The 119,048-nt window shown below is 47.7% G+C and overlaps 1 protein-coding gene, 2 long non-coding RNA genes and 1 pseudogene across 8 annotated transcripts; 2 read left to right on the top strand and 2 right to left on the bottom strand.

Moving 5' to 3' along the window:
- Window positions 1–4,074: 4,074 nt before the first annotated feature.
- Window positions 4,075–6,312, bottom strand: Jun (Jun proto-oncogene, AP-1 transcription factor subunit). Its single transcript, XM_004869607.4, has one exon. It carries the CDS (start codon window positions 5,766–5,768, stop codon window positions 4,800–4,802), a length of 969 nt encoding a protein of 322 aa, XP_004869664.2. The 5' UTR covers window positions 5,769–6,312; the 3' UTR covers window positions 4,075–4,799.
- A 125-nt stretch (window positions 6,313–6,437) lies between these two features.
- Window positions 6,438–27,713, top strand: LOC147827401 (putative inactive 1-aminocyclopropane-1-carboxylate synthase-like protein 2 pseudogene; annotated as a pseudogene).
- An 8-nt stretch (window positions 27,714–27,721) lies between these two features.
- On the top strand, window positions 27,722–63,683 carry LOC110346677 (uncharacterized). Its single transcript, XR_002390864.2, has 4 exons — window positions 27,722–28,947; window positions 29,295–29,411; window positions 30,505–30,545; window positions 62,816–63,683. It is a non-coding gene; the product is annotated as an uncharacterized LOC110346677 (long non-coding RNA).
- Window positions 63,684–69,313: 5,630 nt separating this feature from the next.
- LOC110346685 (uncharacterized) lies at window positions 69,314–95,121 on the bottom strand. Of its 6 annotated transcripts, none has more exons than XR_015452543.1 (6): window positions 95,038–95,121; window positions 91,066–91,178; window positions 89,542–89,847; window positions 88,165–88,383; window positions 84,885–85,045; window positions 82,020–83,810 (listed from the first exon to the last, which is right to left on the bottom strand). It is a non-coding gene; the product is annotated as an uncharacterized LOC110346685 (long non-coding RNA). The 6 variants fall into 6 exon arrangements; XR_015452547.1 differs by having other exon boundaries at window positions 88,165–88,363; XR_015452544.1 differs by lacking the exons at window positions 82,020–83,810; window positions 84,885–85,045 and adding exons at window positions 69,314–69,900; window positions 71,187–71,310 and having other exon boundaries at window positions 88,165–89,847.
- Between the last annotated feature and the right edge of the window lie 23,927 nt (window positions 95,122–119,048).

The raw sequence follows: 119,048 nt of genomic DNA, 5'->3' as shown, positions 1-119,048 counted from the left end.
CACCTGGTGAACTCTTTCTTGCTCACCTAAGTTCTCAGCTCAGTATTGCTCCAGGAGGCCTTCTTTGCTCCCAACCCAGCTTAGATTTCTTCTTTCAGTGCACAGTGCTTCTTCATTGCATTGTCTGGGTTCAACCATATGCTTGCTTGTGTGTTTTCCCATTTATTACCACACTTACTAGATTATAAACTCCAGAATCCTTTGGATTTCACTCTCCAGTGTGTTCCTCAGTACCTTGCATAACAGAGGCATTCAATAGTGAGTGTAAAGCATTATTACTTAACTCTCCAACATAAATATAAACAAACTCTTTATTAATATACAAAAGAGTTTGTGTCATTTGGGTCACTTAGTCCCACTGAGCCTGAACAGTTCTGGATAACTAGACAAAGTCAGGTATGGGTCCTACTGCAGTCAGGATCCACTCTGTCCTCTCACCTCAGGAGCCTGGATGAGGTGGTTGCAGGCCTATTTCTTTTACCTGCTGCTCCAAGCTTCTTGATTCTAAGCATTTGGTATGATGGCTTTCCTTTAGGATGTTACACTGACACAGGGGCGAGGACAACTGAAGTGTGCAACAAGTAGCATAGGTATAAACCAAGCTTCCTGACATCCCTCTTCAGGTCTAATTTGTCAGAAAGTTGTACAAGGAGAAATGTGGCATGATATCGCCTGGACAAAACCATCTTCTTCCCATTTCTCCCCAAAATGTAAGACTGCTTTAAATGCCAGGCACTCTAAATTAAACCTTTGTGGTATTACTTCCCTTACCTAGAATGGCTATGTTCCTGCTCTGCTTCAAATCCTCCTACATTTCTCCATCATTTATAAAATAACCTGGAATTGATGTTCCTGCACAGCCTAAGCCTTACCTTGCTCTTGTGCTTCCTCCCTCCTCTCTTTTGTTCTCACACCTTCATTCTCAGTCTTTCCAGTTTACAAGTCCTTCAACGCACAGTGTTTTCTCATGCTTTTGTGTCTTGGATACAAATTTCTCTTCCATTTGACCCATGTAGAAGTGGGGGGTAGAGCCAAGGGGTAAGGTGGTCTTGAAGGCCTTGTCTTAGTCTCAGATTCAACAAATGAACTTCTTTCTAACAATAAGAGGGCATGTACTGCAGCAAGCAAACACTGGGTAGGGTATCAATTCCTAGAGCCCTGAAATACATCTAACTTTATAAACAGAAAGTCTCCTTTGCATTATCACAGAAGTTGGTTGTTTTTATTAAAGTCACACCTGGAGCTATTTTTTGTGCCTACTTAATGATACACATTATCCTTCCTCATCTCCACCTCCAAGCCTAATATTTTGGGAAGATTCATTTTAAATAACAAGATGCCCATTTATATTAGTGGAGGTAGGAAGAAATGTTCTGGGTGGCTAGATGTATGAATGTGATAACAGCTTAATTCTTTTAAGAACATGCATTGAGAATTAATAGTATAGAACTTAGTGACTGGCTGGGTTTGACTTTTCTGGTGGGGCCTGTGACCTATCTGGAACTGTGCACCAGGATATGAATGCAGTATATATTTCCCTAGAAGACATTAAGACTTGAACCATGTTGGAGAAGGATTTAATTCCCTTGTTCATTCAGTCATCAAAATTTTACTTTATGAACATCTACTATGTGTCGGCCACTGTATCAGGAGTGTAGGGATCCCCCGATGAATAGGATAGGACCAGGAGACACAGATGTGCACAGTGATAATACATTTTGGTAAGTGCTAGCATAGAAGTTTTGAGAAAAAGTTATGATGTTTGGAGGGGAATTATTCATGCCACCTGAACATGGAGTCAACAAGGAAGGCTTCACAGAGAAGGTACCACTTATGCCAAGAAAGTGCTGAAGAACAGAGGATTCACCTGTTGTACCAGAAGGAAAGGTATTTATTCCTGGCAAAGGAATGAGCAGAGGGTTGTCAGCAGAAGTTTGGAAGGGTAAAAATGCATGGATCCAGTTTTTTATTTACCAAGATATGTTTCTGAGAGTGAGCATGTAGCCATTCAGTTCAGGGCTTATTTACCTTTTGTGAGACAAAGTGCTCTGGAAAAGCCTAATCAAAGCTAATGATCTCTCTCCACACACACACCAACCCCAGGAAAGTGTGTTGCCTCCTTGTCTCTCTCTCCTCTCTCCCCTCCTCCCCCCTTTCCTTTTTATTGTTTTCATGAACCTGTGTCCCAACTGACACAAAGTTAAGAACTCATGATTGAAATATATGTGTATAATAAATTAATCAAGGATAATGACCATATATGTCATTAGCTTCATCCTCTTTATGCTACCCAAAGAATAACTCATGAAGGTCCACAATAAAATTAATCACTGAATGTGTTTACAATTAGCCGATTGTTTCCAAAGCTTACACGATGTCATTGGTTAATTTCCTCTCATACAATTATTTTCCCACACCTTTGGTTTGGAATGGTCAGAATTTCAGGGAGATGCATTTAGAATGTTAGCTGAAAAAAGTAACTAAGCCTGAGTTTCATACTTTTTCTGTTTTTAAATGCTGAAGTCTAAAGCATTCTGAGTGGTGTGTGCTCTTCTTTACTGCACTGTTGCCTGGGCTTCATCTACCTTTGCAGGTAATTAATTCCCTAGCCTGCTTTGTTTTCTAGTTGGCTCTTGTTTAGCTTCCACAGAGCTCCACCCCAAAGTGCTTTATGGTCCCTCTGCTAACTATTCCTACATATGGTCAAAATCAACTCACCTTCCGGGTTGCTGACACCAGCAACTTCACTGTTGGGCAAACACAGCTCTGCTTGCAGTAACCCTTTGTTCAAGAAGTGTTATTATGAGTTTATCTGATACCCACCAGGCCTGTCTTCCACTCGGGGATTTGCTTCTAAGGAGAAACTCTGTATCAGGACTCACAGCCACAGGCAGGTTACTAGCACTGTCAGACCTGTGGGGTACTAGAGCACTGCTAAGGAGCAAACAGCCCTGCCTCAAGTAGTGGTTTGTGGTATTCCTGGATAGCGAATTGTTTTTGCTGCTTGCAAATCATACTTGCTCTTGGGATGAAAAGCAACCAAGCAAAAATTGTTCCCTTATTGAGCACTGCCTTGTTGATCTCCTGAGTTTTATCTGTAAAAAGAATTTAAATTTGCTATTTCCCCAGAGCTGAGGTTTGCTTTACACATGTACTCACTGTGTTGGTGTTTGTCTTCTCTTGTGAATCTTTCCATACTATTTAGATTAGCATCTTTTGAGACTGGGCTATAATAATTATTTAAACTAGGCTATTTTAGAAACACTTTCAGAAATGAATATGGATCCAAAATGATAAACTGCTATATTGGTAATTTCCTTAGAAATAGGTGTTTATTTTAGGGATGGGAGCTGGGAAAAGTGGGAGTGAGGGGAGGGAGACGGGAAGGGAAGAAGCAGGGAGGGAGCAAGAGAGGGGGAAACAGACGCGGTTGGGTTCATCCAGATCACAACTTCTATTTTGACTTTTAAAGTCTGCTTCATAATTACTGAGTAACTTCAGATTGCAGACCTGGTTACCCCAGCAACTAAAAACAAAAGCTTCAGTATACAGCGTGGGAAAAAAAGTAGTAAAGGAAAGAGTTCAAGATTTGTTAATAGTATTTGAGTACCTTTATTGTGACAAGAATGCCGTTATAAATATTCATAAAGCAAAGACCATGTTTTTAAAAAAAATCTAGGAATTAAGATTCCAAATTGGATACATCTTTTATAAAATCTGCCACAAGTTCCTGCTTCTCTACAAACATTATCAATGGTCATGACACATGCCACTTGATACAATCCCAAACCTTGAAGTATTGGCATTACCCGAGCTGCCCCCCTCCATACCAGCCTCCCTTCTTCCAGCTTCCTGAAACAACACATGGTCTTTTGGAAAGCAGTTCCTTACAGACAGCAGAGAAGGGATGAGCATAAACTGTTGATAGCATCAGGTGTATTTGTTCCTAAAGTCTAGTAGAGAATACAGTTTATACTGCTTGATATAGAGAAGCACTACAAGTGATTTTAACTGACAACTCTTTCAACTCCATCTAGATAGCTTTATAGATAAGGCAGAAAAGAGGTTGGGGGATACTTTTCAATATTTTATTGTATTTTCTTAAATATCCCTTCTGGAATTTTCAGAAACAAAACATAAAAAAATTATATACTTTTTTACAAGTGGTAAACTCAGAGTACTCCAAATCTCTTATTTACAAACAACACTGGGCAGGACACACAAACATGAAATAACTTACAAAGGCCGGAAGCTGTTTTATTGACAGTAATCAGCTTTTATCAAATTAAAAAATATATATATATGTACACAAACAGTTGAGGAAGGCAGGCCAGAAAGAGATCACCTGCAGGCTCAGCCTGGCCCTCACACCCTCCCCCGCTCCGCCCTCCCCTTTGTGTTCTTAAGGAGCACTACAGAAGCAATCTACAGTCTCTATTGCAGCTTATAACCCCCCTCCCCCGCCCCCGTTTAATACTGAATGAGATCGAATGTTAGGTCCATGCAGTTCTTGGTCAATGTTAAAAAAAAAAGTCCATAGCCCAGTTCGCGCGGGGACAGCCCGTCCGCAGTGGGGGCAGCCCGCAGGCGGCCACTCGCTCTGGGGCTCCAAGCCAAGGCGAGCGCGCCAAGTCCTTCCCACTCGTGTCCGCTGGGGGCGCCGTCAGGACGCAACCCAGTGCAACTTGCATACCCTTGGCTTCAGTCCTCGGACACTTCTTTCTCTGTCACAAACTGTCAAGTTCTCAAGTCAGTCCGTGTTACTTTGTTTCAACGCTGCTCTCACCCTCCATAGTCTCTCAAAACGTCTGCAACTGCTGTGTTAGCATGAGCTGGCACCCACTGTTTACGTGGTTCATGACTTTCTGTTTAAGCTGCGCCACCTGCTCCCTGAGCATGTTGGCCGTGGACGCCAGCTCCGAGTTCTGCGCTTTCAAGGTCTTCACTTTTTCCTCCAGCCGGGCAATCCTCTCCAGCTTCCTCTTCCTGCACTTGGAGGCAGCGATGCGGTTCCTCATGCGCTTCCTCTCGGCCTTGATGCGCTCCTGGGACTCCATGTCGATGGGGGACAACGGCGGCGTCTCGCCGGGCATCTCGGGCACCGTCTGCGGCTCCTCCTTCAGGGCCTGCAGCCGCGGGTGCTGCACGGGGAGCTGCTGGGGCAGAGGGTGCGGCGGCGGCTGGGGCTGGGGCTGCGCGGGGAAGGCCAGGCCGGCCCCGCCGTAGGAGGGCGCCCCGCCGCTGGCGCCGCTGGCGCCCAGCGCGCCAGGGTTGAAGCTGCTGAGGTTGGCGTAGACAGGCGGCTCACTGTGCAGCCCGAAGCTGCCGCCGCTGCTGCCGCCGCCGCCCGCCGCGCTCACGGGCTGCGCGGCCGCCGCGGCGCTGGGCAGCGTGTTCTGGCTGTGCAGCTCGGCCAACGCGCGCACGAAGCCCTCGGCGAAGCCCTCCTGCTCGTCCGTAACGTTCTTGGGGCACAGGAACTGCGTGGGCGTCGGCGTGGTGGTGATGTGCCCGTTGCTGGACTGGATGATCAGGCGCTCGAGCTCGGGCGACGCTAGCTTGAGCAGCCCCACGTCGGGCGAGGTGAGCAGGTCAGCGCTCTTGGCGCGCAGATGTGGCTTCAGGCTGCCCGCCGGGTCGGCCAGGTTCAGGGTCAGGCTCTGCTTCAGCGCCTTGGGGTTGCCATAGCCGTAGGCGCCGCCATCGGACGGCAGGAACGAGGCGCTCAGGGCGTCGTCGTAGAAGGTCGTCTCCATCTTCGCGCTCATAGAAAGCCCGGCCCTCCGCGCGAGTCGGCCCGGCAGCACTCGGGCGGGAGGGACGGAAGTTGGGGCCCGGCCGCGCCGCCTCCCAGCCCGCGGGCGCGGGGTGCAGGCGCGCCGGCTCCTCTGCGGGAAAGTCGCCTCTCGCGGGCGCCTCCGGCGACGGTCCCTCCTGCGCGACCCTCCTCAGCCCGCGCGCACAAGTCCGCAAAAGTTCGCTCTGGGCCGCGGGGCCGCTCTTCTCCGAGCTCCCGGCAGGGAAACTTGCCGCCGCCGCCGCTGCTCTCTGCGCTGTCAGCCGCACCCGGGCCGCGGGGATCTCCTCCGGGGCGGCCGGAGCAGGGGCTCTCCAGGCGCTCCCCGAAACCCCGGGCCGGCAGCCACAGGCGCTCGCTCCGGGCAGGTGCCGAGGAAGTGGGAGGGAAAGCGGACTTGCAGACCGTACCCTCTACCGCCGGCTGACTAAGTCAGTCTGTCTGTCTGTCCCTCTGAGCGCGCGCACTCCACTCCCGCCGCGCCGCCTCAGCCACACTCAGTGCAACTCTGAGCCCTAATCCAGCCCGAGCTCAACACTTATCTGCTACCAGTCAACCCCTAAAAATAGCCCATGATGTCACCCCAAGGCCTTCCCATTGGCTCGCGTCGCTCTCAAGGGGGCGGGCCCGCCCGTCGCCATGGAGACCCCACCCTAGAAGATTCTTCTTCGGGCGCGCGGAGGCTCACGGGATGAGGTAATGCTCCGCTGCACTCCTACAGTTGGGCCGTCCCGGACCCCCTCACCCTCTCGGCCCGCTCCCGGCCCCTCCCCTCCCCACGCGTCCAGCCGGCCGGCCCGGTGCATTGTGGGCTGACGTCTTGGGGTTTGACGTCCAGTGACGGGCGCCCGGCTCGCACAGAGGCAGGCCCAGAGTCTGGCCCCAGCCGGGACGCGGGACGCGGGCGGCCGGGCGGGACGGACGCGCTGGGAGTGCAGGCCCCCGCGCGGGGGCGAGAGGCGAGCCCCTGCGCCCCGCATTTACGAACGTGCGCTGCCCTGTGGAGGCCCGGGAAGGACTGGGCTGGGGTTCAGGCAGTCGTGGCCCGGCCCGCGCCGAAGTTTGTCTGGAGAGCGTTCGGCTGTGCGCGGACGGGCTGCGGCCCGCACCCCAGTTCATCCGGTGCCGCGGGGCCCACGGCTGAACTCGGGGTGCCCTCAGTGGGGGTGAGCGGCGAGGTGGTTTCCAGATGGGCGCGGGCGCCGTCTGGGTCCGCGGCGGGGACACGGGCCGTGATGCCCGCGCTCTGCGCTCTCGACCTCCCGCCCGGTCCCTTCCCGGAACCCTGGTCCGAGCCGCACCCGGGACCCCGCGGGTCTCCCTTCCCGCTGGTTGGAGGGCCGCCCTGGGCAGCCTCTAGGAAGCGCTGCACACTTACTTGTAAGTGGTTTCGCTCCCTCCGGCGGTGAGATTCCTCCTCCCACCCCTTAGGGACGAAAGTGTGTGGCAGAGAGAATACCGAAGCTGGGAATCGTGCCTCTCTCCTGGCTGGGCCGCCATGTGTCAAGTGTGCAGAGCGCGAGCCTTCTCCGAACCTCGTGCTGGGTCTGCAAGTGGCGCTGGTGACGTCTACCTTGGGCTTCCAGGAGTTAATGTAGGGATGTCACTGAGAAGTCCCCTGCCCTGCCCTGCCCTTCCTCTGTCCCGGAGCCTTCGATGGAAGGCCGGGATAGTGTGATTTGGCAGGAGTGGGTGTACTTTGCAGTGAGGAGCGGAGAGGAGTTAGGGCAATAACCAACGGGTTAGAAGTCAGCTCTGTCCGACGCCTTCTATCGGGGACTAGGGTTGAGGGTGGACCTGGGGCAGTTTAAACCCTTGGGTTCTAATCTAGACTTCTCTAAACTTGGGATTTGGGCCATGGGTTCATGGCTTGGGGGCTTTAAGGTGTTTGTGGCCTTGAGAGTTCAGAAACCAACAGCGGCTGGTATCAGTGGGAAATGGGCCAGCTTCTCTTGACTCCAGGCACTCACCTGGCTGCTTTCACTCATGGCAGAGGATAGCTGGCTGCTGCCAGCCAGGCCCTGAACCGGGCTGGGGGCGGGGAAGCTCCACAGTGATGACAAGATCAGTTACTTCTCCCAAGGAGGCAGCATTCTCCTCTGTCTGTTGCCTGAATCATTTTCTGTTGTAATTAGGGAGCTGGTGTTCTAAATAATGCTTTCTGATAACAGTAATAAAAATGAGTTTCATGTATTAAACACCTACTATCTGCCAAGTATTCATCTAAGCAATTTATGAATACTGTTTTCTCCCCACAACCATCTTGAGAGGCTTATATTACTACCCTGGCTTGACATATGAGGAAATAGGGCCAGAAAGTTTCAGTGTCTTTCTCTGGTAACAGAGACAGCTGGAAATTGAATCTCAGGTCTCTGTTATGTTTCCTTGTATTTTCTCTATTCTGGCCAACTTCCTTGTGAAGTATTAGTTATCTGCAGAGGTGGTGCCTGAACCATAAAAGAAATGTTTTTGCCTGAACCTCTTTGTAACTTGTTTTTTGGGGGAAATCCTGCATTTAGAAGCTTAAAGACTTAGGATTTGTTATAAATATGTATCTTTTGCCTGAGAGTTCTGTGTGTTCCTCTTTGCCTTATGTGGTTTAGTAGGCTGATTTTGTCCTTAGGTTGAGAAATAGCATATTTCATCCAAAACGTAACAAATCTGTTTGTGTTAGCGCCCCAGCTTGCAAGCCTTCACTGGCTTCCTCTTACGGGCAGTAGAGAGTTCTAAATCCTTTGCTGGATGGAAGGGGCCTTTCCTGATCTAGCTGCTACTCTCGAGACTTCATCTGTCACTCCTGGCTCTCCGGAAAGGCTGGGTTACCCTACCATAGTGTAACTAGCAAACCTAACATTTCAGGGGCTTAACCCAATGAAAGTTTATTTCTTGCTTCTGCTGCATACTCAATTTGGTCTATAGGGGCACTCTGGTCACTGTAGGCCAGTGATGGCGAACCTTTTAGGGGTTTGAATGATAACAAACACCCTGCTGTGGCACCCATGCCATAGGTTTACCACCACTACTTGGCACTCAAGAGATCCGGTTGAGGAGCCTCCATCTTGTCTTATGCTTCTCACAACTCTCAGGAGAAGGAACTCAGCTAGTCACGGACTGGCTCTCAGCATGTCCACCTAGAAGTGGCAGACGTCATTTCTCATGGACCGTTTGCCATACCCCTTGAGTCTTGTCGTGCTGCTGAGTGTCTCGGAGGGCTTTCCAGGAGCTTTTGGGGGACACCGATGACTCTGACAGTCTCCCTTTCTGTTCACCCAGTGTTAGGTCACTCTCCTCCCATGGATACAGTTTCTTTTTCCTCAAGGGAGTCAACCCTAAAGAACCTTCCAACCATAGCATGAAGCTCACTTTCTGGTTGCTGCGGGGTAGAATCTGTCAGGTCCGAATGCATCTGCTTTTTCTCTGCAGGAAAGATACCCTGCACACCCCCTGCATGTGCCATGGGGCACAGATAGGATCCCCATTGGAAAGGGGAGGCATGGTGGCTGCAATAGATGCTGGCCCTTGACATCTTGAGGACCTACCCCATCCAGTTCCTCAAGCAGACCCTGGTTCTGCTCTGAGGTTAAGTGCACCGTCTGTTGTTTTCCGTGGCCTCTGGATTTGCCTCTCAGAGAGTCTTCCTTTTCTACATTATAGTGGGCCTCAGGAAATAAGCATTAGAATAAGCTAGAAATGCGGAGGATGCAGGATGACAATAAGTCCTGGAGACAGTCTCCTTCAGTCCAAACTGATGTTTGGGCAGTGTAATTCTTACAAAGATGCAGGCCCCTTCTATTTGGTACCAGCTGTTCCACATGCCACTAAATACAGTTCTTCCTTAGGCAAGCTTCAATGTTTTGCCATAGTTCTTTCCTTTCCTGTTCTCATATCTCTGTCTCCTCTTGCTTTCAGCTTGCTTTTGAGTGGTTTAGGGTTACTGGGTGTCAGTAGGACGTTCACACTTTTCCTCTTTTCCAGAGCATTTGTGTGCAGATGAAAGCATATGCTAGGTAACATCTTAATTTGTCCTGAAGTTTTACTAATAGGTTCATACACCTTGAATTGATCCTATGTCAAAGCTGATTTTTTTCAAGGCCCTTTCTTACAGAAAATGTCTTGATTTTTGTATTTTATTAGGTAGGATTGAAAAGCAGTTGCTTTTTCTAACCCCCCTCCCCAACCCCTGAATTTATAGGTTGTATCTATGCCCTTTCATTCCTACTTAGAAAAGTGTGTGAAACTTTTCTGAACTCATCTCTTTTTGGTAGTAACTTCCCAAATGCATCCAGCAGCACATGCTGCTAACATTGTCTTAACTTTAACACTGTCTTGCTTTAGTTCTGTGGGTTCTTGTGCTGCCTTCTAAATTATCACAGGTGATATTTTCACCACATACATCCAAGTCCTATTAGTTTCTGATAACTGTATTCTTAGTTATTGTCCTCTGTTTGAATGTTCAGTTACTATTGTATTTATTGTTGCATTGCCCCATGTCCAGGTTCCACTTTGTATCAATAAGTAGAGGCTAGGTTGTGGCACTATAATAAACAATCCTAAAATCTACCAGTGCCTTAACAATGAGCGAATCCTCCCTCTCTCCTTGGGATTGAACCCACAGCCTTACACATGCTAGGTAAGCACTCACCAAACTACATCCTCAGCTCTGAAACTATTTCATGCTCATACTGTGTATTCAGGGTCAGAGGGGCTGTGCGTCACTCAGAAACCTATTCAGGAGAGGGTTTTATGTTGACCTGTTTCCAGTCATTCCAGTCACTTTGGTGGGGAAAAAAGCGTGATGAGTCTCTGTTGCTTTGAAAGCTTCCTCCCAGAAACATGGTTCTCACAGATTATTGGCCCAAACTACTCACGTGAGCTTGCCTGACTTAGAAGGTGGAAGGGAAGTGCAGTCGTACTACTGTGTGCGTAGAAAACAAGGGGCTGGGACAGCTGCACACTTCATCCAGGCTAGGTTATGCAGTGCTACAGTTCGCACCTCTTCCTGCAGTGCAGCCATGGAGTGAAACCTTGCTTGTACCGTCTGTCCCTCACAAGTTGGCTGTGCCTCTGCTTCACACGCCTCTGTGCCCCAGGACCCTGGCCGACAGAGGACCCTCTTTCTAAAACATTGCTGATTGTTATGGCAGACAGAAAAGAGTGTGGCTCCTAAAGCTGCTGCTAAGAGCAGTTCACATGGCCAAGCCTGATGTCAGTGGGGAGGGACAGCAAGTGCTTGTGAATAGTAATGCAGTTCACCACACCCTGCATGCCACATTCCCTCCATTCCTCTGAGTCTCAGCCACTCCAAACATGTTCCATTCCTCTTCACAGTTTTCCTTCTTTCAGTTTACTTCTATTTATCTCAAGTATGAATTGGCAAGCTCCTATTCACCCTTCAAGACCCAGCTCAAGAAATTCTCTCTGAAGCGTTTCCTCATCCGGTGTCCCGCCTCATCCCCAAATAGTTATGATTCTCTTTGGCTCTCACCATACTGGGTATATACCTGAAGGACAGAATGTCTACCACATCATCTATAAATGTCTTCTTAAGTCCCAGACTCCAAACCCAGAAAGTGTCATCCTTATTTTGTTTCTCCAGTGTTTAATAAGGTGGCTGGCACATGGAAGGACAGCAAGCACTTGGTAAATGTTGTTGATGGCTTTTTTTCCAGAGCAGAATTAAGGGAGTATTTTAATAGTCAAGTAGCAATAGTAGCTTGTTTTAGTATTTGGAATATATCACACTCCTCTGATGAAATGTTAGCCTGAATCACTAGTACTTCCACTCTCAGCAGAAGTATCCTCACTGGCTCTGGCTGTATCAGAATCACCTAAGTTATGTTATCATAAAAAATAATCCCCAGACTCAAGTGGCTTAGGACAGAGTTTTATGTCTTGTCCAGCTAGGCATCTATCCAGATTGGCAGTTCTCTATTCGTGTCTCCTTCCTCAGGGGCTCAGGCTGATGGAGTGCCCACTTGGAGGAGCCTAACTGATCTCATGATGGGGGGAGAGGGGTCTCCAAAGGGTCTCATCTGGGTAATTAAGTGCTTAAAAATGTCACTGGTCATTTCTCCTGATTCATTGGCTAAAGCTACTCTCAGGGCCTTACCCAGCCACAAGGGAACCAGGAAGTGCAATCTTGTTTGCCAGAAGGGCAGAGAGCTGGAAGGATCTGGTAGCCAGTCCTGATGACTCCCACATAGGCCTTTATTGGTTCCCCAAACACGATAAAGTCTTCGTTGCCTACAAACTTTTATGCGAGCTCTCTCTACTTCCTCTTCCTTGGCAGGTTTCTGTGTCCTTTGGATGTTAGCTTAAGTCGTGCTTTCAGAGGTTTTTAGTCCCTTCCATACTGTACCCTCCTTGCTCCTAAATGAGATTCCCTTCTTACACTCTCTTAAAAGTCCCTATAATTTCTGTTTGTGGTTGTTGGGATCCGAAGAGGGTGGTGCATAGCATCCCCTTCTTTGTTTCTTGAGTCCAGACTCAGCTGAAAGTTAGATATGAGAGAATCAGATGAATGGGGTTCACCATGTCACCTTCCTGGCTGACACAGATTGGACTGGAGGGCAAGGCAGGCATGAAGTCTTCCTGTATCTCCTGAGCCTCACTCTTGAATTAAATTTGCCAACTGGTCCTGTCGTCAAAGATGGCAGTTGCAGGCTACTTCCAAAGGGAAGTATGCATCCTTTGGGTGAGTTGACCCTAAGAAGAGGGAGCAGGTGGCTGAGGTGAGCATGCTTGGGTTTCTCTTCTGAACTCAACCATCAGGTAACTCACTCTCCTTTCCATTGGGAGTAAATAAGACTCGGGAGAGGAGACAAAATGGTTACTCTTAACACACGTTCCCTCATGGAAAATTGAAGCCAGTGATTTCCTCTTAGCAACAGACTGTGATTTTTATTCCATATTTTTTTGTATACATTTTTTATCTTTTAAAAGTCTATTTCACCTACCAGAGGCCAAGCATGAGGAAGGCAGAAAGTGTCTCTTGGTCTCTGTGGTAGCCACAGTATCTAGAATGATACCAATAGGGAGGATACCCAGTACATCTTGGTTCTTCATCAGAGGCTGCAGGAATCCTCTGGGACCAACTAGGTCTTTATTAAGGACAAAGATGATAGCTTTTCTGTACTCAGAACTTCAGGCAACTTCGGGATTATAAGTAGCCAGAGTCCTTCAAGGTTGCCTCTCAAGTCCTGCCCTTCTCCCAGTCTGGCACTTTGTTGGGCAGTATCTTCACTACTGAAGTACTTGTAGTCACAGAGTAAGGATGCGAGGCCCAGAGCTGGGAGTATGCTGTACTTCTAGGAAGCGCTGCTGGCTGGACGCCATCAGGAATATCGTGAGTGTCAAACTCAGAAAGCATTGTTGGCCAATCAGAGACCTGAGGGTAGGGTGGCCATGGGGGAAGGCCTGACCCTGGGGGAAAGAGTCCATTCCTTTCTGCAGATAGTGGAGCCGCTGTAACGTGGGCAAGATGGCTTATTCTGTAGGCTTTGAGGTCAGAGCTAGGGTATTGGTTAGAATTTAGTGAAGAAAACGTAAAGGAAGAGGTTTCTGAAGTTGAGTTATTCATCAATAGGATCGTTGCCTTGAAGTTCCTGTTCTGAACACATTTATTATCTACTGCATCTCAGAAATTAAGTTAGTTTGTGATAATTCCTAGGGATCCCTAGTACTTAAGGTCATCATTTTATCTTTATATTTCATAAACACCATATAGAAAATATCATTTAGAATTTGTCTGGGAGTAGTCACCATTAGTGGTCTCTCAGTTTTAGAGCTGACACTATTTTACTCAAAATTTGTAAACCTGGGATGGAACTTTCTCATGTCCAGGGTTAGGTGGACAGTCTTCTATCAAAACAAGTGTTTTCCGTATCCATAAATCAAAAGTACCTGTACTTTGGTTTTTTTTTTTTGGTACCAGGGATCGAACTCGGGTCCTTGCACTTGCAAGGCAAGCGACGGAACCACTGAGCTAAATCCCCAGCCCAAAAAGCACCTGTACTTTGGAAGAAGACCAGGTGCTCCTTTAGCATCTCTGGCAGAAGAACTGTACAGTGTCCACCAAACTCTTTTCCTTTTCTGGCTGTGATACAGCTAGACTACATTTCCTGGCTCCTTTTTAAATAAGGGTGCCCGAGTTTTAGGGAGTGCAAAGGGAGTGAGTATGATGTACAACGCGTACAGGGCTGGTTCATAAACCCACCTCTCCCCACCTCCTGGTGAAATCTAAGGGATTCAAGGGCAAACATGGGGCAGAGCCACAGGTAAAACGAGCCTTAGCCAGGCACTTGGGAGGCTGAAGCAGAAGGATTGCCACGAGTCTCAGGCCAGCCTGGGCTACCTAGTGAGTTTAAGGCCAGCCCGGAACTACTTAGTGACACCCTGCCTCAAAAACAAAAACAAAAAACGACCCTGGATCTCTGGGGAAGATTGCCTTGAGGCATGAGGAACCAGCCCTGTTGCTCCACACAGATTCTGGAGTATCTTTTAGAACTGCTACTTTTTACTACAGGAACCCCTCAGTGAGAGAATAAATACGGACCTGAAGTTTGGCGTTTTGTCTGGGGTTTTTTTTTTCCGGTTTGAAGAGAATTAGTGGAGGAGGCAGAAGTTAAGAAGTTGGCTCTTAATTTTATATTGAGGCTTCCTTTTGTGAAAGGTTTTCTTCCCACCTAGTTTATAAACTTCATGAGGAATGTGAGCGTGTGTTAAGCCCTTGTCTGTATTTAGTCCTTTGGTAAGTATTTATTGAGAAGTGCCAGGAAGCTTGGAGATTTCAGAAATACAGGATGCACATTGTTGTTAAATATTTTATTAATATATTTAATAATTTTTCAGTATTTGCCATAGGCCAGTCGCTGGTAATTATTGGTGAACAAAAGCTATCGGGCTTGCTTCCAAGTTGGGGTATAGAAGGGAGATAGGTAACAAGGCAGCAAGACCAATCCAGTGTGACGGTGCTATGGGAAGAAGGGGCCAGTTCTTGGGCTGAACATAAAAGGGCATCTGACAAGGGTACAGATCAGAGAGTTGCCCTGTAAGCAGTTGGTGTATTAACTGAGACTGCCGGGATTAGTAGAAGCAGGGAGGGGAAGAGAAGGTATTAGAGAAACAGTGTTCTAGGAAGAGGGAGTGCATGCATGAAGGCATGGACATTACTGACAGGCATATTTGGAGGGACAAAAAGGCTAACACTGAAAGGAAGAGTGGAGAGGCTGGGCTTGAGAGAAGGCCTTTGTAACATATGTATGCATACACTTAAGTGCATTCAGCAGGCCTCAAACTATGACAGTTGCCACGTACGCACTGGCGTAGGAGGAAATACAGCGGAGTAGCCCTAAGATGTCAATAGTGTAATATTTGAGTAATTTCCTCTATGCTCTTGTTTGTTTTCAAGTTTTTTGCAATAAGCATGTATTGTACTAGCAATTAAAAAAAAATAAAAACAAACTTTTGAATCTTTCTCATTGTGAATGTTCTCCCTGTCCCACCTGGGTCCTCACACCAGTGCCCAGAGTGTGCTGAGGTCCAGAGTTGCCTCATGGTAAGGTGGAATCAGTCTTCCCACAGCCTGCTCTGTCCTTTGTGCCTGCCTTCTCCGCTGTTTTCTAAGGAGTGATGATGGCTTTACTTGGAACCACAGGCTTTAGTGCAGGGTTGCCTGTTGGAGTGTATGTAATTTGGAAACTGGAGAAAGTGGGTCGGGGTCCTTACGATGCTGATCTGCCTCAAAGGCCTCTCACACAACCGATGGTCCTGACCCTACTGTACTCTGTAGACTTCACTTTTCTGTGGCACTGTCCCATCCTTTAGTGATTTGGCACTTGGGGACAGGGCTGCTGATGCTTCTAACATGAAGTGAGGGAGGTGGTTGTTCTAGATTATTCTGTCAGCCCACATCTTTAGCATGCCAAGGCTTGGCCAAACCAGTGATGATGAGTATCTGCAGTGCACATTCAAACACCGGAAGTCCTGGAAACGCTACCAACAGTCTCTAAATCATGGTGTGGCAACAAACCCCCATAGCTCAGTGCTTGAAGGAACATTAATTTATCTCAGGTGCATTCACATATCCAGCCTGATACAGGCCAAGCACTTTATTCTCGAGACCCAGGTTGAAGAAGTCCTGTCTGACATATTGCTGGTGTGTGTCACAGGGAAGAGAGAGAGGTGACACCACGGTGGTCCCTAAAACTTTGGCCAAGAGCACTTCCATGAACCTTTTATTAGCCAAAGTGTGCCACAAAGCCAAACCTAAGAGAGGAAGAAGGGATGACTTGATGGGGCAGAAAATACTCTGACAAACACCTTCAGCGCTCTGATCTCTGTTTCTTTGTCTATAAAATGGAAATTGGTAAGATACATTATAGAATATTCAGACCATGGAATATCATGTGGTCATTCAAAAAATGAGCTACTGGCCTGTAAAAAGATAGAGAGATGAGCACCTGTGAAACAGCATGAAGTGAAGGAAGGAAGTTGCACGGTAGTATACACAGCATGGTCTCACTTTTGGATGAATTTAACCTATATCAGATTATTTGCTGTGTGAGACTATTAACAAAAACAGCTAATGTTTAATGAAAGTTTATGTCATAGGCCCTGCATTGTGCTAAGTGTATTTTACATGCGTTTGCTCATTTAACCTGGAAAAAACCAAAGAAAAAAGTAGAAAATTTGTTCCAAATGGTTGTTATTAGCTACCTTAGTTGGAAGTGGGATTGGAGAGAAGATTTTATTTGCTGTAAGATTAGATGATTCCTGTAAGTTGGTGGTGGTTTCTGTAGGTGAAAGAATCAGCTCTTGTGAAACAAACCACCACAGAATCTGAATGCTAGCCAGTATTCCACACTTGACTCCGCTCTTTAGCCCAAAGTGCAGTGGGTCTGCCTTTTGAAGGCCTCTCCCAGTCTCCCGGTTCTCCAGTGCACCTGCCACCCTTACAGTACTCTAAGTAGGGATGGCTTTCCTAGAGCTGCCGACTTATGTGCTGCACAAGTGTGTAGCTCACTACCTGGAGAAGTAGGTGAAGGTCACACTCAGGACTGCCCCAGTGGCTCATTCTGGGACCCATGCTGAAAAGGCACAAGCAGAAGGCATGAAGCCTTCTGAGGCTTGGGCTTGGAATTGCTACATTGTCATTTCTGCCCACCTTCTATTGGCTGAAGCAAGTCACATGGCCAAGTTTAGTATTAGTGGAAATGGAATTCATGGAAGCTGTGGAAGGGAGGTGTGGATATTGCTGAAGAGTAAGCTGCCATAAAAAGCCTGAATTTCTTTCTTAGTTAAAAAGCAAATATAATGAGAACATTTATAGGATAGTTTAAATTGTGTTCTCTATATTTCAAACTTGCATTATGCATTTCTTAGAAATATAAACTCCTTATCTACAATTACAGTGAGCACAATGATATTAATGTGGACACTTAATTAACCAGAGAGCTCATTGCCTACGGGGGCAGGTAAGAGTTTACACAGCGTGGCTTTGCTCCCTGTGGTGTAACACTGATAATAAGCATAATCCAGAGACTGTTTAATGGCTCTTTGTGTATATTATTGTTCTTTGTGTGGTCATCTACAATCTAAGGAACTGAAGTGATGAAATCGAAGGCGCTCACACCTGGAAGGGCTCTGGTGCCCGTGGTAGGCAGGAGCCTCCTAACTTACAGAGATAGCTGCTTTTGGCAGTGATAGTCATTCTATATTGGGTGTGCCTCATGTTGCTGAAAAATGGCTTGGGAATCAGAGCTCCTTCATTTAACCTATGGGGGCACAAGGGTCCCCAGCTGTAACTTCCTGGAATGACACAGGAAGTTAGTGGCCAAAGATGGGATGGAAAGCCAGGTGTCTTGGGTGGGCACCAGGCCTTTTTGTTTTTTTTGTGGACCCCAAACATCAAGCATATGGGTCACTTGGGACTATTCACTGGGCGCTGAAAGGCTCCTTACTCTCTTATTGCCTGCTTCCTCTGTCCTAAGGGAGCCCACGCACTACCTCAGAACCCTGTGAAAAAATAACAAATGACACAGAACATTGAAATGAAGAGTAGGATGTTAAACTCTTTAAAACACTGGCCAAGAATCAGGCCTATTCTGATTTCCTTTTTCTTCTAAGTAATTTAGAAAATATCCATCAATATAATTTTTGAGAACCAATCACACACACACAAACACACACACACACGCACACACACACACACACCCCTGCACAAATGTTTTAAATAATGTAATCATATGGCATCAAATTTTAGTCATTTACTATGACTTCTCCTATTTTGCTATGTTCACTTACATGTCAAAAATCTAATATTTTTCTTCAAACGACTCACTTTTTTTTAAATTCAAAGATTTTACAGATGATAAATCGCTATTATTGGATTGGATACTACTGCAAATGGGTAACAGGTATTAACTGCTACAAACATTTAGCAACTGTAAATATAAATACAAAAAATCATTAAAAATAAATAGATTTGTTCATGTACCACTGAAAGTTGTCCCTTGTTCTACAAGTGGTAGGGGTTCTCCACTGATGTAGTAGAAGAGATTGAGCTCTGAGATAAAGTAGACTTGGATTCAAATCTCAATTCATTCCCTTTCCAGTAGTGTAACTTTCAAAAATTTCCTTAAATATCTGAGCACCACTTTCACATCTGTAAGACGGACTAACAAAAACAATCTCACACCTTGTGTGTGTGTGTTCAAGAAAACATTTAATGTCTTTCCTAGCTCACAGTAGGAGCTCAAAAATTTTAATTACCTTCTTTCCTTCAATGTTTTTTTCTTTACAAAGTGACATTCATGAACTGTATTATTAGATAGAGAACTGATCTAGAGACAGTGTTAATTTCTCCCAGAATAATTTACTCATCAGCTACTTACCGTGTGCTAGGAACTGTGCTAAGTGCTGTGGGTAACATGGGGACTGGAAAAATGGACTTGGTTCAAGTGCTGGTTCATCTCCATTAAATAAGGCATTTAACAACACTGAGCCTCAGCTGCTTCATCTGAATAACGAATATGGTGATTGATATTTACTTCAAAGAACTTAAGTAGGGAATGTCACAGCTACATATGGGAAAGCCTTTGGTGAACTGATAGACATTTCTGTTTTAGCATCACGTATATATCATATGGCATATATGTTTTTGTATATTCCTGAAATAGTTTTGTGTTCTGCAGAATGGTGCAGTAAAAATAGCAGGGCTTTTATTGAAAGAGTTTGGGGTAGACCATGAAAATTTGTATGAAACTGTGACCACGATGTTAAGATAAAACCTTACATATCCTGATAAAAATAATAGACCTAAAAAGACCTGTTAAATTTTGAATAAACAAATAAATACATACATGCTGCTATTGATATAGGCCTTAGAACTAGTAAAGGTTGCCTGATGAAAGTGAGGAAGGGGTGGGGCTGTTGAGTTCAGAGACGAGAGCGAAGGGACAAGACGCAAGCTTAGTGAACGGAGGAAGAGCAGGTCTCCAAGCCCCAAAGACCAAGGACCGTTTCAGCATGTGTAAGGATTCTAGGCTGAAGAGCTGAGTATGGATACCAACCAGGGTTCCAGCAAGCCTTCCCAGGCCAGTAGAGATACCCGGAATACGAGCCAGGCCCCATCAGTTATGCAGCATAACCAGCCAGGTGCCCAGCAGAGTGATTCTGAAGCTACATTTTTAGCCATATCCTGTCCAACCAGGGGGTTAAGATCTCGACAATGTACTACTCCAGCTTCCAGGACTACGAGGCCTACCAAGGAGACAAATACCACACCATCCTGAACTCCTTGGGCTTCCTTAACCTTGGCATCAGGGAGAACAGGCTGTGTTTTGATCTGATGACTGAAAGGTTGTATCAGGATGACATGAACTACATCAAGGAGCCCCTGCTGCAGTACTCCAATCGGAGAGGACATCCGTTCCTATGGGCAGAAGTGGCCAAGTTCCTGACCTACTACTGTAGATCACCTAGCCACCTGAATCTGAGAAATGTGGTTCTTCTAAATAGCTGCTGTTCTGTCTTCTCTGCACTGGCCATGGTTCTGTGTGACCCAGGAGATGCCATTCTGGTCCCCACTCCCTTCCATAGAGGCTTCCTCTTTAGCACCAAGATGTATGCACAAGTTGAGCTGATTCCCATCCACGTGGTCAGTGAGATCACTAATACAAACACCCAGCCTTTCCAGCTCATGATGGGCAAACTAGAGCAAGCCCTGCTTGAAGCTAAGACTAAGAATAAAAAGGTCAAAGGCCCTTTGCTAGCCAATCCTCAGAATCCTCTGGGTGATATCAACGTGAAGGAGTCATTGAAAGAATACCTGAAATTTGCCAAAAGAAATGAACTACATGTGATCGTAGATGAAACATACATGCTGTCCGTGTTTGATGAAACCATCGTATTCCACAGTGTTCTGAACTTAGAAAGTTTGCCTGACCCCAACAGGTCCCATGTGATCTGGGGCAGTAAGGATTTTGGCATCACTGGCTTCTGCTTTGGTGTTTTGTATATCCACAATGATGACGTGTTCTCTGTTATGAGCCCCTTTGGCTACCTCCACAATGTCTCTGGCATCACCCAGTACAAGCTGTGTCGCCTGCTCGGGACAGAGACTGGATCAACAGAGTGTACCTGCCCACCGATCACTCCTTATGTATATGTCACTAAGAGGCTGCGTGAGTTGGAGGAGCAGTATGAGTTCAAGATCACCTTTTGCAGTTGTGGCTGTGGCCTTTATATCTGGATAAACTTGAAGAAGTTACTGGAACCATGCACATTTGAGGAAGAACTGGTCCTCCACCACCACTTCCTGGACCACAAGCTGATATTATCCCATGGCAAATCTTACATGTTCAAGGAACCTGACTGGTTTCGCCTCATGTTTGCAGAAAATTCCCAGGGACTAGGAGAAGCCATGGATCAGTTTGGTCAGGCGATAGAGGAGCGGAAGCAATACTGGATAGAGAAGATGTTGGAAGATGCAATGAGGTTATTGGCTGTTTGCCTTGTCACGTGCTCAGGGTCCCTGCTATCAGCCTGTGGTCCACAAGGCTGGGGCCTGAACTGGCAGTGCGACTACACAAGAGGATTCCTCGAGGGATGACAGCGCCTGACTCAGTCATCAGCCTCTTTAAGCTGAGCATCTGTCATCTTTGGAAGCTTTGGGTCTTTTTAATCTTTGCTAGCCATTGTGTATAAAAAATAATACTTTTATTGGGGTTGGAGTGGAGGGCATAGAGGTGCCCAGAGGGATCAAGGGAGCTCTCTGGGTTTCTTTTTAAATGATTTTATTTTTCTATTCAGTGTCTAATAAATTCTATATTTTCTTAAAAAAAAAAAAAAAAGAGCGAAGGCTCAGAGACCAGAGGCACCCTGTGCTAAGCTCTCCAAGGAAGAGTGTGTGGGCAGCAGCCCAGCAGGGTGGTGGGCTAGAAGGGTGTTATGTCCAGCACCTGCAGGGCTCATTCCTCTGTGGCAACTGTGTTCACCTGTTAGCATACTTTCTGCTCAGCTACTTCTCCTTGGTGGACCAAAGCTTTAACATCCGGGGAAACATCAAGCAACTTGCATCTCATGCCGCTACTGTTTCCCTGTCATCAGTTTTACCCTGTCTTGCAGTAACATGGGTTCTGGTGTTAAGTATCAGAGCAGAGTAGTCCACACATGGAGATGAGAGGTTGCAGCTCTCCACAAAATTCCGGGCTTCTTGAGAAGGATAATGACTCTCAGAGGTAGAATTCAGCAAGAGCCCTCAGTCTGTCCCTCTGTCTCTCCCTTCCTAGACTGCCCTAGCTTCCGTGCCATCCTCTCCTTAGTTTTCAGGATTCCTCTTCCTCATTAGTTGCCAGCTCCTTGCATGAGGGCTGTCGTACCCACCCAAGTGCTCCAAAGACCCCAGAGCAGGACAGTGCCATTGGTTGAGCTTCTTGTTGCAGACAGGAAAAGCTCTGGGCCCACTTATATGGCTCTAGGGCTCATCTGAGGTCATCACGAAGGGAGGATGGAGGGATTCTTCCTCCACAGGGCCAGTGCGTCATTCCGCTCTTTCTCCTGCTTGTCTGTTGTTCCCAAGTGAAGCAGAGACTGCTCTGTGCTTCCCAGCCCTATTTCACCCAGAGAGGGCCATGACAGGGCTCACAGCAGTGTTCTGCTCAGCCTCCTCTCTTTCTCTCTCCCTCCATTTCTTCCTTCCAACAAATGTTTGTTGAGTCCTATTCCATGCCAGGCATGTTGCAGTGCTTGGGGATGAAGTGGTATCAAAAACGGGCACTGTGCTTTGGTGTTTACCTCTAATGGAGTGCTTACCCTCTGGAGCCAGCTCCCCAGGGCCTGATGGGAAGCTCTCTTCTTTACTCACTATATGAACTGAGGCAAAAAATGGGGCTTATAATGGAACCTATTTCAGAGGATTGTTGTGAGTCAGTAGGACAGATACTTACAATAGTACCTGGTACAGTATATGCCCAATAAATATTAACTGTAATTTAGTATGATAGCTACTATCTAGAGACAATAAATGACAAATTAATATAAACTAGTATTCAGTAGGTGTTATGGGTGGAAAGAACTGGGTGGGAAGTGTGTTTTTCTGTGTAGCTAGCCGAACTGGCTAAATGTGTAAATGGAGTCAGAACATGTAAGTGGAGTCAAAAACAATTGAACGTATGGATCTGGAATCTCTAAATAGTCATCTGGTTTTGAGGAAGAACTGTGGAGAGTTTCTTAAGCAGGATGATCAGAAAAGACCTCCCTGAAGAGGGGCCCTGTACCACAGTTATAAACAGTGAAACTGGCTGTAGGGTGGTGTGAGAGGGATATGGCGGGCAGAGGAAAGACAAAACAACCCCAGGCAGGAAAGAGCCACCAATAGTGATGAAGAGTCTTACATGATCAATTTTGTTGTAAGAACTGTTGTTCCTAGACCACCAATTCCAGGGTCACCATGTGGGGAGCCCAGGCACTGGTACTTTCCTTGTCCTGAGGATTCTAAACCTCATGCCAGGCCATGACCATGACCCCCTCTGCCCTGTCTGTGGACTCTACACCACCATGTCTGCTGGGCCACTGTTCTATCTCTTAGTTACATTTGAGTGAATTAAAGAAAGGAAACATATGGAACAAGCATTTCTATGTGCTGTGGTCTCAATTCCTTCCCAATCCCTAAGTTTAGATCAGTATGTGGTAGCAGCCACCTACGGTTTGGGTAGTCTTGATTACATCATTGCTTTACCCTGTTCACTCATGGATATTCATTCAGAGAATACCAACTGAGCAGGAAGTCTGTGTTATAGTGACAGGCAGAGAGATCACGTGGGGCCTCAGCTTCTCAGTCAGTGGACAGTTGGGCCAGATCACGGGTTTTCGACTGCAATGCAGACTCTTAACCCTTATTTTGGTAAACAAATCAGTGGAATCAAGATTATTCCTTTAATAGCCTCAGCTTCACTCTTTCTCAGGAGGGAGAGAATACAGTACAGTGACAGCGAACAACTGTGAAGTTTCATGATTACCTAGGACTTAATTTTGTCTCCCTCTAGATCATTAGTCTACAAAAGCTTTGTTGGTCCCGAGATCTCCAGGACTGAGAGTTGCTAAACCGAGTGTTCTCTGGGGTCCATTCCAGTTCAGACATTCTCAGGATTCTGAGACCACTTTTCTTTTCTCTTTATTCTGTTTTGTTTAACGTTGTTTCACATACATATTTCCAAACATCCGTGAGGTTCGCTCCCTGGTCAGGCTCAGGGACAGGACTTCCGTGTGGCTTAGCAATCCCCCCACCCTGCCGTTTGTCTCCCTTCCTCTTGAGTCCCTCTCCTTTTATAGACCTTTTTCAGAACTCTCATTTCAAGGAATCTTAATTGTGTATCTCCTTGCACTCAGTGTTTTTATCACTCACTGGCATTCAGCCACTGCTAACTGGATGAATCTGTTAAGTCTCAACATTTGTCAGTAATCACACACACACACACACACACACACACACACACACCTCTTTGCATTATGATTTCTTTTTGTGAGGATATTACCAATTTGAAATTGCTAGATCCAAAGTTCTAAACAGTTTTTATGTTTTCTTTTACCGAACCCGGATTGGTGCGATGCTCACATCTTGTAGTGATCAAGAAATTCATCCAATCAAGGAGTACTTCCTCACCTTTATTTTCTTGACCTCCCATAAGTTCCCTAGAGCCCCTCAAGCCAGGGCTTTGTGCTCTGAATTCAGCCAGAGAGAAAGAAGCGGGCTGTTCCAGCTCTTGCCCTTTGTAGTTCAATACCAGCCTGGTTAGGGCTGGGATAATGATGATGACAGTGATCATGAAGTTAACTATAACGACCCCCTGGGAATATTATCAGCTCCAGTTTACAGGTAAGGAGACGTGGGAAGTTGAGGTAGGTTCAGAGAGGTGCGGGACTTGCCCTCAGTCACACAGCTAGGGACGAGCACAGAAGAACTCACATCTAGGTCCATGTGACTCAAGGCTCCTCTGTTACTGCTCAGCTCAGCTACCCTGCACCACCACTCCCAGGTGGATGCGCAGGGCTGGAGATTCCTGGGCACAACAGGTCTGTCTGGTTCTTCCAGGCTGAGCTGTTTATCATTTCGGAGGAGGACACTCATCACTGTGCTAATTACATTAATTGCTGCCCACTCCGCAGCCAGGTGGGTGGTTGAATAACACCTAGCAACCTGGTAATGATGCCTGGGCCTGTCTTTATATGTGAAAACATCTGACATTTTTTGAAACTTCTTCCTGTGGTGGCCAAAGATAGTAATTAGAGGTTCTATTGGTTGGAAGTTAGTGACTCTACCATGTAGGGGAAAGGTCAATGCTCTGAACTTTGGCCTCCATCAACCTCTTTACTGCAAGAGAAATTTATGAAGCATCAGCTTTGTGTTTGACATTTTATTTAAGGGATCTTGTATAATTTCATGATTGTCTGTATATTATCTTTACTTTGTTTATAAGAAGAGCCAGTCACTTGCTTGGGGTCACAGATCTAGGGACAGGTAGGAACAGGCTTAGAGCTAATAACTATCAGAGAACAGATTCAGTCTCTACAAATTTCTCTCACTGCAGCCCCTCCCAACAGGAGACTGAATTATAGACAATTGGTGCTGCGTGTATTTCTAGGGCACAGACAAGGCATTAGGAGTTGGTATTTTGTGGAGGTCTTAATCTTAAGGGTGAATATACAAGATTTCAACAATCCAACGTCCACTACTTCCCCGAGCTTCTGAAGGAAATTCAATATAAATATGTTAACTGTAATTTTACTATACGTTTTCCAGGTAACTTTTTAAGAGATAATTTCTACACTACATCTGTATTCTTTTTGTGAAAAGACAAGATATCTCTGGTGATTCATCATAATTGGGTAAATGACTTAGAGACCCAGATAACAGAGGCTAATTTAGGAAGTAATTGACTTTGGAATGTTGTGTATTCCTATACTTGTGGGTGTGCCCATACCTACCATGTAGTTATATATGACAATAAATGTGTGTGTGTGAACACACACACATTCTTCAGGAAGTCTTGGAGTAGTGGTGGACTTAGATGACTTGGCGTCTGTTATACTGCTATAGCTTGGATCCTGAATGACCCCAAAGACCCATGTTTGAAAGGCTTGGTTCCTAGCCTGACACTATGGGAAGGTGCTAGAAATATTTCAAAGGTGGGACACAATGGAAGGGGCTGGGTCATTGGAGCATGCCCTTGAAGGGGGCTGTAAGATTCTAGTCTCTTTCTGTCTTTCCCTCTTTTATGTCCTGCCCATGAGGCAAATGAGCTTTTTCTGGCACATGCTTCCACAATGATGTCATGGATTAAAATCTTCAAAAACAGAACAAATCTTTCTTCTTTTTAAGTTGACTTATCTCAGGTATCTGTTACCATATTGGAGAGGTAATACACCTACTATATCTATAAATGAGGTTTAGAATGTATTATACTAAAACTCAGAACAACTGCACTATATAACAATGCAGGGTGGTAGAGACATTTGGAGCTAGACAGAGATTTGAATCTTGGCTGTCCACTTACTAGCTGCTATGACTTGGGCAAGTCAGTCAACCTCTCTGGGCATCAATTTTCTCATTTCTAAAATTAGGGACAATAGCAATTCTGACTTTACGGGGTTCTTATAGATCAGAGAGGTTTCTGGGGGCCTAAACCATGGTTGTAGCCTTCTCTATACCCAGCCAGAATGAGATATGGCAATAAGAGGCTTTGGGCTTAGACAATGCCTCAATTTCATACCAGCGCTTCCATGTTGGCTTCATAACCTTGGAGAAATTTTCAACCGTTCTGGCCTTCAGATTCCTCATCTATACAATGGAGACTGTTATTCCTGCATCAGATGACTGGAACACACTGAGGTGGATGTGTGGAGATGTGCACAGCGATTAGCACCAGGAGGCACCCAGCAGAGGCAGTTACCCCTCCCTTTTTCCGTTCCAGAGCCTTTCCTTCAGCAATGGGTGACGCCTTCTGCCTGACAGGCAAAACACCGTCTTTCCTCTCTTCCTCCATTTCTCCTCCTCCCTATTGTTTTTTTCTTTCCTTCCCCTTCTGGCACAACCACTTCTCCTCTTCAGCTGTGTGGTGCTTTGATTGGATCCCTCTGTCCAGGCCACAGAGGCCTCCGCTGGCTTCTGGGCAGCCTGCTACCTGGCCTCTCTGCCTCTCATTTGCCACAGGTGGTCCTTCCACAGCCCTGGCTGACCCTACTGCCCTTTGTGCCCCAGTGGCTCTCTTGCCTTGGCTTATGTGGCTGGGAGTGAACTCCCCACAAACCCGCTAGCCACGCCTCATGCACTCCTCACCCATTCTGCTCACCTCAAGGGCTGCTGACTCTACTGGAACTTTCTAGGCAGGTGCTTGCTTCAGTCTTCTACACTTGCAGCTCTCTATTGGCTTCAGACTTCACCCTCTCTCCTCTTTGCCCTCTGCCCTCATATGTAAAATCACACCTGGATTTTGCCTAGTCCTCTTTATTTTTTGTTTCTTCTTCTCATGTATCAGTGATACAGCACACATTTATTCATTTACTCTGTTGCTGTATCTCTCCCTGGATCAGAGCGTGAACTTTCAAGAGCTGACTCTGATCTGTGTTCTGCAGACCCTGTGGAGAGCAGGTATGCAGTGACCGTTTCCTGGTGTGTGTGAAGGTACAGGATTCCTCACTGACTAGCATCCAAACTGAGGTGACAGAAGTGGGTGGACTCTTAGGGTCCAGCGCTATGTCATCTGGATGGTGACATGGCTGCTTCACGCTGTATTTGGTGCTGAGGTAGCAATGCTATCTAGAACTCCCCTGGCGGCTTTGCCATGTGGTTCCCTTTGTCACAGTGGCCTGTCCCCATCACAGATAAAGATCACTTGAGGTTTAAATTTAGCACCACTATAGCAAATTGAAAGTTAGAGGTGTGTTCCCTAATTGTCCCCAGCCTGGAAACAGAGACAAAGGCGTGCTGCTCTGAATCACTCTTCTCTACCTTCCAGCTCCCTGTCCTCATTCTGTGCGGGTCGTGAACTGTGATGGCTCAGTGAAGGGACAGATGAGCTTGGGAGTGCAGGGCTCTGGAGCCAACACCAGCACTTAGTGTCTGTGAGATCTCCAGTAGGCTATCTCAATCCCTGGGGCCTCAGTTTCCCTGTCTGTACAGTGGGCCTGCTTGGAAACATGTGCTGGGTAGTCACCAGGGCCACTGTGGCCACCCTCAGTGCACATTCAGGAGGTGCCAGCCACTGTCTGAGGTGCCTACAGGCATGGTGAAGTGTTTTTGTAATCTTTGGTCTAGGTCAGTTGATGGTACCAGCTCAAAGCTAAGCAGGCTCAGGACAAGGCTGTCAGCACCTGTGCTTCCTACAGGCTTCCATGAGATCCTGCTGCTGCACCAGAGGTTGAAGGCTCAGGGGCAGGGGTGGGGGCATCACAGAGGGAGGAGGGTCATTTCTGCTGGTATGAGTGTCCTGTGACTGCTGTAACAAATGGGCACAATCTTGGTGACTAAAACAGTAGAAACTTAGTCTTTCACAGTTCTAGAGGCTAAAAAAAGGAAAAACCCTGAAGTTGAGGTGTTGGCTAATTAAATAAGGTTCCATTCATTAGAATTGGAGGTTAGGACTCAGTCATATTGTTTTGGGACAGAATTTAACCCACTCTAGTGCACTCCAGGAAGCCCAGATTAGGAAGGTTTGGCCAGCCAGAGCCACGAGAATCCAAGTAAAGGGTGTGACAATCCTCATGGAAAGTGGCAGGGCCGGGAAAGGCCTGACTCAGTAATTTTGATCCAGGTATGTCCACGGAGTGTCAGAGTGAGGTCCCCGCCCTCAGGGGGTCCACAGATGAATGAGAGGATAAGAGAAATGGGCAGTGGCAGGGCGGCACACAGGGGCTGTGGTGCAGGGAGGCCCAGCACTGTGGGCATGACCAGGTCAGGCTGCAGCCTGGGGGCAGGGGGTGGTCCAAGAGAGCTTCCTAGAGAAAGCGCTGTCTCACCCGATGACTGAGGGCCAAGGGGGCAGGAGCCAGCCAGGCTGAAGCAGGGGCGAGGTCTAGGAGGAAGGAACAGACAGGAAAGGAAAGCCTAGCCAAGCAGGGGCTGGAGAGGTGGATGAGGGAACAGACAGAAGCGGAGCCTGTATGCCATCCAGAGAGCATGGGAGCCAGGGGAAGACTTTTTTTGGAGGGGGGGCATGACCAGATCTTCATATAAAAAATAATGAGGGGAAGCCCTGTGAGCAAAGTGATTTTATAGTAGGGTTTAAAACTATCGTGCATTTTTAGAAAGAAGTTGAATGTAACAGAAAAGGGCACAACTCCTAGCAGTGCCTTTGGGTGAAGGACTGGCAGTTCTGGCATAGGGATGAGCAAACAAGAGCAGTTGCAGAGGACAGCTGAAGCAGGGCAAGGGCCCCAGATCTCCTCTTTTTCCCCTGGGAAGCAGCCCCATCACAGAAAAGCCTGGGACCTGCAGTGGGAGGCCTGTTCGGAGCCTGCTGGCTGGGGTCCCCTCCAGGGTGGTCTCAGGTAAGCAACCATCTTTCACTTGTCACTGGTTTTGCCATCCACAGAAGGGGCCAGCAGGATCCACCTCACCAAGATGGCGCAAAGACAGCTCAGTCATGAAGCTGGTGAGAGCTGTGCGTATGATGCAGAGAGCTGTTAACTTGCTTCTCCATTCCCATCTGTCTCTACTCTGGGCCGCTCCCCCTACCTTTCCTCCTTCTCCACCTGATGCTTTGACAGGTACAGAGGAGCAGGGCACTTTCTCCTTCAGCAGCACTTTTCTTGTTTGCTTCTCAAACAAGACTCCATCTGGAGTGTTCTACCTTTCTTTGCCCCCATCCTTCTTGCGCAGTGCCTGCCATCTCCCCAAGCAGGCCCTGGATCACGGGCAGAGGACAGGAGTCTGGGCATTGGGGTGGAGGTGGGGGACAGAGAAGGGGGACATGGCACTCACACTCAATCTGCTGTCCAGTTTGCAGAGACGAAGCAAAAACAAGTCAATCAGAGCAGAGGGAGCTAAGGCCAAGGTCTTGGTGTCAGAGGCGAATAGCCCCAAAGAAGCTGGACACCGGAGGGACCACGTAATTAGGTAAAACATTATGAAGAAAGTGACCTCAGGGCTGCACTTGCCCTCTCTCCTCCCATTTCAGATCCTTGGCTTTGTGCAGTAAATACTCTTCAGCACCTATCGTGTATCAGATAATTACTTTATACTTATTGTCTTGCTTCAGTTGTACAGAAAGACTGGAAACAAAACAAGGTAATGACAGGCACAGATTTATAGAGGCCTACTCAAGACCACAGCACTCTTCAAAGAAGGAAGCAGCCTTGGGCCCACATGCACCCAGCCCCAGGGCTTCTGCTCTCTCCACCCACTACTGTGAGGGAGCCCTGCATTTTATTGGGCTGCACTGGGTGGTGTGCATTTTTGTGTATATGTGCACAGGCCGACAGGGCCTGGGAATCCTGCTGGCTGACGTGGGATGCTTGTGCTTTGAATGACTACGTGCATTTTTGTTTGCAAAGTGTGGTTGCAGGAGAACAGGCAAGGGAGCCTGCAGACCTACAGTGTGGGAAACCAGTCACCCGGGGGGAGGGCTGGTCCTTGAACCAAATATTGGAGAATAGGTCTTCTTAGCCCAAGTGAAACTGCACTTCACAGGGGGCCCTGTGTTTGTCCGGGATTACTTGATTTCCGAAGCATAGCTCATTCTTCTTTAAAATAAAAAAAGGAACTAATATCCATTTAGCCCTCACTATGTGCCAGGTGTGATGGTCAGTGCTTTACAACTCGACATCATTTAATTGTCAGACTCCAGATGCAGAAGGGACCCCTTTCTCATCTCTGTTCAGCCTGGAGTTAGGTCAAGACAGGCCATGCAACTGGGCCTGAGGAGCTGAGCCGGGTACCGACCCAACTGGCATTTAAAGTTATCTGTGGAACAATCTATTTTTCAATAAAATTATAAATTGTCTCTAGTTCATAAAATGGGATGCTGGCATACTGATCCTGCCCTTGCTTTTGTTTGAAAAAGAAGTGTTTGTCTCTTCATTCCTAACTGAGCTGCTGTGCCCCAGAGACAGGAACTGCTCCTCCAGGTCACAGTAGTGTGATTTCTGGGCTGGGGCTGACAGCTCAGGTATGCTTGCTCAGTTGGCCTTTTATTTCTTTAATTCCTTAGAATTACCTGGCCTCTTTCAAGACACCACCCGCATTACCATGGTAAGTGGCTGCTGAGAAACTGTCAGCGCAATGAGGAGGGCAGGGACCATGGCCTGGCTGACCCGTGTTCAGGGTGTGCATTGAGTTCAGAGGGAGGGAGGTCTGCAAACCTAGCGGCTGCCTTTTCACACCTCTTCTAAGGCTCCTAAAGGCAGAAGGGGTGAAGGGGAACTGGGGCAAATGAGCTCTTAGGCTGGCCTGTGAAGTACAGAGGATCTAGCCACGTGACCTTAGCACACCTCTCCGTTGCACTCCCTCTGCCTCCATCTTCTCATCTGCCTGGTGGCAGTGGTACAGCCCCCATGTTTATGGCTCTGGATCAGGGCTCCATCTCGGGACAGTACAGTGTGTAGGCCACAGCCAGGAGGCTGGAAGTCTGCCCGACTCTGCCCTGAATGCTCTCTCTCCTCATGTGGCTTCTTTTCTATAAAAGGAGGGAATCAGCGTAGTTTGGAGGTCTCCTTTTCTATAAAAGCAGGGAATTAGAGTAATTTTTGATATTGCTATTGTTTTTATCTCTAAATACCAAGATTTTTTGTGTAAGTAGAGGACTAGAAGTAACCTTTTAAGAGGTGAATGGATACTTACTCTTTAGCTATCCAGTCATTCAGCAAATATTTAATGAGGCCCACATGTGTGAGGTACAGAATCATGGAACTTCTAGGGAGCATGATACCTTTCAGGGGAGTATCCCTGTCTCACTTAGTTGGAGTTCCAGGCCTCCAAGGGGGAAGACATTTGCTGAATGACGTTCATTAGATGAAGGAATCAGTGCAAGCACTGTGGTGCAGCTCTTGGCAGTGCCCTGGGGACATGAGAGATCCTTTCCCCAGAGATGATGCCTGTGTAGATGCTAGAACCCAGGGAGAGAGGAAAATGCCACTGTTACTGTGACACTGGGCCAAACCCAGAGGACCCTGAGAAGCTGTGGAGTCTTAATCTTGCCTGTATCCCGTTAGGGGGGACCTGGGGCCAGCTGGGGTGTGGAGCCACAAGCACTGGCCTTTGGACCATAGTCAGGAGCTACATGTTTCCTGCCTGCATGGGCCTGGCTTGGGTTTGAAAGCTGTGGAATCTCAGGCAAATCACTTAACCTCTCTGAACCGGCTCTCTCATCTGCTGAAATACATCACCTTGGGAGTCTCTCTAAGAGGTCATGAGGTGTGATGTGTCTCAGGCACCCAAAGCCAGTACCTCCACTAATTATAAGCTGGCAGTTCAGTTGGTATCTATTACTGCTACATTATTGGAACCCAGGTCTTGAGCAGGGCTTAGAAGAACTTTGATAAGACAGCCTTGCAGGAAGTTGAATCATCTTTGTGCAGTAGTGAAGCAGGACCCAGTGAGTTTGGAAGATTTAGCTGTGGTTGATTTCACCCACTCACCAGCTGTCTGACCTTAGATAATTTTTGCCCTTTCTGAGGCTTAATTTTCTCATCTGGAAAATGGAGATAATTTTTATGCCCAATTTTCTGTATCCACCTGTTAAACAGTTACTGAATGGCTTCTAGGAGCGGGTGTTGAGGGTGCAGGATTAGGACACAGCCCTGTCCATAGTGAGCTCACACCCAGGGGAAATACCATTAAGTATCTTTTTACATTAGCGTATAGTGAAGCACAGAACGCAGCAGGACCCTAGCCCCATCTCTGTAAATGAGGAGGACCTCCTGGGAAGGGGATGGAGGGTGGATGGAATATAACCAAGTAACAGCAGAAAGGAAGCAAGGATTGCCAGGGCAGTGGAAGAAGAAGCAAGTGCAAAGGCCAGGAGCGAGCAGGGAGAGTGGACTGCAGGCATGGCTAGCTGGGCAGACCTTTCTGCAGTGGGACTTTGTGAGGACAGCAGAGGCCAGGAGAGATTTTAAGTGAGAGAGTTGGAGTGACACCAGGCATTTGCATTTTAGGCCCCACTCTGTTTCTGTGCCTCAGTGTGGTTGTATTAGGAGAACAGCCAGAGGAGTTGATTCTTCTCTCCTCTTCCCCCTCCTCTCCCGCTCGTGTGATATCTCCCATTACAGGGGGGACCCCCACGAGGGCCTCTTGTGTCGTGTTCAGCACACAGTGGGTGTGCCATTATCATGTGAGCTTCTCCTGCTTGAATGTAGCTCCTGAAAGGAAATCCCCTGGGCTGAAGTGCAGTTGGGGCAGAGGTAGGGGACCAGGAGGTAAGGCGGGTGTATCTGGGGGTGTGGGGCTACAGCAGCAGGATGTAGGTCAGAGGAAGTTCCTCAGATGGTTTGGCCCCAGCTAGTACTCTGGGGCTTCAGATAGGTCATGGTACCCCCCCCACCCCCATTTCGGAAGACTGTCCTCTCAGGGCCTGGTCTGGAATGCTCTGTGTGAGTTGGCTTCCTTACCTGTGAAATGGGCGTCAGACCCTGGGTGCCACCAGCCTGGTGGAGTTGTAATAAGGACGAGAAGGAGAAGCATAAACCATGACCAAATAACTCAAGAGAGGAGCTTTAGTGCTGCCTTCCAGGCCAGGCCTCAATCTGCAGAGCAGGGAGCACGCTGGTTCCTTTTTCACAGGTGCCCAGGGTCACCTGCAGGCACAGAGTACGTGGATAGAGCCAGAGCTCTGGTATTTTAGGGGCCACACCATGCATGCCCCCAGCATTTGAGAGCCACCAGGGGCTCCTGGGTGCTCAGCAAGATGCAGGTTCTTACTGCAGACCGCAGGAGGATGGAAGGAGCCTCCTGACTGTTTGCCTCCCAGACCCACTGTGGGAAAGGGCACGACACCTCCTGTGGAGATGACCTGTCACTTGGCTGGCTGCTCACTCAGGCGAGGCCAGGACTCCGAAGGGCAGGGACTGTCTGGGTCACACTGCTATCCCTGGGGCCCAATGTAGGGACAGGCACGCAATACACATTTATGAACACATTCTTTCTGCCCCTCGCCTGGATGTCCTGCCTGAGGTACTCCTTGGCCAAGCCTCTGAAGAGGGAGCAGGGGCTGGCGGGTAAGTCTGCCAGGTCGTTGTGCCCAGGTGTGATGGAGGTGCTGCACAGGCAGTGCAGCTGCTGGACCAGCCGGACACAGCCTCCGCACCCTTCATGCTTGTCCATCCAGCCCGCATCTGGCCCCTGGGGCTGTGAGGCAGAGCACAGGATGCAGGTGTTAGGGTCCCCAAGGTCTTGCCTGGTGCTTCTTGTGGCCTGGGGTTTGCCTGGCCAGAGGGGACCAGAAGGCTAATGGGGTACTTTGAGCAGCCAGCTTTCCTCCTCGCCCCTGGCAGGAATGGAGTTAGGGAATGGGGACGTGGCTTGGGCCATGGGGTGGCAGGGGCTGGGCACAGGGAGAGGCAATGACACTGCTGGGGACTGCGGATCAGAGGTGCCAGGAGGGGAGGGAGACTTCTGTTGCCAAAGCGGGCAGTGGTGTGCAGCAGCAGCCCAGTGAGCAGGGATTCAGGCCCTGGGGACAAGGGAGGGTCACGGAGAGGGACATAGGAAGGGGCGTGGGGAGGGACAGGGGAAGAGCTCCCCACTGGGCTGTCCCATGTTCTCCCAGGCCAGGAACAGCGCTGAACACAGGCTTGGGCTGGCTTGGGTGGAGCCAGCTGGGCCACCCACAGGCCCTCCTGCTCCTGGGTGAGTGACTTCCCCAGTTGGGCCCACAGTGGCCCCCACCTCCCGGACACGGTGTGAAGACACCAACGTGGGGAAAGTGGTCAGCACGTGGGAGGTGCACCTGGGCGTCAGCACCAGCTCCCAGCCCAAGGGCCTGTGTGGGTCAGATGAGCTTGGCGAGTTACAGTGGCTCATCAAGGCAGAAAAGGAGAAGGAGGGCCAGGGATGTAGCTCAGCTGCGCCGCTTCTGCAGAGATTGCCCGCCTGTGTGCAGAACTCAGCCTTCCTCCCTCGCCCCTGTCGTCAAGGAAACCGTAAACAGTCCTCACCAACAGAGGAGAGTCCACGGCAGCCCAGACGGGTCAGGGAGGGCTGGCACGCAGCTTCAAGCACACGATAAATCACAGGCCAATTTCCTGGGTGACGACTGAAACCCTTTTTACATGAAAAAGTATCAAATAAATAATGATGGAGAAGACTGAGACGCTCAGAATCACCCTAGCTGAAAATAGGAGTCTTCAAAGAAACTCTGGGCCATTTCCACACCCTTTCCTGGAATGTGCTTGGCACCCTGTGCTCAGGCGGGTAAGCTGAGGATGCCCACCTCGGAGTGGGGCCGTTCCTGATGCTGCGGCCACCGCCCTGGGTCTCTGCCTGGTCCCTGGCCGGCCGCGCTCTGCCCCACCAGCACCCGCCTCCAGCCCCACGTGGCCCGGGCTGCATGAGCAGGATCTTTGTGCAATTTTCAGTCAGGGCTGCGGCCCTCACCTCGCCCTCGGGACCAGCCAGCATCTCTGGCCTGGACTCCAATCCCCACCTGAGAAAATTACTTAATTGGTCTCAGTTTCTGCATCTGTAAAATGGGGGTTAGCAACACTGAGCTCATGTACTTGTTTTGAGAAGAGTGGATACCATTCATAAAGGGCCTGGACATTTAGAGAATGAATTAAATGCTGTGTTTTGCTGTTCTTGTTGGGCAGGCCCGAATGGGGATCTCACATCGGCCAATTAGGAACTCCTTGCCCGGGGCAGGTGCGGTTTTTTCAGTTTCCTGGCAGGAGGAAAGAGACCCGTCTCAGGGCAAGGAGAGGCCAGGCGCCAGCTTCCGGCAAGGCCACTGTGATGATACCTGCAGCTTTTGAACCATTCACCAGCACTGTTTCAAGCACTTTGCACCTTGTAACTCGGTGAATTCTGCAATTGCAGTATGCGAGAGGTCTTATAATGTTCCCTGTCATAAGGAGACTGAGGACCCAGGAGACTGAGCTACATCCGCAGAGTCCCAGGGTTACAAAGTGGGATGTTCCGCACCGCACGAGTGTATGGGGCTCTATGCCAGGCCATGGGGATGCAGCCAGCACCCCTGTACCTGGCCCTCCTCAACCCAGGCAGGCCTCCTCCGGGTTGGGGGCATTCTCTGCATGCGCTTTGTTGTATTTCATATAATCAGAGTCCTCACACACAGTAGGTGCCCAACATTGTTAGTGTCTCTCTTCCTGTGCTTTCTGGTCATGTTTAAGTTGGAGGAGCCGTGTTTGGAGGAGAGAGCATCAGCGGATAGTAGGTGTTCTGCGCTCCTGAGCTCCTCCTCCCTGTACTTAGTGATCCTCTGCCTAAGTAGACTGAAACTGCACACGTCTAAGGTTTAGACCTTTGAATAAAAATAATTGCTTCTGCCTTTAAGAGTTATTGTCCTCACTGTGGGGTTCCCAGAACTGAGGGCGAATTTACTGTACTTATCACTTAATCATTTCCAAAATAGCTTACGACTATAGCATGAAAGGCCCAGAATCCTTCCTCTCCTCCCTTCCCTCTTTGGGGTCCTGAGCTAATTCTTGCTATAAGTGGCCAGCACTGTAGATTTTCCTGCCATGCAAGAGTAAGCTGTCTTTACTTTCACTGCTCTAATGTTATGATCATTTCAAATTTGCCTCCTGCATTTGAACCCTTGAGTTAAAAGTGGGGAAAAAAAGAAGAGGAAAAATATAATGGTTGGAATCAAAAATGTGCAGTGAGTATATTTCCAAAGTAATTTGAAAGAGTTTCAAATTTTAAGTTTAAATCTGGTGGGGTTCTAGGCAGCAAACCCCCAAATTCCCATTGTTCATCATGGCTGTGTCCTGATGGTCAAAACAGCCTTGAGGGAATTCAGTGAAGGAACATGGCAATACTCAGCTGACACCTGCCGCACACCAGCTGCTAATCCCTGACTGTGAGCCAACTGAGAGAAATAGCATGTTAGACAAGAGGAGAGAAGTTCACAGACTTGCCCCAGCAGTGAGTGGCAAGGACTGAGCTGGAAGCCGGGTACAACTCCAGTTCCTGGGTCTGACTTACTGCATCTCTCCATTTTCCCTGCACACCCAGAGGAGCTGGAGACCAGACTCAGGATTCTATATCACCTTAGCTAAGGTTTCTGCCTCTTTTATGATCCTAGATAAACAAAAACTTCACACCCTCTTTTAATGAGTTTCAAATTCAACGTAAATATCATTATTCAAAGCAAATCAAAACAAGGGTGCATTTTCAATATTTTCTCTTTACACAAAGCCTCCTGGAGCTCTGGGTCCTGCCCCTCGCCTCCATCAGCACCTGGACATGTGCCAGGCTCCATTCCCAAGAACCCAGAGAGGACATAGCCAGCACCTGAGCTCAGGTCTGTCTGATTCGAAGTGGGCTGCCTTATCTGGACACGTGCTCACCTCTCAGCCCGGTTTCCCATCACAGGCCAGCTTGGGGCCTACATTTTTGATGGACTGTGCCAGCCTGCCAGGCCTTTGCACAGCCCGTTTCTCTACCTGGAGTGCCTTGGCTCCCATCCTCTCATGGCCTGGTGAGCCCCTGTTCATGTTTCAGTCAGCTAAAATATGACTTCTTCCATGAAGATCTTCTGAACTTCTACCTGCATCAAATGAAGGGAACTGACTCCTGTCGCATGCCTGCCTGTGTAGACTCAGCTGCTGGCATTTGCTAGCACTTTAATGTTGTTCACCAATCTGTCTCAATCAGCTGTGATCTCCTTGAGCATCTCTACACACACACACACACAGACACACACACACACACACACACACACACACACAGGCAGTGCCACAGTCAGATATTTTAATGGCGTTGAGTCTGTGTCTAAGCTGCAACCTCTCAAAGACTTCTGTCTTCTATTGGAGCAATAGGGATCCACTGCAAAGTTTGGGGTAGAATTTCTTGAACTTCAGGTAACACAGATGATTGCTCAAGGGACTGTAGCTACAGATCTCGCAGTCTCCAAGCTTTTGCTCTCATTATCTCTCCCTGAAAGTATTTTATTCCATAAACAAGAGGAAGGTAAGTTTGACTCCTTCATTCTTTGTTTACATATATGGTCTTTCCAGTGGTTGCTATCCACTAGGCACTATTTTGGGTGTCATGAATATAGCAGTGAACTAGCCAGACCAAGTATCTTCTCTCATGGAGGTGACTTCCTCCTGGAGGAGGACAGATAAGTAAAGAATAAACATGGCACTTCAGGTAGTAAGAAATGTTAGGAAGGAAGCTGAAGGCCATCGGAAAAACAAGTTTGGTGAAGGATGGCAAATCTCGTAGACTGTGAAGTGAGGAAAGGTGCTTGGAATGAGTGGTATTTGGCAGAGCCCCGGATGCAGTGTGGAGGAAGCCAGGTGAAGAGCAGGGGGAAGTGTGTTCTGAGCAGGTGGAGTGTCGAGGGCCAGACCCTGTTGGGGAAGGCCCTGTGCACACGAGAGAACAGCAGGAGGGTAGCTTCACCTTGATCCTGGTGGGGCCCCAGCAGTGCCTTGGCACTTAACAGCATCCCAAGCCCCAGAATAGCTGCTAGCACTGGCCATGGAAGGCCCGCCAGAGCATCTCCCCTTCCCCAAACAGCAGGAAGGAATCCCACAGAAATTGGTGCAGCCGGACTTTATCTGACACAATCAGGCAGAATCAAAGGGAATGACCCGGAAGTTCTCCTGTCTCAGGCCGCCTCACGCAGGTAGTACTCACTGTGCTGTCCTGACTAAGGGGACACAGACAGGTGGGAGACAGTTAGGGACCTGGGCCTCCAGAACATACTTCCAACCTCTTGGCTTTGGGGGTGGATAAATACATGGTTTACTTTAAAAGCCTAGGTCATTCTGCCTTCTTTCTCACCTCCTTGCAAAGCTGGGTGACCTTCAGCATGCTCCTTAACCTCTCTGAGCCTCACTTCTCTCCTAGAACACTTAACAGTTCGCCAGCCTAGATGTCTCCCCCACTCTGCCCTGTCTTTTTGAGCCCTTACCTACACCTACAAGGTCCTGAAGCAGTGAGGGTGGTAACTTCTGTTTTGCAGCACCCAGACCAACTCTGGACAAAGCAGGACAGGGTTGGCGTTCTTGCTAAGTCATCGAGCCTTTACTTGGCTCATTTAATCCCCGTAATTATAGGATCTTAGTGTGGAAACCTTGAATTCATTTGCAGCAGAGCAATGTTATTTGTTTAGGAATGGCAGAGAACCTTAGGACAGCCAGGGAGGGGGAAATGCATGAGCCAGGGTTTATGTAAGATGTGAGACTGTTGGAGGCGGGATTGACTATTGGATCTTTTTTGCTTTATTGGCAAAACAGGCTTAAGTGTCTGAGAGAGTTGCAAGTTTCAGCATCAAGATGTGGTGGTGGCCTTAGCAGGTGACCCGGGGGCTATCATGGGGAATCTTTTAGGGACAGGGCCTCTCCCAAGTGATGGGCAGCCTCACCCAAGTTTGGTGCTGAGGAAATAAGCGAACAGTGTGCTCCATGCATGTCACAAGGTAGAGAGGGAATGTGTATGCTCTTCTGGGGCCTGTGATTGAGTCCCCATTCTGCCCCTGGGACACATCCTCTACCCTCTGGGTTGCATTTCCTTGTCTGCAAAGTGGGAGGGTTGGACCTGTGCAGCTCCTTGGGTGAGACCTCTGCTGCGATGCATGAGCCCCTGCTGGGTACTTCCGGTGACACCTGGGGAGGGCGGCCAAGTCCGGCAGACTCTGCAGCAGCTACTGTGACCTCAGGGAAGTAGCATAACCTCTCTGAGGCCTCTATGCTCTCATCCACACATGGAGACAATGCTTGCCCCTCCAAGTTCATAGAGTCAACGAGACCATGGATGAGAAAGCATCTTGTATGTTATAAAGCGCCACAAGAGCAATAGGAATTATTGTTTCCTTCTCGCTTGTCCTCTTGCTCATTATGTATTGCTAGTCCCTGAGAAAACCTCGGGAGTAGGCATGTTCGCCCTCTCCTCATTCGGGGGCTGCTAGGGCGGAGCACCCCTGTTGAGTCAGAGAGGCCTCTGCTCAGATCCCCCATCTCCTCTCTGTTAGCTGCTGTGTTGTCCTGGGTGAGATGCCTGCACTCTCTGAACACTGTCTGAGAACTCGGAACAGTGAGGCCCACCTCGAGGGTGCCGTGGTGAGATTCCACCAGGAAAGCATGTGTATGGCGTCCAACACGGCGTCTGCTTGGTAAATTCAACAGTGCCCCTCGCTTTTCTTGCCAGTCCTCCTCCCGCTTGGGTCTTAAGTGGGGTGGTGTGTAGCTCTGCTCCACTCCTAAAGCTCCCTGTCTCAGGCTGAGCGGAAGCATGTGGAGAAGCAGGACCTTCTCTCTTCGTGAGGCTGTGTGCTCCTGAAGGACAGCATGTGTGGCTGGGTCCTGAAAGGACATACTCTCCCAGGCACAGGGCTAAGGGGAATGGGCAGATTCCAGGCTGCACAGGTTGCTTTTGCTGTCTCCCTACTACTTCCTGGTACTAGGACGCTGGGTGGGTCATGTGCCGACTGTGAGACTCAATTCCCCCCTCTGACGAATGATCCAATAGACATGCACAGATGCGCGTGCTTTGGGGTTGCTGGGAAGATGGAGATCACGCTTGTGAAGTGGGACCACAGACCAGCATACTGTGGGCCATAGTTGGTGGCCACCGACCAGCCACCCCCTTCATTCCCTTCCATCCCCGAGAACAGGTCTCTCACTGGTCTCAGGGTTGGAAAGCGTTCCCAAAAGTGGGATATCTAGGGGAGGCCGTGGGGATATTTCATCCCTGTCCCTCCAGTCAGGGGGTACAATATCCACCAGCACTGGATGTGCCACTCCCATGCACACTCGCCAAGGACACACTGTTCAGAATTGCCATGCACAGTGGCAATAAAGAAAGACAAACTCATTCACTTTTGTTTCCTTTTTAAAGTTTGCAATAGATAACACACCTATTGCTGCAGCCAGGTGGGCACTCCTGTCCTTCTACCCTGGGTTCACCACTGGTGCCCAGATAGGGGTAAAGGTATGTGGGGCAGGGGCACACGGCTGGGAGGCCGATGCAGTCACAGGCCATGAGAGGCCTATGGCGGCGGGGCTCCGTGGCCTGCAGAGCACTGCAAGAGCCACCACCCGCCCTGGGAGCTGAGGTCACCACTTCCGGGGGACAGTCAGGAGGACAAGTGTCCAGGCTGGCCTTGCAGGGCACACAGGAACTTCCCAAACCCTCTTGAGCCCTGTCCTGCCGCATGCATGCTGCTTTCCTGCAGCCCCAGGCAGGAGTTTTGTTGGGACCGAGACAGCAGGGCACATTACAGGGAATGACTTCAAATCCAGCCTCCTTGCGCCTCCTGGAGAAGGCTCCAGCCTGCTGCTCGGGTCTGAGTCCAGTGTTTGGTGGAACTGGGCCTTGGCTCGAGGCCCTTAGGATATTTCTCAGGGAAAGCCCTTGGCCCAATAAGTCTATTTGTTTTTTTTCTTTTCTTTGGAAACTATTGTGGTGTCTGTGAAAACAAAGGGTCTGGATTCTGTTCAGGAAAAATATAACCGACAAACAAATAGCCTTGGAAACTCTGTGCCTTGCCCTTGGGTGGAGCAGGGGAGCTCCACCCCCCACAGCTCCAGCGGGAGCCGCCCTGTCCCTCTGGAGCCCTCTCCAGCTGCCCAAGGGCAGTGGCTGCCTCTCTCCCTCCCTGCTGCTTGGCTCCCAGGTCTGCTCGAGGATCCTGTGCTGCCCAGTGTCCTTCCCTCCTGTCTGTGCGTCCTGCAGCATTCCCTGAGAACCAGTCCCAGCAGCTCCCCTGGGTTCCCATTTCCCCAGATGATTAGCTGCTCCCATGTGAGGACACTCCGGGTAATTTCAATTTTAAATATTCCTCCCTCTCTACAGATAGCAATCCTTGATCTTATCTTAAAATATATAAAATGGCAGGCAATTCCAAAGCCCTTGCTGGGAGCCAGGCAGTCCACATGCAGAGTGTTAAGGATAGGAATTAGCACAAGGTAAGTGGTCAACAAATGCCACTATTATTATCCTTACTAAATATCAGTTCTCTCATGGCACTTGCAGCAGATCTGACTTGCAGTGTGCATTGTCGCTGTTAGGGTACAAGTCTGTGAGCCCCTCCAGGACAGGGACCGTGTCTGGTATCTCCGAGTGCATGCCTCCCACAGGCCATTCCCGAGTGGACACTGGTCATTACAGTGCAGAGGTTCATTTCTAGACCTCTCACTTCCCTCGGGAGCACTGGACCGGGATTCTGTCCCACCTACCTATTACTTTGTGGCCTTGGGCAGATCAGTCGTCTTCTCTGAACCCCAAATGCTTATTTTCCAAAATGAGCATGTAGCCCCTAACTTGCCTTCCTCTCAGATTTGCCTTGAGCACCAGGTGAACTCAAATAGGATGGGATCGTGGGAGTTAAAAAGCACCTCAGGTGTGCAGGATGTAGCTCCAGTTGGCAAACCACAATTTGCCATTTTTGCTTCTTGACAGAGTTAAAAAAAATGTAGTTCCTCAATGTTTGGGATATTTCTTCACCTCAAAGGATGCATCTGAGTTGGATATAGTGGTGCATCCCTGTAACTCTGGGAGGCTGAGGCAGGTGGATCTCAAGTTTGATCCCAGTCTAGATAACTTAGTAACTTAAACGACCCTGTCTGAAAATACAAAAAATAAAGAGCTGGTGCAAAAGTCCTGGGTTCAATCTCCAGTACAAAAAAAGAAAAAAAAATGCATTCAAGGCAGCAACCCCAACCTTTCAAAAGAATTTTTAAAAGGTTTTGGATTTTATCACTTGCCTGCTTTAAATCTCTGACCTTCAATTTCACAGTCACACTTCCTTTAAGGAAATGTCCTGAGAGAACTGCAGTCATACTGGGCGTGGAGGTGCATACCTGTATTTCCAGTACTCTGAGAGGCTGATGCAGGAGGATTGCAAGTTGGAGCCCAGCCTGGGCAATTTAGCAAGATCCTGTCTCAAAATAAAAAATAGAAAAAGGGCTGGGGATGTAGCTCAGTGCAAATCTTGGGTGCAGTCCCCAATATTGTACCAGAAAAAAAAAGAGCTGCAATCTGTCATAGTACTTGTTGCTTGGTATTATTTAATTCAAGAGGTGAGAAGCGAGGGGCGGGGATAAGGAAGGACAGAAAGAGGTGTAAGACCTGATCTTACTGTTAGAGAGCCTGCAGTATAGTTAGGGAGGCAGGGCTAAGTCCTGTACTTGTGGGCAAGTTTTATGATCTGAAAAGGAGAGTGTATTAGCTTTTCTGTTGCCGGATACAGCACTCTACACAACTTAAAGGAGGACAGATTCAATTTAGCTCAGGGTTTACAGAGCTTGGGGGGATTTAGTCCATGGTCAGCTGGCTTCAAGTGGAAACATGGTGGAGCAAAGATGCTTGGCTCATGGTGGCCAGGGAGCAGAAGAGGGGAACGGGCAGAGAGGAATGAGGAGAGTAAGAGGCCATGTACAGTACTCCAATCCACGCCTCTGTGACCCCTCAGACACACCAGGAGCAAGCTTTACTCACTTGCTAGGTGTTTCTTATCCAGATGAAGTTGACATCTCAGGATTGACAGTCAGTTTCCTCTGTGTTGAAGTCGTTTGTGAACATTTCAGAGAGATTGCACCTAAGTCTTAAGGAAAGACTGATGTTTACACCGTGATCGTGGAACATAATTCATGAAGGTCAGGACCACTGAGGAGTGCTGGTAACACTTCCCCTTTCAGCAGGCCTACTGGTTTCTTTAGTTCTTGGTGAAACAGGAGGAAGCTATGAGCACATTTTAGTGACTTACCCATTGACACATGTCGGAACCCAAAGAGCTGCTAGAATTTTGTGGCTGATGCTTTCATGATGAGAAAATTTAAAAAATCCTTACTCCTTTCAGCCATGATACACTTGGTCTTGAAAGATGTCAGAAAGATGTTTAGAGAAATTTTAATTTTTCAGCTTCAGCATCATGATAACAATCACAAAAACAAGGACTCCCACCCAGGTCAGTGAGACCAAAGCATGATGCTGAGAGTACAGGATAATACTAACATGAATTCAAAAAAAAGTTTCAAAACACAAGTGTAAACTATTTAGGAAAAAACCCGAAAGCACCACATATGAAAATACCACTAATGCAGCTAAAACCACAGCCAGAGATAGGTTTATACTTTTATGCTTCTACTTAAGAATAAGAATACATGTGAAGAAAGCCACCAAATGTCTAAACGAAGAGTTTAAGAAAATGAGCAGCAAAACAAAAGCAAGAAAAAGAGACAACAAAAAATACAAAGATTAAAAAGTGTATTCAAAAATCAACAAAACGATGTAATTTGCAAATAAACTCATGAGCTGGTCCTTGAGTGGGGGTATAATAGACAGACCTCTGGAAATGCACTCAAGGAGGAAAAAGGGGGAAAGCAAATAGCTAATACATGAAAAGTTTTTATAGTTTGTAAAACTTCCCCATTCCTTGACACTCTTGGTTCCTGAATGAATTCTACGTGTAACATATTTGTATCTTTATTTTGCTAATGATTAAACTAAGATAAAGAATTGAGGTTACTTATTACAGACAAACAACTAGTCCGTAGTAAAATTATTATTTGAACCCAAATCTAATTTTATTGAATATTTTTCCAATAATCTCATATCATCCTTTCAGGGTGAGTATAAAAATGGAAGAATGAAAGTTTAATATCTCTGTATTGGCTTCCTGGGGCTGCTATGACAAATCACCACAAATCATGCAGCTTAGAAACATGGACACTTACTTCCTGACAATTTTGCCATTTATGGGACTGAAATCAAGGTGTCACAAGGCCATGCTGCCTCTGAAGGCTCTAGGGGAGAATCTTCCCTTGTCTTTTTCTAGACTTTGGTGATTGCTGGTGTTATGGCTTGTGGCTAGATATCCCTGCCAAGCCTCATGTGGTCATAGCAGGGCTTTTTCAGAGGTGGCTGGATGTAGTGTGTGGATCTAATGTGTGTGTGATTTAAAGTGTGTGGGATTAAGTGTGATGCTGAGATTAAGTATATGATGCTGAGATTAAGGGTGTGATTCTGGGATCAAGGGTGTGTGATTATTAAATTAGTCCAGTGATTGGTTTGGCATAGTTCTTGGTGTGGACAATGGAAGGCGCCCCTGGATGTGAGCACTACCTGCCCTAAGGGTCTGGATAAAATATAAGGGACAGAAAGAGACTGCTGTCTTCGCTTGCTGCTTTGTTCTGTTGCTGCTGCTTTGCTGCCTTCTGCCTGCCATGAACTATTTCTCTCCTGTGATGCTCCTCTGCCATGCTGCCCTGCCTTGGAGCCAGCCAATTATGGACTGAAACCTCTACAAACTGTGAGCTAAATAAACCTTTCCTCTTTTAACTTTGGATGTCGAGTATTTTGTCTCAGCAATGAGAAAAGTAACCAAGACAGCTGGCAGTTCTTGGCATTCTGCAGCTCATGGCCAGTCCATGCCTCTGTCCTCACCTGGTATTTCCTGTGTGGTACCAATTTGTCTTGTCTTTGCACACATCTCCTCTATCTTCTCCACTTGCAAGGACAGTGGTCATTGGATTACAGCACCCTAACACAGTGGAACCCCATCTTATTTAATTATGCTGGCAATGACTATTTCCAATGACAATACATTCTAAGGTTCTAGGCAGACATAGCTTTTGGAGAGACATTGTTAACCCTATGCAATGTCTTTGTTTCCTGTGATTGTGGTTTTAACAGTCTATCCCACACCACCCACCTAGTGAACTGTATATGCCTCCTGCTGGGGAGGCAATAATTTACCCATGTGCACAGTGGACCAGATGCTTGATTTGATGGCCTTCAACACAGAAAGGAAAAGGCTTTTGAGATTTTAGGCTGCAATGTTGGAGTTTACTAAAATGGGGACAAGGTGGGAGTAGGTGTCCTGTGCTCTAGAACAAGCTGAGAAGTGTTCAGACTCAGGCACTTGGTGAGGGAGGTAAAGTAGGACAAGTTCAGAAGATACTAGCCCAGATCCTGAAATCTTCTGAGTGCAATTAAGGGCACTATTGGAATGGCCGTTACAGTCCCAGCTATGTGCCTGGGGCGAGGCAAGTGGAAGGGCATGAAAATGCTCTTCTGAAACTTGAAGGTCTACCAACCAAAGGAGCGGGGTTCGCTGACTGTGTCTCTAGGTAGAAGGAAAACAACCAGTGTGTAAAAAGCGACAGAAATTTCTATTTCTGATTTGCTAACAGAAGGCCTTTAGGGCCTAGGAATGTCTGAAGACTTCACTAGGATTGCAGGACCTTGGCATCTGCATGTGTGCAAGTTTTGTCCTGGAAGCAGCTGCAGCTGCTAAGCAATGCCTTGTACTGGAAGGGCTGGAGAGAGAGGGGAGCGAAGGGTGGCTGTTAGTGGATTTTATTCCTTGCTGACCTCTCCAAACTAGTCACAGATAGAGGTCTCTATTCAAAGATTGGGGAAACACATACTTAAAAATCAATCACCTTCTGCTTACTTACACAGTGTTTCTCAATTTCAACACGGGGGTTTGCATAAAATTAAATTACTTTTATGGGCAGATACTGTGCTGTGGCCTAACAATGCAAGGTTGAAAAAGACATGGGTCCCTATTCCAAAGGGCTCACAGAGAGTGGGAGAGATGTAATGGCAAATAGAGGAAACCTCTATGACCATGTAAGAATTAGGTGTCCAGGATAAGATAAATATATGAAGGGGTCCAAGAAATGCAGGGAGCAGAAAGAAGGAGAGGAGAAGGGGATAAAAAGGAATTAAGAAATGTCATGTTCCTGTGCTTGCTCTGATGAATGAAATCATTATGTACTAATTAAAAAAAAAGAATTGGGTGTGCAATAAATAATTGAGTCACTGAGTGAGTTTCTTCACAGAATATTTTTGCTGCAGTCCTAATGGGGACATCCTCGTGGGCTGAGCTACTGTCCTGATTTCCCCAGGAGCAGCAGTTTCTCAGGACGTGATTCTTTCTGTGCTAAAACCAAGAAAGTCCCGACAAACTGAGACATCTTGGTCACACTGATTTACAGGCTTAAAAAAAGGAAGAAAGACATAAAAGCATCGCTGGTAACAGCAGCAACAACAGTTACGGGAGCTAAACAAGGGGACACATATGGGCCCTGAGGGGAAGCCCCGGGGAAGGCCTTCGGGTTCAGTAATGCTTACCACTGCATTCCCTACACCCAGCACCAAACACCCAGCAGTGTTTGACACAGAGTTGGAACTCAATACATATTAGCCAAATACATGAATTAATTAATGTACGTCCGAAAGCATTTGAGCTGAGGCTCAAAGGCTATGTAGTATTTTGATCATAGAAGAAAGAGGTGTATGTGGGAAAATGGCAAAAATAGAGAACTCCAGTGTAGTGATTGGTAAATATGATATTGAGTGGAATCTGGCCTTTTCCTGTGGCTGTTAATATCTTTCTTGGCTGAGGCCCTTGAAACAATAAGTCTATTATATTTCCTCTCTTCTTTTCTCCGTCCTGGAGACCCTCCCCCACCCTCCTTTTTGCTTCCGCCCCTTTTGTCTATTGGAACAGATAATATTATCTACAGAAGAGTTGCTACTGGACTCTTTCAGGGAAACCTAGGTGGCAGACACTCTGTCCAGGAGAGCATTCTGCTTAGGAATGTGCTGAGAGGCAGGTGCAGTCAGGAGGGTGAGAACCGGCCAAAAAAGGACAAAGAACTGGGTGGTGTGGACCAGCAGGAGAAAGGCAAGGGGGAGGCCACTAGGGGCCAGCTGGAGATGGGGTCCCCTGCTGAGTCACAGTGCATTGTGCACCAACCTGCCTTGGGCTGCACAGGTGTTTCCTGCTGGATTCCCATCACAGAGGACAGAGAGCAAGGGAGAGGGAAGTAAGGGGGAAGAAGGGTTTATGCAGCAACTGCCCTGTGCCAAGCAAGCACCGTTGAGTGCTTTTTTATATGCACTCTCCACACGCATATTTTGAAAGAAGGTGTTATTATCTTCATCTTACACATGAAGAAACAGAGAATAAAAGACTCGGTAACTTTCCCAAGATGTTAATTCATAGCTGTTCCAAACCACATTTGAACCTGGTTCTGCCTGGCTTTACCGAGGTGGTTTCCAACTTCCCATCTTCCTTTTACATCTCAGCTGATGAAAGCAGAACTCTCACATCCTCTTCCCTCTTCGTGGCAGTGGAGCCTTCCAACACTCCTTCAGGGGACCTGGAGCACCCTGCCTGGTATCTCCTTAACATTAAACATGTTATTTGGACCTGGACAAAGCCCTCAAACTCCATGATGATCTCTAACTTTCACCTCGAGATGCTATGGTTTGGGTCTCGAATGTCCTCTTAGGTCCCCATTTGGCCCATGGGATGTCCCTGTCCAAGCTTGGTCCCCAGTCTGTGAGTGTATTGGAAGGTGGTGGAACTCTTTGGAGATGGGGCCTAGTGGAAGGAGTTAGGACACTGGGGGGATGACTTTGAAGGGAAAACTGGGATCCTGGTCCATTCCCTTTCTTTTTGCTTCCCAGATGCCATGAGTGTGTAGGTCTACCCTACCCTAGGCTCCTGGCACGATGTTCTGTCTGTCCCAGGCTCAACACAGTGCAGTCGAGAGACCATGGACTGAAACCTCAGAACCATGAGTCTCCTTGTAAGTCAATATATCTTGGGAATTTGTTAAGGCATTGGAAAGATGAACATACTATACTAGGAAGATGTGCTTCTTAGAAAGGTGTAGTTACCCACAGGAGGAAGTCCAAGGAATCTTATGACCCCAGCTAGCCAAACTGTCTTTCTCTTAGTGTTTGTGGCCCTGGCTTATTAGCAGAACAGAGAGGAAATGTAGGCATGGAAATTCCAGTCCAGGCTATGGTGTTCCCTAGCTGTGTGTTCCAAGTCCCTGTACTTCTCAGGTCTCAGTTACATTATCTCCAAGACTGATGCATTGTACTTCATCTGCTTAACTCAGAAAAATATCCTGAGAGATTATCTTGAGTGTAGTAATAAATCTTAACCCCAAGAGTATAAGGCTTACAAGGTGTGTTAATTTTAAACCTTTGGAGGGGCATAGTGGGTGTAAGTAAAATATAAAATGTTGTAACTTGTTGTTGGTTAGTAGGTTAAAGTAAAAGAAATCTAAACACAGCACAGCTCAAGCCAGAAAGGGGATTTTATGGCTGAGATAAGCAAGGACGGGTCAGCTGTGTACAGAGCCAGTCTCAGCCTCTGGTACTGCCAGCTTCTGTGTCCATCTGTGGCCACTGCCTTACAGCCTGCGGATCTTACTCTCTGTTCATCTTCATGAGCTTCCTACATGCTGAGCTGCATGATCACCAAAGCTCCAGGATGATCTCCCACCTTGTAGGGTCCTTTAAGGTTCATGAACTGTATCTTATACATAGATAGTATGCAGTGATATATGTATAGTTCAGACTTATATTTCTATAGTTTATGATCAGAGAGAACAAAAGTTTCTTCCTGCAGTTTGAGATAAAAAAGTCCCATGGAAGCTTTGTCTGTCCTGGCTGGGTCCTATGTGTGCCCTGGATGACCACCAGGGCACGGGGTGGGTATTGTCATTGGCCCATGTGGTCTCAGCAGAGCAGAAAGCACAGGCATCCTTGTGTTCACAACAGTGGAATCTAAACGGGAACACATACATGATACTTCCGTGAGCTTCTGGTTCCTCAGTGCTCCAGCACTGGGGATGCAGGCCCATCTGGGGTGTAACGAAGCCCATCGCCTTGATTGGGAAGTCTCAGCTGTCCTTGCTCAGTTTAGCTTGGCGAGGTGGAATGTGAAGAACAGGGACCCACTTACTTTGCTGAGGTTTGTGTAGAGAATGGCGTGAAATGAGCTGGCTGGTAGGTGAGCTCCGAGCCTGTGTAGAGACCTTCAGTGTAGCAGGGGATGGAAACAGAGCAAGGTTCTGTGCTGCACAAGGGGGATACAGAGCCCCCAGCAGAGTGTAACAGAGCCTGAAGGACGCACGGATGCACCTCGAGGATGTGCCACAGCAGGAGGAAGGCCTTCCAGGGAGAGGTCCGGTGTGGAGAAAGAGCACACTGGAGGAAGTGAGAGAAGGCCCTCATGTCCTGTGTATAGAACAAGGGGCAGTGGCCCCTGGAGAGGAGGCAGGCGGGGGCCACCTCCGGTCACCTTGAGAAACACTCCAATGCGAGGCCCACAGTGGACACACACAGCACTCCCTCCCCCATCTCTGGCCAGGCTGGTCTGTGATTTTACCCAACGCCTGCCATTTGTTGTCCCCTTTAAGACCAAACCTGGGCAGGGAGCCTTAGGAACTGGGAAATTGTTGCAGTGTGATTTCCCCGCTTTCAAAAGAGCTCAGCCCTGCTGCTAATAAGAATTATTATTAGTAGTAATCATCACTTTTGACATCTCCATTGCCACAGAGCGTGTCAACCTTCAAAGCTCCATGCAGCAATAATTACCCACCCTGGCTCTCCTATGAAACAGGTAAATAGGGGTCGGAGGGCAGGACAGGAGCCATAAAGTCCTGAAAATCGCACTCCCACTCTTTGGCCCCGAGCAGAAAAAGGAATGTGCAAGGAAGGAGAAGCCCCTCTGCCTGGGGGCTGTGGGGGGTGATGACTGAGGCCTCCCAGGTGTGCAGAGAAGCTTAATTAGAGGCTCCAGGTGCAGGTTTCTGAGCACCTCTCCTCCAGGTTCGGACTGCCCTGGAGGCAGACAGCACAGCCGGAACACAGTGGCCCAGCTGGAGGAAAGACAGGAAGGGGAGAGAACACATCCCAGGAGATGGCACTTGTCTGCCTTATAGAGGGCTGGGCTGGGCCAGACTGTTCCTCTCTTGTGGGGTGGGCACTAATTCGACTCCGAGGGTCAGCTCTGATGTCACTCTGTCTTACTGCTCCCTAAAGTACCTTACAGGTCCCGGAGCCTTCGGTCTTCTGTGGCCCAGGTTTTTGTTTTCTTTTAGATCAGACCTGTAGTTTGTTTTCAAGCCTCACCCCTGTGCTTTCCTCCCCTGCACTCAGGAAGCATTCACTGTGGAGTGCTGGCAGTGGGGCGACAGGGAGGGGTGACAGGGCTTCCAACTCTATGGCTTGCGGGGAAGTTGAGTGACCCTTGGGGCAGTGTGCTTTGAGAGAGGGAAGCAGAGTGACAATGGGACCCCCAGGGAACCCCGCCCCAGGTTGGAGGAGACCACAGATTCCTCCTAGAGGGCTGAGCCAGCCTTGTTCAAGCTCTTCCCTGGAAAAGAAGCCTCTCCCAGCACCTGTCTGGGTGTACCACTGCCTTCTCCTGTTGAATCTGCAGCTCTGAATGCCTGCCCAATCCTACCAGTGACAGCGAACCTTTGGGAGCTCTCAGTGGTAACAAACAGCTCACTTCGGCATGTGTGCTGCAGGTTCATCACACTGTTAGGCACTTCCCCTCAGCTCTGGTGCTTGGGACATCTCTTCAGGTGTGAAGTTTTGTGTTCCGAATGACAGGACCAATAGCAATAATTATAATCCCTTACCTTGTAGAACACTTTGCAGTTTGCCAAGCATATTCACAGCCACCACCCCAGGGAGTTTGGCGTTTACAGGCTGGACCAGGTAAAGCCAGCTCAAGCTGTCCCCTCCCTGCCTCTGGGTCCTGAGCCTTCTCCTCCCATGTTCCTGCTCCAGTGGGGAAGGGAGAGAAGAGTAACCGCAACCAGCTGTCTGCCTGCCGAGTACTTCCCATACATCATGCAGTGGAATCATATATAAGCCCACTGAGAGGGCCTCATTCGGTCCCCTTACCCTTCGAAAATAGAAGCCTTGAGGCGAGAAGTCATTCGGGCAACACTCCAAGGCCCAGAGGGAACGGAGCAGGCTTTCTCCCGACACAGGCTCTCCTCCTAGCCGGCCATGCCTGGCACTTGCGCTCCTTGGTATTTATCTTGGCACTTATTTGTCCATGTCAGGAACACAGGAGGGGCTTAGCAAAAGTCTTCTGTCTTATATGGGGCATGCAGAGAGTAGGGAAAGGATTTCATCCCTGGCACCCTGGCCCTGGGCATGGAAGGAGTCCTAGGCCCTGCCTGGGCATCTGTTCTTTTTTCCCCTGGACTGTCTCCAGTGAGGGGCAGGATGGGAAAATGCTGAGCAGGGATTGTTCCTTCCTTTCCCCAACGCTCCAGCCCTGAATGTTGCTGGAGGTGGCTGCCCAGCACCCCGGGAATAGCTGTGCCCTCCGGGAGCTGCTATGTCCCCCAGAGCCAGCGGTGTGTAGCGCAGATTGACCTCTGCTCCCTGCTTTCCCAGCCTCCTCGAAGATCAGATCAGCGCTTCTGGGTCCATTTCACAGCCTTTGGGTCTCAAGGGTCACAGCTTGCTTTCTTATTTACCCATGGGTCCTCTGGCTGAATTCAGCTGCAGCCACCCTCTGGGCCAGGTGGCTGTGGGTCTCAGGGTGTTGAATAGCCGCTGCCCACAATAGAGACGGTGGGTGGAAGGAAGTCAGGTTTGCCTGAGCTCCGAGGAGGAGCACTCCCACAAGCCAGGTTGGGCGCATGGGCTCGGTCTTGGGAATGCCCAGGTCCCAGGCAGAGACCATGGCAGGCAATTCCATGAGAGACGGTACCCTCCACCTGCTGTCCGGTGCATAGGTGTGGAATGGCTCCTGTGAGGTGGCCACAGCAAGGGGATAGTGCATGTGCAGCTTGTTTGGCTCGGGTCCTCATCTGTGAGCAGCTGTGTCCCCGGACTAGTGTCCCAGAGCCTGGCTACAGTCTCCTTTTTGTTTTCTTTGAACTTGTTCCATTTTGATGCTGTCCTTCAGCTAGCAGAGCTGGCCTGGTGCTGAGGGGCCTGCTGCTCAGTATTACACTGGACCTGGTCTGGAGCTAGTCCTTGGCACTTTTTAGCTAGGAGCTGAGGCAAGTTTCCCTGAGCTTGGTTTCCTTACCTGTAAAAGGGAGGGCTGACGTTCCCCATCAGCTCCTTGAGGGTGTAGTTGCAGCAGAGCCTGGCCCGATAGGTATCAGCATTCAGCAGACATTAGTATGGCCGCATCCACAGTGTAGGGCTGAGAACTGCACACAGGCTGACCCCGGGAGCCTGGCTGGAGCTGGGTGGCTGCCCCAGGTCCGGACTCTGGCCTTGTCAGTGGTCGAGGACCCCTAGCCTTTTGGCAGGCGCTCCCTGTGCTGAGTCACCAGCTGTCTTTGGCTTCTCTGTCAAGGTGGCTACTGAGTCACACACATCTCCTGGCCATTCCCTGGAGCCTTTGGTGTGGCAGGGCCTTGTCCAGGGCCTGACATTTAGGCTTGTGAAATTCCACTGTGGGTACAGTTAGCCCATCCTTCAAACCTGTCTGGACTCTGTGTTCTGCCTCCTAACATTTGCTTGCCTGTTTCCTAACAGGATTTCCTCCCAACCCAAACCATTTAAGAGAGCAGAGGAGCTTTTTGAAAATGTTGTTTTCCTCATACTCCTCTCCTATTCAGAATGCTTCCATGACTACTGATGCATGAAGCTCAAACTCCTTCTCTGATACAAGATGCCTATGATCTAACACCAACCTACTTTTCAGACTGTTTTATTTTCTTTTCCATGCTCCAGTGGGGATAGAAATCATTTCTGTATCAGAATTTTTGAGGGGATTATTGAATTCATCCTGGACAAGCATTTAGAACATGGCTTTCAGGAATTTGAGGAGTCTGAGATCTTATACCAAACTGGTTGGTCCTGGCTGCTGGGTTGGAGAACAAGGGTCCTTCACCCAGTGCAATGGCACAGACAGAGTATCAGCCAGTGCTTCCTTAGCCCTGAGCCTCAGTTCCCAGTGGGCTAAGAGGATCAGACAACACCTGCTATCTGTGGGGTGCATATGGAGAGAGTTTGGTTTAATTTCTAACGTTAACTTTTTAGCATTTGGATCTGGAAGGTCCCCAGAGGCCAGTATGTTTAATGTTTGGTGCTCAGGGTGGTGCCACTGGGACATGACAGAACCTTGGAGAGGAGGGAGGTCTTTTTGCCATGGCCAAAGATCTCAAAGATGAACTTTGGGTGGCTCCCTGGGTCCCCCTCGCTCTTCCTTTGCTTCCTGACTGTGAAGTGAGAGACTTTGCTCCACCACACACTCTTTACCATTGCCATCTTCATCTGCTCCAGGGCCCTAAAAGCGGTAGGCCCACCCAGTGGTGGACCATGGGCCAAAATAAACCCATTCTCTTCATAAGTTGATCTCAGCTCTGAGGTTGTAGTCACAGAAAACTAACCACCACAGATGCCCGGAGAACTGGTAATTGCTTCTGGGTGTGTCTCTGAGGCCTTTTCCAGAGATGACAGCCACGTGGGTCCCAGTAACCTGGGAAAACTGTATGGAACAAAAAGAGGTCCCATTCTTCTGAAGCGAGGTGTGTGTGTGGGGGGGTGTTTTCTGTTGCTGCCACCCACAGACCTTGGCCCTTGAATGTGAACAGCAGTAGCAGCTCCATGAGCCCCATCCTGGGCCGGGTTTTACACCATTGGCTTCTTTTGTTCTAAGGTTTTCCATCTCTGTGATTGAGCAAATACTGATTTCTCAGGCTCTTTAGCCTGCCGATGGCCACTGAGGGACTTCTCTGCCTCTGAGCATGTGTACAGTGTAATAAATCTGTTCTTCTGTTTGTCTGGAGGACCCTAACTCGTGCTGAGAGGAATGCTGAGCACAAGGGGGCCGTAAGTAAACTCGTGCTCTGTGCTAGAGGGAGACAGTATCTCCTTCTGTTCCTGTTTCTGGTTTTTGGTTTTTGAGACAGTCTTGCTAGGTAGTCCAGGCTGGCCTTGAACTCATGGCAGTCCTCCTGCTTCAGTGTCCTGAATGCTGGGATTACTGGTGTGTACCACCACGGCCAACTTCCCCCTCATATAAACATCCTTGAAAAGGTAGGAGCAGAGGCATTCAGTCCTCTGATGATGAAATGTACAGCAACACTCGGTGTCTGTGGGGAGCTGCCTCCCTAGAGGGCCAGGGGTGCCGGAAGCACCATGTGAGCTTTGGCCCCCGTAAGGATGGTGGTGCTGTGTGTGCTTAGTTTCTCTTCTCGTGGACTCTTCCTTTAACATGATCCATGAGCATGACTTCTGCCTCTACTTAGAAAGTCTCCCTATCTCCTCAACTTCTAGCTCTGTCTGAAATCTCCACTTCTGCCCCATTTCTTCCACAAATCTCTCCTGACCCCTCAGTTCAAGTGAACCCCCCCTCTAGGCTTCATGGTGCTATTTGCAGGAAGCAATATGGAATCCCTCCTTCAGACCCCTGTAAGGCCTGTAGCTCAAGTGCTGTTCATTTCCCTTCAGAGGAATCCCCCTTCCCCTTGTTTATCAGCTCCGATGCCTTCTGCAGAAAGTGGTCCTGGTCTCTTCCATGAGCCCAGATTAGGAGGGACATTCATTTTTGTGGTATGGGGTGACCTCCAGGTGACATTTCTTGCCTCCCCTTCTCTCTTGACTCGGAGGTTCTGGAGAGCCCTTGTGGGTCTCAGCACCTGTCACGGTGCAGGGTGCAGAGAGGCATTTAATTAGCATTTACAAGCAAATAAATAATTACATGAACATAAGAATACTCTTGTCATGAATTCATGCAAATTGACATGTCTGACCTTAGCAGAAGCCCCAGAGCAGGCCTGGTGCATGCAGACCTTCATTAGGTACTTAGCATCTGGGGACCCGGGAGCAGATACACAACTGGCCCTTACACTCTGTCACATATGTCAAACTCCACACTGCCGGAGGATGTCTGTGAGCCCAAGTGGACCACTGTTTAAGAATGTTTACATTGTTACAAGCACTACTCATTTGGACTTTACAGAAGGGAAAATTCTAGTAAGCCCTTTTGCAGCAATTTAAAAGCCATGAACTCCATGTTCCTTGAACTCAGTAAATAGCACACTCATTTCATCCTTAATAGTTTACAAAATCAACACCAGCTTAAATTAATGGTCACTTGTCACTTACACAGCAAGTTTCAAATTGCAAATGCCTTTTACAGTGGCCTTTGAAGGTGGGTATTGGAAAGAGCTACAGAACAGCACTCCCAGTTTTCCATAATATGATAAAATTAGACCAAAGATTGAAAAATTTGGAAACTCAAGCTAAATGAGCCCTCTTGACAGTTGGGGAGGCAGAGAGCACAGTGATTCAGAGGAGCCTGCATTGGAGTTCTGCTTCTCTTAATTACTTTCTGGACCTCAGTTTCTTCGTTTGTGTCAGGGGAATTCAGTGAAGTATTTAAAACACACAGCGTGTGAGCTCTTAACTAATAGCCAGTAGGTATTCAAGAGATGGAAGCAACTGTTTCTAGACCTCTTCCTGCTGGTCTGGTACTTAGCTCTGGATGAATGGCTGTCTCGATTTTGATTTTTGAGGACTCCTTGGGCAGGATTGATAGAGCGAGGGCCAAGCAGGGCTCCATCAACTGAAAACCGCAACCTGGAAATGAACTTTCCTAATCAGCACAGCAGAATTCCAACAGCTGGTTCTACTTTGGAATCAATTGGAACCTCCTGGGCCCCTTGCTCTTTTTCTGCGACCAGCAAATGCCATCCCGAGGCTGAGATTTAGAAATTTGCCACACTGTATCCGAAACAGATCTCTGTGCTCCAGGTCAAGATCCCCAGTGAGGCCCCGGCCCTGGGATGGCCACAGCCTGCTGGGTGGCCTCCTGCTTGAGGTCAGGGATCCTGCAGCACCACCAAGCGCGGTCCTGTCCCTGGCTGCCGGCCTGTCACCGCCCAGATTTCCATTTCCAAGAGTGAGTCACGTTCGGATGTGGACAGCACGTTAAATAACAATTTTTAGGATATGAGTGTTAGATCGCGGCAGCAAGAATGCCTTTGATTTGGAAAGGAACTGCTTCCTAAATGCCTGCCTTGTCATTGGCATCTGCCCACATTGCTGGTGGGCCCCCGAGTGTCCCCAGGCCCTCCCAAGTGGCCAGTGTTACCCTGGGTGGTGTAGGTACCGAAGGCTGTTGGTCAAATGGCTGTTCTCACCAGCACCGGGGCTCAGTGAGCCATTAGATGGAAGAACTGCCGGTTGGGAGTGAAGACCGAACTTTGAGTTTCTTACCTGTGTGGCCCCAGGCAGATCTCTCACCCTGTCGGAACTTCTGTTTCTCATCTGAAGAATGAAGAGCAAGCTATCTCTCAGGATCAATGTTAGAAAATGCAAGAAAAGAGTAGAAAGGCAGATAAAGAGGCATTTTGAACACGTAGTATGTAATAGTCACTATCCTATATACTTTCAGACACATTCCCTTCTTCTGCCCTTTCTTTCAAGCTCAAAGTCTTATCAGGGTAGTTTGTAGAAGAGAAAACTGTTGTGTAAAGAATTAAGTGATTTGCTGGATACGTGGGATAGCTAAGGATTTCAACCCGTTTTTGCTATTAGAAAGGGCAGGGGTGATTGAAAAATACAGTGAATGTTTAAGTTCTAAAAATTCTTGTTAGAGTAAAAGACACATTGCCAAGGACAGTGTGAAAAGTGTTTTTGAAGTGAAGGGAAATATTTTGAGGTGGATTAATGGCAACTTATTTTACTGCAATACATTTTCTTGTTTCTACATTCACCATATGTTTTGATCACCCTGCATGTATAATTGTTTCCTTTCTTCTTGATGTTGCTGATAGTACGGAACTCAGGCCAGGTGAGGTCTTGAACTAAGAATGGGGAAGGTCTTCAGGTGCCCAGGGTACCCAGGGGCTGAGGACAGGGTGAGGTGGCCCACTGATCCCTGCTTCGGTACCAAGGACCCTCACTGGTGAGTAGGGATGGTACCTCCCCAAGGCAGAGGTCCCAGGCCCATATTATAAATGGGCATTGGACACCTGAGATGCTCACTCCCACAGCCTTAACCTCCAAACCCCACTGCAAAACTGCCAGAAACACAGCAAGGGTACAAAAAGCCATGATGCTGTCCCTAGACCTGCATTCTGGAGAAAAAGCCCGGACCAGGACCTTTGCTCCACATAGAAGCCTGATTGGCTGCAGGTGTCTGGAAGCCGGGGTCACACTTCCAGGCCTTCGAAAAGACCTGCTGAGGGCCACTTTGGAGCTGGCCTTCCCAGGAATCAGATGTGCAACAGTGAAGGGACAGAAGTCACCACTGCCCGCCTGGCGCTTATGGTCTAATGGGGGTGCGTGCGGGGGCCTTAGTTTTCTATGTTGGCCTTCATAGATGCCACACACTGGGTGGCTTTAAAGGACACACATTTGTTGTCTCGCTGCTCGACACCAGAAGACGGTTGTCAGGGTGTGGGCAGGGCTGGTCCAGTCTGGAGGCACTGAGGGAGAATCTCTGCTCTCTGACTTCCTCCTGGCTTCGGGTGGAGTCCCTGTCTTGCAGAAACCCACTTTGGTCTCTCTCCCTCCGTCCCCTCTTCCCCTCTCCTCTGTGTGTCTATCCCCTGCTCTCTTCTAATAAGGACGTGAGTCCCTGGATTTAGGACCCACTTGGGTCAGGGCTATCTCAGTTTGAGATCCTTCACAGAATCTTCCAGGAGCCTTTTCTAAGTAGTAGGATTCTGGCTGGACTCAGCTTTTGGGGTACTGCACTCAATGCTCTGCAAGGGGCAAGCATAAAATTGAACAAACAATTCTGTAGTTGCACATTGAATTTGGAAAGTCTCTGAACCTCAGATTCTTTATCTAGAAAAGTGAGAAGAATAAGGCCTAACTCATTAAGCTGAGGTAAGTATCTGATTGCTTGAGTGATATATGTAATTACTGACCAAATAAATGATGAAAACATCACTAGCATTTGTTGTATATAGAATTTCCTGCTCTACTGGTATCCAGTTTTCTTTTTCATTTATTCATCAAAGATGTGCTCAGGTTTTTCTGGAGGCACTGGGGACACTGCAGGGATGGATGAACGTTCGGCTCCCAGTTTACTCCCAGTTTACTCACTGTGGTGGTTCACTGTATGTGTCAGCTGGACCAAGCCACAGGGCACCCAGACATTTGGTCCAACACTGTTTCAAGAGTTTTGTGAGGGTTTTTGCATGGGATTAGCATTTACATTGGTAGGAGGAGTAAAGCAGCCTTTCCTGGTGTGGTAGGTCTCATCCAATCCTTTGAAGGCCCGACTAGAACAAGAAGCCTGAGTACTAGGGAATCCTTGGCCAGCAGATTTTGGGTTGGGATCACAGCTTCTCCTGTCTTTGGGCTGAAACTTGAAGTTTGGCTCTTCCTGGGTCTCCCAACTGCCAGCCTTTGGGTTGCAGCTGCAGCATCTGCTCTCTGGCTTCTCAGGCCCTTGACCTTGGCTGGATGTAACCATGAACTCTCCCAGGCATTTAGCTCACTGACTCCTCTACAGAGCTTGGGCCTTGCCTGCCTCTGTGAGCATGTGAGCTGATAAGGGATCATCCTCATAATAAATTCATTTCTCTCTGTCTGTACATCCCATTCTGTGCTCTGGAGAACCCTGACAAGAATAATCCTCACCATCATCTTTTTCTTGTTGGTGTTGATCCCGTACTTCTTCATCCATTCTTTTCATCCAAAAAAGTGTTGTTAATTAAACGGAATAGATCCTGTGGAACTCCCCACTGGACAGAGGAGGAAACTGGGCCGAGGGAGGAGTCCCTGTAACCATGATGGGTGGGGCTGATCCCTTTGTAAGGGACAGACCTTTTCTCCTCGTGGAGAGCCGAGTGGGGAGGCCTTGCTCACTAGGCTTTCTAAGCCTCCCTGACACAGGAGCCGACTTTCGATTACTATTACTATAGCTTGGTCTTTGTGCAGGGCAGAAAAATAATCACTCTCCTCTTTGAATTTTAAAATAGCATTGGTCATCAATTAGAAACCTCTTAGGATTCCCTTGGGGAGAAATCTGAGCCTGGTAAAATGTGGGCTAGGCCAGTCTTGTAAAATAATATATAAGCAAGATCTTCCAGAAAAGCCTGGACTAGACTTAAAAAAAAAGTCCAGATGAGTCACGGAGACTGAGGTTTGAAATGAGTTTGGAATTTATTAATTTTGGTCCCTTTCTTACACCGTCAGAACTCAAAGCACAGAGAGGGCTTATCAAGGCACACAGTTTAAGAGGAATGGACTTATTCCACATTATTGCCAGGTGCCATGATATCCAGTCCTTCTGTCACTACTTCATGCTAGTCTAGCAAGTGCAGACCACTCTCTTCTCCCGCTCCTGGGATAATTTCCCTCCAGTCCTGTGGAGTGGAAGTGGAGGAGTGCTGGAGAAAAGCTTCCTTTTCTCTCCATCTTTCAGGGCTGACAGATGATCCTCCGAAATGCAAGTTATCACCCAGGGCCCTGCATTTGGAAGAAGAATGTTTTGGAGTCAGACAGTCCTAGGTTTCAGTCCTAGCTCCTTGTTTGCTGAATCTGGGAAAGTGGGCACATTGCAGGAACACCTCCAATCTCCATTTTCTCATCTGTTAACCAGGCCGGGAACCTGGTCTTCTACTCAAATTTCTTCACTCAGATGTGCAGGCGGGGCACTCAGCACAATGCTGACAGGAAGTGCCAGGTGCTACTAGGGTGAAATCCCAGGTCACAGATGCATGGGGGAAGGGAGGCCAAGCCTGCTCATAGGTCTTTAAACTAAGTCCTCGTGCCTCCCCTCAGCAGTCACTGGTTGCAACCCCTGCTGCCTTACATTGTCTCCGCATTGCTATGGGAAGTCTCTTTTCTGGCCTGGTTTTCCTGTCTATGAAATGGGTCATGGGCAAGCAGGGAGTCCCTACCTCATGAGAGTTTGGGGACTCAGATGCGTGTGGAAGCACTTGGCACACTGAGTGGCAGAAACAAACATTCATCTTTTCACCTGCTGCGTGTTTATCAGGAAAAGCTGCGGTGTGTTGACGTTGTCCTTGGTGCTGAGAAAACATTAGTAAATACGATTCTGAGTCTTCTAGAACTTCGGAGTTAAGCACAGAAGAAATTTCAATATATTTACAAGCTAAGGTTACCATTATTTTAATGACCATTGTCCTCCGATCTCCTGGGATGGGGGAAGCCCTTGGATGGCAAAGACTGTGAATGTGAAGATAAACCAGGAAATGGCACGTAAAATATTCGGAGAGTCTATTTGTGCCACTCCCCTGGTTAGGGGCTGTTGGTGGCTCCAAGAATAAGATCCCAGTTTCTCAGCAGAGCATTTTCAGGTCCATCTTTGTCCAAAGACTCAGTCTCTGCCTCAGTGCTCAGCCCTCTGTGAATCTCTGTGCTCCAGCCCTGCACAACTCTGTTCACCTCCCTCATGCCTTGTGCCCTTCCACATGCTGTTCCTGTCACAGGGGATGCAGTTGTTCCTCCCTTTCTTCTCTACATTCAAAGCCCTTGGTGTCCCATGGGACACCATCTCTGCTCAAGGATCAGATGGCTGTGAGCCCAGTGGCCGCCTTCATGGAAGCTGCAGCCCCTACCTTCTACCTTGCCTGTGCTCTTGTTAGATGGAGCCCTCCTTATGCCGGTGACTCCATATCCCCAACACTCAGCACAGGCCCTGGGAGAGAGGAGGACTCACGGTATGTTTGTAGAGTGAATGAGTGAACATGTGAGTGAAGGTTGGTCATTCTTAGCTACTCTCTCAAGTCTCAGGTTGAATTCATTCATCAGTCATTGAAGGGGGTTGGGAAACAGAAATTGTTTCCTTGCCACTTCCAAGGTGGGGAGTTTGGTCTTCACCCAAGGCTTTTCAGAGCGGTTTGAATCTGTGGCTACCACAGGAGACAGGAGAAGCTGGAGGAGGGGGAATTTTGTGACACTTCTCTCTCCCAAGAGGGCTCAGAGGTGATCCTCAGCCCTGCCAACCTCAGGAGAAGAGAAGAAAGCCCACTTCTCCAGCTGTCTGTAACCCTAGAGTAGGGACTGCTGCTCTCTCTCCACGGACAGTGCTTATCGTTCGATTTCTCCAAGGATTGCCACAGTGTGACCCGAAGCATTTGTGCATGGGGAGAGGGAGGGGTGGGCTGCACACTTGGTTCTTCCACTTGCCAGCTTTGCAACTCGGTGACCTCTCTGAGCCCCCCTTTCTCCTCGGGGGGACACTCATCTCCCATCTGGGTGGAGGAGTGGGATGACATTGGTGCCACTTGGCCAGTGACATCTGGTCCTGTGAGGGGTCTCCCTTCCCCGGTGTGGGAGATTGGTCTGAATCTGCTTCTGCTTGTTACACAGACTGGCCAGCAGTGTGCGAGTCTGGGACCGAGTTGGTGACCTCCAGCAGCAGTGAGGGTGACAGCCGGGCTCCCGGGAGGCAGTGGCTGGTGTGGGCCAGGCACTGTCCTCACTTCTGTGCTGTGGCCCCGAGGGCACTGTGAGTCCCACGTTTAGGTGGGGAGCCTGAGGCCCAAGGAGGTGGCTGATTAATGAGAGCAGAGCTGTGGGCTCCAGAGCCCCAGGGCACGAGGACGGCCCCCCCCGCCCCCAGCTCCTCTTCAGGCGAAGGTTTGGTGAAGGGCAGGTTCACACCGAGCCACGCTGTCAGCGGAAAGCAGAGGAACTTCGTCTTCTGGGCGTCTGTGGGGGCCGCATGGTTCACCGCACAGGTACCCGGCCTCGGGGGGTCCTTCCCGTTTGCCATCTTCACCTCCTTCCCAGAGCCTCTGGGGCCGTGGGTCGAAGGCTGGAAACTCTCCTGTAACTCACCATGAGCACTGAGCCAGGGGCAGCAAGACACCTCCCCTGACTCAGGACGAGGGTCTTGGATATGAGGAAAATGGCAGTTTTATTAAATATTGATTTCCATGTGTAGAGCCTGTGTAAGTATAATAAATCGCACATTTTATCAAATGCAGCACCTTACAATTTACCAGTAACTTTCCATATGACACATTTGATGAAAATAATAATAATAATAATAATAATAATAAAATACCACAAGCCATTGAGAACCTGCTGAGTGTGAAATACTTTATTAGGCCATTAAAAAATGTCATTTGCTCTTCACAACAACGGGAGATGTATATTAATTTCTCTGGCTTACCGATAAGGGAGCAGGTTTTTTGTTTATCTTAATCAGTCTTTGTTACCACCCTTTCAGGTTGGTTCTCTCCAATGCTCGTAACAGAGGGGGCTTCAGTCCAGAGAGGTTAAGAAATGTGCCCAAGGTCACACAGTGAATCAAAGGCATGATTGGAACTTAAACCACATCTTCTGGACACAGAATTTTGGGTCAGGATTTTGCTGTGCGGTTCTTGAGGAACTCTTGGTGCAGTCAGAGATCCTTTGCATCTTGTAGAGGGGAAATGGCTCATCGCTGAGCTCCCAGCCTCAGTCTGCCCAGAGGGCATTTTGCTTAATAGCTGCACACGAGGACTTTGGAGCCAGCTCCCACTTAGCACAGGGTAGGATGCAAGAGTTTGCAGGGCACAGGGCTATTGTCATTTTCATTGCGGGTGTTCAGCAGTGGGGTTTTGAGTCCAGACCTAGTACCTGATGCTTGAGTGTGTTGTGCTTTTCTGCAGTCTGCTGCCTGGACCACAGGACTCTCCTGCCATCTTACACCATGCCACTTCACCAAAAGGCCTCTGAGGATCTGCAAGAAGATTGCCCTTGGCAGGAAGCCCCTCCAAGTGGATGTCGCCCGCAGAGACCCTTGGAGTGGAGAGCAGCCCTGACTCACACTGAGCTGTCCTGTCCTGTCTGGGGAGCCACCCCGCCCCCCCTTGCTTCTGGCACAGACCCCAGCTGCAGCCCTCAGAGTCCAGGCTGCAGAATTACTCACTCTCTGATGCTTCCCCTGGCATCTGCCGGAGGCCAGGAAGTGGGCTCTGTAGCTGCTCTTTCTCACTCAGCTTTTTCCCTGTCTCCTTTCTTGGCTGGGGCCAGTGCTGATTTCGCTCCCACTTCCTCCAAGAGAGCGTTGGCATCCAGCCAGAGGGGACTCTGTGCCCGAGCGAGCGCAGGGAGAAGTCCACGCCAGCCCGGCTGCCTGGCGCGGTGACTCCTTTCCCCACTGTCTCGTTCTTGGTCCCCAGAAGCTGCCTCACGTCCCTGTCCACCCCAGCTCAAAAGCTGCAGGAGGCCGGGACCAGTTTGAAGGAGCTCCCTGCTGTGTGCGTGTTGTTTCATTTTGACCTTCAGCAACCTTCTTGTCCCTGTCCCTGTCTTACGAAACCACAGCTCAGTGATGGCGATGCTCATTCAAGGTCCCGAAGAGCCACCATGTGGACCCCATTGAGTGCATTGGTCTAGTGACTGAGCCAGGGTCAGCGAGCTGCGCCTGCCTCTTTCTAGTTCCCTTTTTGCTCTCTGTTCCTTTGTCACTTTTCCCCAGGCCACCTTCCAAGGTCTCAGGTTTTCCAAAGGGGTAAATGACATAACAGATAGCCATGCATGTAGCACCTGCTCAATAAACACATACTAAATCTGCATGTGGTTATGCGCTGCAGGAGTGTTTGCTTTTTAAAAAAGATTTTTGGAAAAGGTAATACTCTCCAGTACCATTTCGAGGTCTCTGGTGGAACATTCCTTTCCTTCCCTCCTTCCCTCCTCCCCTTGCTTCCTGACCTCCTTCCTCCCTCTATTCTCTCTTTTAAAACAAACACCAGCCCTAGCCTAAATGTTCACTGATTTAACCCTCACTGTCACTGCAGGATGTATGATTATTAAGAACATCCCATTCTGTAGATAAATATGCGGGCACAGAGCGGCCTGGCCATCCGCCCAGGCACACAGTTTGGAGGTGGGCAGCTGGGGTCTTCAGTCACTGCCACTTCCGCTCTCCAGGCAGGGATGGCTTCCTTCAGCCACTGTAGCCCTTGCAGCCACCACCCAATACTGCAGTTTTCAAAGTGCATTTGCGTCTCCCTGCATCTGACTCCGCCCCTCTGCACCGCACCAACGATCATTCCTGGTTACAGCGAGGATCTGGTGACTCGCTTGAGGTCCTGTGCACGGATGAGGCTGGTGCCAGGAATTGGATCTGGGCAAACAAAAGCTCACTGTTTCTTTTCCCCCTACCGATTGGGCAGGGACAGCGGCTGTTTGTGTGTGTGTGTGTGTGTGTGTGTGTGTGTGTGTGTGTGATAGTTGTAAAAGTATTCTTCAGACCTTGAGGTTTTAATAAAATGTGAAAAACATTTTCGCCAGCACCTCCCCTTCCCTCCTGGTTTGTAGGTGCTGCGTAATTTAAGGAAATGTAATCCATATGTTTGATTATTCATACTTCCATCATCAAAAATATTGTTGATTCTTTGAGGAGCGTTTGATGTTCTGTTCTGGAAGCCAATTTTTTTTTTGTTTTTGAGGGCAGAGAGGAAGAGAAAAAAAATTTTAAAGTAGCTTTCCTTTTCCTACTATTTTATTTCCCTGAAAAAGCACTCTATGCCATTTGATGGCAGATGAACCAGTGGTCACTAGCATATCCTACTTTCCTTGTAGTGATAAGCCCTGAAAGGCAGTTCCGGCCCCAGGGCTCTCTGGGGTGGCTGGCAGGGAGTGGGTGTCCACGACTTCCGGCCTGGTGCTGGCTCCCCTCCATCTCGCCTGGTGTCCACAGCACCCTGGGGCAGAGGTGTGAAACAGAGCATTGCAGCCTCGAACCTGTTTGCTCATCCCCATCCCACGGTGGCCAGGCCATTGTCCCATTTTGAAGATGGCACTGTGGCTGATCTGAGAGGTGGATGGCCCTGCTTTCACCCCGGTGCCCACACCAGTTCCTCAACAGGAGAGGAGGGAGCAGTGCCGCCCACCCATCTCAGTGACCCTGGGGGGCGGGCGTGGCTCGGTCTGCTCTCGGTGCTGAGGCTGCTTCTGGGGAGAGAGTAGCTGCTGTGCAGGCGGAGGCAGAGGCTGGGAGGGGCGGAGGGCTGGGGCCTGGGTGGAGAGAGCCCAGGGCTCTGGGAGAGGCTGCAGATTGTTTCTGGGTGGAATTTTCCCGACAGGCCCTCCGTCAGAGCCCAAGCGTGCCTTTTGCGTTTCCCTATAATTGTTATTGACCTTTAGTGAGATGAGCAGAATTACTCTCCCCTAGCCCTCCACTCCCACCCCTTTTTACAAAATTGTTTTCCCTGACTTTTCGAAAATGAAGTTTGGCAAGTCCAGCCCTGACAGCCGCCCCGGCAGACTTCTGGGAAAACAATGCATCTCCTTATGGCCCCGAACTGAGCGCTGGCAATTAATCCATTGATCTCAGTAGAAAACCCTATTGTATCAGGGCCGCCGGGGAAGGCTGGGTCCTGCCCCGCCCAGCCTCCAGAGAATGCACACTGAAGTCAGCTCCCAAATTGATGGCAGGATATGGCCCTAAAAGCCTCCACATTAAAGGGGCCCAGAAAACACAGTCAATGGGCTATGGGGAGGTGGGAGAGTGGGGGAGGCCGGGGGCCTCCTCTGGGGGCTGGCGAGCAGCGGAGTGGCAGGTTGCTCTTGTCCACAGGGTTTCTGTCGCCCTTGACCCCAGGTTTTCCTCAGCCTTCCACAGCATTAGACCCTAGGCCGTTCAGTTCATGGCTTGCTTCACCTTTTATTGATGCTGCTGTTGATTAAACTGGCAATAATGCTTCCCACTGGGAATGCCTCCACCTCACTCCCGTTACCTCTCACCCAGCCTGGTGGAGGGGGGAGAGGCACAAGAGGACCCTCTGATGCTGGCTGGGTCCCGGTCAGCTGCTTCCATTTTCCCATAACCCTCCAGACTCTGGAAGAAAGAGCAGCAGGACAGGGCTTCTGGCCTGGGGAGCAGAGGCCTGCTTCGTCAGGTTCCATGGAATTAAGGAGAGCCAGTTTGGAGAGCTTCCCTGAGGCAGGCGCTTGGGTGTGGCTGGAGGAAGAGTCAGATCCACTCACTGCCTGGGCCCAAAGTCCCTTCCTCAGAGGGTGGGTCGAGGACTGTGGGACGCCTGTGGGCCAAGTAGAGCCTGTGGTGGTGGTGTCCTCCTGGGGCACCCTGCATGCTGTGGGGTCCCCCATGCTGCCCAGCCCCTGGGAGCCTTGTTGCTGGTACCTGTGAGCCCCTTCTGCTCTGCCTCGACCTGGGCACTTTCTTCCGAATAAATGTTCAACTAATACTCAACGAAAAACAAGCTCTCCAGGAGCACCTCACTGTGCCCTGGTGGTGGGATTATTCCCATTTTACAGGTGGGGAAACTGAGGCTCCGAAAGATGGAACGACATGCCCGAGGATGCACAACTATTGAAGGGTTTTCCCAGACCAATGGAAATGCAAACTCTGGGAGATGTGGGATCCTGGCAGCTCCCTTCACAGCTGCGGCTCTGTGTCTCCAACCTTGTACAGCAGCCGCGGTGCCGACAGTGCCCGGACAATCTGTGTTTCCGAAGTGAATCAACTGCTTTTTGTTCTCTCCTAGGACCTGTGGGCCCCTGAGTCCTCTCCTTCTGCCTGGCTGCTGTGGTCCTTGGGCTGTGCTTCTAGAAGGAGCTTCTGCGATCAGCTCACCCAGCTCCTAGGTGGACTGGTTCCCCACTCCGGACAACACTGGCTCCCCGCCTCTCCATTCCTCTCTGCCCCTCTGTTGCTTCCGGAAATCCTCTCTTCCAAGGCCACACCACACATGGGAAGTGGAGAAGCGTGGCGGCCCCGTGGGACTGGTGGAGCTCTTGCAGCCCATGTTGTTGAACTTCGGGATCGGAGGAAGCTGGGCCCCCAGGCCTCGATGCGAGATGCAGCTCCAGATGCTCATGCTGAAGTTTCTTCCTCTCAGGCAGCGTGGCTGGGAAGGTTGCCGCACCTGTCAGCCCACTCCGGCCTCACCCAGACAGGACACCTCTGGACACAGAAGCTCGGGACAGAGAGTTATCTGAATCCTCACAACAGCTCTGAGGGGCGGATGTGCCTGTCCCCGGGGACCTGGAGGACAGATTGAGATGGCCGAGTCCCTCATTAATGAGTGATGGAAAGAACCTGCTTTTCCTCTGCTGCCCTGTCTCAGCATGGCCGGCCAAGGCGCCCAGGCCAGTGCAGTTCAGACAGGCACTCGGCCGACTTTCCCCTCCGCCGAGCTCTGTGGAGTTGCCCTGGAAATGAGGCACAACTGGAGCCGATCTCTGGCTTTTGTTCCATTGCAACTCCTTTCCCCTAGATGTCCAGGGCCACACCCCTTCCTCTTGAGGCTCAAATTCTCACCGGGCCCTGGGCTGCAGAGCAGAGTGCTGCTTGCAAGGGATAGAACAAGACTGGCAGTGTTTCTCCGAACTGCTGTAGACCTGGGTAGAAAAGCATGTTTAGAAACCGGAAGGAAGAGTAACTATGCTCTCACAAAATGCGGGCTCCTGGTTGAGGGCGACCTCTGCCCTCTGTTCTGCTCCCAGCAGTGGACTGCGAAAACCCACACTGCTGGCAGGAGATGAAAGGGGATCTTTCAACATTTCCACCCATTGTCTGCACTTTCTCCCTGCTTGGTCACCCTCAGATTTGTTATGGAATTGCGTTACTGTGGGGCTTTCCCTGCCCCCAGAAACAACTCTGAGAGAAGAGCCAGCAGCTGAGTAAATTTGCGTTCCAGAGAGGAGAACACAGAAGCACATGACGAAGTGAAGCCGGCCTGGGGTGAGCGTGGGGGCTTGGACTCTACCGAGGGGCACTGGGGGGTCCACTATGGCGCAGGAACCAGAAGACCCGTGCTGAAATCCTGATTACTCTGTGACTTTGCATGACTTTGACCAAGGTACTTACTATCTGTAACCTTCAGCAAGTTTATTGATGCAAATAGGAAATTCTGCCTTTTTTGTGTGTGGTCTTGTGAAAATTAAAAAAAAAAACAACTAAGAGATATGAACACGTGTCTTTTCCATTCTTTCTCTCTCCTGGCACATCCCTTTCACCTGCCTGTCTCTGACTGGAAGGAAGCTTTAAGATGGCTGCATGAAAGACGCAGGAAAACTAAATTGGAAACTTGGAGCACTTAGCAGCTCCACCTAACCAATGAGGAATTGTAGGTATGTTTGTTTGTAGGTATATCTTGGAACAGTAATTTGTAGGAGAAAAGACTACTTCATGGGGGGAGGCAATCTGCCCATGTGAATTTTCAGTATCACTCTGAGAGTTAAACAGAGTGATAAGTAAAATGAGCCTGTTGCTTGTAAACCACCTGTTTTATCCCAGGTACTGTGTGAATATGATCTTGTTTAACCCTACAGTTATCTTATGAACTTAATCAATGTCATCCAAATTTCCACATAAGGAATGAAGGCCCAGTGAGCTGTTCAGGAGTGGAGTTAAGATTTTAATTCTGCTTTTCTGACTCCAAAGCCACTCTTCCTGCCACTGACTTTCACACGCCCCTGTGCTCACTGATGCTTGTGTTAGAATTTAGCACACGCCACCTGTTCTCACTCGTGTTCATGATTCTAAATGGGGGGGGGTCCCAAATTGTAGAAGATGCTCTTGATCCGTTGTTTAAACTTTTTGAATTTCAGGTATGGTTTCTAAACCTGTAAATGGAAATACTAATATTTACCTGAAGCTTTGGGACAATTACATGAAAAATGTAGAGAAAGCACCTCAGAGTGTGCTTGGCGTAGGGCACTTAGGATGCCTGGACCGGGTAGTTTGGGGGGAACAGTTAGAGTTGTGGGCAGGCTTAGAGAAAGAAGTGAAGGATAGTGCAGGTCCTGCCCCAGGGGCCTTTGGTAGAAGGAGGCAGTGAGACCAGAACCGCCCTGCAGAGGAGCCTCAGGGTGCCTGTTTCCCAGCTTCTGATCTGCTGGCGATTATACCAGCCAAATTCAGCTGGGAGCTGGGACAGGGAGTTCAGTGGTGTCCTCTACATTGCCAGTATCCTGGGGCACAGTGTTGTTGCAGATGGGCAAACAGAATATCCAGTACAATGTTCTGTAAATACAGAATCCAGATTCCACTCTAAAATTGCTTATAGCCCAGCAGGAAGATCCAACTTTCACTCCAGGCTCACCCTACAGAGCGGGGTGTGGTGACCCCAGGATAGTAGGTCTGAGCGAGACCAGATACCATTTTATATTGGTCACAGCCCATAGGGCTCCCCAGTGGTCTCACAGCCTGGATTCTCCAAAGCAGCCACTGAAGACCTTTACACAGGAGCTGGGTCATCTGCCCTCCTTGCACTGCTGGGGTGGCCAAATTAGATTGCTCATGGCTGACAGTCCCTTTATGCACTGCCATGCCTCTCCCTTTCCTCTAGCTCAGCAGGTCCTATCTTTCCGCCTTCCTTCCTCTCATTCCAGCTCTCAGTGCCTATCCCACATACTCCATGAGTCCCTCTCTGCTCACCCAATGCAACACGTTAGCACAATTTTCCCCGTGCTTCTGCAGCATGGTGCTTACTCGTCTGGGTAGGGCATAAGCCATCCCACAATATTTCATTCAACAAACACTTACTGAAGCATCTATTGAGTTCTTGGCACTGTAGAAAGAAGGAACCATAAAAGAAAGAGCACTGGTTCTTGCTGGTTCTTTAAAAAATCTCATGTTACTCCTGAGATTAGAATTCTCTTCTCATTTGCCCATCTGTCCCCTAGATGATGAGTGTCCTGAGGCCAGGAAATCTTCTCACTTCTCTTTGCTCTCAGTTCTTAGCACCGATGTGGCAGAGTTAGTTCAGAAAATGTGGAGCTATAGAAGAAACAGAGAGAGGGAGGAAGGAAAGAAGAAATGAATGAACGGACTCCACAGTTGCTTGCTAAGTGCCTGAAATGAGCCCAGCTCTGTTGCGTAATGAATAACACAGGCTACACACATTCAGGTGCGCACGCATGTGTTTGTGTGTGTGTGTGTGTGTGTGTGTGTGTGTGTATGCTGAGGAATTGCCGGTGAGTGTCCATGGAGGACAAATCAGAGAGTGTCCATCTTGACCAGCTTCTTAAGAATCTTCTTAAGATTCTAGAGGAAAGACAAGAAAGGACCTGCTTCAATGCCCAACTGAGCTGGGTGGTGGTAGTTAGAGGGACTCTTCAATTTTTGAAAACAGGTGATTTTTGCAATTGAGGCTTGTAGGCATATGGTATTTGGATGATACAATTTCTTTAATTGAAAGTGTTATCTTAACCACAGAGTTTTGCAAAACCCCCAAACAAAGACATCTGTTGCTGTTTTTGTTCTTTTCCCCAGCAAACAATCTGGTGGTGAAAAATAGGAACGACTAGATGGAACACCAGTGAAAAACTGTGGGTTTGAAAAACAAACCCCTACCTCTTTAAGGGGGGGGCAGCCAATCAAGGTACAAAGCAGGCAGTTTCTGAACAGAGGCTTCTGTGAGCTCTTGGGTCATGATAACTCTACTTCTTTTAATATCCATAAATTATTAACACAGCCAGGGAGATGAGCTTGTGGGAAGTTCAGTGGATGTCTCTGTTGTTCATGGTCTTTATCTGTTATTAGCTCCATGCTGCTGGTGCCTTGGCTAAACTCGAGGCCGGATCCATCATCCGTCTGCTTCCTGGACAGCTCCTGATGTCCCACAGGCCCCTCTAACTCAGGTGATTGAAATTGTCCCTGTGAGCATCTCCTCCTGGATTCTTCATTTTGGGGACCTCTCTGTCACCCACACTCCCTCTGCAAACATCTCTCGGATTACTGCAAAGGCCATTCCTCTCTCCAGGCCTCCATTCACCCTTGACCCTGACAGATGCAGGAAGCACAATGCACCTTACATGGTTCAAAGAAGGAGGCCTTAATAGAGGGATTCCGCAGTGAGGCAAGGCAGCGTTCATGGAATGAACAAGGGGTGTGAGGTACCCAGAGAGTAGCGGTTGTCAGCTCTAGGGTGGAAGGGACAAAGGAGAGACATAGAGGTACTGAAGCCTAGTGGGAGCTGGGAGCATGGAGGAAGGGATGCTTCAGAGAGGGGTGTGGAAGCAGGGAGGGAGCAGGCATGAAGTCACGAGATGCTGTCTGCCTACCTTCTCCCTGCTGGTGTTTCCCATGGGCGAGCCCAGAAGCCTGGCTCAAGGGAGCCCAGAAGATGCATCTGCAAGTTCAGCCTCCTGGGGCCCAGAGCAGGTCCGCAAAGGGCTGGGCATGGACCTGGGGTCATGGAAGGAAAATGCAGCAAATAATCAGCCTCTCCTCCCCTCTTATTCAACCCACACTCTGCTGAGCACGCACCAGTTCTAATACGCTGACGCAGTCTCTTCTCTCCTCAGTCTGAACAGCCCTAAAAACTCCCCGTTAGACTCAGGATAAATCGGAGCTCCTTATGTTGGTGTTGAGTGCTCCTGTTGAGCCCTGCTGACCTCTAGCCTCATTTTCCACATAACACCCCGACTCTCCTGCTCTGTTTCCAGACCCCTGAACACACCATGCTCTTCCAACTCGCCATAGCCCAGGGACCTTCCCTGTCTTTCCCCGGAGTCCCTCCCTCTCCCGACCCAGCTCTCCCCAACACCATCTGACCAACGCCATCTGCAAGTCTTCCTTTCAGACCCACTTCCCATGGTACTTTCTCTGGGAATCTGTCTCAGGCCTCCTTGCCCTCTGACCTGAATTGATCACCCCACTTCTGAACAATTTCCATTTTATGCATTTCTATTTTCCCACTATTGACACACTTTGTGATTTGCTGGGGGTTTTTTTTGGGAGGGAATGAATTTTATTGTGTATATCTGAGATTTATAACGTGATACTATGAGACACATTTAGGTAGTGTTTACTATAGTGAAGTAGATTACCATTTAATAGGTATGTCTTGTGACAAGAGCAATGAAAATTTACTCATTTAACAAAAATACCTCACCCAATGCAATTCTATTAATTTCAGTCCTCATGTGCACGTGACAGCACTTGACACTTTCACCCAACATATCTGCTGTTTTCCATCCTGTGACCAACTTCGCCCCATTTCCTCTGCCCCTCCCCCACTGGTGGTAACCAATTTTTCATTCTTTATTTCTGTTTATTTGAGCTCTTTTTTATAGTCTACATAAAAGTGAAATCATGATGCGATATTTTTTCTTTTGTTGTCTGCTTTATTTCACTTAGCATAATGTCCTCCAGGTGGCCCATGGCAGGGTCTCCTTTTTGAGGCTAAATGATATTCCAGTGTGTATATGTACACAGCATTTTATAAAACATTTACCTGTTGATAGACATTTCCGTTGTTTCCATGTCTTGGCTATGGTGAATAGTGCTACACTCCACATGGGTGTGCAGATGCCTTTATTTTATCTCCTATAGGTATATATCCAGAAGAAGGCTTACTGGGTCATATGGTTATCTTATTTAAAAATTTTTAGGAACCCTTTATACAGTTTTCATCATGGTTGTTCCAATCTACATTCTCACCAACAGTGTACAGGATTCTTTTTTGTTGACTTCCTCACCAACACTTAGGCCTTGTCCTTTTGATAATAGCCTACAGTGTGAGGTGATATCTCAGAGTGGCCTTAATTTGAATTTCCCTAGTGTTGAACACCTTTTCATAAACTTCTTGGTCATGTTTGGAGCAATGTTTGTTCAGGTCCTTTGCCCATTTCCAGTCCTGTCACTTTGCTTTTCTGTTACTGAACTGAACTGCACTTGAACACGTCTGTATCCTCCAGCCAGATTGGCAGCTCCCTGACGTATAGACTGTATGTTATTCCTCCTGATATTCCAGTTAATTATTATAAAGCAGGAGTATTAAATCTGTTTGGTAAACATTTAAGGAAGAAAGAAAAGGCCAGAAAGAATAAAGAAAAGGAAGGAAGAAAAGGAAGAAGGAAGGAAGGGAGAGAGGGAGAAGGAAAGGCAGAAAGGAAGGAAAGAAGGGAGTGAGGAAAGGAGGAAGAGAGAAATGATGGGAGGGAAGAAGGAAATTATTCCAACTGTTTAAAGCATTTTTAAACACTTTGACACCTCTGACGTTCCCAGCATCCTAAGTGTTGGGGTGCAGATGATCACCTAGGAAAAGGACACTGAGTCTCAGAAGGGACAGCAGTTTGTAAATATGCTTCATATTCTATACAAGGTTAGACTGAAGAAAAGGACAGCAGGTCGACTTCTCTGCACTCACTCTGCCATTTTTAATAATTCTGATTCATTGATTGGCATCTTAAAGCTGAACTAACTTATATGTCCAAGCAGAGGAAGCCCCTCCCACACAGAGAAAAGTGCTTCATTGATTTTTAGAAGTGTAAAGGCGAGTTTAGGAAGCATCTGGACTCTCCGGCCTGATGTTTGATCTCCTGCTAGGGTCATTCACTACAGGATTCCTAAGAAAGGGAAACAGGTTCATACTACAGGGCAGTTCACTCAGTCAAGCTAACCTCTTCCATCTTTGGAAGACTCTGGCTGCCAGAAACTTCTTCCTTCAAGCAGAATCTTTGTGATTCTTTCATACGGGGCATGGGACCACCCAGAAGAGGCCAGTGCCCATTTCACGTAATGAAGGCACTTCATTGTCCTGAGCTGTTTCTCCTTCAGATAGTGCTCCTGTGCCCTAGCCATTCTTCAATATGGAGACTCTGAGAACTCTGAGGTCGCAGAGAGCCTTCCTCTCTGCTGGCCTCTCTCATTCGGGCCTGTGAAAAGCCATTTGAGTGTCCCATATGACACCAAGGAGGTCGTCATCATGCATATAATACAATGACCTTGAGCTCTAGAGGTCGCAGTAGTCCAAAGAAACCAAGGCTCTGGGTGGAGGGAAGTTCACTTGTCCTAATTCACATGGATTACTGGAGTTATACCCAGAAGTGCCGCTTCTAGAAACCCTGTGCTTTATAATGATGATGATAATTTTTCTTTCAATCTGGTGAAAATGTCTGAATGCATGACTTGCAGCTGTGAACTGTAAGCAAAACAAGAGTGAGGGCTGCATGAGTCAGTTTCTCCACCTCAACAGCCACCTCTTCAATGAAAAGTCACAATTAGACCCATTCCTAGTCAATAATGGTGCCTTGCACATAGAAAGCCCTTGAAAGATAAATGTTCTCATCATGATTGTTACTGAGTGCTTTATAACACTTACCAACCGGTTACTTTCCCCATTCTCTCTAAGATTTTCAGATAATGAGGTATTTGGAATTATGGTGCCACTCGAGTGGAAAATGAGTGAATTGTGAGAAATTCCATAGCAACTGGGCATCATCATGGCATTCAAGCATGTGGTTTTGTAATTTACGAAAGTACCAGTTGGCTACGATTGAAAAGTCGAACCTGGTCCTTCACCACACACACTTTGAGAATCACTGATGTAGACCATTCACTCAATGATTGACTGGTTCTATTTCATGAGTATTTGAACTTCACTTGGATAAGGGACCAGCTCAGCCCAGCACAGGAACTGGGCACTGTGTGCTGTACCAGGTGCTATAGGGAACAGCAGAGGGGATTTAAGCCTTAGGTTTTCCCCAGTATTCAGCAAGCATTGTGCACAAAACAATGCTTGGGAATTGTCTGTGAACCGATCTGACTTGGTTGAGCCCTTGCAATTCTGTGGACAGAAATGTTTAAGACGGTAATCAATACTGTCTGAACACGTGGTGTGCAGTGGGCGGTGAGCAGCATAAGAGGAGAGCCCTCTCTTGCAGATCTCCGAAAGATTCACTGAGTTTCCAGTGTTTGGTCTGGAGTATTTAGCCATTATTTGCTCTTCACTTTTCACTTTTTCAGCCATGTAGTCCTATCTTGCCAACGGGATGGTTTACATTTTGAGGGTAGAAGTTTTAGATCACTTGTTCTCAAATTCAAAAACCATACATTTTTTTTCAAATTTAGTTTTTCTGAAATCTATATAGATTTTACAAGTGGATGTGCACATGATAAATTTCCCCTTTCAACTTCAAAGTTTTAAATCAGTGATGATTTTTAAAATCAATGGCATCTTAGAATTTCAAACATGCTATAATTTTATGATATGATATCCAGATTGCTCCCAGCACTCAGTCAGGTACATATTGAGTTTTTCATGAATAGCCGCTTGCTGAATTATTACCTTTAGTTTTTAGAAATGTAATTTGATCTCACCTGAGGCAAGAGTATTAGGTAAAAACTGAAGTTTTTGGTGTCTACAATTGAAACAATGTTGGAAACAGCAATCCTTCCCAGTTGATAGCTTTAGAGATGAAACGCTCAGAGGTAGAGATTGTTGTTTGACAAGGATCAACAACTGGTCAGTCGCTGGACCAAAACTCCATACTTTTTCCATTATACTGAATTGGTAACCTGTGGCCAATGCTGTCTAATTCAAAAATCCCTTTCAGGAAGACCTCTTGGGTTCTTCTCTTTGTCTTCCCATCTCCCTAACACTCTACCTGTGTCAAGCTAATACCTGAAATGCTTTATGCCTTAAATGATGGTATTTTATGCAGGTCTTGGTTCCCACCATTAGATACCAGTTCCTTGGGAAGCAATTAGGGACCAGCCTCTACCAGGGGATGCTGACAATTTATCCTAGATCTTATGCTGTTTCCTTTGTGAAACATAATTTAGGAGCTGGCTGTGTGTATATGTGGTTTCATCTGGGATGCAAAGGGAAGGTCTGGTCTGCGTAGAGGTTCTATCAATCCACATGTTCTGGGAGTGATTAACCTTTCAGTTCTTCCCACCTTAATATGATTGTTTACTAGAAGTAATGTGTTCCTCGCATAAGTAATGGAGATTTGGGGTTTGCAAATATAATGACACAAATTTTCTCAGAGTACAATGAATAATATCACCAAGAGTAATAAAAGCCAACAGTTTTGTAGTCCTTCATAAAATAAATACTTTTACATCTATTATGTTGTTTCATTTGTATAACAACTCTATAATGTATTGGTAACTCCATGTGCATGAAACCGAGGCTAAGAGTCACACAAGGCACCCACTTGTAGCCAGCAAGTGGCAGAGCCAAAGTTAGAGTACAGTCATCAATCTCCATATCTACACTGCCTTAACAATACAGTAGATGCTATTTTGGCTACTTCTGTTATTTTCCTAACTGCTGTATCTGCTGTAAACTCATTATAACTTGACCTTGTCGGTTAAGTATTTGATTGAAATCTGTTGTGGAATGAGACTTCTCCAGGTGACATCTCAGAGAGGTTATTATGATTAACAGGCAAGCAGTAGATACAGTCAGGTTTGCCCTAGAGGGAAACTGAGGCATGAAGCCAATGGAGAGGCCTGTTTCCCTGGCTTCCTGATGGGGCAAATAGAGCCCAGAAAAAGAGGGAGACCGTGTATGTTGTGATCCTAGTCCTGATCCTCGCTGATGGTACAGGCACACACAGGCCCTGGAAATGCCCAGGAAGGTCTTTCCCACTGACTTTATGTTATGGTTTGGGTCTAAAATGTCCCCCAAAAGTGGATCACGTGGGCACTATACTCATTGGTGGATTCACTCATCGATGAGTTCAGTAGCTGAGTGTGCTGTTAGGAGGGGACCTGGATAGAGGTGGGTCACTGGGAGGTGTGAGCTGCAAGGGTGTATTCTAGTCCCTGGCTCCTTCCTTCTCTTTCTGCTTCCTGGGTGCCATGAGTTGAGCACCTTTTCCTCTGCCATTACCTTCCACCATGCTATTTCTACCTTGGAGCCAGCATGGATTGAAGCCGTGACACAAAATAAGCCTCTCCTCCATTAAGTTGTGTGCACTGGGTATTTTGTCCCAGCGATGGGAAAGTGACAAATACACCTTGCCAGGTGATTGTGAGGTTCCAGTGACATGTGTTGCATTGCCTAATGCGTGAAAGCACTTCTCGGTGTGGCTCACTGGCCCCTTCCTGGCCTTGGCTCCCAGTTTTCTATCATTTCCTAGGGAAGTTAGTAGGGCACAAAGCTGAATGTGGAACTTTAGGGCATCCAAGTTCCCTTGAGAGCCTATGCCTTTCTTTATGTTTGTTCTCAATTTTCACCCTTCAAAGTCCACATGGCTGCTTTCTCTGTGAAGCTTCCCTCTGTCCCTTTAGGTGGAAACCAGCACTCTGTGCTGCATCTGCTCTTTTATCTCATTTCCAGTATTTTACTGGTGGTGTGAGAGAACCTGTTTCCTTGACAGTCTACCTAAGATGTGGGCTCCTATCATCAGCCTGATGCACAAGAGTTCAGAGAGATGGAAAGATGCAGAAAGGAGGAAAGGAAGGAAGGAAGGAAGGAAGAAGGAAGGAAAGAAAGAAAGAAAGAAAGAAAGAAAGAAGGAAGGAAAGAAGGAAGGAAGGGAGGAAGGAAGGAAAGCAAGCAAGCAAGCAAGCAAGCAAGCAAGAAAGAAAGGTGGGAGGGAGGAAGGGAGGAAGAACTTAGCATTTGAAGACCTGGGGTTTGAACCCTTGATGGCCAGATTTCCAGATGTGTGCCTTGGGCACATCAGAACTAACCTGAGTCTAACTTTCTTTTCAGGTAAAATGGACAAAAATAATGCCTTTCTATTATGGTCAAAAGAGGTAATGTGCATAGAGATGCTGTGACACAGTAAGGTTATATAAAACAAAGTAATGCTTTATATTTCAGCAACATATATCCTGCCAATTATAGGCAGCAATGGGCACTCAGTGGAGAAGCAGTGAGAATGTGAGAGTGAGGGAGATGCACATCGCCGTTATCTTAAAATGCTACACTTACTATATTTATCAGCCACGTGCTCCAAGCCTCTTGAAGAGTTCCTGCTGGTCCCTGTCTTTGTGGGGGGAGCCTTGCTGCTGGGCTGGTGCATTCTGCCCTGTCACATACCACATTTGGCGAGGGGCTCTGCTGCTAACATCTGGAAGTGCTTGATAATTTTGAATCAAGAGTTTCACATTTTCATTTTGCCCTGGTCCCTGCAAACAAAGTTTCAGATCCTGCTCACACTGACTAGAGGCAGCTGCTTGTTTTCCACCTACTGAGCAGATCTTTCTCTCCCTGACCCCACGTTTTTCTGATTCTGCCTGTGAAGCCAACCTGGGAGGATTCCCTTTTCAGCCCAGAAACTTGAGATCCTTGAGACAGCTGTCCTTTCCTTTCCTCCTGATCTGTATCTCCTCCCCCCTCTCCCTGTTGATTTGTGACCTTACATTTTGAATGTAAAATATGGTCTATCTCTTCCTTGTATTGCGTTCCATTCATCTGCTTGTGTTCTTATGAACTGATATTTCATGACTTTAATAATTATAGTCACATGATGTGTTCTAAAATTGTTGGAGGGTAAGACTTTTATTTATTTATTTTTTTGGTACCAGGGATTGAACTCAGGTCCTTGTACTTTCAAGGCAGGCGGTGGAACCACTGAGCTAAATCCCTGGCCCCCAAGACTTTTAAATTATTTATCTAGGGATGGGGATTTAGCCCAGTGATTCCACCGCCTGCCTCTCAAGTGGAAGGACCCGAGTTCTATCCCCTGTACCAAAAAAATTATTTATCTAAATTACCTTTGTATTTATCCTTTCTTGATGTATCCATATGACGTAGAAACACTGCATTCCTGAGATAAACCCCACTTAGTCAGGGGCCATGATTTCTTTAATGTACTATGAAATTCACTTCACTACCATTTTACTTACAATTTTCACAAACATAGTAATTGATTTTGCTATTATTGCTCAGTTTTTGGTATTATTGCTAGGGATTTATGATAGCTTTCTAAAATAAATGAGGTAATTTTTCATATTTATGTTGTAGGATACTTTAGATAGCATGGGGATCTCTTAAAATATAAAAGAATTCACCTTATAAGGACTGAAGATCAGGAAGCTGAAGGAGAGGGTAATACTTAAGATATATTTTCGGAATTGTCTTCTGATTATTGCCACATTTAATTCTATTTCTTGTTGAACCAATGTTTAAATTTATGCTTTCTACAAACTATCCAAGTTAATTAACATTTTTCAAAATACTCATAGATGTTACAGCATTTTAAAAGTAATTTGTATCTTCTCCAGTAGGATATTCCTTTCACATTTTTAACATGTTTCTTTTTCTTGAATAAGTTTGTTGCAGGCTTGTAAAGATATTTTGTTATCTCAAAAAAGTCTTTACATTTATATGTGACATCATTCTATATTTCTACTTTAAAACTAATTAATTTTAGTTTTTTATATATTTTTCTATTTCCCATCATTCTTTGTTTGGCATAAAGGATTCATTTAAAAATTTTTTAGGCATTTCATTTATTCATTTAAAAATAGTAGAGGGAAGGTGAATATGGAAAATGTCATTTTTTACTATTTTCAAAATTGAAGTATTTTAACTTTAATGTGCTTATTACCGTTATGTCCTCATTTGGGTCTGTAACTTTTATCAATGTGAAGTAATTATTGTTATTTTCCCCTTTTAAAAATCTGCTTTGCCTAATATTTAATTTCTCATGCTTTCTGTTATAATGCTGCATCTTTATTATTGCAAAATTTCTGTGACACTCTATGCGCTTATCTTTTATATAGACAAACCGCTGCTTTCTGTTTTAAACCCTAACCCAACTTGTTATCCCCTAAAAACTCATTTCTGTTGGTCCTGATATATTTTATAGCTCCCTTACCATCCTGGTTAACAGTGGCTTTATAAGAACTTCATGTCTTTTTAAATTTTAATTTTTGAGGAATCTCATTTTATTATCTCCAACTCTCATCCAGCCTTCTCTCTACTTCCAAATGTATTTCCCCAAAGAACCCAGAAAGTTGGGTCAGGAGGGCTACAATAATATGCTTCCATAATGGCAGTACTACTCAGACTTGTTTATGTAAGAAACCTAAGAAAAGCAGTATTTTGGTGGAATACCAAAAGAAACCTACAAGTATAATGTACATTTGGATTAATATAACTAGGAATAAAAAAGGTTTTCGGATGATTTAATCATTGCAAGAAATGATCACATTTTGACTCATTTTAGTGCACACAATTATTGAACAATATCAGAAGTGTATAATGCTCTTGTAAGAAATATATGTAAGGTAGAGCAATAATCAGTTAAAAAACCTCTAATCTGCATGAGCTGATTAATGATGCCTACTCATCACTTTATCATGGAATGTCCTCTATTCACAAGGCAAGAATCTCCCGTGAGATCCCAGGCCTTTCATGTAGGGAGTGCTTGTCTTCATCTCTTTTGAAGGCATCAGCCACTGTGACGGTAATGAACTCTTCTTATGTATATGTGATAAATTTTGTTTGAAAACAAAAAGAATCCCTATTTCTTATTTTTTAACTTTTTATTAGTTCAGTAAAATTATCTCATAAATTGGTAACATTTCATAGAATGTGATTTTGAAAAATCTGTTTAGGAGCAAGTGGGTTATAATATTTCCAAGAAAGATAAAACCACAGTGCGCTTGTAAATGAACGTGGCATTATTCATCCACTCAGTCATCTATTCAGATGACAAATACTTATGAAGCACTTACTTTGGGCTGGTCAGGACACTCGCCTACTAGAACTATAAGGTTGAAGACGACATATCATATGTCTTGTGAAACTTGCTGCCACTAGAGGATGGTCATAGGAAGTGCTACTGTGGTCAAGAGCCTCACAGTAAATTAGAGAAGGGATGCTCAAGCAGGAGCATGAAGGAGTAGGAGTGTCCTCCTAGCCACGGGAAACACCTGCCCTGGCTGGGTGCTCTTGAAATCACTTAAACTCTTTCTTGAAAGAGTTACTTCCAGGTTTCAGTAAGAATCACAAAGATGAGGGAAATCTGCAGAGAGAGAGAGAGAGAGAGAGAGAAAGAGAGATTCTTTTCTTTCATCCTGTGGTATCCTCCTGATCTTCTGGCGTTAATTTTCTACTAGAACCTTGACTTATTCCAACATGGCCCTGCCCATAAGGTAGTAGAATTGACTTGGGAAATCTTGCCCTAAACTGTACTCATCTGTTTATTCCCTCAAGATGCAGGAAGAAAACAGGCCATGTCTTTGGACCTCCTCAGCCCTGAAGATGGAGGCCACTTGATGCAGTTAGGGCCATATGGTATATGGCATTACCGGCTTAGATAAACACTTTTCAAGACAAAATGGAGGCTAACTCTCCACACTTGTAACTAGTTTCTCTCTGCAGTTTTCAGTATTTCAGGAATCATAATGTATTAAATGTGCTTATTTCAATGTCTGTTTCTCCAGGGACAGTGAGGTCCTTATGCTGCCTACCACATAGGGACCAGAGAAAGTTTATCGAATGGGGAAAACTGAAGAATGAAGCATTTTACCAAAACATGGCAATCTTGACTTTTTTGTACATTGCAAAATTTAAACTTCTTTTTAAATTAAACAGTAATAATTATAAAAGTTCAGAGCAGCCATATAAACATCAACCATGAAGAATGGCAAACATAGCTTACTGCTAAGTTTGAATTAGGTGAGGTTGAACTCTGAGAAGCCATGAGGCACCCCGGGAGATGTGCGTCAAACTGGCCCCAGGGCATTTAGAAAGGCCCAAACACAGTCCTGGATGTTGCCTAAACCAGGAGGATGGGAGCGACGGAAAAGCTCCTGCACTCAACAGACAGGCATTCACTAGGCAGTTACTGCAGGCTGCATGACACTATGATTGGATGCTATAAAGCAGCAGGTTCTGATCTGCAAAGAACCCATAGCTTGTCAAAGGTGTTAGTGATCACTGAGGGCCTGCTATATGTCAGACTCCCTGTGGGGAGTAACTATCTTCATTCCCTCTCTTTATGCCCCTAACCACTGATGTTTAAGAAGATGGCAATGAGAGGTGAGGGCCAGGTATGTGGCAGTTGTAATGATGTCTACTTTTGACCTTTGTCCCTCCGCCCCCCATGGTGGTAAGAAAGCTTCTGGTTATGACAATTAGAGTTGGGTGTGACTTAAGGTTGAGTCTGAGAGGAGTGAAGAGCAATAGACCTTGGAAGTGCCTTACAAAGTCCTTCTATTTAGTGCCCATGGAAGGTCCATCTCAGGGAGGGACAAACTGAGCCCTTGTGAAATTGGGAGACGTAGAGCCACACTATGTCAAGAACTATGGTTTGTCTTTTCCCCATCTTCCCTCATGGTAGCACTGTGGTCCACAGGCCTTGCTCTGGGGAAACCCAGGCCCCTTGTCTTCACTGGCCTAGTCTTCAGGACAGCCTGGCCTTGATGTCCCCAAGTTCTCTTCCTGCTGCCTAGTGGAGCAGTAACCACCACACCAGGACTTCCAGCTTCCCACTTGATAGCTGCGTGGCTTTGAGAACATCACTCAACACTGGTCTGAGTACAGAAGACAAATCATGGTTCCTGGGCTTGAATCTTGACATGGTCACCTGCTGGCTTTGTCTCCCTGGGCCTCAGTTTCCTTGTCTGCAGAATGGAGCCTGATCATATGGGTGTGGGAAGTGAGCCAAGCAATGTGAAAGTTTTCTACCTCAATCTTGCCACGTAACTTCAATCTTCATGAGCTGTGCTGTAGTTCTTCCCTGTTTTAGGTAACATGGTCTTCAGAGAACTCCCCAGAACTTTCAGGAGATGTCTGTGCTGAGCGTACCTTTGCTCATTTTCTTCTCTTCTGTTCCATCTCTACCAGCTCTTCTCTGGAGGCCTTTGTCTCTTATCTTCATTAGAGACCTTGACGTTGACCAGGCATGGCCAGGAGTGAAGCCATAAAAGAGTAGTCTGAGAGGCAGCTGGGCCCCGAAGGAAGGGATGGCAGGCTGAGTTCTGTTTGTACAGGTGCATTGTAATGCTGCCTGTGGTGTGAACATTTTCCACTTCATTACGCCTGGCTCTAGCCCAGACCCCGTCTGCTCCACTGGCCCCTGCCTTGGGTTAATTTCAGCAGTTCTTTGCCTTTGGAAGGCCGACCTAACAGAAAGGAAAACAAATGAGTTCGCCACAAACATTTTTGCACATTGGCCAAGGTGGACGGGCCAACTCATGGAGCAGAAAGGGGGCCAGTTTGGCTGGTGCTGCTGTACCCCCATTAGAGTAGCTCAGTCTCCAAGGCCTAAGCCCACTCTTTCTAGATGGAATTAGTCTGATTTTGTGTGTGAGAGTGGGCCAAACAGATACGCATGGGTCCCGGGTGGCACAGTATGTAAGAGTTGATTGAACTGAATAAATGCTAACATTTAATGAGCACTTACTATGGTCCAGATGGTATTGAAACACTGTAACTGGATTTTAGAATGAGTACATCTATTGCTACTCCTACCTTACAGATGAGGAAATAGGCATATAGTATGATTGGTAGTAATGGAGCCCAATTTCGTTCATGGCAGTCTGACCTCAGCATAATTGCATGCTGTCATTCCTGCTGGCATAATGTGCTACATGTGCTGACATTTTGATGAGGGGAAGGCTGCTGTACAGTTCTAGAATGGTATGATTTGGACACATCGAGTCCCAGGTTTGGATAGAACTGTGGGTGACAATGCCTGATGACCACTCCATGCTGGTTCCCCATTGCTGTTATCTGGAGTCTGCTTACGGAGCTCCACTGGTGGGCCTTCTCTCTTTAGGAGACATCCTTGCTGTTACGTGATGACGTCACTGAAGATGGTGCTGGCGACTCGGGCAGATGCAGCTTTTCCCTGCTGTGTTGACTGTAAAAGTGGTAACCCATGCAACTGTGCCTAGCAGAGTGCTGAGGACACCACTGGTACTCAGTCCACTTTCTCTCTTCCTTCTTTCTTTCTTTCTTTCTTTCTTTCTTCATCTTTCACAAACTATAAACAAATTATATACTCAGCTGTCAGGAAGATATTTTTACAAAATAACATCAGGCTTATGCTCCATTTGTAAGATTTATTAGGACACAGAAATCTAATTCCCACTTTTTTCTTTCTGTTCCTTTCTCTCCTTTCTTTCCCCAGTGGTTTGTGGAGGTAGGGCTGCAGTAGCCAGAGCACAGGCCCTGCCCACGGGGGGTTCTGCCTACCTTGGGAGCTACCACACAGACGATCACTGTCTGAGGGGTGAGGACCAGTCTGTGAGCCAGTGGAAGAAGTCGCTAAGGTAGGCTCTCCAAGACCCACTGGACACTATTTGTCACTTTCTGGTAAATTGACTCTATGTAATTGGAAGAAATGCTTGCATTTGAAATCAGTTTGAAATTATCCCCAGATATATGATTTTATTAACTGGTGACCATGTCTTTCTAGTAGAACACACACCAAGGATTGAAATCAGTCCAATCTCTCTATTATACTCAAGGGTGCTGCCTATCCTAGGACCCTCTCTCTGACTCTGCAGTGTGTGCCTCTGCGGCAGACCATTCCTGTCAGCACACAAACATGCTATGCTATCATTCACCTTGAAACATGAGGCCTCCAAGGATTCCTATCCTCTCATTTCCCTGTTTCTCTTTACATGAAAAGTTGTATAATTGAAGCTACCTGAGGTCTGTCCTTCTTCTCCTCCTGTTGTCTCTTGACCCTATTCCCTCTGATGTTTGCCCTCACCGCAACAGTGGGCATGTCAAGGTCACTGTGGTCCATGCTTAGCTAACTCTGAAGTCCTTTCTCAGAACCTACGCCCTTCACTTGCATCTAGGACAGGGGCTGTGGGTTTTCTTCCTACCTTAATGTGCCCCTCCTTTGCAGCTCCCTAGCTGGGTTATTCACTCATTCATTTGGGAAGGTCCCAAGTACTGGTGTCTTCTCTAGCCTGGACTGCTCTCTTCCCTCCCTGGGGATTCCAAGCCAGCTTCTAAATAACGCATGTTCTGAAAAAGGACACACGAGCATCTCCAGCCTGCCCCTCACTGCCCCTGTAGTCTCCATGAGTTCTCCAACACCCACCTCAAATATAGCATATTTGAGCCACAACCCTTCCTTGCTCCTTTTGCACGCTTTCCCCTCTCTGGAAAAGGTTGCTTCACTCTTTGTTTCTCAGCCCCAGTGGAGTCATCGAGTCTTCGACGCTTCTCATGCGCACTCCACCTTCCACCCAACAGCGCATCCTGCAGAGGAAGAAGCCCGGACTCTGATGCACCTTATCACCCCAGGCCACCACTGTCTATTGGTGCCCTCCCTCCCGGCCAGTGCAGTTGCAACAGTCATTTACCTGGTCTCCTGCGTGCATCCTTGCTGCCCTTCACACTGTTGCTGTCGTGGGAGACAGAGGGATCTTTCAACACGCTAAGTCACATCCTGCTAACTCCTTGCCTTCTGGCCTCCAATAGCTCCCATCTCACCCAGGTTAAAATCCAGCATTCATTTCATCCCCTGTGAGGTCCTCATGAACTGGGCTGATCACTTCTTCCTGGCTCCATCTCCCACTAGTATCCCTATCCCTCTCTCTGCTCCAGCCATGCTGGCCCCATGCCAACACATGCCCCCACTGAAGCCCTGGACCTTACTCTGCCTCCTACCTGAACGCCTCCACCAGGGCCTTAGGGCCTCACTTCTCAGGGACTACCCACACCATTCCCTACGAAGTTGTATTCTGCATCACTACTTTTTCCTGCTGCAGGTTCCTTGCCCTGCGGTACTTACTGTATCCTGATACCATATGGATTTAGGTGTTTGTTACTAGCCTGCTTCCTTCCCCTGCAGTGTAAGCTCCTTAATGCAAATTTGTTTGTTTCCTGCCTTTAACCCCAGTGCCTGGAACAATGCTGATACTTGGAAGCCGCTCAAGAAATAGTTGCTGAATGAATAATTTGGGAATTGTGTTTGAATCCCAGCTCTGTCTGTAGTTCCCCTGAAACCTGAATAGACAACTTCACCCCGGGCCTCAGCCCCTTCAACCTGGAGGGGAAAGCCTCTCTTGTCCTTCTCAACTCTGCAAGTATCGAAGAAAATACAAGGAGGTAGGGGCTGGAGTAAAGACCTAGTGGACACAAGGAGTAAAAGACAGTCCCTCCCACTTATGCCCAAACTCGTAAATTTATATTAGTTAGAAAAACTTTATAAAAGAACATGGCCATTTATTTATCTTTCAGGGCTTTCTTGGCATAGCCTAGTTTGAAGAAAGAGGAAAATAAAACTTTAACAGTACAATTAATCCCAGTGGGTGCCAGGCAGTGGGCACATGGTATGGCCCACGCTTGTATTTAATACAGCTCTGCTCAGAAGGCTCTGAGCTCCCAGGGGCACTAGCCAGGTGTTTCATCAGCTCAGGCATCCACAAGGTTTACTGAATTTGGCTCGATTGAGGGGTTTTTGTTTTGATTTGTTTTTGCTGTGGAAAGGGCTCAGTGACAGTAAGTGACTTCCCCAAAGTTTCATAGGTAGTGAGTGATGTCACAAGTGCTGTCTTGTGACAGACCACACTCAGTACACCGGGCTGCTCTCTGTGGACAGTGAGCAGGCTCCTCAATCAGATTTAAGTCTCTTGAAACCGATGCAGGGCAATTGGTAGAGTCTTGTACATATTTTGGCTGTCAGAGCAGCGGCAAGCTTGTGCAACCAGCATAATAGCTTCTCTTCAATACCCTCTGAAAGGAGCTGAGAGCTCCACTTTGCAGCCCCTCCCAGCTTCGTGCGCTCTTTCAGGGTCTTGCCACAGCCACTGTAGTTGCTATGGAAGCAGAGTAACAAATATTCAGAGGCCAGCAACACCTTCCAGTCAAGAATGTTTGGGACAAGGCCCCTGCCCATCAGGCTGCTGTTGTTGGAGCTGAATGCAGCCTTTGTGACTGGCCTCCTGGCCTGCCACCAGGCTCCAAAGAGAGGAATTGGCCCAGATCTTTCTAAATAGCGTGTGTGTTTCAGTTGTCCACAAGGAGGGGTGAATGGGAAGCTCGACACAGCTCTAAGAAAATGCTCCGGCCTGTGGCGGGTTGTCAGGACACGAAGGATGCTAAGTGTCACTTTGTGAATGACATTCAGGAGGGCCTTGCCAGGTTGTTGTGGGATTCGTGGGAGTTGCCCCTCACTGAGCACAGCCTGGGAGGGAAGCTCTGTTCTCACAGGAACCTTGCAATGGCATGGCCAGCAAGGTCTGTGCCATTGCTCTCGTCTTGCAGGTGCAAAGATGATTAACTCTCCGGAGCCTCTTACAGGCGCTATGCTGAGTCAGTCCTGGCATGAAAGGAATGCAGTGAAAGGGAGAAACTGAGACTGAGCTGGGACTTCCAGATTTGCCCATGGGAGTCCAGTGTACTTGTTGTTCCCTGCGGTCAGGGACCCCGTGACTTTACCAGAATGCGAAGGCGGGTGGCTTCCCGGGTGGCTCAATTCTGCTCGGGACAGGTGAGGTGGTGAAAGAAATTTCACTTAGCAGCAGGTGTTACTTGGAGGATTATAAAGGTACCATTGTCCCCTCTCCAATAAACTGCTTGGTTTTGACCTGCTGTCAAATAGCAAGTTCACTTACCATTAAAACGCTGGGCCCTTACTTTATTCTTTATTAAGCTTTTATTAAATGCCTACTGAGGGTCAAGCACTGGGCTGAGCACTAGGGATAGAGTAACAAATAACATTTGTTTGGCAAATATTTATTGAGTGTCTGCTCCATACCAGACACTGGCTGGGGCTTGGGGGACCACTCATCTCATCCCTGCAAGGTCCTTGCTTGTGGCCAAGCCAGGTAAGCAGACCTTTGTCACAAAAAGGAGTGAATCTTCATTTGCAAGCATTGGCCACTATGGGAGCCACCAGCAGGGCCACTTAGAGGGCCTGGACCTGCCCCGTCCAAGCCACATGTGGCAGATGAACATGTGCAGTGTGATGTGCTCAAATTGAGATGTGCTGTGAGTTTACAATGCACACTCAACTTCCAAGTCCCAATGTGAAAAATAGAATGTAAAATGTCTTGTTAGTAATTTAAATTGATTGCATGTTGAGGTAAGATTTTAGATGCATTCGGTAAAATAAAACATATCATCAAAATTAATTTTTCACATCTTTCATGATGCCATGTAAGCCACCCAGCCATGTAGGAGGTTGATATTATCACATTCACCTGAGAGAGAATGGGATCGCAGGGATAAAACAACTTGCATAAGGCGAGGCGACTCAGGGAAGGTAACTCATTCGCTCAAGACTACACGATTGCACCTTCCCATAGAGAAAGCCCACTGGCAGTTTAGCTGAGAAATTGGGCAGGCAGATTCTGAAAATAAGCCATTCTTACCTGTGGCCTCTTAATGGAAACACCTCCGATTTTCTGCTGCGCGCATGGCTGCTGGAAACGAAGTGGGCAGTGCTTGGCCTCCACTGCAGCCAGATGCTGCTGTGGACCTGAGTTCTTGTCCTTGGGATGCTGGCAGAAGTGGTGTGTGCAAGCACCGTGCAAGGCCTTGTATCCTGCTCTTCCTCCTTGCTGGGTGGAGCTGGAGGTGGAACATATGTGCTGAGAATGGCAGGGCAACAAGTCAGAAGGTGCCTTGGCCTCTGCCACCATAGAGTGTCAGCTCAGTCCCAGCTACCTCTCTCTGGGCTTCTTCAACCTCATGATCAGGGTGAGTTTTCTGTTACACACAGCTGACCAAAATCCCCATACTACACTGCTATGGTCTGGAGATGTCCCCATACCCCAGCTTTCCTGTGTGAGAAGTTTGGTCCCCAGGTGGTAACTGAGAGATAGTGTGTACCCTGATCAGTCAGATCAAGTGTTTAGGTCATTGGGGGTGCTGCTATTGGAGGAGATCGGGGACCCCACTAGTTTCCATGAGAGGAGCTGGCAATACAGCAACCCTGGCCCCTTCTGTCTTGCTGGCCCCTGTCTCACTCAGTGATCTCTCCTTCTAGCACGATGCCTGCCTCTGTTGCCCACAAATTGGCATCACACTGGTGCCCAGCAACTTCTGTTGAGTAAACAGATGGAATGTGTGCCTGGAAAGCTATTCAACTTGCTCAGAAGGGAGGTTCATAAACCGGAGGTTGTAAGCCCAGTCAATCTTGGTGATGAGGGCAGGAGTTCAGGTGTCCACAGTGGGAACGCAGAAGGGGTGCCGCTGAGCTAGAGCCCTCAGGCACAGTGACTGGGTAGGTGTTGTCCTTTGGACACCCTCGTGGGAGAGGGGAGTGGATGGGCCGTGATTCCCTGCATGCACTCCCATGCCCTCTCCCACAAGGGATTTCCCAGGCAGTGTCCTGGCTAGCCTAAGAGATCCCTGGGCTTGCCTGTCCAACAGGACAGCTCTGCTGTGACTCAGTGTGAGAGACACTGGGTTGGATCAAGGACCTCTGGGGAAGGTGAATCACATCCAGCAGTACAGTGCCACCCCACCCAAGCCAGAATGGCCTGCGTTGTGGAATCTAGCAGAAAGGTCATCACAGCAGGTCTGAAGATGTCTGTCCTGGTCACGGGCCACTAGGAAGCTCATTGAACTCTGTACACAGTGTCTTCCCCTTCTATCAAGTAAGTGTACCTCCCTGGGTTCTGGGGGACATAAGTAGGTAATAAATTCTCTCTTCCGCTTGCTCAGCAGATATTGACTGGGCACGAATGCTATGCTGAGTTGTGGGGACAGAGGCACAAAGGGAGCACAGCCGATTAAGTTCTTACCAGGAAGGCAGGTAAGGAAATGGAAGACTGGCAGAGAACTGAAACTTCCACCAAGCTCACCGGAATCATCTCGTGACAGGAAGCAACTAATTTCCCTCATTTGATGGATGAGGAAACTGAGGCAAACTGGGGAAGTGACTGAGTACTTCCTGGTGTCGCATATTCCTTTAGACACTATTCCATCACAGTCCTTAGCATTGTCTGTCAGGGTAGAGGCTCAGAAGTTTATTTCCCCTCTTGTCAGCCAGGAATTTAGCTCAGTGGCACGGTGCCTGCCTGGCAAGTGCAGGTATCTGAGTTTGATTCCTGGTACCAAAAAAAAAAGAAAGGAAAAAAAGCTAATTTCTTCTATTAAACTTGAAACACCTTACAGGAAGTACAGCTTTTAAAATCTTTTGATGCCCTGTGCGCAGCCCAGGGTTGGCACAGAGCAGTACTGTGTTGGTGGGCAGGGCAGCTCTGGAGCATCCACCTCTGCTGGGCCCTAGTTATCGGTTGAGCTAGTGCGAGAGCCTGGCCTGGCAGGCAGCATTGTCTGTTTGATGAGTTATGGGATTTGCTCAATGTCATACTGAGGGTTATCTGAGCAGCTGCACACTCAGAGATGGCCCAGGAGGCAATGTGTGAGTTAGGGGTGCGGAAGAACAATGGAGAGGCCCCAGCCATGGTGCAGACGCAGAGCAAAGTCCTGGGCAGAACAAGCACCTGGGCTCAGGCTGCCACGAGTGTGTGTCCTCTCCATGGCGGCACCCAGCTGCCCCACATCTCTGGTGAACACTTGCCAGAAAAATGCTTGTCTGGGAGGACACAGGCTGGAACAAGCCACCCTGGGGCTAAAACTCCCTGTGGCAAGGCACTGGGGCCATCCGCTGTCTTTCCTCTCTTCTCTTTCCATCATTGGTCATCACAATGACCTGAATGCTGTTACCAGTCTCTCAGGGGGAAACAGAGGGGGAAGCTTGGCCTGAAGTCACAAAGCTGGTGAATGGCTTTGAATCCAGACCATCTGTTTCCAAAACCTGAACTACGAACCACTGGTTCACAGTGTGAACTAAACGTGGCTTCCAACACTACTGCAGCACCCTGTTGCAGGGCTCAGGGAGGGCCACGTCCAGGCCTTGTGGGCGGAGCTGGCTCTGTGAAGTCCTCTGGCTGCAGCTCTCTGGAGGGATCAAGGCATTTCCCAGCTTCCTCCTGGGCCCAGTGGTCTTCGGGGGGCTTTGGAGTCTGACACTGGGAGTGGACCGGCCCAAGCCTAAGGCCACCAAAGTAGCTGCTGGGGGACCCTTCAGGAGTCCCAGGGCAAGGCCACTTGGAGTGGCCTTGAGAAACCAGTGCATGTGGAGGAAAGGACCGGAGACAGGGAAGTGGGACACGAGAGGGTCGAAGTGCTGTGGTGTTGCCAGCAGAGCTGACGTGAGCTTCGGTCGTGTTACTAGGAGTACAGTGTGTCGCATAACTAAGGTAACATTGCACTTCTGTGCTGCGGGTGGAGTTGGAATGCAGGGTAAGAGCGAGTTCTACCTTTTCAGATTGTCACAGTCAAGTCAGAACTGGGCCCAAAGAGCAGAACAGGAGCAGTGAAGGCCAGGGCGCCATCCTGTGTGCATCAGCTGAAGGGCCTGGATATCTCTTTGCTGAGGGAGAGCAGAGAGGAGGAAGGTGAGGATTGGACTTTGGGGTACTTGGACATTTTCCTTGGAAGAGGAAGTAGATTTTTCTGTGTGATCCTGAAGGGAAAAAAAGACTCAGGCCTGGAAATACAGTAATAGAAAGCCAGGTTTATGCTCAAACTGAATAATGCCTTTGACCAGTCAAAAAGATAGCCAAGGAAGGAAATGTTTAGGAAGAAGAAAGAAGAAACCTCAGTGACCCCTTGCTCTACTCTATGTGATCCCCACTCAGGTAACCAGGTCTTTCTGAGTCTCAGTCCCTTGTGTGAAGGGTGTGGAGTATTATGTGAGAATCCCTCAGTGTGACTGTCACCAGGGTAGAGAGACAGTTACATGCACAGCCCTGCGGTTCCGGTTACTGAGGTTTGCATCTTTGTTTAGGGAGACTGTGGTGACCTATTTTAACTCTGTAGTGCCTCAGTTGCCTCATCTGTAAAATGAGGCTCATATATGGAAAGCACTCAGAATTCTTCCTATCACACAGATAGCACTCAACAAAGATATCATCAACATCATCATCATCATCATCATCATCAGCAGCAGCAGCCTTCCTCATACAGGAAAGTGACTGTCACATTATCTAGGGTACAACAGGTGCTGAGCAGAGCTTCTTTCTCTCCTCTCCTCCTGTTTCTGGGATACCAGATTCTTCTAATCTCCAGACTCCTAAAAAAGGTCTCTAAATAATATGACATCTTTTCACATAGATTCTAAGGCAGTACCTGCCTCCATCTCAATCCCCTTTTAGCAGAGAAAGAGAGCTAGGAGAAGGCTCCCTCCTCCCTGTAGAAGTTTCCCATTCTACCAGATCTCACAGTGAGTCCACTGGCAGGCAGTTCCTCACTATCTCTGCCCTACGTGACTTCTGGGGAGAGAAGGCAGATAGGAAGGAAACGGAGGCTCAGAGAGGCCCAGTGAGTCACTTACTCTGCGGGGCTGAGCAGGACTCAGAGGCAAGGCTTTCAGACTCCAGGCACCAGAATTTCCATGAGGCATGGCCCAGGCCTTCGCCCCACACACCCTCCCACTCTGGGACTCTGCTGAGATGGGTACAGGAAGGCCATTCAGCCTGCTCCAAACCTTGACCCCAAATCTTCAGGGTATTAGAGAGGACCAGGAGGAGAGAGCTGCTGGAGCCCTTACAGCTGGGTCCAGCCCTGGCCAGACCTCTGCTTCCAGACAGCTGCCGTGGTGAGACCTAGAACCGATGTCAGGAACCCAGAACCCCTGCCAGCATCTCCAGTAGGATTTCCTATGATAATTCTGCATCGTCACCATCCCATACAACAGCCAGTAGCCACAGGTGGCTAAGGAGCTTGAAATGTGGCTCATGTGGCTGAGCGGAGGAAACTGAGGCTGGCTTGGGGAGCTTTGCAAATGGGTCACTGGATGGAAACCGCCTTGTGTGGCCCTGGCTGACTCCCCGGGGAGGTTACAGGGTCTGGTCTGTGTGTGGAGGGGTCTCGATTCCTGCCTGGCTCCAGCTGGACCCAACTCTATGAGGCACCTGTGTTGCTTTATTGATAACAGTGTTTGCCCTTCCAAAGCCAAGGCTGTAAAAGGCTGGTTTCAAAGTCACAGTGCAGAAATGTCAACATGCGGGGAGTCCAGGTGGGGTACCTGAGTGAAATGTCACCTACCCTGCCTCCAGGCTGTCGGAGAGATCGTTTGAGTCCAAGGGCCCTGGGGTCTGGACTTACTTCTTCCACAAGTATGCCGTGTTCCCTCAGAAATGTTTCCCACTCTCTCTGAGCCTTGTTTTCAGCATCAGTGTTGGGGTGGGGGATATTGGACTTGGAGGTTTTAAGAGCTCTTTTTTTTTTTCTGATACCAGGGGTTGAACTCAGGACCTCGTGCTTGCCAGGCAGGCACTGTGCGGCTGAGCTAAATCCCGGCCTCTTAAGGGCTCTTTACAATGCCCACCTCCCTCTGCTTAGTATCCTGGGTGTCAGCTCCAAATGCTGCCTTTAAGGACCAAAGTACTGTGTGTAGCAACCTTGAAGGAAAAAAACCACCCCAAACCTAAAACTGTTTTTGTTTTTCTTCCAAAAACCTCCCATAATGTCAGCACTGAAGCACTAAAGGTACTGATTTTGTGATTTTTCATAATGCATGAAGAAAATTCCCCCGCTCCACACAGCAGGCCCAGAGCCCCAGAAGCGAAAGCCACAGCCAGACTCCTAGGATTCTGTGGAGCTCTCTGTTTGGATGAATCGTCTGCCCTTGTGGACCTGGGGCAATTTTCTCAACTTTCAAATGTGTTTTCCTTCCCCTCTCCTTTTCTGGGGTTTTCACCCTTGCATGTAACTCAAACCACAAATAAAACGTTAAGTCTCTGGCTGTGAGGCCTGCAGAGCATAGCAGCTCTGGCAAAGCAGCTCTGGCAACCAGCTCTCCAAAGGACAAATCACCTTTTTCTCTTACTTTACTAATAAAAAATATAATAATAATAACACTGCCCTTCACGTGGGCTGGGAAGGTGTTGATTGGTGGTGGGAGGAGCTGCTTGGGGTGAGTCAGAACCCAGCCACAGGGGCCAGAAACCTTGCTGAACCCCCGAGAGCGCTCCACTGGGGCTCCCCTTGGGTTCTTCCCCCAGTACCTGTGCACAGTGTTCAGTGCCTGCTCGTGGTGAGTGAATGTTATCCTGCAACACCCTTTCTGGGTCATGGGTTCGTATCCTTGCTCTGTAGCTCAGGACACTGCCCCATGAGCTCGCCAGCTTATTCAGGGTCATGAACACTGCAGCCTTGTGCGGCGGGGACGCAAAGCCAGCTGGCCCCTGACTGTCCTTCAGGAAAGAACCCTCCTCTTCCTGCCTGGGTCTCTGCTACACGGGCCAAAGGAACACTGTGTTCTCAGCCCACAGAGGAAGCTGAGGCAGGACACTCAAGGCCTGTGGAGCCTGACTTCTCTTCTCTAAGTACTGTCTCCTACCACTTCCAAAATGATCTCCGTGAGGATGATACTTCCCACTGAAAGGCCAACTCAACCCTCTTTCCAGCTGCCTGCTGGACAGCACTACCGGGATGCACTTTGGTCAGACCCCTGTCCAGTGCCAGGCTCAGAGTGGAGAGTCACAGCTGAGCACCAGTCAGCGATGCCCACAGGCCCCACCCGACCCGAGCTCACTTTGTCTGCAGAGCCCAGGCAGGCCTTGGGGAGCCACTGCACAGTCGATGAATAAGTGGAGGAATGCATTTTCCCTTCCCCTTGCCCAACAAGGTTTATCTTCTGATTGCCCACTTGTGCCAGTCTCGGGAGCCAAACGCTTGGGACTTTGCCAAGACTTTGTGGCTTACACAGCTTCTCTCCAGTGACTCCTCAAACTGGTCGCCATGTTCTTTCAGTTCAACCTCTGATCTGCCTTTTGCATCTGTTCTCTCTTCTCCAAATCTCAACACACGAACTTCTTTCCTTTAGTATTCAAGATTATATTGACCAAGAAGAGCAAAGTCCTAACTTACCTGCTTAAGTAACAGAGGGGATTTAAATCAGAACACAGGGACAATAACAGAACTGAAGGAGAAAGCAAACTTCCAGCCCCAGGCAGGGGAGGGTTAGTTGGAACAGGGAACTCTGACTCTGACTGCTCTTTTTCCCTCCCACTTCCTTTTTCTGAGCTCATGGGTCCGCCAGCTTCCTTCTCTCTAATTGCTTCCCATCTCTACAGCTGGGGGAACTGAGTGGACAAGTCCCCTCTCCCGTGTGCTCTAGTAGGTAACTCCCAGGGAAGCCCAGTTTACCTAATGTGCCATAAGAGCCCACCCCAGGCCAGCCACCTCTGTGGGATTGGAGGAAGATTTACAGGTGCGCAACTCACCCTGCAAGGTCTGGGCTGGATATTAATCCCATGTATCCCTGCCAGACAAGCTCGTACAAAGTCCAACCTGCACAACTGTCCATGTTGGACTGTGTGGGACTGGGCACTCCCATTAGCCACGTTTGGGTCAGATGCCCACTCCTGGCCAATCACAACTGCTAGGACAGCAGAGTCATGTAAGGTCAGAGTGCAGAGGAGACTGGGGAAAAGAACATATTCTCCAAGGAAGGAAGGTTGTGCACTCCCAGACCCCAGGGAATCACGTGATCTAGAAGGTGTTTACAATTCCCAAGCCCGCTCCTCCTGTTGGTTCCCTTTGCTGGCACAAGGAAACATCTGCCCAGTTGCTTTGGCCCAAATCCCGGGAGGTATCATGAATTCTTTCCTCTCCCTCACAATAATCTTCTGACTGTGCCTTAAATATACTCTAATCACTTTCCATTTATTCTACCATCTCCTAAGTTAAGCAACAATTATTTTTCACTTGACTCATTACAAAATGGCCTCCTAAGAGATGACCCCAAATCCATCTCATGCTACTTTGTGATGTGACTTGGCTGTTCTGACCACCAAGAGTTCTGTAAGAGCCGTACCCATAGACTACCCACCTATAGACTCTGTGCTCAGCCATTGAGATGCTAAGAAACTGGTGACAACACAGGCTTGAAAAGTGCTTGTGCCTTGGGCCTTGGCTTCTCTTGCTGTTCTTGGTAACTTTCATCCATGACTGGGAGAAGAAGCCCAGGATAATAAAGGACACATGGCCCAGTCACTCCTGTTTCTTCAGTGGACTCCCAACACCACCAGCTATGTGCTCAGCCTGCTGGCAGACTGTAGAGCTGCCCATGGAAGCCAGGCTGGTGAGCAGTAACACGGTGGTTATTTTAGGTCTCTGAGTTATGAGGCAGTTGATCACAGCAAGGGCCAAGTGAGCCTCCAACTTCCTTTCTGTGGTCTTCTTCTCCTGGGTGTTCACTGTCACCTTGAGATGCAGGTCAGGTTATGCTGTGTCACTCTTCAGCAACCTGATAGACCAAATCCATTTAAAGCGGTGGTACGGATTTTCCAGCAGGTCCCAATTCTCCTCTGACTTGCTCCTGTCTTCAACCCAGCCTCTGCTGCTTCTCCAGACACACCAATCGACCCGATGTTACGTTTGCATAGTCCACTCCCAGGCTCGGATGAGATGGGCCATAGATGTCCATTTCCTGGGGCACTATTCTTTCAACTTTCTGTTGGTCACAAGGTAGCTCCTTCGTTGATTTCTGATCTATTTTTCTTTTCGGATTGGCAACTCCTTGAAGGCAAGGACTTGAGGAATTTCTTCTTTATAGTTTTCTCGTCTAGTACCTACAATTGTGTCTAGAACACAAAGAGTACTCAACCATGAAGTTTCTGGCAGCCTCCCAGAGTTGAATGAAGTAGGTGTGCTCTGTTGAGGCAGAAGACAAGCTGGCTAAGACTGTAGGCTATGCTGTCAGGCTGTGTGGGCTTGAATCTTGGACATTTCCCTTATTGCTGGTGTCACCCAAGAAAGCTATTTAACAGTTCCTCAGTTTCTTCATCCCTAAATTGGAACAATAACTGAACCTAGATCATAAGGTGATCATGAAGAATGACTTACCACATAGAGCTCTTAGAAGGGGTAAGAATATCACCTGTTACCATTTAGTTGCCACAAAAATGATGACAATGATTATGGTGGTGGCAATGCTCTCATCCACTCTTGAAAAGTTTCCGGCCCCTCAGAAGCTGCATATGCAGCGGGTCACCCTTTCTCCCAGTGAGGCCTCTTATCACATTGGCAGGAAGCAGGTTAGTGCAAGGAGAAGGCACAGACTTTCAATGTGGAGGATGTGGGCTCAAGTCCTTGGTCTGCCAGCCAAGTGACATTGACTGAGTTTCTTCCGTTATCTGAGATTTGTGTCTTCATTCATAAAATGGGTGTGGCCCGGCTGAGTTATGATGAAGTCAGGGAAGAGGAAATGCTGAAGGAGACGTAAGCCTTGCAACATCTGTTCCTGCCCCATGCCTCTTCCTCTTAGATGATGCCTGTGAATCCCGTGTCCTGGACTGGGTTGAACTCCCACATCTCTCTGTGTTCCCTGCAGCCATGCACCTATTCACAGTATTGAGCTTATGCTGGTAAAACTCTAAGTGAGCATCTGTTCTGGGCTGAGAGTAGAGCAATGAACCAGACAAAGCTCTCCTGGCGCATTCATTCTTGGGGAAGATAGGTAGTAATGTCCTGTCAGTTTGGAAATGCCACAGACCTGGGGCTGAGAGTTCCTAAGAGTGGCCCCTCCATCCTTGGAACTCCACTGTCATTGTCCATTTGCTCATCAGTCTGGTCCTCTGCCATGAGTTTCTGGAAGTCAGGGGCTTCGTTGCTCAGGTACCCTGTGTGGTACCTGGTCTACAGCAGGTGCTCCATCAAAGTTCATTACTCCTCTCTCCCATGTTTGCACTGAATGATCGCTGTAGTATTAACAATGTTCTAATCAAATTTTTCCTTTCATTAAATAGTTACTAAAAATCAACTGTGTGTCAGACCCTGGTCTTGCACTGCCCAAAAGAGAGGACTCTGACACAGTCCTGTGATTGAAGAGCTCAGTGTCTGGTGGAGGACAGAGACATGTAAAAGGGGACAGCACAACCAGTTGGGTGAGCACTATGGGCCAGGTGAGCTGTGAAGATCCTGGGGACCCACTGCTGGTTCCTGGATCTTTCAGGGGTCCCCCTGTGAGCCATCAGATCTCACAGGCTGAATAGGCTTTGCCTTTTCCCAGAGTCTGAAGAAGACAGAGGCAGGGTTTCTGCAAATCTAGGCTGTTGATCAAACAGCACTGGCTTACATCTAACACATGTCCAGAGCTACTCCAGGTCTGGCCCATCTTCCCTGGGCCTTGCCGTCTCTCTGGAGGAAAGAGGTGCTGGGTCTTAGTACTCAGCTTCCCAGCCTGAGGATCCAAGTCCTTCTGTCCCTGCTTTATGCAAACAACCCAGGCTTCTTCCCAATTCACCCATCTCCCCTGGTCCTGCCACTGACCCCGGCAGACCATGAACTCTCCTGGCCTTGGCTTCTTCCTGTGCAGTGGGGGCTGCTACCAACTGCTGCCCTTACTGCTCACTTGCTGCTATTTACCCACAGGTGGGAAACTAGTGTGGGCCACAGCGGCTGTGTTCCTGACACTGGCCATAGGGGTTGAGAAGAGGAGATGGGCACTGAGACATATACCAAGCTCCAACCTGGGCGGAGCTCAGCCTCTGATGAGATGGGTCAGGGAGAGGAAGGGATGGGAGCAAAACACAGCTCTTAGCAGTGTCCTGTGTTCCGGGGATCATCGGTCACGACCCCAAGCCATCCTGATTGTTTATACCTCCGTGTTCTTGCAGAAGCTCTGTCCTTTTGTCCCGGGCTCCTTCTCTTCTCTGATGCCCCAGGCTTCAGGTGGCCTCACCAATTTCTCTTTTTCTTTTGTCTTCATGGAGATAACAGACCATGTGAGCTGCAGGCGAAACATGGGAAGCACTTGCTGGACTGTGTCCAGACCCTTGAGCTCCCTGTCCTGGGGAAGGCCCCTTTGGCTCCTCTGGGTCAGTCTTATAGTCAGAGGAGGGGCTCTTGGTTCCTCAGAGAACTGAGGTGGGAAGCAACCTCACATCCAGCAGGTCTTAGAGAGCAGTCTGTCTGTCTGTGAGCCAGTAGCAGTCACACTGGAAGTTAGCAGGAGACATGGAAAGGGAGAGACCCAGCCTCAGCTGGCTCGTGCCTGGGACTTGTGCCAATATGAACAAGGGTTTCCGGGTGAGGATTTCCCTGCAGAATGGGAATAGCAGCTGCTTTTCAGAGAGCTTCTCTGCCATGTTGTCTTATTTATTAAAGCTTAGTTGCAACTCTCGGCAAGTGCTTGTGTGCATGTGTGCGTGTGTGTGTGTGTGTGTGTGTGCATGTGCGTGTGTGTGTCTCCTTGAATATACACAGTGTACTTGATTTCTTATTTACAGATGAAGAAAATAAAGCCAGGGAGACAAAAGCCCAACCTCAGGAACATGTGTGGAAGTGCCTGGGAATAAGCATTCCTCCCAGAATCCTTGAAATTTGCAAAGTCAGTCGTGGTTTAGAAGAAAGAACTGAGGATTAAAGAGGGTCCATGGGGCACGAATTACCATTGCTTCCCATGCAGTCTGGCTGCTGCTCTTCCCTCTTCCCATTCTGGCCTCCTCATCCTTGCCGGAGTGGGGCCCTGACACCGAACAGGAAGGGCCAATAGTTTTCCTTGATTGCCACTGGCAGGATGTGCCCTGCGCTGGGTCTCTGTCTCCTCTCCCAAACTCTGCCTGGCTCTGCTCTACTTTTGTGGTCTTCCCATGGCCACATACTCCCAAGGCTGCCCTACTACCCAAAATTCAGGTAACATATCGCCATGACAGTTGTTGAAAACAGTAAAAGGACAGTCTAGGGTGTGACTGTGGACCTTGACACAGAAGAGCAGGCATTCAAAGGGGACACCTGTTTTCATATGCAACATCTCAGCCAACCCAGAGTACCAGCCTCAGAGTTGCTGGTCTAGTGCTTGGCACACACATTAGAGGCCATCAGAATATCTCCGTGGAAAGCCCAAGAGAAGAAGAGACACGAGTCACAGGCGGAAGTCTGTCCCTTTCTTCTCTGGTGGGATCCCGCTTAGGAATGTAAGTAGGATGGGATTAGGGTCAAGTGCTCAGCTGTGGGGAAGAGGAGAAGCAGGAGATGCTACACAGCAGGAAGAAGCGGGGGGAAGTGGAGGAGAAGGAACATGGGCTGGGAAGGAAGTGGGAAACCCAGGGGGAGTGGGGAGAGGCAGCAGGGAGGAGGAGGATGCTGGAGGCAACTGAGCTGGCTCTAGTAAGAACCATGGAACATCTTCCAGCTGCTGGAGGAGAAGTCTGGCCTGCCTGTGGTTCAGGGGAGGGTGGGCCTTGCTCTCAGGAGCCTGGCCTTGTAATCTCCATCCCCACATCTGGGGATGCTTGTGTGGGACTACCCTGCCTGGGCCACCCTTGTTCAGCTTCCTGTCCTGCGCTACCAGCTTGGGCTCAGACCCTGGAAGACTGGCTCACCTGGGCCAGGTCCCGGGACACCAGGTCAGGACGATGTTCTCAGGAGCAGTAGGGCTGAGGGGAGGACATGCAGCTTGGCCTGGGAACTCAGGACTGTGACTGAGTGAAGGTGCTGCTCTGTCTCCTGCAAGACTCCTGGACCACAGGGGACCAAGTACAGGGCAGGAGGAGGACTAAAGGCTTACTTTTTAGGAGTACATAGCTGGAGGAGAGTTTTCGATACACTGAGAGGTGAAGGAACTCTGAGCTACTAGAATAGAGAGAAGGATTCTTTATTGGGTACCCACTTTGTGCCAGAGCCAAAGAGCAGTGCCGGGGACAGGAAGTCGCTGTCCATTCCCAGTACCCCATGCCCACCAGGTGCCGGGCACAGTGACTGCGTGCAGACACCCTCCTGTCCAACCCTCCCTGCTTCGCACTTGCAGAACATGAGGCCGGGCATCCTCCCTTGAAACACGGCCACAGGGTGAGAGTTGGGGTGGCCCTGAGCCCTCTGGCCCAGGTCCATGCCCCCTTCATCCCATGTCCATCCCCTCCAAAGTCTCGGCCTCCACCTGCAGAAGACCTGGGAGAAGGAGCTCAGCAGTGGTCGCAGGGAGAAATGCCCATGGGCAGGGTTTCCAGCTGCTTGGCCGCTGCCAAGGCCCTGTCTCACCCGATGGCAGTGTTTGGTCTTGTGGCAGCCTCTTGGCCACTTAGCTGTGCCCATGCATGGAGACCACGGGCTGATGAGAGGACAGGCAAGGAGCGGCCAGAGGGAGGGAGGGACGGAGGGAGGGAGGGAGGGAGGGAGGAGGGCGGAGAGCCAGGCTTGAGCTGCGTGGAGGGCGGGGCCGGCAGCCAGCGCTCCCTGTAGGGAGAGGGCGGGCTCAGGGGACCGACTTCCTTGTAAACCCTGTGCAGCCAGATCTAAAAATACCCATGCCCTAGACAGGGCATTCAAGCTCCCCAGGTCTTCTCCAGAGCCTTCCCCCAGGCCTCTCCCCTTTCCTGAAAGGTCAAGGGGATGGGAGGTAAGTCCACTGACGAAACAGCCCATTTCCTTAGCAAGGAAAGTAGAACAGTATTTCCTTCCTCTGAAACAGCAGGAGGATACCCCGTGGCTTTTCACAACAACAACAAAAGATGAAAAGTAGCTTCCCCCGGCAGGCAGCCCTGGCCTCCTGCTGTAATACGAGGCCTGGGCGGTGGTCAGATTCAAGGCCTGGACTGATTTATAGGTCTAGAAGGGACCTGGGCTTCTCCAGCCTCTAGCCTTCGGTCCCTGAGCCAACACTGGTGCCTCAGTTTCCACAATTACACAGGGATAATAATAGTGTTTACTTCACTTGTGTGCAGACAGGATTAAATGAGAGGTTATATGTAAGTCCTGCACACAGTGCCTGGTACATGGCAAACACTCAAAAAAGGCTTAATATTATGGCATTTGAAGGACATGACTATTGTTTGAGTAGCCGAAGACTTAGTTTAATGAGACATTTAGTAGGCAGACAGAGAGAGGTGTGGATAAGAAAGGCTATGTATCATAGAAAACTCAGATCTGTTCCTTGACAGATGGGGAAACCGAGGCACAGGAGGCAGAAAGGAGTTGCTCCAGGCCTAACATTGTGTGAGCAGCTGCCTGTATGTTCACTGTAAAACAACAGGGTGAGAAGGTAGCAGATGCTCGTGGGTGTGCCTGTGTCTGTTCCCTGGGAGTTAGGAGGAAGCCTTTCCTTCACAGGGCACCTTGTTTAGACAGGTCTTTTCAGGAGAGACAAACTTGGAGATGGCATCCAGGGCCCTGAGTTCCTCAGTGGGGGTGCTTGAAGGTGCTTGCCTGGACAAGCACACACCCTCGGGCTGGCCTTGCTATCCATTTCAGTAGACACAGACTTCGATGACCATGAGCACCGGACTCAAGGCCAGCCTGGACTGCAAAGACTTCATAAGGGGGAGGTAAAATATCTCCTTAATGACTTTTGATGGGCTACTTTACAGTGAACCTACAGGCACCTGCTAACACAGTGCTGGGCCTGGAGCAAATCCTTTGTGTTAACACAGCTCCATTGCGTTAATTAGAATACGTGATTACAATTAATGCTCTTGTTTGTTTTTGCTTTTTCCCAGTGGCTCCTAGAAAATTTAAAATCATATGGAACTTACATGCATCTTTCTGTCTGGCAGTGCTGTTCCACCCACTGCATTAGACTGAATGATTCTCAGACTGGGTTCTCAGGGGCACTTGTTCCTTGGAATATGAACAAGTGTCACAGGAAAAAAAGGGATCAATTTAATACAGGGAAATCATTCTTGACATGGAAGTACACCGCGGGTCTTCACAAAGGCTCTGTGTACTCCCAATCTGATTGTTAGACTTTGAGAGTGCTGTATGTCGTTGTCCTGATGGTTAAAAGGGTCATGGAGCCTTCTTTCCACAGAACAGGACCTGGAAACAATCCATTATTAAGTTCATGCTTTGAGAATCACTGTCCTTAGTTTCCCGAAAGGATGTGGATATTGGGACCAGACTAGACTGAGCTCATATCCCAGCTGCTCACAGATGACCTTCAGCTTGCTGCTTCACCTCCTTTAGCTGTGAACTCACAGGAAGAACATCTAACTCTCAGGATAGCTTTGAAGATTCTATTTTAAAAGCACATATAGAATGCAATATTGTGGTGATACATAGTAGATACTCAATGAACAATAGTTCTAATTCACTAAAATCCAGAGAGAAAGAGGGGCTTTGCTCAGCACACACAAGAAATGGACCACTGTGTAAGGCCCTGAATCTAGGCTCTGGGCCTCGCAGGTTCCTCCTTTTTACTAAGTAACAGCATATAAAAAACCCAGTGCACCAGGGAAGGGCAGAAGTTTCTCTCCCCATCTGTGTGATTTTACAGGTCAAGTCAACTTTAGACGAGAGATAAGCATTTCCTTCTCTTTTCTTGTTGTCCCTACTTCTGGCCAAAGGAAGCAGCAGCAGCCAGGTCTGGCAAGCCCCCTCTCCCCTGCAGGCCTCATGCTACTCCTGCCCAGCCGGGGCCCCCCAGCAGATGGGCTGCCCTTATCAGCCGGCTCCAGGCCAGAGGAGGAACCCTTGGTCACATGAGGCTGCCTGGAGGGAGGGAGACCTTGCACATAAACACAGCCCACACAGGGAAAAGAATCCTTGACATTTTGGTGACTGGGCCAGGATTAAAGGCCACCAGGCCTGGCCCTTATTGGCCATTTTGGTGAGGAGTGACAAATCCAAGCAGCCTCCCTGGCTGACAGGGCTGTCTTTAAATAGCTCTGGGAGCTGGGGCATTCCCAGTGGTTGTCGGCTGGATTCCCTGCCTTAATCCCTTGCCCAGGACTGACCTTTCACAGTTTACAGAGCACTTTATCTCCTGGCTCAGTGGAGTTTCACAGAACCCTCCGAGAGAAGGAAGGTTTATTCTCACCTCCAACCTGCACATGAGGAAACTGAGGCGCTGAGGGTGGGTCATGGGTTTCTGGCCACACAGCTAAAGCGGTCGAGTCTGGACTGAGAACCATGCATCTTCTGTCAGCACATCCAGGGGGCTTCTATAGCCATGGGCTTCCGTCTGCCCAGAGAAGTCCACAGGCCAGTGACAGGTGAAAGGCGAATGAGGTAGGGGGCAGAAGCCAGCCAAAAAAGAGCTTCTACTCTGCAGCTCTGTGCACAGACAGCTCTAGAAAATGCAGGCCAACCCACAAGTCAGAGAGCAGGATGAAGCTTGGAGGAGGGAGACGGGAGGAAAGCATGCAGGGGCCTGAGGACACTTTGGGATGATAGATGAATCAGTCTGCATGGTGGGGAGGGCTTCACAGGTCTGTCCTTCCTACACCGTACACTTCATAAACAGGGAGTTTATGAAACCTCAGTTACACCTCGACAAAGCTATTTCAAAGAAGATGAAGGGGAATGAAGGAATTTGGCTGGCATGTAATTAAGTAACTGATGGGGGCACAAAGTACGGTGAGCACGTTGGGGAAGAAGCGAGAAACTCATTCCCAAATGGGAAAGATCGGGAAGGGAGGGGTCTTAGACCAGAAGTGTGACACGGCTCAAGGTACAGGCAAGTTGCTGTCGGGTTAGGATAATGGTGGAAGATGCAGGTAGGATTTGGGCCACAGAGCAAGGAGTGCTGCATGTATGCACACAATCCCCCTTTCTTCCTAATTTTCAAAGACCTGCAATCCTGCCTTTTCTTTGGAAAGCCAGACATGCACCCTGTTTGACAGGCAGCTTTGCTAATAAGATCCCTGCCTCTTCCTTCCCTCTTGGTAGATCAGCCACCCTTTGGGTCCTGCTCTGGCCCCTGCCCTCGTAGACTTCCTCTTTCAGCCAGACTGCCAAACACTTGCTGGCTGAGTTGCTGGCAGCTTTAGCCCCTGAGGCCTCACGTACCTGCATGTCATGAGACTTCTTCCTAAGGCTCTGGGTTCCCCTGACTTCAGCTCCTTCCAAATCCTGCAGCAAGAAGGAGGTTTGGGGCATTCATGTGGGGATGTGCTGGAACTCAAGCTCCAAATCAGGAATACCTCCTTGGTCTTTCTCGTCCGCAACTATTGGCTTAATAATTGATATGTGAGCCTTGGAAAATTGTGAATAATGTGTTCATTAGCATATATTGCGATAGAACATAGGAAATTCAAGAATTGTTAGGATGTTTTACACTGCCTAATCTGCTAGTTAACTCCCAAAATGATTCCTATCACTGCTCTTACAGTCAGTCTATAGACATTAATTTGGGTTTAGATAACCTTCTTATTTATACCTTTATATAAGGACTCTCCCAATGCCATGAAACCAGTACATGAAATTGTGGATTCGCTTTTGCTTTTCAATTTCCTTGGCAGGTTTATTGATTTTAAACTGCTCCCTTTCAAAAGTTTCCTTGTTAATTAAATCAACCATTTAGTCACATTCCCTGTATCTAACTTAGCGCTCAAGTGCAAGCTCAGTTCTGGAGTCAGCTTTCCAGCCTTGGCTTAAGGGGCATTAGTCACCGGGAGCAAAATGTGGCATTTGAGCAGCTGTTTTGGTTATTCAGAGTCCAAGGCCGACAGGTCTGGTAAAAGGAGAAGGTGGGGGTTGGAGGAATCGATATTTATTTACTGAATTCCTACCCTGTGACAGACACTGGGGACTTTACAAAGATCTCTTGACTCTGTGCGGAGCTCATTGATGTATTCAGCCTTCACCAGGTGTAGCAAGGTTAAGAACTGGTCAAAGCTCATGACGCTCTTAAGTGGTGGAGCAGGGATTGGACCCTAACCAACTGGACTCTGGAGCTTATATTCTTGAACAGTCTTTATAGTTTCTTGTTTAACCTTCCCAACCCCAAAATGTAAGTGCCATCATTATCAGATCTGTTTTCTAGATGACAAATACATAAACTAAAAGCAGACTCTGGCTTAGACTCTGCGATCCTGGCAAAATCATTTTGCTTATCCACCCAATCATCTATCCATCCGTCCACTCACCCACTCATCAATCCAATTCCACAGATAGCATCAAGCGCTTACTGTTTCAGAGACAGTCTTTTCCCTAGAAATAAGAAGATGTATAAAATCTGGTCCCTGCTGTTCAAAAATTCATAGTCCAGGCGAAGCAGGCAAATACCTAAACAACAACAAGGAAAATGATCAAAACGCGAGAGGTGCTATAAGACACTGTGAAAGAGCTCCGGGAATGTTACCTGGTGAATGAAGCCAGGAAGATTAGAGGGAAGGGGCTTTGGACTGCAATTCTGTGCTTTCCAGGCAGAGAGAAAGAGAGGGGAGCTTCCTGCAGGCAGAGCCAGGCAAGAGCACGAAGCAGCGCTCTCATAGTGAGTGTCTACCACCAGCTTAAGCACCATTTCCCTCACTCCCCAACAATTCTGAGAAGGAAGTATTATTCAGACCACTTTTTAGAAGAGGAAACAGGCACGGAGAAGCACCTTGCCTAGGAAGGAAGAGCTAGAATGCAACCTGGAAGCCTGGCTTCAAAGCCCACACTCAGCTGCCTGGCTGTGACCGTTCTGGGTGCCTGCTACTCACTCTTCCCGGCCCAGGAGGGCCTTGAGCCCTGCTGCTCAGGCGGGAGTCAGGGCCACAGGGCCTTCCTGTATACCAGCTTTAGGCAAGAGACCTTGGCTGTTCTGAGCTAAGGACGCCGGACCTTTGGAGTTGAACCAAATTATAAGTCTTGTGGTGTAGCCCATGTGCTCCTGTGTGGAGCCCACATCAACTGTTTGCTTTTGACTGAAACTGAATCTGCTCACTGAAGGCAGATCGAGTGTCTGCATTCAGTTGGTTCCTCTTGGTACAAATGTTGGTCTTCTGGTTCTTGTTCATTTGCTACTCCATGACCCAGCTGGAAATTGCGTGAGGACAGGCCCTTGTCCATCTCCTTCTTTACCATGCCCCAGGACCCAGCACAGCGCCTGGCCACTGTATGTGCTCAATATTTATTAAACTTGTTGAATGAATAAATATTTATGAAACATTTTCTGAGTGCACACTGTATCTTTGATTAATAAGGCATTTAGAGAGTAAACAGATTAACTCTGAGTTCATAAATCTAGATTGGTCCACACAATATTTCACACTGGGCAGCTGGGAGGCAGAGGAAGATACAGATTTAACTCTGCCTCTAAAGCAGCTGCTTTCAGGGCCTACCCAGCCTGTCTCACACAGTCTCCAGCTGTCCAGGTGGCTGAAGTCTCCAGTCCAGTGTTTAGGGATGGCCTGTTTGGGTCCCTTGCTGTCCTAATGGTTCCTTTCTCCGCACACCACTCACACACTTGTGGCCTCCCTAGGCGGGCGCCCTGGGCCTCTGTCCCCAGTCTGGCCTCCGAGGAGGCCCCCGGTCCGTTTCGGGAAGCCAGCACGGAACCCCCAGTAGAGCGCGCCAGCTCCATGCCACCTGGCACCCTTGTGGGGATGCGGGACCTCCGGACCCCTGCGCTGTCCCTTCTGCCCTGCGGTGCCTTCTGGCCGCTGTGGCAGCCAACCTCTTAAGAACTGGAGGGACCCCACCCTGCCCAGACCAAGGTGGACTCCAGACTGGGTGCTCCTGGCCAGGAGTGGCTCTGGGTCCGAAGGCCGGGCCTCCCCTTCCCAGCCCGGGACCCACGTGGGCATTGCTTCATCTGCCTCAGTATCCTCATCTGTAAAATGGGGATAATGATACCTATCTCTGAGATATGTCCCGAGGATGAGATTAGGTAAACAGATTACACCTATTAAGCACTTAGTGGCCTCAGTCAATGGCAATTAACATTATTACTAATTATATTGTTATTCTGAGTGACGAAGCATGATTCTAAGGATTGTTAAGGATACTGTGAACATAAGTGAAGAAAATAGGCTCAATTAAAATGTTTTCCCGAGGGAAATATGAGAGCAAGGAGTGGCCCTGGGCCAGGTCGAATGCACAGGTCTCACTTTGCATCTGGACAGCTTCCTAAGGCGGGCGCTACAGTGCACATCCCGCAGACAGCAAGGCGAGGCTCCCAGGACCCAGCAGGTTGTCCCCGCGCCGGCTCTGGCCCCCGGGTCCTGGTCCCTGCGTGTTTGGCTCGTGCCGAGGTCCTGGACGGTGCCTTCAGCCCAGCTGCCCTGCCCCACCTCCCTCTGAACAGGGCCCTGCCTCCCTTCTCCCCATGGCCTCCCTCCTCCTCCTGTGGCCCTAACCACCTGCCTTCCTTCTGCTGCTGACTGTGCCTGGCTTCGGTGCACACTTTCAGTGACTATGCCTCTGGATTAAGCTTTTCTGAGGCAGATGCTTTTTTACCTCCAGGCATTGGAGCCCAACTGTCCAGGTTCACGCCTTCACTTTGGGGGATGAAGTGACTTTGCCTCTTTCCTCTTCCATAAAATGGGGCTGTAGAATAAGATCAGCCTCCTTGGACTGCTGTACAGATGGAACCCTGAATGTGGAGACAGACCCACCCGTGAAGGTCCTGGGTGGCTCAGTGGCAGGAAGTAAAACAAAGCCCCCTTGGTAGTGTTAACAGCATGAGTAGGCATCAGAGACCTTGGTTCCCAGCCTGGGTCTGTGGCTAACTTCGTGTGTGGACTCAGGCCTGTCCCTTCCTCTGTCAGATTTTCTCTTCTGCAAAGTGAGAAATGTGGTTGCCACGGCAAGGTGCTCTTCTAAGAGTTGTATCGAATGGTGCACATGGTCAGTTCTGTCTTCAGGAGCTTTGCTGGTGTAGTGCTCCAAGTTAGGGGTCACACATTGGCTGCCGCTGAAAGCTGGAGGCTCAGCCATTAGCTGCCGTGAACTCATGGTCTGAGGCTGAGCTAACTGCTGTAATTACCATAGTCGCCAGACAGGTCCCAGTGCTTGGCACGGGGCCAAAGACCATCATTGCCCTATTTATTTTTCCAAGAGTCCTATAAAGAAGGCACTGCTGTGATCCCCATTCTGCAGCTGAGGCTTCGAGGCTAAGGAGGTTGGAGTTGGTCACACAAAGAGCAGGAACTTCTTTGCCAGACCCTGACTCCCAGACACTGGCAGGAATCCTCACCATCGCAGGGTTATTCAAATACCGAAAGGGGATGGACCAGGAGTCGCTTGTTTCACGCCTGGCCGTTATTAGCACTCTGAATATTTGGGAAGGGGAAAGTATCGGGACTTTGGAATTGGGCTCCAGCTGCATTGGGTTTTCACTAAGGGAAGGGAGAGGATGTGTTTCTCCCAAGCGTAGTCCTTTCCAGGTAGTTCAAAGTGGGATGGTTGGAGGACAGGAGGCTCTGCTCTTACCTCTGAGGGCCGGGCCCTGGCTGCACCTCCAGGGTTCTGCCTGGAGCAGAGCTGGGGGAGACTGAGGGCTGCCAGAGTGGCCTTGGCTGAGATTGGCCAGACACAAAGCACCAGAAACCCGTGTCTGTAGTCAGCAGCCCGTTGAGGATGTTTTGGGAGTGGTGTTTAGGGTTTGGGTGGGTGGGGAACATATTAGCAGAAAGGGTAAATCAGGACTACAAAACTGAGGGGAGAAATTAGTTCCATGATTCCTGCTTGCCTGATTTTGTTCAGTTTGTTTGTTTGTTTTTTTGAAGCTAGGTATGGCGGTGCGTGCCTGCAATCCCAACACTCTGGGAGGCTGAGGCAAGAGCATGAGTTTAAGCCCCGCCCACCTGAGCAACTTGGTAACTTAGCAGGACCCTGTCTTCAAATGAAAAACAAAGAAGGACTGGGGATGTAGCTCAGGGTTGAGGCCCTGGGTTCAAGCCCCAGCTTCCTTGCCCAGATATGTATCTATCTCCTGGTGACTAGCACTTCCAGAAGCCCAACTTTCCAAACATCTTGAGTTCACAGTCCTTGGAGTGGTGTTCAAAGCCCTGCACAGTCCATTCCCAATTCATCTTTTATCCACTTCTCCTTCTGTATTCACGGCACCATTTCTAGCCAGGGAATTCTGCACAGTTCCCTAAATACTCCAAGCTTCTCCTACCTCTCCCCACCTTTGTACACACAGCTCCTGCTGCCCCAGGCAGTGGCCCATGACACTGCCGCTGCCATGTCACATGGAGATGCAGGCACCGATTCTATTTTAAAACATGTTGGGTTTCCTCTCCTACTCCCTGGACTTTCCCAAATAGTCCCTGCAAAGTGACAATCTTTGCTGTCTTTTTGGAATTGCAACTAAAAACACAACCTAAGAAATCTAGGAATATCAAGTAGAGACTTTGAGCATTAAGAGGATCCTCAGAGCATGGTGGGAAACCAGCATGGTTAGGAAGTTCTGTGTTACTTCCAGACTGATTTTAGGGTCTCGTAACACAAGGCTATGGGCCAAGGTTTGGACACTCAGCTACATGATGTTATGCTGGAGTCCATCCCTGGGAGAACCTCTGCCTTTGGGTCCAGTCCTTTCCTGGCTGGAGGAACCTTCCTTCTTCAGCATACACTTTGTTACAGGCTGCTGTGCTTGTGATGAGATCTAGGGCCCTGCTTTTCATAATAGCAAACTCTTAACATGAAATAGGTGACCATCTCTCCCAGTTTGCCTAGGACATTCTTGCTTAGTCCTATTGTACTGATCTAATTATCAACAGGCCCTCTGTATTCTCAGGGACCCTAGTTTGGAAGGAAAGTGATAAGGTCACTCTTGTACTAGTTGACCAACCAAGAGCTTCTCTAGATGGCTGCTTGTTAGGGCTTTGCCATTAATCAGACTCCAGTTCATGCTTCAAGACCCAGCCTTTGCCTCTTGCTCTGTGATGGAGTTGACTGCTCCCCTGGGCATCCCACAAGACAAGGAGGAAGGCATAAAAACTAGCAAATGGACAGGGGGCTAAAGGATTTACATGATTGGCCAGAAGCCCCCCTCCTCAAGTGGTAGAATCAGCATTGGAAGCCAGGGCTCTGGGTCCCCCCCACAGCACTGTGGTTCTTTGAGTTTGGTGACAGGCATTTGAGCCAGCATGGTCTTCTCTTGTCACCCTTGGAGTTAGCGTGTGAGCTCTGTGCCTCCACTAGGATTATTTGGATAAAGTTAAACTATGCACAGCCCCAAATGGGAAGGAATTAAGAAGGAAAATGATGTGCAAATAAAGGTTTACACCATGGGGTCTGAAATCAGACAAGCTGGGATTAAGATACTGAGTCCTCACTCACCAGGCGTTTTCCTGTTTTCTAGATTTCTTGATATCACTTTTTTTTTAAAATGTAAGTTTTGCAAAACTTCCTGTGGGTAGTTTTAGTCATCCTTCCTAGTAGTTTGAAAGTATATGTCATGAAGTGAGGGATCATAGAAAGTGTCCTGATGTGTCAGAAAAAGGGAGAAAAAAAAAGATGAATCCTCAAGTTTATTTACTTGAAATATTGGCTACTAGTTAGTTCCTCTTTATTTAATCTTTAATGATGATTTTCTTTCCTTTTCCTCTTACCTCCACAGACCTCCATTTATCATTGAAAAGAAAAGCAACCATGAAGCAACGTTATCCACAAAAGAAAGCCATTCATTAAAACTTTGCCTAATCTTTTGACATTTCTTTGTGTTGGTGTGTAGGGGACTACTGGGGATTAAACCCAGGGATGTTCTTCCACTGAACTATATTCCCAGCCCTTGACTCCTTTTATTTATTTAATTTTTAAAATTTTGAGACAAGGTCTCTCTAAGTTGCCCAAGTGGGACTTGAACTTCTCCTGCCTCAGCTTCTCAAAGTGCTGGATTTACAGGCATGTGCCACCAAGCCCAGCTTCAACTGACATGTTATTAAATACCTACTACATAGGTCCTCTACTAGGCACAGACAGGCAGGTTCCCTGAATATTTATGGGACCTGAACTCTGACCCACCTGGTTCATGGCTCCTTCAGTGCCAGCGCACTTTGTCTTGGGCAGGCCAGCCACTCACTGATCTCGAAACCTACTCCTCTCACATTCCTGGACTCAGCCCTGGCCTCACCTGTCCCCTCACCTGCTCCAGAATCCTGTTATTCTCCTCCCTAACTGCCTAATTTTATTTTTTCTCTTTTTCTACCTTTCCCCTTCCTTCCTGTCCTCCTCCCCCTTCCTAGGGCTCCTTCCCATTTGAACATTTGCTTCCTATTTCATATTATCTATTAGATACTTTGGTCCTTATTTACACTTTCAGTTTCTCATACCAGAGAAACAATTCTCTGGCTAATTTTAGTCAGGCACAGTGATGAATGATTGAACTCTGACGTCTCTTGAATGTGTCTCATCTTCAGCTCCAGTGTACTCACCAAATATGCATCCAGAGTCTGCTCTCACCCCGGCTCTCTGCTGTTACGGGGTGCCGGGTCCCCAGGAGCTCTCTGACCGGTCAGGTGCACCCACAACACACAATGGCCCAAGAGCAAGTGGATGGGAAGGTAATTAGAGCTCACTTTTATGACACTCCTAATCACAGCCAGACCCAGAAGTGCCTTGTAAGCATTAAGTTATTTAATACAATAATGGAGCTGGGCCTCTGCTTCCAGGACAAGAGCCAGGGGCTCCTAAGCACTGGAGAAAGAGCTTCGGCCTAGACGGAAGGCCCCTCTGAGCTGCCGTCTGTGCTGAGCCTTACGTTAAGCCAGAGCAGCCCACCCCTTGTGGACTTTCGCCTTGACCAGCCTCTTCGTGGCCTAACTCCTGCTAGTCCATTCTTCCCTGGTGCCCCGGGAACTCTCTAATCAAATCCAACCATTTCCTCACTCTTCTGCTTCCTGAATGCCTCTCCTTCACCTGCAGGAAGGAGCCTCCACGACGCAGTCCCTGCCTGGTTCTGTATTTCTGCCAGCCCTCCCTGTCTTAGCCACACTGGATACAGACACTGGTGGTCCTCTCAGTGCTGTAAGCTCCATCTGTGCCAAATCCCAGTCCTTCCGCTGCTAGGGATCCTTCCATGCTCAGCTTCTTTCCGGGGTGTCATCCTGTCCATCATATGCCCTTCACACCCCAGTACTTTCTTTTACTTTAGTTTTCTTCCTAGCTGACTTTTGAATCTGTCTCCTATGTTACACAGTGAGCTTGCTTAAGGAGTATTTCCCAGCTCCTACTGGGGCTTAACAGTGAACTCTGAATGAATGAATGAATGAATGAATGAGTAAATAAGTGAATGAGGGTCGAGCACAAAGGCCAGCCTTTTTATCTGTTGCCGCCCACATAAGACTGCTGAGGATATGTAGTGTCTAGTTAAATACAGAGTATTCTCTTACCCATCTATGCAGTGCAGTCATGCACCCAGCAGAAACATGAAAGTGTAAATACCATCCTTGAAGAGAAATGTACTGAATAAATGGTCAGCTCCGGAACTGTTGTCTGGGCTGTGTGACCTTGGATGAGATATTAACCTCTCCGATCCACATTTCCTCAGCTATAGTATTGCAGTGAAAAGAATCTAAGAGTCTGTAGGTGCAGAGAAAATGTTGTAAAATTCTGATTAGGCCAGAGGCATCAGTGACTGATGAAATGATGAAATGATGAAATCAGTGGTCTCCCAGAAGCAGACTGAGCTGGTACACTCAGTGCAACTGCAGGCCACAGGCCTAGCCATTCCACCCTTTCTCCTCTTGTTGGCCCGCATCCAGAAAGATTTCCATTTGCGTCTTGTCTGCAAGCCAGACTACGAACCTAGGGTTTGGAAAAACAAGCAAGTTATATTCGTCCAGGTGTATCCTGTGTGCTAAGCTGCGAAGCCAAGTTTGTTCTTAAACAGTGAGTGCCCATGTGTGCATGTGTGTGTGTGTGTGTGTGCACATTTTCACAGCAAGGCTGGGGTTGGCATGATGAGGGAGCTGTGGAGAAATGGTGAGGATTTGCCACTTGACGTCATTTGGGTCTTAATTTCACCACTGTCGTCTACGTGGTGGGTGACTTCTGTGATATTCCTGACCACTACAGCCTCTCTCCCTCATCTCTAAAGCGAGCCCCACATTTGTCACAGATCTATTGCCCAGATTAAATTAAACGAGTAATGTAAGGCAGCCAGCACAGTGCCTGGTACATGGAACATACTATGCAGAAGCTTGTTTGTTGATTTTTGTCTGTATTAATAGTAATTATTAATTATTTAGTCTTTATTAATAGTAATTATTAAATATTAATTACAAAGTCTTTATTAATAGTAATAATAATGTTTATGTATTTTCTATTCACTGCCTTTATACTGAGCATTTTACATGTGAGTTTGTCTCATATCCTATTTTTGTGGTGCTGGGAATTGAACCTCAGGACTTTGGACATGCTAGACATGTACTCTTCAAAAATAAATACCTTGATTCCATCTTATAGCCTGGGAAACTCACTGTGGAAGATTGAGCAGCTCCAAAGTCAGAGTAGAGGTGGTTATTAGGGAACCAGGGCTTGGATGCATATGTTTATATCTTAAAGTTATGCTTTGGGGGTTTCCAGTGCAAATATGCCTGTTGAAGTCAGTATTTCCCACCTTATGTTATCAAGAACTTACACTATATATCAATGAAAATTGGGGGCAAATGCAGAAGACTCAAATAATAGAAGCATAAGCTTAGTCACATATGTGTCTGTGAAAGTTATACAGAACATCATAACTGAAACTGGTTTGTTAAAACAAGGAAGACAAGCTCACTAAGTGTTCCATCATTCGTAACAGTGAACTTTGATAGGTACTGTAAAAAAGTTAGAAAAACCAAAGGAGGTTATAGAAAGGTGTGATTAAACTGGTAACCACTAGTGTTAAAATATAAACCATCCTAAATAGCACAAAAATGGCAAACAAAACAACAAAGCAGAGCACTTTATACAGTGAAAGGCATACATACGTTATATAAATGCAAGCTAAGATGTAGAAGGGGGTGGATTTATTTTTACAGTTGCTACAATCAAGACCATCATTCCTCATAAAGATATTCAAAAATTCCTAATAAAATATTAGCACATCGATTCCAACAATATATAAAAGCAATAATATATATATACCCAAATGGGTTTTATTCCAGGAATGGAAAGTTGGTTTAATATTAGAACATCAGTCAATGACATTTATCCTATTAACAAGGTAAAAGAGAAAAAAAATTTATCTTAATAGATGAAACATCTATTCCTGGTAAAAAGTCTGAGCAAAAATGGAGGGAAAATTCTGCAAGCTGGTAAAGGGCACCTCTGAAAACCCACAGCAAACATCATACTTAAGGGTAGAAGTCTAAATGCTTCTTGCTAATAACTGGGAAAAGACAATGATACTCACTCATGGCCCTTCTTTTGAACATTGTGATGGAGTTTCTATCTAAGGCAATATGGCAAGAAAAAGAAATAAAGATAATCTAGATTGGAAGGGAAGAAGTAAAACTCTTTGGTCTTAGACAACATGATTACCTCTGTAGAGAATCTAATGGAATCTGAAAAAAGCCTAATGGATGAGTTCAGCAGAATTACAGAATACAATGTTAAATATAACTGTATTTATATATAATAACAATGAAAATTAGAAATTTAAGCTGTAGGAAATTTACAGTCACATCAAACAATTTAAAATACTCAGAAATAAATCTGAAAAAAGATATATAAAACTTGTACTCTGAACACTGCAAAACACTGCCGTGGAAATGAATGACAACATAAGGAAACGGAAAAGCATCTTACTCATGGGACCAAAGACTTGATATTGCTCTATATCATTTAGCTCCACACACAATGAGAATCTCAGCACATGTTTTGGTATAAATTGACTTTCACCTTTTAAACTCATATAGAAAAATAAAGGGGCTTGAATATCCAAAGAAATGTTGAAAAACAACAAAATGGGTGGGCTAGCACTACCTGAATCAAAGTGAATTATCAAGCAGCAATAAGCAGAACAGGGGAGTATTGGTGCAAGGGGAGATGAGACACCGTGGAACAGAACACAAGGCAGGGAGCAGATCCCCATGTACGTGAACACTTGATAACTGGCAAGGGTGCAAAGGTAATTTAGGAAAGAAAGGATATATTATTAAAAAACGACTCATAAGATAACAGAGTGTTAAATGGACTTCATAAAAATTAATAACTCTACTTTTGAAAGATGTTACTAAGAGAATGATAAGACAACCCACAGACTGGGAGAAAGTATGTATAGCATAGAGCACATATCCAATCCAGGTCTTGTATAGTGACTATATAACTAACTCTCAAATTAATAATAAGAAAACAAGCAACCCAAAAGATTTGAACTGACATTTTCAAAATATATATATATATATATTTATGAAAATATATTAAGTCTTACTGGGGAAATGCAAGTTCAAACCATAATGAATTACCAGAACACACCTGTGAGAATGACTGAAGATAGACTAACCCTTTCCAGGGTGAATAAGGGTGGGGACCGAATAGAACTCTTAGTGATGGTGAGGATCTATGATGGTACAACTCCTTTGGAAAATAGTTGGGCAATTTCTTAAGATGTGAAATGCTCATCTAGCAGAGGAGTTGTTCCACTGCTTGATAGTGGCTGAGGGAAGAAGGAGTATATGTCCATACAAAGACTTGTATATAAATGCTCATTATAGCTTTATTTGTAATAGCTGAAAACTGGAAACAATGCAACTGTTCATCAATAGGAGATTGGATAAAAAATTGTGGCATATCGATACAGCAGGAAATTACTTATTAATAAGGAGCCAAGTATTATACATGCAGCAATATGGATGGATCTCGGAAGATGAAAAAAGTACATATTACATGATTCTACTCGTAGAAAAATCTAAAAAATGCAACTAAATCTATAGTGATAGAAAGCAAATCTATGTTGTTAGGGTCAGGATGGTGGTTGTGAAGTGGAATAGAATGGAAGGGAGAGATTTCAAAGGAGATGAGGAAAATTTGAGCAAGATGGATATATTCACTATCAAGATTATAGCTATGGTTGCATGGATATATACATATGCCCAAACTTGATGAAATATGCATTTTAAATAAGTTTGCTTAATCACACACAAATTATACCTCAATAAAACTATTCCAAAACCTTATTTCTTTGCCTGTAAAATGTATATAATTATGGGAACATAAAATTAGATGATAGAAATAAAAGCCCAACCCATTGCTCATATTAATAACTATAAATAGCTCATCTAGTAAGAGAAACAATACTATCAGATTGGATCATAAAACAAAACTCAAGGAAGAAAAGGGGCAAAGGGGAGGGGGAAGTGGGAGGGGTAGGGGAAAGGAAAGAAGGGAATGGAATTAATATGAGAAAATGAAAAAATGGAAACAAAGTCTTTGTAAACAGGGAGGGATGGAGGGGTTGAAGGGAGGGCAGGGGAAGGGGGAAAAATAAGAACCAAGGGAGTATTTAAAGGTGCATATCTCCTATGATGAATGTCATATTGTATACCTAAAATGTACCAGTAAAATGATATAAAAAACCACACACACACAAAACTCAAAATGATCTAGAAAGGTTCCAAAATAAAATGATGGAGAAATGTATAATAGGCAAATTCAAACAGAGAGAAAGCTGAGATTGGCATTTCACATGAGAAAATGCAGAATTTGGGTTAAAAAAAATACTAACTCAAACAAGGAAGGGGATTTTATAAAATGTGCCATTCACAATGATGTTATAAAAATTGTGACTCCTAGGACAGAGAAGGTGAGCCAGTCCCAGCACCCAGAAGGAAGCTTCCCCACCACCATTCCATGCTCCTAGGGCAGAGAACGTGAGCCGCGTGGTCATCAGAAGCCCCCCCCCCCCCCCCCCCCCGCAGCTGAAACGGGAAGACACGTAAACAAGCCTCAGAAATAGACTTCTGGATCACCTACAGCAACCCCAAAGGGAAACGAGATGGAACAACCTGATACTCAACCACCTGGACTCTCTGAACTGGCAATAAAAGAGGATCTGGGAAAAATGAAATCAGAAATAATTACTCAGATAACAGCAAACATTGTGCTCATAGCACAAGACATGATTAATAAATCTAGAGAAGACACAGATAAAAAAATAGAGAAGCTGAGGAACATGATGGAAGCCCAACATAGGAAAGAAATGGAATCCATAAAACAGATGCAAACAGATTTCCAGGAGAAAATCTGTGCAGCAGAATGAACCAATGAGGATAGAATTTCAGATATAGAAGATAAGATTGCAATTAGTGAGGAGGAAAAGAAAAATTGCTTTAAAATTGTAAGGGAGCACCAGGAAGCAATCCAGCAGCTGCTAGACGATGCAAAGAAGAATAACATAAGACTGATTGGAGTCAATGAAGAAAGAGGAGAGAGTGAAGATGACATAAAAAAACTGTCCTCAGAAGTGATGGCAGAAAACTTCCCAAGGAGGGGAAAAGAACTTGACATACAGATAAGTGAGGCATATAGGACTCCAGCTAGCCTTAATCAAAAAAAAATCTACACATAGGCATATAATAGTTAGGATTCCAGAAATCCAACAGAAGAACAAAATTCTACAAGGAGTGAGAGAAAAGAAACAAATCACATACAAAGGAAAGCCCATAAGAATCACAGCAGACTTCTCAATGCAAACCCTCAAGGCAAGAAGAGCTTGGAGTGATGTATTTCAAGCCCTAAAGGAAAATAGCCTCCAACCCAGATTGATGTACCCTGAAAAACTGTCTTTCAAAATTGATGGAGAAATAAGATACTTTCATGACAAAGAGCACCTCAGGAACTTCATGAATACCAAACCGGCACTCCAAAAAATTTTAGACAATACCCTAGGAAAAGACAATGAGGATCACAACCCCAGGAAGCCCAGCAGAATGAATCCGTTGGGCACGACAAATTAAACTCAAAGGGGGAGAATCCAACAAAAAGAAAAAGTCATGACAAGGCTTTTAAAACTTTTAACTTCATCTCCATAATGAGTATATAATTCAATCTTGTTATTGTACTGATTAGTATTTTTCTGATTCTAGAGTTGCACACCATTCCTTATGCTGTACTGGCTATTTATCATCTTCTTACATCTACATTTTAATTGGGTTGTCTATTAATGAGCTCTAAGAATTCTTTATATATTCTGCTCATAGGTTATAGGCATTGTAAATATGGTCTGTTTAAGGACTACTTTTCATGTTAATGATGTCATTTAAAGTTCTAAATTTTGATGGAATCCCATTTTTCAATTTTTTAATTTTATTCATCATGTTTTTTGTATCCTAGGTAGTTCTTGCCTATCCTGAATTCATAAATATTTTCCCTTATAATTTCTTCTTAAAGTTTTATACCTTTAGGCTTTCTTATTTAGGTTCATAGATCCCTTCAAGTTATTTTTATGTATGGAAATAAAGGGTTGAGGTTAATTTTTTATGTACGGATACCAGGGCTTCTAGTGCCGTTTGCTGCAAACACTATCTCTTCCTTGGCTCTTGAATTGAGTTTATATTCTATAAAATGCTAATGTTAAATAATCTTTCAAAACTCAGTGGACCATATATGTGTGGTTCTATTTCTAGATTCTCTGTTTTATTCCAATGATCTATAT

This window comes from Heterocephalus glaber, unplaced genomic scaffold (assembly GCF_053883595.1).
Source record: "Heterocephalus glaber isolate CG9 unplaced genomic scaffold, H.glaber_assembly_v1.0 deba00001447, whole genome shotgun sequence".
Lineage (NCBI taxonomy): Eukaryota > Metazoa > Chordata > Mammalia > Rodentia > Bathyergidae > Heterocephalus > Heterocephalus glaber.
Note: the sequence above shows the minus strand (reverse complement) of the source record. Positions and strands in the feature narration are given on the sequence as shown.

What these genes read in the sequence shown, in the direction of transcription:
- Jun (XM_004869607.4), bottom strand. Translation starts at nt 5,768, where the DNA reads ATGAGCGCGAAGATGGAGACGACCTTCTACGACGACGCCCTGAGCGCC.